The 121,896-nt window shown below is 47.1% G+C and overlaps 1 pseudogene; it reads left to right on the top strand.

Annotated features, from left to right (window-relative positions):
• Nucleotides 1-1,843: 1,843 nt before the first annotated feature.
• Nucleotides 1,844-98,640, top strand: LOC141073100 (uncharacterized; annotated as a pseudogene).
• The last annotated feature ends 23,256 nt before the right edge of the window (nt 98,641-121,896 follow it).

The following is a 121,896-nucleotide window of genomic DNA, read 5'->3' as shown; positions in this document are numbered from 1 at the left end:
TAGGGGGGTGAGGGGGACCATGCATACCAGGAAAGGGGGGTGAGGGGGACCATGCATACCAGGAAAGGGGGGTGAGGGGGACCATGCATACCAGGAAAGGGGGGTGAGGGGGACCATGCATACCAGGACTGGGGGGGTGAGGGGGACCATGCATACCAGGAAAGGGGGGTGAGGGGGACAATGCATATCAGGATAGGGGGGGTGAGGGGACCATGCATACCAGGAAAGGGGGGTGAGGGGGACCATGCATATCAGGATTGGGGGGGTGAGGGGGACCATGCATACCAGGAAAGGGGGGTGAGGGGGACCATGCATACCAGGATTGGGGGGGTGAGGGGGACCATGCATACCAGGAAAGGGGGGTGAGGGGGACAATGCATATCAGGATAGGGGGGGTGAGGGGACCATGCATACCAGGAAAGGGGGGTGAGAGGACCATGCATATCAGGATTGGGGGGGTGAGGGGGACCATGCATACCAGGATAGGGGGGTGAGGGGGACCATGCATAGGATTGGGGGGTGAGGGGGACCATGCATACCAGGGAAGGGGGTGAGGGGGGACCATGCATATCAGGATAGGGGGGTGGGGGGAGAATGCATACCAGGATAGGGGGGTGAGGGGGACCATGCATACCAGGATAGGGGGGTGAGGGGGACCATGCATACCAGGATTGGGGGGTGAGGGGGACCATGCATACCAGGATTGGGGGGTGAGGGGGACCATGCATACCAGGATTGGGGGTGAGGGGAGCGTACCAGGATTGGGGGGTGAGGGGTACCATACATACCAGGATTGGGGGGGGTGAGGGGACCATACATACCAGGATTGGGGGGTGAGGGGACCATACATTCCAGGATAGGGGGATGAGGGGTACCATACATACCAGGATAGGGGGTGAGGGGACCATGCATACCAGGATAGGGGGGGGGGGAGGGGACCATACATACCAGGATAGGGGGTGAGGGGACCATGCATACCAGGATAGGGGGGTGAGGGGGCCATGCATACCAGGATTGGGGGGTGAGGGGGACCATGCATACCAGGATTGGGGGGTGAGGGAACCATGCATACCAGGATAGGCGGGTGGGGGGAGCGTACCAGGATTGGGGGGTGAGGGGACCATGCATACCAGGATAGGGGGTGAGGGGACCATGCATACCAGGATAGGGGGGTGAGGGGGCCATGCATACCAGGATTGGGGGGTGAGGGGGACCATGCATACCAGGATTGGGGGGTGAGGGAACCATGCATACCAGGATTGGGGGGTGGGGGGAGCGTACCAGGATTGAGGGGTGAGGGGACCATACATTCCAGGATTGGGGGGTGAGGGGGACCATGCATACCAGGATTGGGTGGGAGAGGGGAATATGCATACCAGGATTGGGGGGTGGGGGGACCCTAACAGGATAGGGGGTGAGGGGACCATGCATACCTGGATAGGGAGGTGAGGGGACCATACATTCAAGGATAGAGGGGTGAGGGGACCATAGATACCAGGATAGGGGGTGAGGGGACCATCCATACTAGGAAAGGGGGTGAGGGGACCATACATACCAGGATTGGGGGGTGAGGGGACCATGTATTCCAGGATTGGGGGATGAGGGGTACCATACATACCAGGATAGGGGGTGAGGGGACCATGCATACCAGGATAGGGGGTGAGGGGACCATGCATACCAGGATAGGGGGTGAGGGGACCATGCATACCAGGATAGGGGGTGAGGGGACCATGCATACCTGGATAGGGGGTGAGGGGACCATCCATACCAGGAAAGGGGGTGAGGGGACCATACATACCAGGATTGGGGGGGGGGGGGGCATGCATTCCAGGATGGGAGACCATATACCAATACAAATGCTTGCCACCCAGGCGTAGAGCTGGTTCAGTAGCTAGTAAAGTATAATGTGCCATGAAAAAACAGTCTGCGAATCACTGGGAATTGCAGAAGCTGCAGAGTTATTAACAAATAAAGTGACACTAGTCAGACTTTAAAAATTTTGCCCTGTCGCTGGGGTGTGGGGGGGGGGAGTAGGTTAACCCCTTATCGGCCCCCTTCTCCACCCTATTTTTCTTCCTGTGGCTTCTTGCCCCTCTTCCTTGGCTGTGTCTTCTGGGTGTGGTGATTTTCTTGCCCCCTTTTGTAGATGTTACTCTACGGAGACCCGGATGCGATGGAGGATGGGCTTTTGCTGAATGGTCTGCTGGACGTTAACTTCCCACGAGTCTTTGCAGACAGTGATCAGGAGGTGGAGGGAAGGGGCCCTCTGGATGTCGAGGTGAGGAGGGTCCTGTCTCTGTGCATTGTCCTTTCTTACCCTGCTCCGTGCTATATGTCGGCGTGCCTGTGCCGGGGAAGGCATGTGTGCGTCAGGTGTGCCGTCAAAGGTATCTGAGCGGACAGCGACCAGGAAGTGGGGGGATGGGGCCCTCTGGATGCCGAGTTGAGGGGGGTCCTGTTACTGTGCATTGTCCTTTCTAATCCTTCTTTGCGCTATATGTTGGGGTGCCGAGGAGGCGTCTCTACGCTGCATGTGGCAGAGTAAGAAGCCATTGTGTGCGTGTTAGGCCATGTGCACACGATGCATTTTTCCTGCAGATCCGCAGCGGATTCTACCGCGCAGAATCGCTGCGGATCCGTAGTGTGATTTACAGTACAATGTAAATGTATGAAAAAAAAAAACGCTGTGCAGACGCTGCGGTTTTTTCCGCGCGGTTTTCCTGCTGTACAAAATCCGCAGCATGTTACTTCTTTTGTGCGGTTTTCCACCTCCCCTGTCTCCAAAACCGCAAGAAAACCGCGCAAAAAATGGAAGAAATCCGCATGAAAAATGCAAGTCATTTGACCTGCGGATTTCTTCAATTCTGCGTGGAAAAATCTGCAGGACCAAAAACACTGTGTGCACTTAGCCTGAGGGAGGCCCTCTACAGTGTGTGACGGAGTAGGAAGCTGTCTGAACTGTGCATGCCAGAATGGAGCAGGGCGGCGCTGTGCGTGTCAGAGTGGAGAGGCTATGGAGATTTTCACTAAGTACCTGCGGTCATATCCCAGGTGTCGAGTGACACAGAGGTGAGCCCGGGCCGCTGCTTGATTGAGCTCTTCGAACATAGGCTTGCATGAAGGTCCGAGTTCATCCCTGGCCAGTGACTGTGGAATATCAGAAGGGCTGTTAGCAGTTCCATCTCCTGGTGTTTGGGAGCCAAGTCCACCGGGCCGCCCCAACATTGTACAGACCGAATACAACTGCTCCATGCTACCGGAGATCAATCTGGATGCCCTGCAGAACGTGAGGTCGGAAACCTGTGATGGTGACGTGTTCATAGATCTGGGTATGTTCTCATTTAATATACGACACATGGAGTCTTCTGGATCCATCTGTAACTTCCCATCATATGTTGTCCACTTAACCATTTTTCTCTTGCTATCCTGATATTCTTCCCTCAGATATTCTCACCATCTGCTGATATCTGACTTTTCCTCTCCTGATCTCCTTCCCTCAATGTTCTCACCATCTGCTGATATTTGACCTTTTCTCTCCTTATATCTTTCCCTCAGATGTTCTTACCATCTGCTGATATCTGACCTGTCCTCTCCCTGATCTCCTTCCCTCAGATGTTCTCACCATCTGCTGATATCTGACCTATCCTCTCCCTGATCTCCTTCCCTCAGATATTCTCACCATCTGCTGATATCTGACCTGTCCTCTCCCTGATCTCCTTCCCTCAGATGTTCTCACCATCTGCTGATATCTGACCTATCCTCTCCCTGATCTCCTTCCCTCAGATATTCTCACTATCTGCTGATATCTGACCTGTCCTCTCCCTGATCTCCTTCCCTCAGATGTTCTCACCATCTGCTGATATCTGACCTGTCCTCTCCCTGATCTCCTTCCCTTAGATGTTCTCACCATCTGCTGATATCTGACCTGTCCTCTTCTGATTTCCTTCCCTCAGATGTTCTCACCATCTGCTGATATCTGACTTGTCCTCTCCCTGATATCCCTCCCTCAGATGTTCTTACCATCTGCTGATATCTGACCTGTCCTCTCCCTGATCTCCTTCCCTTAGATGTTCTCACCATCTGCTGATATCTGACCTGTCCTTCTGATTTCCTTCCCTCAGATGTTCTTACCATCTGCTGATATCTGACCTGTCCTCTCCCTGATCTCCTTCCCTCAGATGTTCTCACCATCTGCTGATATCTGACCTATCCTCTCCCTGATCTCCTTCCCTCAGATATTCTCACTATCTGCTGATATCTGACCTGTCCTCTCACTGATCTCCTTCCCTTAGATGTTCTCACCATCTGCTGATATCTGACCTGTCCTTCTGATTTCCTTCCCTCAGATGTTTTCACCATCTGCTGATATCTGACCTGTCCTCTCCCTGATCTCCTTCCCTCAGATGTTCTCACCATCTGCTGATATCTGACCTATCCTCTCCCTGATCTCCTTCCCTCAGATATTCTCACTATCTGCTGATATCTGACCTGTCCTCTCACTGATCTCCTTCCCTCAGATGTTCTCACCATCTGCTGATATCTGACCTGTCCTCTCCCTGATCTCCTTCCCTCAGATGTTCTCACCATCTGCTGATATCTGACCTGTCCTCTCCCTGATCTCCTTCCCTCAGATGTTCTCACCATCTGCTGATATCTGACCTATCCTCTCCCTGATCTCCTTCCCTCAGATATTCTCACTATCTGCTGATATCTGACCTGTCCTCTCACTGATCTCCTTCCCTTAGATGTTCTCACCATCTGCTGATATCTGACCTGTCCTTCTGATTTCCTTCCCTCAGATGTTTTCACCATCTGCTGATATCTGACCTGTCCTCTCCCTGATCTCCTTCCCTCAGATGTTCTCACCATCTGCTGATATCTGACCTATCCTCTCCCTGATCTCCTTCCCTCAGATGTGAGCCCGGGCCGCTGCTTGATTGAGCTCTTCGAACATAGGCTGCATGAAGGTCCGAGTTCATCCCTGGCCAGTGACTGTGGAATATCAGAAGGGCTGTTAGCAGTTCCATCTCCTGGTGTTTGGGAGCCAAGTCCACCGGGCCGCCCCAACATTGTACAGACCGAATACAACTGCTCCATGCTACCGGAGATCAATCTGGATGCCCTGCAGAACGTGAGGTCGGAAACCTGTGATGGTGACGTGTTCATAGATCTGGGTATGTTCTCATTTAATATACGACACATGGAGTCTTCTGGATCCATCTGTAACTTCCCATCATATGTTGTCCACTTAACCATTTTTCTCTTGCTATCCTGATATTCTTCCCTCAGATATTCTCACCATCTGCTGATATCTGACTTTTCCTCTCCTGATCTCCTTCCCTCAATGTTCTCACCATCTGCTGATATTTGACCTTTTCTCTCCTTATATCTTTCCCTCAGATGTTCTTACCATCTGCTGATATCTGACCTGTCCTCTCCCTGATCTCCTTCCCTCAGATGTTCTCACCATCTGCTGATATCTGACCTATCCTCTCCCTGATCTCCTTCCCTCAGATATTCTCACCATCTGCTGATATCTGACCTATCCTCTCCCTGATCTCCTTCCCTCAGATATTCTCACTATCTGCTGATATCTGACCTGTCCTCTCACTGATCTCCTTCCCTTAGATGTTCTCACCATCTGCTGATATCTGACCTGTCCTTCTGATTTCCTTCCCTCAGATGTTTTCACCATCTGCTGATATCTGACCTGTCCTCTCCCTGATCTCCTTCCCTCAGATGTTCTCACCATCTGCTGATATCTGACCTATCCTCTCCCTGATCTCCTTCCCTCAGATGTTCTCACCATCTGCTGATATCTGACCTGTCCTCTCACTGATCTCCTTCCCTTAGATGTTCTCACCATCTGCTGATATCTGACCTGTCCTTCTGATTTCCTTCCCTCAGATGTTTTCACCATCTGCTGATATCTGACCTGTCCTCTCCCTGATCTCCTTCCCTCAGATGTTCTCACCATCTGCTGATATCTGACCTGTCCTCTCCCTGATCTCCTTCCCTCAGATGTTCTCACCATCTGCTGATATCTGACCTATCCTCTCCCTGATCTCCTTCCCTCAGATGTTCTCACCATCTGCTGATATCTGACCTGTCCTTCTGATTTCCTTCCCTCAGATGTTTTCACCATCTGCTGATATCTGACCTGTCCTCTCACTGATCTCCTTCCCTCAGATGTTCTCACCATCTGCTGATATCTGACCTGTCCTCTCCCTGATCTCCTTCCCTCAGATGTTCTCACCATCTGCTGATATCTGACCTGTCCTCTCCCTGATCTCCTTCCCTCAGATGTTCTCACCATCTGCTGATATCTGACCTATCCTCTCCCTGATCTCCTTCCCTCAGATGTTCTCACCATCTGCTGATATCTGACCTGTCCTCTCACTGATCTCCTTCCCTTAGATGTTCTCACCATCTGCTGATATCTGACCTGTCCTTCTGATTTCCTTCCCTCAGATGTTTTCACCATCTGCTGATATCTGACCTGTCCTCTCCCTGATCTCCTTCCCTCAGATGTTCTCACCATCTGCTGATATCTGACCTATCCTCTCCCTGATCTCCTTCCCTCAGATATTCTCACTATCTGCTGATATCTGACCTGTCCTCTCCCTGATCTCCTTCCCTTAGATGTTCTCACCATCTGCTGATATCTGACCTGTCCTCTCACTGATCTCCTTCCCTTAGATGTTCTCACCATCTGCTGATATCTGACCTGTCCTTCTGATTTCCTTCCCTCAGATGTTTTCACCATCTGCTGATATCTGACCTGTCCTCTCCCTGATCTCCTTCCCTCAGATGTTCTCACCATCTGCTGATATCTGACCTATCCTCTCCCTGATCTCCTTCCCTCAGATATTCTCAGTATCTGCTGATATCTGACCTGTCCTCTCCCTGATCTCCTTCCCTTAGATGTTCTCACCATCTGCTGATATCTGACCTGTCCTCTCCCTGATCTCCTTCCCTCAGATATTCTCACTATCTGCTGATATCTGACCTGTCCTCTCCCTGATCTCCTTCCCTTAGATGTTCTCACCATCTGCTGATATCTGACCTGTCCTTCTGATTTCCTTCCCTCAGATGTTTCCACCATCTGCTGATATCTGACCTGTCCTTCTGATTTCCTTCCCTCAGATGTTTTCACCATCTGCTGATATCTGACCTTTCCTTCTGATTTCCTTCCCTCAGATGTTTAAGAGAAAACAAGGGCGGGGGCGCAGACATAGGGCTTCACCTGGTATAAATCAGTTAGAATATAAAAGTATTCTGGAGTACTCACCCTTTATGGGTTGTGTTCAGACACAACCACTCTCAGCGTTTGTTGCAGTCATATAGCTGCTGCAGAGCTCGTGCAGGTGGACAGCGTCCACTAGGTATCATAAGTTGAGGATCCAAGAAAAGCACTTCTGAGCATCCGCGCTGCTTTAGTGATAAGAATTCTTCAGAAATCCATATAAATCTTTCAAGTTCTTTATTATATGTACTACAGAAACTACGCGTTTCGAGGTGACAAACCGCACCTCTTCTTCAGGTTACAGTACAGAGTTGTGATCGGTCTATACAAATGACAGCTTTATATGCTGTGTGGGCGTCACCCCCCGTTATGAGAAAAGGGCGTCAACCTGCACATGCTGCACATAAAGATATTTGAAAAAGACAAGCAAAGTGACATATATATAGAAAAACATATATTCCGGATAGTGATAGTATTGTGTATCCTATTCAGACAATAAATACAATAACATAAACTTTTATAATTGAATAAAAAGAAATATATAAAATATATAGAACACAAAAAAAAGGGAACAAGAGAGGATAAGAACCAGTTTCATTGTGGCGAGTTTGAGACAAATGTCTGGCAGTTTCACCACTGAGCTATCATGAGTGATGAGCTACCGGTGGTGAGGAGTAGTGGAGAGTAATTACTCATGTGATATAACTAGTGAGGATAGAGAGTGCAAAAAGTTTACTTTCACCAATAGTAGTGATAAATGGGAGTGTATAAAAAGAGCTATATTTGGAAAAATTATGTATTTTAAACTGATGAATTTTTTTTTTTTTTTTTTCTTTATGTTGCTATTCACATGGCAGATCTATGAAAGAACTAGAAGCATATTGCCACAATTCCCAGTGTGCAAATATGCGAGTGAAAAATGTAAAACCAAAGTGTTTAATTAAAAATGTGTTTTAAAATTATTTAAAAAATTATTTAAAAATAATTTTGTGGGGAAGTTTTTAAATCCCAAAAACCAACTGAATAAAAGGACTGATACAAATTAAAAACAAATGTATTTAAAAAATGAGAATTAGCGGTGAACCCAACTGTAATATAATTATGTCCACCAGAGGGAGTAGTGCTGAGTGAACTGGAATGACCCAATGGATCCCTGAGGTATATCCCGGCCACGAGCGTAGTAGGGGGAAAAAAAAAAAAAACATTAAGAAATGTATCTCACGTAACATATATTATTTTCTCATAAAACTTCTCAATTCACCAGATAGAATGTGAGGATAATTTAATACACTTTAAAAAATTTTTACAAATAAATTAATATATTAAATATACAGAAAAATATGAAAAACATTCCTCAAGGTAAGGCTTATATAAAAATATCGCATATTTCATTTAAACCTTTTGGATTAATAGTATCAAGTCGGTAAATCCAATAAATTTCTTTTCTACTAAGTTGTAGAAATCTATTTGGAGCATTTTCAGGTATATGGTCAATGGGAAAAATGTTAGAGAAGAAAAATCATTTTTATGATGTAGGGCACAATGTCTAGAAAGTCCATGTTTCATATAGCCAATCCTCACATTGTGCCTGTGAGAGTTCATCCTTTTTCGAAAACACTGAGTAGTTCGTCCCACGTATTGTTTTCCACAAATACATTGTATTAAATATATAATAAAACTTGATTCACAAGTGAGATTGGCTTTAATAGTAAAAGTTTCACCCGTTGATGTTGAATTAAAAAAGGTTTTTTTTATGACCAATGCCCCTACAACACAAACATTTCTTTTTCCCACGTTTATAAATTCCTGGTGGTGCTGTAGTTTTCTTTTTAGTTGTCACAGAGATTTTTTGTCCTCTCAATCTACTCGGAGCCACAAGGTTTCTAATATTGGGTGGTCTCCTGAAGGTAACATCTGGGGTTTTCGGTAGAATGGTTTTTAAGATGGGGTCATTTAAAACCATGATTTCCTTCCATCAGATGTTCTCACCATCTGCTGATATCTGACCTGTCCTCTCCCTGATCTCCTTCCCTCAGATGTTCTCACCATCTGCCGATATCTGACCTGTCCTCTCACTGATCTCCTTCCCTCAGATGTTCTCACCATCTGCCGATATCTGACCTGTCCTCTCACTGATCTCCTTCCCTCAGATGTTCTCACCATCTGCTGATATCTGACTTGTCCTCTCACTGATCTCCTTCCCTCAGATATTCTCACCATCTGCCGATATCTGACCTGTCCTCTCACTGATCTCCTTCCCTCAGATGTTCTCACCATCTGCCGATATCTGACCTGTCCTCTCACTGATCTCCTTCCCTCAGATGTTCTCACCATCGGCTGATATCTGACTTGTCCTCTCACTGATCTCCTTCCCTCAGATATTCTCACCATCTGCCGATATCTGACCTGTCCTCTCACTGATCTCCTTCCCTCAGATGTTCTCACCATCTGCCGATATCTGACCTGTCCTCTCACTGATCTCCTTCCCTCAGATGTTCTCACCATCGGCTGATATCTGACTTGTCCTCTCACTGATCTCCTTCCCTCAGATGTTCTCACCATCTGCTGATATCTGACCTGTCCTCTCACTGATCTCCTTCCCTCAGATGTTCTCACCATCTGCCGATATCTGACCTGTCCTCTCACTGATCTCCTTCCCTCAGATGTTCTCACCATCGGCTGATATCTGACTTGTCCTCTCACTGATCTCCTTCCCTCAGATGTTCTCACCATCTGCCGATATCTGACCTGTCCTCTCACTGATCTCCTTCCCTCAGATGTTCTCACCATCGGCTGATATCTGACTTGTCCTCTCACTGATCTCCTTCCCTCAGATATTCTCACCATCTGCCGATATCTGACCTGTCCTCTCACTGATCTCCTTCCCTCAGATGTTCTCACCATCTGCCGATATCTGACCTGTCCTCTCACTGATCTCCTTCCCTCAGATGTTCTCACCATCGGCTGATATCTGACTTGTCCTCTCACTGATCTCCTTCCCTCAGATGTTCTCACCATCTGCTGATATCTGACCTGTCCTCTCACTGATCTCCTTCCCTCAGATGTTCTCACCATCTGCCGATATCTGACCTGTCCTCTCACTGATCTCCTTCCCTCAGATGTTCTCACCATCGGCTGATATCTGACTTGTCCTCTCACTGATCTCCTTCCCTCAGATGTTCTCACCATCTGCTGATATCTGACCTGTCCTCTCACTGATCTTCTTCCCTCAGATGTTCTCACCATCGGCTGATATCTCACTTGTTCTCTCCTGATCTCCTTCCCTCAGATATTCTCACCATCTGCTGATATCTGACCTGTCCTCTCACTGATCTCCTTCCCTCAGATGTTCTCACCATCTGCCGATATCTGACCTGTCCTCTCACTGATCTCCTTCCCTCAGATATTCTCACCATCTGCTGATATCTGACCTGTCCTCTCACTGATTTCCTTCCCTCAGATGTTCTCACCATCTGCCAATATCTGACCTGTCCTCTCCCTGATCTCCTTCCCTTAGATGTTCTTACCATCTGCTGATATCTGACCTGTCCTCTCACTGATCTCCTTCCCTCAGATGTTCTCACCATCTGCTGATATCTGACCTGTCCTCTCACTGATCTCCTTCCCTCAGATGTTCTCACCATCTGCTGATATCTGACCTGTCCTCTCACTGATCTCCTTCCCTCAGATGTTCTCACCATCTGCTGATATCTGACCTGTCCTCTCACTGATCTCCTTCCCTCAGATGTTCTCACCATCTGCTGATATCTGACCTGTCCTTCTGATTTCCTTCCCTCAGATGTTCTCACCATCTTTCGATTTTCTGACCTGTCCTCTCACTGATCTCCTTCCCTCAGATACTCTCACCATCTGCCGATATCTGACCTGTCCTCTCACTGATCTCCTTCCCGCAGATGTTCTCACCATCGGCTGATATCTGACTTGTCCTCTCACTGATCTCCTTCCCTCAGATGTTCTCACCATCTGCTGATATCTGACCTGTCCTCTCACTGATCTCCTTCCCTCAGATGTTCTCACCATCTGCCGATATCTGACCTGTCCTCTCACTGATCTCCTTCCCTCAGATGTTCTCACCATCGGCTGATATCTGACTTGTCCTCTCACTGATCTCCTTCCCTCAGATGTTCTCACCATCTGCTATCTGACCTGTCCTCTCACTGATCTTCTTCCCTCAGATGTTCTCACCATCGGCTGATATCTCACTTGTTCTCTCCTGATCTCCTTCCCTCAGATATTCTCACCATCTGCTGATATCTGACCTGTCCTCTCACTGATCTCCTTCCCTCAGATGTTCTCACCATCTGCCGATATCTGACCTGTCCTCTCACTGATCTCCTTCCCTCAGATGTTCTCACCATCTGCCGATATCTGACCTGTCCTCTCACTGATCTCCTTCCCTCAGATATTCTCACCATCTGCCGATATCTGACCTGTCCTCTCACTGATCTCCTTCCCTCAGATGTTCTCACCATCGGCTGATATCTGACTTGTCCTCTCACTGATCTCCTTCCCTCAGATGTTCTCACCATCTGCTGATATCTGACCTGTCCTCTCACTGATCTCCTTCCCTCAGATGTTCTCACCATCTGCCGATATCTGACCTGTCCTCTCACTGATCTCCTTCCCTCAGATGTTCTCACCATCGGCTGATATCTGACTTGTCCTCTCACTGATCTCCTTCCCTCAGATGTTCTCACCATCTGCTGATATCTGACCTGTCCTCTCACTGATCTCCTTCCCTCAGATGTTCTCACCATCTGCCGATATCTGACCTGTCCTCTCACTGATCTCCTTCCCTAAGATATTCTCACCATCTGCTGATATCTGACCTGTCCTCTCACTGATTTCCTTCCCTCAGATGTTCTCACCATCTGCCGATATCTGATCTCCTTCCCTTAGATGTTCTTACCATCTGCTGATATCTGACCTGTCCTCTCCCTGATCTCCTTCCCTCAGATGTTCTCACCATCTGCCGATATCTGACCTGTCCTCTCCCTGATCTCCTTCCCTTAGATGTTCTTACCATCTGCTGATATCTGACCTGTCCTCTCACTGATCTCCTTCCCTCAGATGTTCTCACCATCTGCTGATATCTGACCTGTCCTCTCACTGATCTCCTTCCCTCAGATGTTCTCACCATCTGCTGATATCTGACCTGTCCTCTCACTGATCTCCTTCCCTCAGATGTTCTCACCATCTGCTGATATCTGACCTGTCCTCTCACTGATCTCCTTCCCTCAGATGTTCTCACCATCTGCTGATATCTGACCTGTCCTTCTGATTTCCTTCCCTCAGATGTCCTCACCATCTGCCGATATCTGACTTGTCCTCTCACTGATCTCCTTCCCTCAGATGTTCTCACCATCTGCCGATATCTGACCTGTCCTCTCACTGATTTCCTTCCCTCAGATGTTCTCACCATCTGCCGATATCTGACCTGTCCTCTCACTGATCTCCTTCCCTCAGATGTTCTCACCATCTGCCGATATCTGACCTGTCCTCTCACTGATTTCCTTCCCTCAGATGTTCTCACCATCTGCCGATATCTGACCTGTCCTCTCACTGATCTCCTTCCCTCAGATTTTCTCACCATCGGCTGATATCTGACCTGTCCTCTCCCTGATCTCCTTCCCTCAGATGTTCTCACCATCGGCTGATATCTGACCTGTCCTTCTGATTTCCTTCCCTCAGATGTTCTCACCATCTGCTGATATCTGACCTGTCCTCTCCCTGATCTCCTTCCCTCAGATGTTCTCACCATCGGCTGATATCTCACTTGTTCTCTCCTGATCTCCCTCCCTCAGATGTTCTTCACATCTCTTCATATCCATCTTTGTAATGTTTTGTTGTACAGTGATCCTGCTGTCTTGTCTTGGTGCAATGTTGTCTGATTTGTTTCCTGCAGATGTGTGTGTGGAGCAGTCGCATCTGGAGCCGATAGACCAGGATAGTCTTTATATGGAGGAGGAAAAGGATGAGGACCAGTGCCAGATGGATCAGGTGAGCTATGGTGGGCAGCTCTCAGGTCGGATATCCGCTGCATGCTCTGTCCTGTAGGTGATACATCCTGCTCTGCTTGACAGGTTCTGCAGCTGACGGAGGAGGAATCTCGGCTCCTGGGGAAGGAAGGAGTCTCGTTACCTCAGCATCTGCCCCTCACCAAGGTAATGATGGCTGTAACATCTGACTGCTCCATGTGTAGTCAGATGATATCAGCTCTGGTGATGTGAGGCAGGAAATGATTGTCATTGGTTGTCTAGGCGGAGGAGTGTGCTCTGAAACGCGTGCGTAGAAAGATCCGGAACAAGCGATCGGCACAGGAGAGCAGGAAGAAGAAGAAGAAATATGTGGACGAGCTGGAGAACAGGTCAGTGTATGGAATATAAGATTATACTACAGTATCCTCTACGCTATAGTGTCACCTGTATATATATATCTGTCCTATAGGGTCACTGCGGGCTCCCTGTGTAGATCTGTTCTATAGGGTCGCCTATATATATATCTGTTCCATAGGGTCACTGCGGGCTCCCTGTGTGTAGATCTGTCCTATAGGGTCACTGTGGGCTCCCTGTGTATAGATCTGTTCTATAGGGTCACTGCGGGCTCCCTGTGTATAGATCTGTTCTATAGGGTCACTGCGGGCTCCCTGTGTATAGATCTGTTCTATAGGGTCACTGCGGGCTCCCTGTGTATAGATCTGTTCTATAGGGTCACTGCGGGCTCCCTGTGTATAGATCTGTTTTATAGGGTCACTGCGGGATCCCTGTGTATAAATCTGTTCTATAGGGTCACTGCACACTTCTTGTGTATAGATTTGTTCTATAGGGTCACTGCGGGCTCCCTGTGTATAGATCTGTTCTATATTGTCACTGCGGGCTCCCTGTGTATAGGTCTATTCTATAGGGTCACTGCGTGCTCCCTGTGTATATATCTGTTCTATAGGGTCACTGCGGGCTCCCTGTGTATAGATCTGTTCTATAGGGTCACTGTGGGCTCCCTGTGTATAAATCTGTTCTATAGGGTCACTGCGGGCTCCCTGTGTATAGATCTGTTCTATAGGGTCACTGCGGGCTCCCTGTGTATAGATCTGTTTTATAGGGTCACTGCGTGCTCCCTGTGTATAAATCTGTTCTATAGGGTCACTGTGGGCTCCCTGTGTATAGATCTGTTCTATAGGGTCACTGCGGGCTCCCTGTGTATAGATCTGTTCTATATTGTCACTGCGGGCTCCCTGTGTATAGGTCTGTTCTATAGGGTCACTGTGGGCTCCCTGTGTATAGATCTGTTCTATAGGGTCACTGCGGGCATCCTGTGTATAGATCTGTTCTATAGGGTCACTGTGGGCTCCCTGTGTATAGATCTGTTCTATAGGGTCACTGCGGGCTCCCTGTGTATAGATCTGTTTTATAGGGTCACTGCGTGCTCCCTGTGTATAAATCTGTTCTATAGGGTCACTGTGGGCTCCCTGTGTATAGATCTGTTCTATAGGGTCACTGCGGGCTCCCTGTGTATAGATCTGTTCTATATTGTCACTGCGGGCTCCCTGTGTATAGATCTGTTCTATAGGGTCACTGTGGGCTCCCTGTGTATAGATCTGTTCTATAGGGTCACTGCGGGCATCCTGTGTATAGATCTGTTCTATAGGGTCACTGCGGGCATCCTGTGTATAGATCTGTTCTATAGGGTCACTGTGGGCTCACTGTGTATAGATCTGTCCTATAGGATCACTGCGGGCTCACTGTGTATAGATCTGTCCTATAGGGTCACTGTGGGCTCACTGTGTATAGATCTGTTCTATAGGGTCACTGCGGGCATACTGTGTATAGATCTGTTCTATAGGGTCACTGTGGGCTCACTGTGTATAGATCTGTCCTATAGGGTCACTGTGGGCTCACTGTGTATAGATCTGTTCTATAGGGTCACTGCGGGCATCCTGTGTATAGATCTGTTCTATAGGGTCACTGTGGGCTCACTGTGTATAGATCTGTCCTATAGGATCACTGCGGGCTCCCTGTGTATAGATCTGTTCTATATTGTCACTGCGGGCTCCCTGTGTATAGGTCTGTTCTATAGGGTCACTGTGGGCTCACTGTGTATAGATCTGTTCTATAGGGTCACTGCGGGCTCCCTGTGTATATATCTGTCCCGGACCTTCCTCCCCGGACGCTGCTCCTGCCGCTGGCGGGACAATGCTGGATGGTGAGTCTGGCTGGGGGCCTACCTTAGCTCCCCAGCCCGGGATCCGCTCCCCCCGCGTGCCGCATGCTCACCTCTAACCGAGCGGCATGCACCAAAAGTGACGTTCACCGCCGGGGCCGAAGGCGCGACGTCACTTCCACAGTGGAACGCACCGCCATCTTGGCGGGAAATTTGAAGTGGAGGAAAAAAAAAAGACAGGTGGCGCCAGGAACTGAGGGGGAGCGATCTCATCCAATTGGATGAGGTAAGGAAACGCTGGATCTCGGTTCCTATTTAAGGACCCTGATGGAAGACTCCATAAGGTAGGAATAACATCTGCATGATGGATACGTCTTCCCTGAAAGCTGCTTCTGCAGAGCCCAGCACAAACCCTGGCCCAGTGAGTACACTTGGAAAAGGGTATACACCTTTTTGGTTTAGGTCCCATCCTTAGGGTCCCCCCTCCTTTTCTTTCTTTCAGGGAGACAAGGATCCTACACCAAAAACGGAAGAAAAACCTACAAGCCGCAAATGCGCCATCTGTAGGAAAAAACTCCCCTCCGATTATAAAAAAAAACCTTGTGCCAGCAAGGCACGGCAAAAATCGTCCGGGAGGAACAACCGTCCCTGATAGAGGAAGTAAGAGGGATGGTGCGACAGGAGATCCAGTCATCCCTGGCTACCTTTTCTCAATCATTCGGGGGGGCCCTCAACCTCAAGAAAGAGGAAATATGCCCCTGAGGACATCTCAGATTCCGAACCCAAGTCATCGATTTCAGCAGATTGGAGGGAAGAGGGTGAATTAACCCCAACCCAAACAGAAGATGATAAGAAATGGTTCTTTTCCTCAGACGATATGGAGGAACTACTCTCAGCGGTCAGGAACACAATGGGAGTAGAAGAAGATAGACCACCACGCTCGGTGCAGGACGATCTATTTGGTGGCCTGAAGTCTAGGAAGAAGATGGTTTTCCCTATCCATGATAATATCCAGAATCTAATCTTGGAAGAATGGGAATTCTCGGAAAAGAAGCTAAGTATCCCAGGCTGAATGAAGGATTGGTTTCTCCTGGATAAAGAAGCCGCAAAACCTTGGATGGAGGTTCCTAAAGTAGATATCCAGGTAGCCATAGTAGCTAAAAAAACTACGCTACCCTTCGAGGACTCCTCGCAGCTCAAGGATCCGCTTGACCGAATGATGGATAGTCTACTGAGGAAGTCCTGGGAAGCCTCAGCAACTTCCTTAAAAATAAATGTCGTGTCGTCCTGCGTAACTAGAACCCTATACCTCTGGCTTCAGCAACTAGAGGACCATATAAAAAGAGGAACTCCGAGGGAAGATCTTCTAACCTCTCTACCGCTTCTACAGAAGGCAGCAGCCTTTTTAGCGGACTCCTCGGCAGAATCGTTCCATATTGTGGCAAGAACATCCGTACTTTCCAACACCACCCGAAGGGCCTTATGGCTGAAAATGTGGAGTGGAGATATCCTATTATCGAGGTCAAAATTATGCTCTATTCCATTTAAGGGCGAATACGTATTTGGTCCAGCACTGGACGAACTATTAGAGAAGGTGACTGACAAGAAGAAAAATCTTCCCGAGCCAACACCGCACAAGAAAAAGCCCTATCACCCACCCAAGGCTCAGACCCCTCAATACAGTGGTAAAGGAAAAACGGCGAGGGAGCTACTCAATAGGCGGAAGAGGCAGGAATATTTTTCACGACTCCCGCTCAGACAGAGATAAGAAATGACCACAGACTACTTCCCGAGTTGGCAGAAAATAACCACGGATCGAAGAATCCTAGACTCGGTCAGATGGGGAGTAAAAATAGAATTCTCCTCCACCCCTCCTCAAAACCTGGAAGTAACACATCTTCCTTCGGCAAGACTTCAAGTTCTGCATTTGGAACGCCAAAAGATGTTATCATCAGCGGTATTCCCACCAGTCCCAGAACCGTAGCAAGGTCAAGGCCACTACTCCCGGCTGTTCTTAGTAAAAAAAGCCAAGTGGGAAATACCGGGTCATCATCAACCTAAAGAAGCTGAACCAACATGTCCGGTACCAACGCTTCAAGATGGAATCGATAAAAACCACCATCCCATAGATCGGAGAAGACTTTACCATGGCCACCATAGATCTCCATGAGGCCTATTACCACGCACCCATCCATCCATCTCATTGGCGATATCTAAGGTTCGCAGTCACTCTAGACGAAGAAGTGCACCACTTCCAGTTCAGAGTCCTGCCCTTCAGCATATCTTCGGCACCCCGAACATTTACAAAAATAATGGCAGAAGTAGTAGCATTCTTCAGAGTAAAGGACATATGTGTCATCCCTTACCTGGATGACCTCATGGTCATGGCTCCCTCCAACACCACACTAAGACAACACCTGCAATCAGTCCTGCAGACCCTGGCATCCCTGGGCTGGATGGTAAATTGGGAAAAATCAGACCTGAATCCCTCAACCAGGAAGGTCTTTCTAGAGATCCTCCTAGATTCCCAGAACCAAATATCTTTTCTTCCGTCCACCAAGCAGGTAGGCGTGAGGTCAAATGTTCGGACTTTAAAAAGTCAGAAAACAGTGACCATAAGGTTTGCCATGTCAACATTAGGGTCAATGACTTCTTGCATCCAAGCGATCCCCTGGGCCCAGGCCCACTTAAGGATACTCCTGAGAGATATCCTATCCCGCTGGGACAAAGACCCGGAGACCCTCAATACGAGAATCTCCCTACCTCAGCACATAAAGCTGTCTGTCAACTGGTGGCTCAACCAGGGAAACCTAGCAAAAGGGACACCCTGGATACAATATCCCATAACGTCAATCACCACAGACGCCAGCAAACGCGGTTGGGGAGCAATATCGCCTCAGGGAGTCTTCCCAAAGACATGGAAAAACAATCTTCCAATTACAGAGAACTGAGAGCGGTAGAAGAAGCCCTAAAAACAGCAGAAACATCAGTCCAGGGAAGCCATGTCTGGATTTACTCCGACAATATGACCACCGTGGCCCATCTACGTCATCAGGGCAGCACAAAATACGGAAGCCTGCAAAACATGTCAGCATGAATATTCGGCTGGGCAGAACGCCATCTCCAGTCCCTATCAGCTCTCCACCTGAAAGGATCCGACAACATCGAGGCAGACTTCCTAAGCAGGACAGACATAGATCCAGGAGGATGGAACCTCAATATGAGAGTATTCCATGCCATAACCAAAAAATGGGGTCGCCCAGAGGTAGACCTATTTGCGAACCGGGAGAACGCCAAAACAAAGCAGTACTTCTCCATAGGTCCAAACGAGAAACATTCAAGGGTGGATGCCTTCGCTCACCCGTGGAACTCCCATGGATCCCTTTCACACAGACTTAGCAAAGATCCTAGATTTCCTACAAGACGGCTTGTCTAAGGGTCTAAAACCAAGTACCTTGGACCCTCCAAGTATCAGCCCTGAGTTCTTACTTCGACCGAAACCTAGCAGAGCATCGATGGATCAAAAGATTTAGGTCAGCAGCTTCCAGAATCCGTCCAAATAGATCCAGCACGGTCCCTGCTTGGGACTTGAATATAGTACTAAAGGGTCTAACGAGCCCTCCATTTGAACCTATTGACCAGACCCAGATAGATAAACTATCCTGGAAAACAGCACTACTCGTTGCCCTTACAGCGGCAAGAAGGGTGTGCGAAATTCAGGCTCTGTCCATCAGAGAGCCTTATCTAAGAATTCTGGACGATAGACTAATTTTCCGGCTAGACCTCCTTTGTGCCAAAAGTGTCTTCGGATTTCCACAGGTCCCCTGCCCTCATTCTGTGATAACCCGAAGGATGAGAGGGAAGTGGGATTCCATTCTCTGGACGTCCGGCGAGCAGTCTTGGTCTATTTGGAAGAGACAAAACTCTGGAGGAAAGATCGGAATCTTTTTGTTCAGTATGGCGGACCGAACAAAGGGAAAAAAGCGTCCAAAAGCTCCCTAGCTAACTGGATCAAGAAAGCAATCATGGCCGCTTATAAAAATCAGGATCTACTTCCTCCGGTATCCCTGAAAGCCCACTCCACTAGAGCTGTCTCCGTCTCCTGGGCAGAAAAGGCTAATTCATCCATCAAGCAGATCTGCAAGGCCGCGACCTGGTCTTCAGTCCATACCTTCACTAGGCATTATAGATTAGATCTTATGTCAGTATGAGATCTAGCCTTTGGCAGGAAAGTCCTGCAAGCCGTGGTCCCTCCCTAAACCATTATTCTTTGGTATACCTCCTGTATGCTGTCGTGTAGGGGATTAGAGAAAATAGAACTACACTTACTGGTAATTGGGTTTCTAAGACCCTCCACGACAGCACGGGTAATTTGCCCCCTAACAAATTTTGTTCATGTGACTTATATGAATAAACAATATTTGAAGCTTTTACTCTATGTGGTCCTTGGAAAACACTGGGGATTAGAGAAAGGAGAGGGCTATTTAACCTCTTGTTTCCTGTACCTAATTAGGATGGGGAGGCAACCTCCTATGTGCTGTTGTGGAGGGTCTTAGAAACCCAACTACCGGTAAGTGTAGTTCTATTTTCATATAGGGTCACTGCGGGGACTCCCTGTGTATAGATCTGTTCTATAGGGTCACTGCGGGCTCCCTTGTATATATCTTTCCTATAGGGTCACTGCGGGGACTCCCTGTGTATAGATCTGTTCTATACGGTCACTGTTGGCTCCCTTGTATATATCTTTCCTATAGTGTCACTGTGGGGACTCCCTGTGTATAGATCTGTTCTATAGGGTCACTGCGGGCTCCCTGTGTATATATCTGTTCTATAGGGTCACTGCGGCTCGTTGTGTAAATATCTGTTCTATAGGGACACTGCGGGTTCCCTATGTATAGATCTGGTCTATAGGGTCACTGCGGCGTCCCTTGTACAGTGCCTACAAGTAGTATTCAACCCCCTGCAGATTTAGCAGGTTTGATAAGATGCAAATAAGTTAGAGCCTTCAAACTTCACACAAGAGCAGGATTTATTAACAGATGCATAAATCTTACAAACCAAAAAGTTATGTTACTCAGTTAAATTTTAATACATTTTAAACATACAAGTGTGGGTCAATTATTATTATTCAACCCCTAGGTTTAATATTTTGTGGAATAACCCTTGTTTGCAATTACAGCTAATAATCGTCTTTTATAAGACCTGATCAGGCCGGCACAGGTCTCTGGAGTTATCTTGGCCCACTCCTCCATGCAGATCTTCTCCAAGTTATCTAGGTTCTTTGGGTGTCTCATGTGGACTTTAATCTTGAGCTCCTTTCACAAGTTTTCAATTGGGTTAAGGTCAGGAGACTGACTAGGCCACTCCAACACCTTGATTTTTTGCCTCTTGAAGCAGGCCTTGGTTTTCTTGGCTGTGTGCTTTGGGTCATTGTCTTGTTGGAAGATGAAATGACGACCCATCTTAAGATCCTTGATGGAGGAGCGGAGGTTCTTGGCCAAAATCTCCAGGTAGGCCGTGCTATCCATCTTCCCATGGATGCGGACCAGATGGCCAGGCCCCTTGGCTGAGAAACAGCACCACAGCATGATGCTGCCACCACCACTGTAGGGATGGTATTCTTGGGGTCGTATGCAGTGCCATCCAGTCTCCAAACGTCACGTGTGTGGTTGGCACCAAAGATCTCGATCTTGGTCTCATCAGACCAGAGAACCTTGAACCAGTCTGTCTCAGAGTCCTCCAAGTGATCATGAGCAAACTGTAGATGAGCCTTGACATGACGCTTTGAAAGTAAAGGTACCTTACAGGCTCGTCTGGAACGGAGACCATTGCGGTGGAGTACGTTACTTATGGTATTGACTGAAACCAATGTCCCCACTGCCATGAGATCTTCCCGGAACTCCTTCCTTGTTGTCCTTGGGTTAGCCTTGACTCTTCGGACAAGCCTGGCCTCGGCACAGGAGGAAACTTTCAAAGGCTGTCCAGGCCGTGGAAGGCTAACAGTAGTTCCATAAGCCTTCCACTTCCGGATGATGCTCCCAACAGTGGAGACAGATAGGCCCAACTCCTTGGAAAGGGTTTTGTACCCCTTGCCAGCCTTGTGACCCTCCACGATCTTGTCTCTGATGGCCTTGGAATGCTCCTTTGTCTTTCCCATGTTGACCATGTATGAGTGCTGTTCACAAGTTTGGGGAGGGTCTTAAATAGTCAGAAAAGGCTGGAAAAAGAGATAATTAATCCAAACATGTGAAGCTCATTGTTCTTTGTGCCTGAAATACTTCTTAATACTTTAGGGGAACCAAACAGAATTCTGGTGGTTTGAGGGGTTGAATAATAAATGACCCTCTGAATAAACTTTTCACAATTTAAAAAAAAATTAAACAAAGAAATAACATTCTTTTTTGCTGCAGTGCATTTCACACTTCCAGGCTGATCTACAGTCCAAATGTCACAATGCCAAGTTAATTCCGAATGTGTAAACCTGCTAAATCTGCAGGGGGTTGAATACTACTTGTAGGCACTGTATATATCTTTCCTATAGGGTCACAGCGGTGACTCCCTGTGTATAGATTTGTTCTTTAAGGTCACTGCACTTTCCCTGTGTGGATATCTGTTCTGTGGGGTCACTACGCGCTCCCTGTGTATATATCTGTTCTATAGGTTCACTGCGCGCTCCCTGTGTGTATATCTTTCCTCTAGGGTCACTGCAGACTCCCTTGTATATAGATCTGTCCTATACGATCACTGTGGGCTCCCTGTGTATATATCTCTCCTTTAGGGTCACTGCGGGCTCCCTGTGTATATATCTGTCCTATAGGGTCGCTGCGGGCTCCCTGTGTATATATCTATCCTATAGGGTCACTGCGGGCTCCCTGTGTATATATCTGTCCTATAGGGTCACTGCGCGCTCCCTGTGTATATATCTCTCCTTTAGGGTCACTGCGCGCTCGCTGTGTATATATCTGTCCTATAGGGTCGCTGCGGGCTCCCTGTGTATATATCTCTCCTTTAGGGTCGCTGCGGGCTCGCTGTGTATATATCTGTCCTATAGGGTCGCTGCGGGCTCCCTGTGTATATATCTGTCCTATAGGGTCACTGCGCACTCCCTGTGTATATATCTCTCCTTTAGGGTCACTGCGCGCTCGCTGTGTATATATCTGTCCTATAGGGTCACTGCGCGCTCCCTGTGTATATATCTCTCCTTTAGGGTCACTGCGCGCTCGCTGTGTATATATCTGTCCTATAGGGTCGCTGCGGGCTCCCTGTGTATATATCTGTCCTATAGGATCACTGCGCGCTCGCTGTGTATATATCTGTCCTATAGGGTCGCTGCGGGCTCCCTGTGTATCCGGGCTGTGGAGTCGGTAAGCCAAACCTACGACTCCGACTCCTCAATTTCCCTCACACCGACTCCACAACTCCCACATATATTGCTTATTGTGATGAACAGCCCGCTCGCTGTTCCCCACTACGTGAAGAACGGGGGTCCCGCTGCCACCAAAACGCGACGGACAGCAGACCCTGTGTCACCACTATGTCACAATCGCACCACTGACACGGGTTATCAGCGGACGGAGGGACGCGACACATTGCCGGCACACAGCTATCACAGGCACAGTGAGGGCTTATCTTAGTTATCCCACCACTGACACCATGTGACAAAAATATCCAGCAAGCTAATCTCGCTCTAACAATTTGCCGCAGGGGGGTATTTTGGGTGCCCCACCACTGCTATCAATCTTCTACGAACTGCGGGGATTTATGTATATCCCACTTTCTCAGTTCCACTTTGGAACTCGCAGCTCTCCGGCGCCCCCCTTACCCTCAGGTCAGTCAGGGAACTGCACCTAGGATAATTAGTCGCCGGACGGGCTGTTTGTTGTGCACGGGCCGCTAGACTACCGCAGTAAGGGAATTATCAATGCTGTGGCCGCAGCCCCTCATTCAGCAATATAAGACCCTTCTGGACTGCCAGCTAGCCACACAGTCGTGCACGACGCGCTGCCACCAGCCACGCTTCACTTAATTACAGAGTTAATTAAGAGGGTCCGTGACAAACCCCAAATTAGTAGCGATTATCTAAAAGAGGCACTTAGTTCATTTCTTAGAGCACAGAGACAGACAAAATATTAAATCATTTATTTCCCAAATGGGCAGTGGTTATAGATAAAAAGTTGCTATACAATTGAGACATTACGTATGTACAGTTTCAAATATGAAACAAAAGAATGGATGAAAGTAGAAATACACTCACAGTTGTTCATGACTCTTTAGGCAAAACCATGTGGCTGAGTGGGGGAGGGGCGGCAACCAGACATCCCAAGACATTGGGGGTAGGTCTGTTCAGCATCAAAGCTCTGCTCCATCTAAACTGGGATATCATAGGGAATAGCTATTGCTAGGGCCTGTGTGACATCACGGAATGGGCGGTCTAGGAGAGTCCCACCTCTCCCTCTTCAGGCTATGATCTGGCTACAAACTTTAGAATAACTATATCTAAACGATAAAAACCCGTACCGACCCACATGGGGCATCATTGTTTGTGATTCACCGAATAGAATCCGAAAACACCACACATGCTACACTTAGGACCCTCAGTTTGGGAGTACTCCATATCTCAGGTTCTGAGGATCCGAGAACTTTGCAAGAGGTACTGTAGGGAAGCCGGGATCGAGCAGATCGCAGAAATATAATTGTTTTGTCCGTGCTGTGTATGGTTTATTCGGTACAGTCTCTTTAATATCACCCATAGCTGCAATCAAACCTCGTGGTTTTCAGACAAAGATCATCTGCTGCACTTCGCTGTGCAGGGAGGGGGGATGGGATGCATTCCACACTTTGGCTTCCATAGGAAGTAGCTGGATTCAGGTTTCACAGCTTACAGTGTGTGTGTGTAAAGAGGAGGGGGGGGTTTGCAGGTGGTGCTGGAAAGCTGGTAGCCTACATCGTCATAGAATGGATGATTTCTAGAAACATCTTTTACAGACAAAACCTCATACTTCACAGACATTGTATATCACACTTATATTTAAGTGAAAAATTTATTGCAGTACAATGTGAACCTCAGACATTTAATCATTTTTATGATCTAATAATCAAGATATTTAGAACATAATATATATTTATTGGAATACAACTTTAGAACACAAACTGTAATAAACTGTAAATATGTAATACGCTATGTAATATCGATTACATACATACAGTACAGACCAAAAGTTTGGACACACCTTCGCATTCTAAGAGTTTTCTTTATTTTCATGACTATGAAAATTGTAGATTCACTCTGAAGGCATCAAAACTATGACTTAACACATGTGGAATTATATAATTAACAAAAAAGTGTGAAACAACTGAAAATCTGTCTTATGTTCTAGGTTCTTTAAAGTAGCCACCTTTTGCTTTGATTACTGCTTTGCACACTCTTGGCATTCTCTTGATGAGCTTCAAGAGGTAGTCACCGGAAATGGTCTTCCAACAGTCTTGAAGGAGTTCCCAGAGATGCTTAGCACTTGTTGGCCCTTTTGCCTTCACTCTGCGGTCCAGCTCAGCCCAAACCATCTCGATTGGGTTCAGGTCTGGTGACTGTGGAGGCCAGGTCATCTGGCGTAGCACCCCATCACTCTCCTTCTTGGTCAAATAGCCCTTACACAGCCTGGAGGTGTGTTTGAGGTCATTGTCCTGTTGAAAAATATATGATGGTCCAACTAAACGCAAACCGGATGGAATAGCATACCGCTGCAAGATGCTGTGGTAGCCATGCTGGTTCAGTATGCCTTCAATTTTGAATAAATCCGCAACAGTGTCACCAGTAAAGCACCCCCACACCATCACACCACCTCCTCCATGCTTCACGGTGGGAACCAGGCATGTAGAGTCCATCCGTTCACCTTTTCTGCGTCGCACAAAGACACGGTGGTTGGAACCAAAGATCTCAAATTTGGACTCATCAGACCAAAGCACAGATTTCCACTGGTCTATTGTCCATTCCTTGCGTTCTTTAGCCCAAACAAGTCTCTTCTGCTTGTTGCCTGTCCTTAGCAGTGGTTTCCTAGCAGCTATTTTACCATGAAGGCCTGCTGCACAAAGTCTCCTCTAAACAGTTGTTGTAGAGATGTGTCTGCTGCTAGAACTCTGTGTGGCGTTGACCTGGTCTCTAATCTGAGCTGCTGTTAACCTGCGATTTCTGAGGCTGGTGACCCGGATGAACTTATCCTCCGCAGCAGAGGTGACTCTTGGTCTTCCTTTCCTGGGGCGGTCCTCATGTGAGCCAGTTTCTTTGTAGCGCTTGATGGTTTTTGCCACTGCACTTGGGGACACTTTCAAAGTTTTCCCAATTTTGCGGACTGACTGACCTTCAATTCTTAAAGTAATGATGGCCACTCGTTTTTCTTTACTTAGCTGCTTTTTTCTTGCCATAATACAAATTCTAACAGTCTATTCAGTAGGACTATCAGCTGTGTATCCACCAGACTTCTGCACAACACAACTGATGGTCCCAACCTCATTTATAAGGCAAGAAATCCCACTTATTAAACCTGACAGGGCACACAAGCTCAGCAACAGAATGCCAAGAGAGTGCAAAGCAGTAATCCAAGCAAAAGGTGGCTACTTTGAAGAACCTAGAATATAAGACATATTTTCAGTTGTTTCACACTTTCTTGTTAATTACATAATTCCACATGTGGTAATTCATAGTTTTGATGCCTTCAGAGTAAATCTACAATTTTCTTAGTCAGGAAAATAAAGAAACTCTTTGAATGAGAAGGTGTGTCCAAACTTTTTGTCTGTACTGTATGTGTAATATATAGTGTGATGAAGGAGCAGCCGCCATCTTGGATATGGGGCCCAGTGCTCGCCTCATGTCTGAGCTTGGCATCCATTTTGGTCTGAGTTCACAAGAATTACAGGCAGCTAACTGCTCCTACCCCCCCCAGGGCCTGTGTGCATAGTGAATAAAGCAGGATTTAGTGTTCCAATGCTGAATAGCAAGGCCTTTTAGTGTGATAATGAGAGAAGGCCCAAGACAGAACTTCAAAGCTTAGGTAAGGAGCCACGCCAGCATGGGGCAGGAAGATGCCTGAGGGCTGCAATTAGAAGGTACCTGCCAGCTAGACACAGAAATACACATCCATTGTCTCTCCCAGCCTCTTCGGCTCCATCCTAGGATCATGGATTATGAGCACATCTTTCGAGTTATGGACTCATGAAAAATATCCGAGTGACCCTGAGGAAATCGCGCATCTGGTAGTGTGACTCCTGAGTCGCTGAGGGCTCTGGGACCTGAGATACATAGATTGGCCCTCCACAGTGACGCAATGGGACCATGTTTGCTCTCCACACGACAGGCAAAACAAACCGCATTCACTGGTACCTCTCGTGTCCTGATCCGATCATGCTGTTGAAAGTTACCCCCTTTCTTAGATATTGGGAATAAGTTCTGCAGAGAGCTAAAGGGTGGAGATTATTAGCCCACCCTCTGACACAGGGGGAGGAACCCAGCGTGTTTAAGTACTAGTAGCACATGGCAGAGACACACACAGAAGAACCAGATGATGATGATCTAAGAAGGAACTGGGGACAGATCTGCCAAGGGGAGCAGCGGCCCACGCTTTTGGGGTCTGTCCGGCAACTAAGATTCTTGTACCTGTGGACTGCAGAGCTCCCGGCACCCACATGCAACCTAAAATCTGGTAAATTGACCTCCAGCTTAATATCTCTAAGTCTTGTACCCTTATTGTTATGTATTTACTCTGACTGCAAATCCACTGTATCCAAATTCCATTGTATAGCTTACTGTATATTTCTGTAATTATCCTTAAGGCAATTAAACCATAAAATTAATCTTGGGCTGATGCTTTTACTCTGATTACGAATCTTAGAATACCCAGCGGGTAACAGGAGATCCTCCCCGGCGGCCATTTGCTCTAGGTGCAGTTCCCTTACTGGCCTGAGAGACAAAGGGGGCGCTGGAGAGCTGTGCCTGTGTAGTTACATCACATTGGTGACGTGGGAGGAACGGCTCCTGTGTCCTCCACAATAAATATATATATATATATATATATATTTATTATTATACTAGCTGAAGAGTCCGACGTTGCCCGGGCATAGTAACCAACTGTGGTTAGTTATAACAAATTATAATGATTATATTGCACATAAAAACATTTCACATCATATATTCAACACTACAGGTTTGCAACACAAATTAACTAAACGATTACCCAAGTATCCTCTCCTGTGTGATACTTTCTGCTGAGCCGTGTATCTAATCCTATCCTGTGTGATACTGTCTGCTGAGCCGTGTATCTAATCCTATCCTGTGATACATAGAATCGTAGAGTTGGAAGGGACCTCCTGGGCCATCTGGTCCAACCCCGTGCTCAAAGCAGGATTCGCTAAATCATCCCAGTCAGATGTCTGTCCAGCCTCTGTTTGAAGACTTCCATAGAAGGAGAACTCACCACTTCTCGTGGCAGCCTGTTCCACTCATTGATCACTCTAACTGTCAAAAAGTTTTTTCTAATATCTAATGTGTCTCCTCCCATTCAGTTTCATCCCATTGCTTCTAGTCTTTCCTTGTGCAAATGAGAATAAAGTTGATCCTTCTACAATGTGACAGCCCTTTAGATATTTGTAGACAGCTATTAAGTCTCCTCTCAGTCTTCTCTTTTGCAAACTAAACATTCCCAAATCCTGCAACCTTTCCTCATAAGACAGGGTTTGCAGACCGGTCACCATTCTGGTCGCTCTTTTCTGAACTTGCTCCAGTTTGCTGATGTCTTTTTTAAAATGTGGTGCCCAAAACTGGACACAATATTCCAGATGAGGTCTGACCAAAGAGGAGTAGAGGGAAATAATGACTTCACGTGATCTAGACTGTATGCTTCTGTTAATACATCCTAGAATTGCATTCGCCTTTTTTGCTGCTGCATCACACTGTTGACTCATTCAGTCTGTGATCTATTAGTATACCCAAGTCTTTTTCACATGTGCTGTTGCTTAGCCCTATTCCTCCCATTCTGTATATGCTTTTTTCATTTTTATTGCCCAGATGTAGTACTTTGCATTTTTCCCTGTTAAAAACCATTCTGTTAGTTGCTGCCCACTGCACCAGTTTATTTATATCTTTTTGAATCCTCTCTCTCTCTTCTCTAGTATTAGCTATCCCTCCTAGCTTTGTGTCATCAGCAAATTTAATCAGTTTACCCTCAATTCCTTCATCTGAATCGTTGATAAAGATGTTGAACAATACAGGGCCCAGGACAAAGCCCTGTGGTACCCCACTTTCGACATTCTTCCAACTGGATGTGCAGCCATTTACGACCACTCTTTGGGTCCGATCACTAAGCCAGTTATGAATCCACCTAACAGTTGCCTTGTCCATTCCATACTTAATCATTTTTTCAATAAGGATTGTATGAGAGACTTTGTCAAATGCTTTGCTGAAGTCAAGATATACTATATCTACAGCATTTCCCTGATCCACCCAATCAGTGATTCCGTCATAGAAGGAAATTAAGTAAGTCTGACATGACTTATTAGTTACAAACCCATGGTGACTCTGTTTAATCACTTCATTGTTATCCAGGTACTGACATACATGTTGTTTAATAATTTGTTCAAAGATCTTTCCTGGTATAGAAGTCAGACCCAGCGGCCTATAGTTGCCTGGGTCCACCTTCTTCCCCTTTTTGAAGATAGGAACAACATTTGCTCTTCTCCAGTCTTCTGGGACTTCTCCTGTTCTCCAAGAATTTTCAGAGATTATGGAGAGGGGTTCAAAAATTTCTTCTGCTATCTCCTTCAGTACTCTGGGGTGTAATTCGTCTGGACCTGGAGACTTGAATTCATTTAGGTTAGCTAAGTGTTTCCTCACTATCTTTCTGTTTATAGATATCCTGGATTCTTCTATTCCCTTAATAGGACAGTGAAGAACAGTTGATGTTACATTTCCTTTCTGAGAGAAAACAGATACAAAATAGGAATTTAAAAGTTCGGCCTTCTCAACATCCTGTCTTACCATTTCATCATTTTCATCCTGTAAAAATCCTATAGCATCTTTGACTTTTCTTTTACTTTTGACATATCCCCAAAATCCTTTATTATTGCTTTTGACATCTCTTGCAAGCCTCAATTCATTGTCAGCTTTAGGTAATCTGATTTGTGCCCTGCAGGTTCTGCAGACAGCATTATATTCTTCTTTAGATATGCCTCCCTCTTTCCATTTTATAAACATTTTTTTTTTCCTCTTTAGCATGTGCTTAAGTTCTGTGTTCATCCATCCTGGCTTCCTTAAATGCTTCCTATTCTTCCCTCTTTTTGGAATTGTTAACAATTGTGCTTTGAGAATTTCATTTTTCAAGATTTCCCATCCTTCCTGGACATTTTTGTCTTTAAGGATATCCAGCCATTGGATCCCTCCAATTCTCTTTCTGAGTCCCTTAAAATTTGCCTTTCTGAAATCTAACCTTGACGTCTGAGTCTTCACAGGTCTTCCTCCTCTAGTTATCCAAAATTCTAAAATAGCATGGTCGCTACCTCCTAGGGTCCCAGCCACTTTTACCTCCTCAACCATTTCCTCCCTGTTTATAAGGATTAGATCCAAGGTAACAGTTCCCCTTCCCCAACTTTCTGCTGAGCTGTGTATCTAATCCTATTCTGTGTGATACTGACTGCTGAGCTGTGTATCTAATCCTATCCTGTGTGTTACTGACTGTTCAGCCGTGTATCTAATCCTGTCCTGTGTGATACTGACTGCTGAGCCGTGTATCTTAGCCTCTCCTGTGTGATACTGTCTGCTGAGCTGTGTATCTAATCCTATCCTGTGTGATACTGTCTGCTGAGCTGTGTATCTAATCCTATCCTGTGTGATACTGTCTGCTGAGCTGTGTATCTAATCCTATCCTGTGTGATACTGACTGCTCAGCCTTGTATCTAATCCTGTCCTGTGTGATACTGACTGCTGAGCTGTGTATCTAATCCTATCCTGTGTGTTACTGACTGCTCAGCCGTGTATCTAATCCTGTCCTGTGTGTTACTGACTGCTCAGCCGTGTATCTAATCCTATTCTGTGTGATACTGACTGCTGAGCTGTGTATCTAATCCTATCCTGTGTGATACTGTCTGCTGAGCTGGGTATCTAATCCTATCCTGTGTGATACTGACTGCTGAGCCGTGTATCTAATCCTATCCTGTGTGATACTGACTGCTGAGCTGTGTATCTAATCCTATCCTGTGTGATACTGTCTGCTGAGCTGGGTATCTAATCCTATCCTGTGTGATACTGTCTGCTGAGCTGTGTATCTAATCCTATCCTGTGTGATACTGTCTGCTGAGCTGTGTATCTAATCCTATCCTGTGTGATACTGACTGCTCAGCCTTGTATCTAATCCTGTCCTGTGTGATACTGACTGCTGAGCTGTGTATCTAATCCTATCCTGTGTGTTACTGACTGCTCAGCCGTGTATCTAATCCTGTCCTGTGTGTTACTGACTGCTCAGCCGTGTATCTAATCCTATTCTGTGTGATACTGACTGCTGAGCTGTGTATCTAATCCTATCCTGTGTGATACTGTCTGCTGAGCTGGGTATCTAATCCTATCCTGTGTGATACTGACTGCTGAGCCGTGTATCTAATCCTATCCTGTGTGATACTGACTGCTGAGCTGTGTATCTAATCCTATCCTGTGTGATACTGTCTGCTGAGCTGGGTATCTAATCCTATCCTGTGTGATACTGTCTGCTGAGCTGTGTATCTAATCCTATCCTGTGTGATACTGTCTGCTGAGCTGTGTATCTAATCCTATCCTGTGTGATACTGACTGCTCAGCCGTGTATCTAATCCTGTCCTGTGTGATACTGACTGCTGAGCTGTGTATCTAATCCTATCCTGTGTTACTGACTGCTCAGCCGTGTATCTAATCCTGTCCTGTGTGATACTGACTGCTGAGCTGTGTATCTAATCCTATCCTGTGTTACTGACTGCTCAGCCGTGTATCTAATCCTATCCTGTGTGATACTGTCTGCTGAGCTGTGTATCTAATCCTATCCTGTGTGATACTGTCTGCTGAGCTGTGTATCTAATCCTATCCTGTGATACTTTCTGCTGAGCTGTGTATCCAATCCTATCCTGTGTGATACTGACTGCTGAGCTGTGTATCTAATCCTATCCTGTGTGATACTGTCTTCTGAGCTGTGTATCTAATCCTATCCTGTGTGATACTGACTGCTGAGCTGTGTATCTAATCCTATCCTGTGTGATACTGACTGCTGTGCCGTGTATCTAATCCTATCCTGCGCGATACTGACTGCTGAGCCGTGTATCTAATCCTGTCCTGTGATACTGACTGCTGAGCCGTGTATCTAATAATATCCTGTGTGATACTGCCTGCTGAGCCGTGTATCTAATCCTGTCCTGTGATACTGACTGCTGAGCTGTGTATCTAATCCTATGTGATACTGCCTGCTGAGCTGTGTATCTAATCCTCTCCTGTGTGATACTGTCTGCTGAGCTGTGTATCTAACCCTATCCTGTGTGATACTGTCTGCTGAGCTGTGTATCTAATCCTATCCTGTGTGATGCCCGACGAGAAATGGAGACGGCCGATGTTGCGCGATCAGCGACAGACAGCCGGGGAGCCGGTCGGAGGTAAGTATCACACAAAGCGATATTGCTATGTGTAAAAGGCCTTTAGTCTGTGTGCTACCCGGCTTTCATTCTTTTTGGTACAGATACGATATGGATAGACAGATATGGATAAATGGATAGATAGAGCAGATTTCTAATCTGCTTTTGCTATTGAAATCATTATCTATGAGCTCAAAAACCTTTCAGGTGATGCAGTTTTTTAAAAAGCTGATCGGCTTTTGCAGCTGAAAAACGTATCCTCAAAAAACGCAGGAAAAATGCTGCGTGTGAATGTAGCCTTAGATCAGGAATAGAACAGCCATTTATAGGACATTTCATAACTTTCCCAAATTCCTATGAAAAAATATTCAGCACATCCTGCATTGAACTACTGTACCCAATTTATTATATATTTTAGGAGTCGGAGTCGGTCCATTTTATACCGACTCCACCAAAATGAGCTCCGAATCCACAGCCCTACTGTGTATAAATCTGTTCTATAGGGTCACTGCGGGCTCCCTGTGTATATATCTGTTCTATGGGATCAATGCGGGCTCCCTGTGTATAGATCTGTCCTCTAGGATCACTGCGGGCTCCCTGTGTATAGATCTGTCCTATAGGGTCACTGCGGGCTCCCTGTGTATATATCTGTCCTCTAGGATCACTGCGGGCTTCCTGTGTATAGATCTGTTCTATAGGGTCACTGCGGGCTCCCTGTGTATATTTCTGTTCTATAGGGTCACTGCGGGCTTCCTGTGTATATATCTTTCCTATAGGATCACTGTGGGCTCCATGTGTATATATCTGTTCTATAGGGTCACTGCGGGCTCCCTGTGTATAGATCTGTCTATAGGGTCACTGCGGGCTCCCTGTGTATATATCTGTTCTGTAGGGTCACTGCGGGCTTCCTGTGTATATATCTGTCCCATAGGATCACTGCAGGCTCCCTGTGTATAGATCTGTCTATAGGGTCATTGTGGGCTCCCTGTGTATATATCTGTTCTATAGGATCACTGCGGGCTCCCTGTGTATAGATCTGTTCTATAGGGTCACTGTGGGCTCCCTGTGTATATATATGTTCTATAGGGTCACTGTGGGCTCCCTGTGTATAGATCTGTTCTATAGGGTCACTGCGGGCTCCCTGTGTATAGATCTATCCTATAGGATCACTGCGGGCTCCCTGTGTATAGATCTGTACTGTAGGGTCACTGCGGGCTCCCTGTGTATAGATCTGTCTATAGGGTCACTGCGGGCTCCCTGTGTATACATCTGTTCTATAGGGTCACTGCGGGCTTCCTGTGTATATATCTGTCCTATAGGGTCACTACGGGCTCCCTGTGTATAGATCTGTCTTTTGGGGTCACTGCACGCTCACTGTGTATAGATCTGTCCTATAGGGTCACTGCGGGCTCCATGTGTATATATCTGTCCTATAGGATCACTGCAGGCTCCCTGTGTATATATCTATTCCATAGGGTCACTGCGGGGACTCCCTGTGTATATATCTGTTCTATAGGGTCACTGCGGGCTCCCTGTGTATAGATCTGTCCTATAGGGTCACTGCGGGCTCCCTGTGTATAGATCTGTCCTATAGGATCACTGCGGGCTCCCTGTGTATAGATCTGTCCTATAGGGTCACTGCGGGCTTCCTGTGTATAGATCTGTTCTATAGGGTCACTGTGGGCTCACTGTGTATATATCTGTCTATAGGGTCACTGCGGGCTCCCTGTGTATAGATCTGTTCTATAGGGTCACTGCGGGCTCCCTGTGTATATATCTGTTCTATAGGATCACTGCGGGCTCCCTGTGTATAGATCTGTTCTATAGGGTCACTGTGCGCTCGCTGTGGGGCTCCCTGTGTATAGATCTGTTCTATAGGGTCACTGCGCGCTCGCTGTGTATATATCTGTCCTATAGGATCACTGCGGGCTCCCTGTGTATAGATCTGTTCTATAGGGTCACTGTGGGCTCCCTGTGTATCTATCTGTCTATAGGGTCACTGCGGGCTCCCTGTGTATAGATCTGTTCTATAGGGTCACTGCGGGCTCCCTGTGTATAGATCTGTCCTATAGGATCACTGCGGGCTCCCTGTGTATATATCTGTACTGTAGGGTCACTGCGGGCTCCCTGTGTATAGATCTGTCTATAGGGTCACTGCGGGCTCCCTGTGTATACATCTGTTCTATAGGGTCACTGCGGGCTTCCTGTGTATATATCTGTCCTATAGGGTCACTGCGGGCTCCCTGTGTATAGATCTGTCCTTTGGGGTCACTGCACGCTCGCTGTGTATAGATCTGTCCTATAGGGTCACTGCGGGCTCCCTGTGTATAGATCTGTCCTATAGGATCACTGCGGGCACCCTGTGTATAGATCTGTTCTATAGGGTCACTGCGGGCTCCCTGTGTATATATCTGTACTGTAGGGTCACTGCGGGCTCCCTGTGTATAGATCTGTTCTATAGGGTCACTGCGGGCTCCCTGTGTATAGATCTGTCTATAGGGTCACTGCGGGCTCCCTGTGTATAGATCTGTTCTATAGGGTCACTGCGGGCTTCCTGTGTATATATCTGTCCTATAGGGTCACTGCGGGCTCCCTGTGTATAGATCTGTCCTTTGGGGTCACTGCGGGCTCCCTGTGTATATATCTGTCCTCTAGGATCACTGTGTGCTCCCTGTGTATAGATCTGTTCCATAGGGTCACCGTGGGATCCCTTTGTATATATCTGTCTATAGGGTCACTGCGGGCTCCCTGTGTATAGATCTGTTCTATAGGGTCACTACGCGCTCACTGTGTATATATCTGTCCTATAGGATCACTGCGGGCTCCCTGTGTATAGATCTGTTCTATAGGATCACTGTGGGCTCGCTGTGTATATATCTGTCCTATAGGATCACTGCGGGCTCCCTGTGTATAGATCTGTTCTATAGGGTCACTGTGGGCTCCCTGTGTATATATCTGTATATAGGGTCACTGCGGGCTCCCTGTGTATAGATCTGTTCTATAGGGTCACTGCGGGCTCCTTGTGTATAGATCTGTTCTATAGGGTCACTGCGGGCTCCCTGTGTATAGATCTGTTCTATAGGGTCACTGCGGGCTCCCTGTGTATAGATCTGTTCTATAGGGTCACTGTGGGCTCCATGTGTATATATGTGTTCTATAGGGTCACTGCGGGCTTCCTGTGTATAGATCTTTCCTATAGGGTCACTGTGGGCTCCCTGTGTATATATCTGTTCTATAGGGTCACTGTGGGCTCCCTGTGTATATATCTGTTCTATAGGGTCACTGCGGGCTCCCTGTGTATATATCTGTTCTATAGGGTCACTGCGGGCTTCCTGTGTATATATCTTTCCTATAGGGTCACCGTGGGCTCCCTGTGTATATATCTGTTCTATAGGGTCACTGCGGGCTCCCTGTGTATATATCTGTTCTATAGGGTCACTGCGGGCTCCCTGTGTATATATCTGTTCTATAGGGTCACTGCGGGCTCCCTGTGTATATATCTGTCCTCTAGGATCACTGCGGGCTCCCTGTGTATAGATCTGTTCTATAGGGTCACTGCGGGCTCCCTGTGTATATTTCTGTTCTATAGGGTCACTGCGGGCTCCCTGTGTATAGATCTGTCTATAGGGTCACTGCGGGCTCCCTGTGTATAGATCTGTCCTATAGGATCACTGCGGTCTCCCTGTGCATATATCTGTACTGTAGGGTCACTGCGGGCTCCCTGTGTATAGATCTGTCTATAGGGTCACTGCGGGCTCCCTGTGTATACATCTGTACTGTAGGGTCACTGCGGGCTCCCTGTGTATAGATCTGTCTATAGGGTCACTGCGGGCTCCCTGTGTATACATCTGTTCTATAGGGTCACTGCGGGCTTCCTGTGTATATATCTGTCCTATAGGGTCACTGCGGGCTCCCTGTGTATAGATCTGTTCTATAGGGTCGCTACGCGCTCGCTGTGTATATATCTGTCCTATAGGATCACTGCGGGCTCCCTGTGTATAGATCTGTTCTATAGGGTCACTGTGGGCTCCCTGTGTATATATATGTCTATAGGGTCACTGCGGGCTCCCTGTGTATATATGTCTATAGGGTCACTGTGGGCTCCCTGTGTATAGATCTGTTATATAGGGTCACTGCGGGCTCCCTGTGTATAGATCTGTTATATAGGGTCACTGCGGGCTCCCTGTGTATAGATCTGTCCTATAGGGTCACTGCGGGCTTCCTGTGTATATATCTGTTCTATAGGATCACTGCGGGCTCGCTGTGTATATATCTGTCCTATAGGATCACTGCGGGCTCCCTGTGTATAGATCTGTTCTATAGTGTCACTGTGGGCTCCCTGTGTATATATATGTCTATAGGGTCACTGCGGGCTCCCTGTGTATATATGTCTATAGGGTCACTGCGGGCTCCCTGTGTATAGATCTGTTCTATAGGGTCACTGTGGGCTCCCTGTGTATAGATCTGTCCTATAGGATCACTGCGGGCTCCCTGTGTATAGATCTGTTCTATAGTGTCACTGTGGGCTCCCTGTGTATATATATGTCTATAGGGTCACTGCGGGCTCCCTGTGTGTATATATGTCTATAGGGTCACTGCGGGCTTCCTGTGTATAGATCTGTTCTTTAGGGTCACTGCGCGCTCGCTGTGTATATATCTGTCCTATAGGATCACTGCGGGCTCCCTGTGTATAGATCTGTTCTGTAGGGTCACTGTGGGCTCCCTGTGTATATATCTGTCTATAGGGTCACTGCGGGCTCCCTGTGTATAGATCTGTTCTATAGGGTCACTGCGGGCTCCCTGTGTATAGATCTGTCCTATAGGATCACTGCGGGCTCCCTGTGTATATATCAGTTCTATAGGGTCACTGCAGGCTCCCTGTGTATAGATCTGTTCTATAGGGTCACTGTGGGCTCCCTGTGTATATATCTGTCTATAGGGTCACTGCGGGCTCCCTGTGTATAGATCTGTTCTATAGGGTCATTGCGGGCTCCCTGTATATAGATCTGTTCTATAGGATCACTGCGGGCTCCCTGTGTATAGATCTGTTCTATAGGGTCACTGCGGGCTCCCTGTGTATAGATCTGTCCTATAGGATCACTGCGGGCTCCCTGTGTATAGATCTGTTCTATAGGGTCACTGCGGGCTCCCTGTGTATACATCTGTACTGTAGGGTCACTGCGGGCTCCCTGTGTATAGATCAGTTCTAGAGGGTCACTGTGGGCTCCCTGTGTATATATCTGTCCTATAGGGTCACTGCGGGCTTCCTGTGTATATATCTGTCCTATAGGATCACTGCGGGCTCCCTGTGTATAGATCAGTTCTAGAGGGTCACTGCGGGCTCCCTGTGTATATAATTGTCCTATAGTATTACTGCGGGCTCCCTGTGTATAGATTTGTCCTATAGGGTCACTGTGCCCTCCCTGTGTATATATCTGTTCTATAGGGTCACTGCATGCTCTCTGTGTATAGATCTGTCATATAGGGTCACTGCGGGCTCCCTTGTGTACATCTGTTCTAGAGGGTCACTGTGCTCTCCTTGTGTGTATATCTGTCCTATAGGGTCACCGCGGGGACTCCCTGTGTATAGATCTGTCCTATAGGGTCACTGCGGTCTCCCTGGGTGTGTTTACGATGGTTACTTATAGAGTACTGGAAGGGATATGTGTCACTAGCCGTAATGGCATAAGTGATGTAAAACCCAGAGGTTTTTCTCCAGTATATTAAGTGTTGTGAAGGTTAAGCTAGAATTGCATAATGTGCTGGCTTTTATGTGGACATCCATGGAGTGGGTGGGAGGATGTCCACCTTATTTCCACCCCAGGGTGCTGACAAGACCTGTGTGATGTCACAGTCATGTGATCAATCACATGAGGGAGGAGTCACATGGTCTGGGGCTTAAGTAGCTGGCCTCTAAAGGCAGCAGGTGTCAGTGACTGGAGGGAAGCACACAAGGAAAGTGTTTGTGCCCCTATTGTTGGTTAAAGGACCTGAACCGTGGATATTGCTAACCGTGAGCGGGCAGATCACCGCAAGGAGAAGGATTGTGTTTTGTTTTGCCGGAGGGCCAGGGAGGAGATATTAGAAGACTCCTTTTAACTAGAGAGTAGTGATGGTCGAGTAGCATTGTTGCTTGGGTGACCTCTGAGTATTTTGGCATGCTCGGAGATTTAGTTTTCCTCGCCTCAGCTGCATGATTTGTGGCTGCTGGACAGACTGGATACATGTGGGAATTCCCTAACAAACAGGCATTCCTCACATGTATTCTGGCTGTCTAGCAGCCGCAAATCGTGCAGCTGAGATGATGAAAACAATCTCCGAGCATGCCAAAATACTCGGAGACCACCCGAGCAACAAGTATACTCACTCATCACTTACTAGAAAGGCGTTTTGAATCTAGAATTTGGGAACGAGACATCCAATGGGTTTAAATAAAAGAAATGAAATCATGAATTATTATTAAAGTTATTCTTATATTTGTATATTTTTTGTATATGTTTGTATTCTTTTTATCTTCTATTTTGTTAAGATGGAATGGCACAGTCTTATAAATCATTACAGAAATGAAAGTTCAGGACCTTGTGATAGTGGATCATATGATCCAGTTTAATTACGGTACCTCAATGGTCCAAACATTTTATAAGACCTGTGCGTAGTAATCAGTATTCAGCTGTGACAAAGATCCATTCAGGGTCAAAACGTGTTGCTGGTTGTTGAGTGCCTGTGAGCACATCCACCTTCTCATGAGGAGATTGCCTGTACAACATGTTTTAATATGTGAAAAATAAAAGGATACGTTTTAGGAGCTGGAACGCCTTTCTTTTCCTTGTTGTGTTACGTCAAATCTGGACGAGGTTCCGTGCTCTAGTGGCGGTTGGTGAGCTTGCTAGGGCTTATTGCCCATTTTTTCTCTTCTCTTGTATCCTTGTTTATTTTTCCAGCTTGGTTTATGCTGCCTTTAATAGACCAATCACATTCTTAGAGACAGTGTTCCGTTTCTACCTGTGTCTAGCCGATTGAGCCGCTCTACCACAGGCTGTGTTAGGAGTGCAGGCAGCGTTCTCAGCGAACATGTGTGATGGCCATAAGTCAGCGTACGTCAGGCAAGATGGAGGACCTACTTAAACATCTGCTACACGTGCAGCAGCAGCAATTACAGCAACAGATGGCGCAACAAGAGACCAGTAAGTTGCTTAGACAGCAGGTGCAGCAGAATGACTTGCTTACAGAGGCTGTTCGTGGAAGGCTGGCAGCCCCTCCCCCAAGTCCAGGTGACGACACATACGTCGGGAAGGTTGTAAATTTGACATGCAAAAAAAGACCCCTTGGGTGATGATGGGGAGGCATTTTTGACGGTGTTTGAGCTGGTAGCAGAGCATGAGAAGTTACTGCCAGAGCAGTGGGTGGAGGTGCTGGCCCCTGACGGGTGAGCCCCAGAAGGCCTATTATGATTTGGCTTTACTGGAAGCGCAGGAATATTCCCAATTAAAAACTGGAAGTTTGGCACATGCAGGAGTGACTATGTCAGTCAGAGCACAAAGGGTTCACCACCGGGTGTATTATGGGTGTATTATGGGGACAAACCACCTTGTTCCCAAATGTTTGACTTATTGCATCTTGTGCAAAAATGGCTGCAGCCGGAATCCTCCACTCCAGCCCAGATGGTCGAGCAGGTGGTCATGGAAAGATTAGTGCACTCCCTTCCTAGGCCAGTGTAGACCTGGGTTGCCCGGGCAGATCCCTGAAATACAGACAAACTGGTGGGCCTTGTGAAATGGTACCAGGTGGTCGAGAGGTCTCTAAGAAAGCCAGGGGATGGTGTATCCCCATACTGGGGTACCCAGTGGGAACCTGAGCCCCAAAAGATGGGTAGTAGAACCACCACTAGGGGGAGACCTAGATTCCAAGAGGTCGCTGAAGGGTTGTCAAAGAACTCAGGTAAAGACTTGCTTTGCTGCAGATGTCGCGGTTTGATTCATTTAGCCGATCGTTGTCCCTTGTCCTCCAAACAGATGAGCTTTAGCCTAGGGAGGCGCTGCTACTACTGTGCCTAACCCGCCTGCAGTGTGGACTATCAGCCCGGTGAGGGGCCGCAGGCATGTCAGGTGTCAATAAATGGGGTGCTGGTGTCAGGACTCAGACTTAGGGAGCTTGGGGACCTGGATAAGAGCCACACTCCTCCACCAGTTTATCCCAGCGAAACACGTGGGCATCCGCTATTTCCACGGGGATGCCAAACACTCCCGTTGCCAGAGTGTCAATCAAAAGGAGCCAGGGTACAGTCCCATGAGGTCGGGATAGTCAAAGGTTTGCTATACCCCATGATAATCGGGCGGGACTTCAGCCTTTCTGGAACTTGTAGGGAAAGGCGGACATACCAAAGGGTGCAGACAGGAGCCAGCTCAACCCTGATGAAATCCCATCACAGTCGGAAATGGGTGAGTTCCCCTTGTGTGTCCTGGCTGGTGATGAGGACGAGATAGTGACAAGTGAAACTGAAATTCCTGAAGTCTGGGTTTCTGGTGGGAATTTTGGGATTGCCCAAATTCAGGATTTAAAAAATGTACTTGAAAATGTGACTGCAAAATGGGGTTGCCCAAGAGTTGGGGACCTACACCAGGTTCCTGTACTTTGCAGTCAATAAGGAGTTGCTATATCGGGTCACTAAACAGAGAGGGGAAGTATTAGAGCAGCTGTTAGTCCCGGGGCCCTATAGACGTAGGGTACTAGATCTGACCCGTGCTCATGTCTTGTGGGGGAGTGGTCACCTACGTGTAGAATTGTTGATTTCTGCCGGTCCTGCCCTACCTGTCAGCTTACTGACCCCTTATCCCACTTCCGCAGTCCCCTAGTTCCATTACCCGTAATCAAAGTCCCATTTGACCGGATTGCCATAGACCTGGTCAAGCCCTTAGGCAAGTCCGCCAGGGGTCATCAATACATCCTGGTGGTAATGTACTAAGCTACGCGATACCCAGAGGTGGTACCACTGAGAAACTCCTCCGCCCTGAGTATAGCACGGGAGCTAGTTCATATTTTCTCCTGGACGGGCCTGCCGAAGGAGATCCTGACAGACCAAGGGACACCATTCATGTTCAAGGTAAGAAGAGAGAGTTGTGAAAGGCCCTTCAGATTACCAAACTCAGGATGTCGCTGTACCATCCGCAGACATACCGTCTGGTGGAGAGGTTCAATAAGATCTTGAAATCCATGTTGAAGAAGGTTGGCCGAGATTGGGATTGCCTCCTGCCATACCTACTGTTCTCCATAAGAGAAGTCCCACAGGCCTCGACGAGGGTTCTTGCCATTCGAGATCCTATACGGACAGCACTCTCGGGGTCTTATGGACATTGCAAAGGAGACCAGGGAAGCGGATGTAACACCCCAGCAAAGAGTTATTGAACATGTGGCCCAGATGCAGGACAGGATTGCGAGTGTGATGCCGATTGTGAAGGAGAATCTCCAAGCACGAGGGCCAGGTAAGGGTCGACAAATGGTTGACCAGACTGAGACAGTTTAGCCCTGGAGACCGGGTGTTGGTGTTGATCCCCACTGTTGAAAGTAAGTTCCTAGCCAAGTGACAAGGGCCATACGAGGTGGTTCAGTGACATCAACTACAAGGTCCACCAAGCAGCGAGAAGAAAACCATACCAGGTGTACCACATTAACCTGCAAACACTGTGGCCAGACAGGGATCCGGTAGACACAACATGCCTAGGGGCCCATCCTGAAGTCAAGGTCCAGGATGGCAAAGTGGCAGAGACACTGTCGCTGGCCCAGAAACAACAGGGCCGTGAGCTGCTTCAGCAGAATTGAGACCTGTTTTCGGAGATACCAAGATGTACGCAGGTTGTGGAGCACAAAATCCTGACTGAACCGCATGTGATAGTGAACCAAAGGCCATATCGGATTACTGAATCTCGCTGCGGGGTGATCTCCAAGGAAGTGAAGAGAATGCTAAGGCTGGGCTTCATCGAGGAATCAAAAAGTGGCTGGTCCAGCCCTATTGTCCTTCTGTTGTGCCAAAGCCGGATGGAGAGTGGCATTTCTGTAACAATTACAGGAAGCTCAGTGAGATGTCCACGCATATCCGATGCCCTGGATCGATGAGCTTATATCTGGCTGACCCTCGCCTCTCCATATCGCCACCTTGGACCTAACGAAAGGCTACTGGCAAATTCTCCTAAAACCAAGTGCCAAAGAGAAGACGGCCTTCTCTATACCTGATGGGTGCTTCGATCTACAAGGAGCCCCAGCTACCTTCCAGAGGGCTATAGACCGGATCCTAGTCCCTCACAAGAAGTGCGCTGCTGCATACTTGGACAGCGATCTTCAACCTGGATTGGGGAAGTCACCTGCAGAAGGTTCACGCGGTACTGGATGCACTGAGAAAGTCAGAGTTTACCATAAATCCAATGAAGTGCGCTTTTCAGAAAGATGAGGCAAAGAACTTGGGCTCTGTCATTGGAAGGGGTGAGACAAAGCCACAAAAATACAAGTTGGATGCAATCCAAATGTGGCCTCAGCCGGTCTCCAAAAAGCAGGTTAAGGCGTGTCTGGGGATTGTGGGATATTATTCGTGATGTATATAGTAATATGGCCGCCCTTCTTCTCAGCTTGATATAGTAATTTATATACTAATATGGCCTCCCTTTTCCTCAGATTGATATAGTATTATGGCTGCTGTTCTCCTCAGTGTGATACAGTAATATACAGGTGCATCTCACAAAATTAGAAGGTCATCAAAAAACTGTAATTAGACCAACCGGTAATTGTGTTTCCAGGAATCCATCCTGACAGCACCTTGGAGGACATCCTTCTCATCCGTAGTGGGACAGGAAACCACGAGAGTTTAAAGGGATCCTCCCCTTCCCCATCCATTAGTGATTTCACAAAGTAACACCTCTGGATGGATGCAAAAAGATTTTTATTTAAACCAACATTCTTCATACACATGTTACATCACAGTCGTATGGAAAGTATTATCGGGAGGGATCTAACAGTGCTGTCAGGATGGATTCCTGGAAACACAATTACCGGTAGGTCTAATTACAGTTTTCCAGGTCACCACCTGACAGCACCTTGGAGTAGTACCCAAAGTATATTGGTCCTAAGGCGGGACTGCTACATGGAGCCCTTTCCTCCCAAATGCTAGCTGTGTGGATGCTACGTTTAGCTTATAGTGTTTGGAAAAAGTACTCAGACTAGTCCAAGATGCTGCTCTGCAGATCTGCTCTGCCGAGGCACCCCCCCTTTCTGCCCATGATGCGGCCATGGCTCTAGTTGAGTGGGCTCTCAGGTTCCCCGGGGGACTTTTACCCTGTGTTTTATAGGCTATGGTGATAGCGGATCTAATCCACCTTGCTATGGTCAATTTTGATGCCTTTTTTCCCCTATTAGGGCCTCTAAACTGGACAAAAAGGTTACTGTCCTGTCTCCAGGGTCTGGTTGCATCCAGGTACCTGAGCACCGTTTTTCTTACGTCCAAGCTATGGAAGGTCTTTTCCCTATTATTTTTGGGAGACTGGTAAAAGGAAGGGAGTACTACTTCCTGATTCATGTTGGAGGTTGAGATGACTTTGGGTATATAAGGCCGGGTCGAGTCTTAACACCAACCGGTCACTAAAGACCTGTAGGTAGGGATCCTGGGTTGATAGGGCCTGCAATTCTCCTAACCTCTTGGCTGAGGTGATCGCCACTAAGAAGGCTTTTTTAAGAGAGAGATTCTGAATACTTATCTCTGCCTCTATCTGATATGGATGTTTGCAGAAAGTATTGAGGACTAGGTTAAGGTCCCAAGGAGGTATACTGCTCCTAACTAGGGGTTTAAGCCTCTGGACAGCTCTTGAGAACCGGGCTACCCATGGGTGAGACGAAAGGGTTGTGTCATAGAATACGCTCAAGGCTGATATCTGTACTCTCAGGGTACTGGGTCTAAGACCCTTTCTGAACCCTTCCTGCAAGAAATCAAGAATTTTTGGAATGTTAGGCTGGTCAGTTCCGACTGTCGACTTGGTCCGATAGCCCTCTTGCTCTTAGGACCTGCCGCTCAGGATCCAGGCTGACAACTGGAAAGCTTCCGATTTCTGATGAAGAACCGGACCCTGATGGAGGAGGTCTTTCCTTCTTGGTAGGAGAATTGGTTCCTCGCTTGCTAGTTTCCTGAGTAGGGGAAACCAGCTTCTTCTTGGCCAATAGGGAAATATCAATATAACATTGGCTCGAGGTTTTTTTTATTGCGAAGAGGCTCGAGGTGGGGACTGGCGTAATTGCTCCTATGACTAGCAGATCTTGGATGTCCAACCACATCGGGGAAGCTGCACTGAGGCGTGGACTGGTCACAAAAAATCTGTTCGGGGGTAGGGAGTTGAATTCTATTTTGTACCCCTTTGATACCACCTGTAATACCCAAGGGCTGGAGGTGACTTTTTGCCACTCCCCCGAGAATTTGAGCAGTCGCCCCCCTACCCTGGTGGTGTCATTTCTTCCTGGAACTGGACCCTGTGCCGGAAAAGATATTATCTCTATTCCGATATCTGCCTTCGCCTCCTTTGGGGTAGCTCCATCTACCTGTTTTACCCTTCCCCCTGTAGTCCGTTCTCTGATTGTAACGGGGCCTACGAAAGGGTTGGTACTTTTTACGTTTCACCTCGGGGAACCCCTTTTTTTCATCCGACGTTTTCTCTAAGATGTCGTCGAGTACGGGCCCGAAGACCCTTCCCCCCAAGAAAGGAATCGAGCATAATTTATTTTTTGACTGCATATCGCCTGTCCAACTCTTCAGCCAGATAGCCCTTCTAGCTGTGTTGGACAGGGACTGGCTTCTGGCCGAGAACCTAACGGATTCTACTGAGGCGTCGGCCAAGAATCCAGTAGCCAGTTTGAGTAAGGGGAGCGATTTTAGGATAGAACCCCGAGGGAAACAATCTGATAGATGCTCCTCTAGGTCATCAATCCACAGATGCATGGAGCGTGCTACCGATGTTGCGGCTATGTTCGTTTTTATGACCGCTGCCGAGCTCTCCCAGGCTCTTTTTAGGAGCCCGTCTGCCTTCCGATCTAGGGGTTCCTTCAAGCTTGAGGAATCCTCAAACGGGATTGCCGTTTTCCTTGACACTTTAGCTACAGGAATGTCAATTTTTGGGATTTCTTCCCAGACCTTAACTTCTTCCGGGTCGAACGGCAGACGTGACCTAAAGTCCCTGGGGATGGTTAATCTTTTTTCTGCCTCCTCCCACTCCTCCAGTATCATTGCCCGTATATGGGTGTTCACTGGGAAGACCATTGAGGTCTGGGAGCGTAATCCCCCAAACATTTCGTCCTGTATCGAGAGGGCCGGAGGGGGTTCCTCAATTTGCATAGTCTGCCGCACAGCTCCCAACAGCTCGTCTGTATCCCCAGACGAGAACAGGTATTTTCTCCCCCTTTCTGGGTGTTCTCTAATCTCCTCTTCCTCTGCGTCAGAGTCGGACAGCATGCCTTCCGACGATGTATCAGACTCTCTCTGCCTTTTCCTGGCTGGCTGGGGGTTTGCCTGCGGGGTTTGGGAAGCGGCTAGGCCGGATACCGAGGCCTGCACTTCTTCCCTAATTATGGCTCTCATATTAGTCATGAAGGTAGCCTGCTCCTCCCCCATTATACGCCTTGCACATGCGTCACAGAGGGTCTTCTGCCATGTGTCCTTTAGCTTTTTAGAGCACACCGGACACTTCTTATCCTTCCGTTTAGGCTCCTTTCTCTCATAAGTAGAGGCTCCCCCCTAGAATATATAAAATACGGGTTCTGTGGGGTCTATCGTTACGGGGCCCAGCAGTGACCTCTTCAGAGGCTACTCACGTGACCCTGGCACTCTGCTCCTGTCTCCGACTTTGCCTGGTCTTCCATGCTGGTGATGGAAACTGCTGCTGACTGTTGAGGAGACACAGATAAGTAAGCGGTGACGTGTGCCTCCTGCCACCTGCTTCCTGGAGCAGAGCTGCGTACCGCCTCGACTGCTGCTGCTGCCGCTCCACTCTCCGGACGCCTGCCCGTTCCCTGCTGGGCTGATGCCTCCACGGTGCAGTCGGTACCGGGCGGTCACTGCCTGAGGTGTCCTGGCAGCGGCGCGGCCGTATGTCATCTGTCCGGCCGATAGTGACGCGCTCGTGCCGGCGCACCGGAAGTGACGCGCCCGTGGCCCGGAAATGACGCGCCCCCGGTCACTGGCGCGTTCTGGCTTGCGCGTTCTCCTCCCGACCGACCAGACACGTGCCTGCTAGCGCGTTCTCCTGCCCCGCGGACACCCCGGCTCCACCGGCGGTAATTTGAAGATGGACCGCTTGCGGGCTCTGGCACCCCAGCGGCGGTCTGTGGTGGTGGCGTCCAGGGTCGAGAGCCCCCATCAGGGGGAAGCGACCCTGCAACCGGGAGCAGCGCTACACCGGAACGCTGAGGGACCCTATGTCGGGTGTCAGCCGCAGAACTCTTCAGGTAGGAAGGGTGAGGCTGAGCCCCCCCGATCCTCTATCTGCATGGAACGGCCGGATCTTCTCTCGTCGTTCCCATCCGCAGTGGGACAGGAAAAACACTAATGGATGGGGAAGGGGAGGATCCCTTTAAACTCGTGGTTTCCTGTCCCACTACGGATGAGAAGGACGTCCTCCAAGGTGCTGTCAGGTGGTGACCTGGAAAGTTAATTTATTTCAGTTCTTCCATACAAAAAGTGAATCATTCTATAGAGTCACTACACACAGTAATCTATTTCACGGGTTTATTTCTGGTAATGTTGATGATTATGGTTTACAACCAATGCAAACCCAAAAGTCATTATGTCAGTAAATTAGAATACTTTATAACACCAGCTTGAAAAATGATTGTAAAATCTGAAATGTCCTCCTGAAATGTATGATCAGTAAATGCACTCAATACTTGGTCGGGTTCCTTTTGCATCAATTATTGCATCAATGCGGTGTGGCATGGAGGCGATCAGCCTGTGGAACTGCTGAGGGGTTATGGAAGCCCAGGTTGCCTTGATAGCAGCCTTCAGCTCGTCTGCATTGTTGGGGCTTGTCACGATCCCGCCGCTGACACCAGTGTGTCACGGACGGAGGGACGCGACATATTGCCAACACATGGCTATCACAGGCACAGGGGGGATTATCTTAGTTATCCCACAGCTTGTACCATGTGATAAAAAGCAGCAAGCTGGTCTTGCCCTAACAATTTATCGCAGGGGGGTTATTTTGGGTATCCCACCACTGCCAACAATACTTCACAAAACTTTTCAGTTCCACTTTGGAACTTGCAGCTCTCTGGCGCCCCCCTTACCCTCAGGTCAGTCAGGGAACTACACCTGGGATAATTGGTCGCCAGCCGGCTGCCTCAATGAGGTCTGGCCACCCGGAATGCTGCAGTGATGGAATTATAAATGCTTTGGCCGCAGCCACACAATTAGCTTATAAAATCCCTTCCGTTACTCCCAGCAGTGCCCAGGGCCCAGATGACACTTTGCCGCCACCAGCTCCAGATTTCTCTGATTAGTTTATAAACTTAATAGAGGGGTTCGAAGCCAACCCAATTCAGTAGCGTAATTATCTTAAAGGCACATAAGTTTGTTTTTAGAGCATGGAGACAGAGCTAATAAGTTTTATAGTTTATTCCCAAGGACGGGCAGTGATTACAGAGATAAAAGGAATTTACAAAGTTGAGACATTAGATATGTACAATGCAAATATAAAATAACCGGGATTAAAATAGAGATTAACAATTACATTTGCTTAGATGGACTTAGGCTAACCATGTGGGGAGGCGGGGCCAGATGTCTCCCTGCATCTGAGATCCTAGCAGCACGAAATCTCCAGCAAGAATGACCTCCCAACTGAGTGAGTGTACCCTATAGTCCTGGGTCCTGACATCAAAAAAGTGGCGGTCGGGTGATGGTCCTCCCCCTGCTCTTGGAGTTACAATCTCATTACTAAACTTATTATAACTATATCTCGCAGAGGGTACCTCGTATAAACACACACATGGTATCATTTTCTTTTGCCTGTCGAAGGGCATAATTCAAAACCAAACATGCAGTCATTATGTCACACCGTTTAGGAGAAATCATAGAATCGTAGAGTTGGAAGGGACCTCCTGGGCCATCTGGTCCAACCCCCTGCTCAAAGCAGGATTCGCTAAATGATCCCAGTCAGATGTCTGTCCAGCCTCTGTTTGAAGACTTCCATTGAAGGAGAACTCACCACTTCTTGTGGCAGCCTGTTCCATCCATTGATCACTCTAACTGTCAAAAAGTTTTTTCTAATATCTAATCTTTGTCTCCTCCCATTCAGTTTCATCCCATTGCTTCTAGGCTTTCCTTGTGCAAATGAGAATAAAGATGATCCTTCTACAATGTACAGCCCTTCTACAGCCCTTTAGATATTTGTAGACAGCTATTAAGTCTCCTCTCAGTCTTCTCTTTTGCAAACTAAACATTCCCAAATCCTGCAACCTTTCCTCATAAGACAGGGTTTGCAGACCGGTCACCATTCTGGTCGCTCTTTTCTGAACTTGCTCCAGTTTGTTGATGTCTTTTTTATAATGTGGTGCCCAAAACTGGACACAATATTCCAGATGAGGTCTGACCAAAGAGGAGTAGAGGGCAATAATGACTTCACGTGATCTAGACTGTATGCTTCTGTTAAAACATCCTAGAATTGCATTTGCCTTTTTTGCTGCTGCATCACACTGTTGACTCATATTCAGTCTGTGATCTATTAGTATACCCAAGTCTTTTTCACATGTGCTGTTGCTTAGCCCTATTTCTCCCATTCTGTATATGCTTTTTTCATTTTTATTGCCCAGATGTAGTACTTTGCATTTTTCCCTGTTAAAAACCATTCTGTTAGTTGCTGCCCACTTCTCCAGTTTATTTATATCTTTTTGAATCCTCTCTCTCTCTTCTCTAGTATTAGCTATCCCTCCTAGCTTTGTGGCATCAGCAAATTTAATCAGTTTACCCTCAATTCCTTCATCTAAATCGTTGATAAAGATGTTGAACAATACAGGGCCCAGGACAGAGCCCTGTGGTACCCCACTTGAGACATTCTTCCAACTGGATGTGCAGCCATTTCCGACCACTCTTTGGGTCCGATCACTAAGCCAGTTATGAATCCACCTAACAGTTGCCTTGTCCATTCCATACTTAGTCATTTTTTCAATAAGGATTGTATGAGATACTTTGTCAGATGCTTTGCTGAAGTCAAGATATACTATATCTACAGCATTTCCTTGATCCACCCAATCAGTGATACCGTCATAGAAGGAAATTAAGTTAGTCTGACATGACTTATTAGTTACAAACCCATGCTGACTCTGTTTAATCACTTCATTCTTATCCAGGTACTGACATACATGTTGTTTAATAATTTGTTCAAAGATCTTTCCTGGTATAGAAGTCAGACTCACCGGCCTATAGTTGCCTGGGTCCACCTTCTTCCCCATTTCTCGGATTCCGTCGGGGCTAGACCTGAGCAAGAACCACCGTAGTGAAGCTGGATTGGAGCACGTCGCAGAAATGTCCGTTTCATTTTTTTGTCGCGAACGCGGTCCGAGCTATGGCTTCGCTAATATCTCCCATACTTGAATTTGCCACATGGTAGAGAACAAAGGACATTCTTATTTACTTAGCTAATTAACATTCCTTAGCTGGGGAGAAGGAACAGGAAATAGCTGGTGTAGTATTACCAGCTGTCGGCACAGAGCTGTAATGTGTGTGTGAGCTGTGGGTGAGGAAGGGGGGTCGCAGCTATGTGACAGGCAGAATCTCATCTGTAGTTTAGAGAATGGAAGATTCTGGAATGTCCCAGAGAAGTCATGTCTTACATATTATTACAGGGCTGGTGTCTCTCATCTTCCTCTTGACAATACTCCATAGATTCTCTATGGGGTTAAGGTCAGGAGAGTTTGCTGCCAATCAAGCCCAGTGATACTGTTGTTTGTACACCAGGTATTGGTACTTTTGGCAGTGTGGCCAGGGGCCAAGTCCTGCTGCAGAATGACATTTCCATCTCCATAAAGCTTATCGGCAGAGGGAAGCATGAAGAGCTCTAAAATGTCCTGGTAGACCGCTGCGTTAACTTTGGTCTTGATAAAACAGTGGACCTACATCAGCAGATGACATGGCTCCCCAAACCATCACTGATTGTGGAAACTTCACACTAGACCTCCAGCAGCTTGGATTGTGGCCTTTCCACTCTTCCTCCAGACATTGCACCTGTATATACAGTTTTGCTCTAAAGTTTACGTATCCCGGCAGAATTTTTGCTTTCTTGGCATTTTTTCAGAGAATATGAATAATAACACCAAAACTTTTCTCCACTCATGGTTAGTGGTCAGGTTAAGCCATTTCTTGTCAAACTACTGTGTTTTCTCTTTTTAAATCATAGTGACAACCCAAAACATCCAAATGACCCTGATTAAAAGTTTCCATACCCTGGTGATTTTGGCCTGATAACATGCAAAGACGTTGACATAAATAGATTTGAATGGCTACTAAAGGTAACATCCTCACCTGTGACCTGTGACAAATGCCAGGAAAATTGTTCAGGATACAAAGAAAAACCCAAAAATAACATCAGCTGAAATACTGGACTCTCTGAAAACTAGTGGTGTGGCTCTTTCAAGATAGATAATAAGGAGGCATTGAAGAAAAATGGGCTGCATGGTTGAGTTGCCAGAAGAAAGCCAAATGACCCTGACCAAAAGTTCACATACCCCATTTCTTAATACCGCGTATTGTCCCCTCTAACATTAATGACAGCTTGAAGTCTTTTGTGGTAGTTGTGGATGAGGTTCTTTATTTTCTCAGATGGTAATGCAGCTCCCCAAGGGGAACGAGATGTTATAGGTGCCTGGGCCAGCCAATAAAAAAGAAATTAGGAATGTCACTGGTGGCGTTGAGGCGTGCTAGCCCTGTGTCCCTCACACTGAGCCCTTACAGCCTCTTAGTGTGTGTGCGCAGTATCAAGGATGAATGCTGACAAGAGTATTAGCGTAATCAAAAGGGAGTCTACTGTATTCACGCCACAATACATAGTCCATAGCGATTGGATCACAGTCCTTCATACAAGCTGAAAATCTTATGTAGCAAGAGAGATGGTGACCGTGATGTTTTTGAAGGAATCTTCCCTGTTAATGGCTGGAATAAAGTAATCGTCTGACTGCCAGTTATATCCCGGGTTACTATAGTCAGTCACATCCCTTCAGTTATATCACTACCGAGGATGGCGGCACAGTGTGATCACTGTGGAGATAGCGCTCACTGCTTACGATGAAGTCCTGATACGGCTCCCTGTCACAGGGCGTACAGTAGAAGATGCAGCAGAACATGAGGCCCTCACGCTGGTGGAACCATTAGGCGTGGAGTGTAGGAGAAGAGCCTTGTACATCTCTATCTCTTCTGTCTCTATGAAGATAGATATTTAAGATGCCCTCCTGGTGGAGGCTGTGGCAGTGTCCTGGCCGGTTGAAGATTAATGGAAGCGGGACCTAAGCTGAAGGCAGAGCAGCCTCGGAAGTCGACCTCTCCTTACATCGCTCCTCACAAGAAGGACAGAAACACTACCCTGACTCTTCCCTCAGCAGCTTCTAGAGGCTTCTGCAGGAAACCAGCTGAGAGGGTCATGTGACAAACTCTTGCACCTTTACAGTTTGGACAGTAGATGGCAGTATGTTATGATTGAGTCACCGGAGGAGGAGGAAACAAAAATACAAGCTAAGTCCAGAAAACCTGAGAAGTTGGTAACTAGCGGATTGCAGACCCCTGATCCTATTCACCACAACTAGCAGTAGCCCTGGGGGGTTCCTACGGTGGTCCTAGACCCCTCGTCACAGCCGGAGAGCTAAATAAGCCTAAAGGAAGAAAGGGGAAATCTAAACTGCCCCAGAGTAGACCCCAAAGCAATAGACAGCCCCAACATGTATTGTGGGTGAAAAACAGATGAAAACACAAACGCAGACAGAAAGACAGACTGAGCAAGCGATGGGGCCCAACTAGATAGGAAAGGACAGAAAAGATGCTGGCTGCAATCCGCAAAAACCCTACCAAAAATGTCCCAACCGTCTGATAAGAAAAACTCTATATCAGCACTCAGGTATATTCTGAAAACAGAGCAAAGAGATAAACTGATCAGAGACAAAAATGGAATTCAGCCAGTCCCAGCAAGGGCTGGTTGAAAACAAACACTAAGTAAACCAGACAAAATCTCACGGAACAATAGCAGGGCAAAAACTTAGCTTTTAGCAGACAGGAACGAAACTAGATGCCAGAGCTCAGAGCAGACTGGATCACCAGCAACAAGAGCAGGGCGTTGGCTGCCTTATATCCACTCAGAGACTCCGAATGTCCAATCACACTCCACCTGTTCAGATGACAGGTTCTTCCCATCCACATCCATTTCACTACCTCCCTTCACCAGCAGAGGGAGCTCATCAGACATCACAAGTGCAGGGGAAAATGAACTCACAACAGTACCTCCCCCTTGAGGAGGGGTCACCGAACCCTCATCCATGCCACCAGGGCGATCAGGATGGGCTCGATGAAAAGCACGAACCAATCTTTCGGCATGAATTTCGGATGCAGGGACCCAAGAATTATCCTCCTGGCCATAACCCTTCCACTTCACCAAATACTGGAGTCTTCGTCTAGCCAGACGAGAATCCAGTATCTTCTCAACCTCATATTCCACATTACCTTCAACCAATACAGGGTCAGGAGGTGCCACCACAGGAACTAATGGCTCAACAAACCTCTTCAACAGAGACTTATGAAACACGTTATGGATCTTGAATGTAACAGGAAGAGCCAATTGAAAAGAGACCGGATTAAGAATCTCCAAAATCTTGTAAGGTCCAATAAATCTAGGTTTAAACTTTGAAGAAGCCACCTTCATAGCGATATTCTTTGATGACAACCAAACCATATCACCCACCTTAAACCAGGGACCAATGGTCCTATGCCGGTTGGAAAACCGCTGGGCCTTTTCCTGGGAGAGAGACAACTTATCCACCACTTGGTCCCAGATCTGGTGCATTCTCTCCACCACAGTGTCAACACCTGGGCAGGCAGAAGACTCCACCTGCCCTGAAGAAAATCGAGGATGAAACCCAAAGTTACAAAAAAAAGGCAACATCAAAGTGGCAGAACTAGCTCTATTATTCAAAGCAAATTCGGCCAAGGGCAAAAATTAAACCCAATCATCCTGATCAGCGGAAATAAAACATCTCAAATAAGACTCCAACGTCTGGTTTGTTCTCTCCGTCTGCCCATTGGTCTGAGGATGAAACGCAGAGGAGAAGGACAACTGAATACCCAGCTTGGAACAGAAAGTCCTCCAAAGTCTAGAAACAAACTGAACTCTTCGGTCAGACACAATGTTCTCAGGAATCCCATGCAAGCGAACCACCTGTTGCAAAAACAAGGGCACCAACTCTGAGGAAGATGGCAACTTAGGGAGTGGTACAAGATGGACCATCTTAGAGAATCTATCACAAATCACCCAAATAACAGTCATTCTCTGAGAGACAGGCATATCAGAGATAAAATCCATTGAAATATGGGTCCATGGCCTCCTGGGCACTGGCAAAGGCATCAACAACCCACTAGAGCGAGAACAAGATTTAGACCGGGAGCAAGTCCCACAGTACTGCACAAAATTCCTGACATCACGAGACAAGGCGGGCCACCAAAAAGACCGACTCACCAAATCTCTAGTACCAAAAATACCTGGATGACCAGCCAATGCGGAGCAATGAACTTCAGACATTACTCTCTTCCTCCACTGGTCAGGAACATACAGTTTTTCAATGGGACAACGCTCAGGTTTGTCCCCCTGAAACTCTTCCAGAGCACGTCTCAAATCAGGCAAGATGGCAGAAAGAACTACCCCCTCACCTAAGATGGTAGCAGGCTTGGTCACAATAGGAGAATCAGCAAAGAAACTCCTAGAGAGGGCATCTGCCTTGACATTCTTAGTGCCCGGAAGAAAAGAGACCACAAAATCAAAACGTGTGAAAAACAAGGCCCACCTAGCCTGTCTAGGATTCAAGCGTTTGGCCGACTCAAGGTAAATCAAATTCTTGTGGTCAGTAAGGACCACGACTTGATGTCTAGCTCCCTCCAACCAATGTCTCCACTCCTCAAATGCCCATTTCATGGCCAACAGTTCCCGATTCCCCACATCATAGTTACGTTCGGATGAGGAGAACTTTCGGGAAAAGAAAGCACAGGGATTCATTTTAGATGTTACAGGATCTTTCTGGGACAAAACAGCTCCCGCACCAATCTCAGAAGCGTCCACCTCTACCTGAAACGGAAGTGAGACATCAGGTTGCCGCAAAACCGGAGCAGAAGTTAACCTCCGCTTCAGCTCCTGAAAGGAAGAAACAACCTCCGGAGACCAATTCAGCACATCAGCACCCTTCTTAGTCAAATCAGTCAATGGTTTGGCAATACCAGAAAAATTAGCTATAAATTTACGATAAAAATTAGCAAAACCCAAAAACTTCTGGAGGGCCTTCAAAGAAGTGGGCTGAACCCAATCATAAATGGCCTGTACCTTGGCCGGGTCCATTTCAATAGTTGAAGGAGACAAAATAAATCCCAAAAATGAAATCCTCTGTACACCAAAAAGGCATTTCGATCCCTTAACATACAGGGAATTCTCCCTCAAAATCCGGAACACAGTCCGAACATGTTCCACATGAGAGTCCCAATTCTTGGAGAAGATCAAAATATCATCCAGATAGATGATCAAAAACTTATCCACAAAGTCCCGGAAAATGTCATTCATGAAACACTGGAAGACAGAAGGGGCATTAGTGAGCCCAAAATGCATCACCAGGTACTCAAAATGTCCCTCCGGAGTATTAAATGCCGTCTTCCATTCATCCCCATGCTTAATGCGAATAAGATTATACGCCCCCTTGAGGTCAAGCTTGGTAAACCAGCAAGCACCTCTAACTCTAGAGAATAGATCAGAAATCAGGGGTGGGGGCGTGGCCTGGGCACCTAACAGGGAAGAAGCACTTCACTTGGGCTCCTGCTTTTAGAACACGAAACTTCCTCTTTAAACTTTACAATTTGCTGCAAAACATCCTGACTTGGTTCCCCTGCTACCCTGGAAGATACCTGTAGGATTCAGCACCCCTAGGTGGCCGGCGAGGGGCAAGCCAGGTTCCCTGGCTATCACCCCGGGTTCTGGACACAGACCTGGGCTGGGAGCATAACTCCAGGAGGGCTTCAAGCAGAACACTGAGATCGGAACTATACCCGTGGGACAGCTCCTAGCACGCACAGAGAAACAGTGGAGGTAAGGCCTTATTATAGCACCTCCACATAGTCAGGGTGCAGCCCTGGGTCTTACCTTCAGTGCTGTCCCAGTTCAGACACTGGAGAGATAGTGTCCCTGAGGAGAAGGAGGCATCTCCAAGTGACAAAGTGGTTGTGCTCCAGAGGTGCAACGGCGGCGATTGCGCCCCCCTCGGGACCCCGGGGCTCCATGTGGGCGACGCCATTTTGCAAGCTCTGATAGCTGAAGAAGAAGGGAGCGGGAAACTGGGCTGCAGTTGCCTTAAAAAAATTAAAAAAAAGCAGGAAAAGCTCTCTTTTTGCCTTATACTCTACTGCCATCTAGTGGTCATCGAAATAATAGCCTGTTGTAAAGAAATTACTACGAGAAAGAGCCATGAAGGAGATATACACCCCTGTATAATGTCGGCGTAGAGGGGAGACTTGCCTTTCCGTCAAAAGATGGAGGACATAAGTGGACAGCTATAATTTTAACGGTTTTACATCAATAAATAATATTGAAAGGAGATATAATACATTGCACAGACTAGGGGATGACCTGGCGGGGCTGAGGAGGAGACGAGGTTCAAGCTGGTCATACAGATTAAGAAGGGGGCAGCCGTTTATGACCCCTTTGGACAAGTTTCTTACTAAGAGAGACTGTGTTGCGAGTGACCCCATGCCACCAAAGTCACAACGACAATCAATCCATAAAGGCACTCAAGCGAAAAATAAAACTATGTGGTCGGGCCCAGTGGGTATGGACCTGGACTCTACGCCCTCACTGTCTGCTCTGGTGTCACAGCAGGAGGACGGGGGGGTCGCGTGACTCCCCATCAGAGACTGAGTCGGGAGAGATGGAACACCATTTTGACCACAGAGGATTGAAGAAGTATCTGGATCTCCTCCCTACCAAAGAGGACTTCAAATCCCTGATCTCAGAAGTAAAAGAAACCTGTAAGTCAGAGATTAACTCAATCCGCCAAGATGTTGGGCTACTAGCAGACAGAGTGGACTCAATGGAAAGGGATTACGATGCTACTAGACAGTACATCATCAAACTACAAAAGAACGTGACTTCTTATGCTCAGGCTCTGAGTGAAACTAACAAACATCTGGAAGACCTGGACAACAGAGGACGCCGTAATAATATCCGAGTGAGAGGCGTCCCTGAGGCCACGGGTAATGAGGATGTCCATGCCATACTTGAAACCATATTCAACACTGTACTGGAGTGCCCCACAACTCAAAGGATAAAATTGGACAGAGCACATAGAGCATTACGCCCCAGGGGGCCGCAAAATCAGTCTCGTGACATTATTTGCTGTGTCCATGACTTCCAATTAAAAGAGTCTATTATGGCTAAAGCCCGTGCTTCGGAGAGAATTGAATATCAAGGGACTCGGATCCAATTATTTCTTGATTTATCTTGGATCACCCTACAGAAAAGGAGACATCTGCAGCCACGACTTGCATCCTTAAAAGATAAGGGCATCCGATATCGCTGGGGGTTCCCGTTTGCCCTCATAGCCTCAAAAGATGGTCGTACGGTAGTGCTTCGATCTATTCGGGACCTCCCAGCCTTCTGCACTGACCTGGGGGTTCCTCCGCCCTCCCTGGTGGACTGGGAATTGGAGATGCCGTCCAGTCCACTCCGTCCGGTTTGGCAACAGGTGGACTCTAGGGGGGGGATCTCCCTCATCACGACCTAAGGCACGACCGGCTCTGACCTGAGATAACAATTTTTCATATTTTTTCTTCCTTCTGGGAACTGGAGCCCTGTGTTTGAATCTCTGGTTTCAAGCTGGAGTCCCCCCTTGGGGGGCAGTTGGTGGGGGATCTTGTGCCCTCCCCAGTTTATTATAGGGACTTTGGTTGGTTCTTTCTTTCATAAGTAGCTGTTCACTTTTTTCTTTTTCTTTTATGATAATATATCTGGTTAAGACTCCTCACACTATTTGCATTGGCTTGCTACTAGGGCGGTGAGAATTGAACACTCCCCTCTCTTAAATGTTTAGAATCTAGCTTTTGACACTGACTGTGATAGCAGTGTGTCCATAGCTACAGACCCCCTTTTAAGGGTTAGAGTTACCCTGGTTCCTCCTACGGAAGAGTTGGTAAAGGAGGTCAGGGTTTAGATATTGGTAAAGTTTTACGTTATGCCAATCTTTTTTTCTCTGACCCTGGCCGGAGAGGACGGTAGCGGAGAAGGCTTTCACTCCTCTCTGGTAATATTTGTGACATGTAAATGTTGTGATCTATGTGTTGTGTGTATTGTAAATGTCTTCTCCCATTCCTTATGTGTCTACCCTGATTGTGGTGAGGGAATCTTCTGTACCTCTTTGAGAGCCATCCATCGTGGGCCATCAGGCAATTTTGAGATGGGCAATACCCGGTTGGTCTCTGTATGTAATGCTAATTTTGCTTTTTGCTACTACAACCTAAAATATGGTTAAAATTTTAACACTAAATGTTAAGGGTTTAAACTCAAACATTAAGAGACGAATGGCGCTTGGTGAGATGCGGACCCAGCGAGCTGATGTGGTTTTCTTACAGGAAACACACCTGAATCTCAATGGGAACTGCAATTTCGCTAAACACCTTTACCCCACAATTTTCTTAGCCTCCCAGGAAAGGAAAAAAGCCGGTGTGGCGATTTTGATATCACGGACCTGTCCCATCCAAGTTACTACCTCCCTGGCAGATCCACAGGGTAGGTACCTTATCCTACAAGGGTCATATAAGGAAGTTCCAATTATTCTGTGTAACATCTATGCCCCTAATACCTCCCAGGTCCTCTTTTTGAACCGGGTACTCCTCAAATTAACACGCCTCCCCTCCTCAGCGTGGATTGTGGGTGGAGATTTTAACACTATTTTCTCTGACTCATTGGACAGGTTGACCATTAACAATCAATTGTCGAGCCCGTCTCAACGTAAATTGACAGCTGCCTTTCGAAGACTGATCCGCAGGTTTGCCTTATTTGATCTATGGCGAGTTAAACATCCCTCAGAAAAAACCTTTACCTTCTACTCCCCCCCTCATGGCACACACACCAGGATCGATTTTTTCTTTGGCAACATTCAGACCCTTAGATTGACGAGCAATGTGGATATTGGTGCAATAACGTGGTCAGACCACGCGCCAATGACTCTCACCCTAGACCAGACAATCCCACGTACAAGAGTCTGCCACTGGAGGCTCAATGAGTCCCTCCTCAAGAGGGCTCCCTACAGAGACAAACTGGAAGCCGGATTGATGGAATACTTCGAGAACAATGAGGGGTCAGTGCCTAATTTTTCTACTGTCTGGGAAGCCCATAAGGCCGTCTTTAGAGGGCAATGCATAGCATTAAGCTCTCGTATAAAAAAAGATAGATTATATCAGAGAGATCAGCTCCTCAAAAGTCTCAGAGACTTAGAGAATAGGATGACCCTTAACCCAACAATACGTACCCTTAGAGGTATAGTAAAGACTCGTGCCCAACTGAGGGACTTAGCGGTCATTACAACAGAAAAATTACTACTTTATAGCAAGCATAAATATTATAACAAAGGAAATAAACCTCACTCCCTTTTAGCCCGCCAACTTAGAGAGGATAGGGAGAACTCATCCGTTTATGCCCTTGAGAGATTCGGGAGGGAATATTTTCTATGATCCCACTAAAGTCGCAAACATCTTTCAGGATTATTTGTCAAGATTGTATTCTTTGCCTAGCACTCTTCCTACAGACCCAGGAAAACGGAGGGACCTAATCCACTCCTTTCTTGAGCAGTGTAAGCTGCCTACTCTTACTAAGAACACTGTAAATACACTGAATAAAGAAATCACGGGTGAAGAGGTAGGAGAGGTGCTTAAATGACTTCCTAATGGAAAATCACCGGGTCCAGACGGCCTGACATACTTCTACTACAAGGCGTTTGCGGTTCGACTCACCCCCTATTTAGTTAAATTATTTAATAGCTTCCTCATGGGCTCCCCTATACCCGCAAGTATGCTACATTCTTACATTACGCTTATACCCAAACCGGGGAAGGATGCTATGGAATGTACCAATTATAGGCCCATAGCACTCCTTAATGCTGATATGAAAATCTTTACTAAACTACTGGCTCTACGTCTTTCAGCGCTACTCCCTCACCTAATACACAAAGACCAGGTGGGTTTTGTCCCATGTAGACAGGGAGGAGACAATACCAGGAAGATCATTGACTTAGTAGAGGTTGTTAATAAGACAGAGAGTGAAGCACTCCTTCTTAGTTTGGATGCGGAGAAGGCATTTGACCGACTGGGGTGGCCATTCATGTTCGAAACGTTACATCATTTTGGAATTTCGGGTGCATTTATTACTGCCCTGAAAAGTCTATATTCATGCCCCTCAGCTTCGGTCAGGCTTCCTTATGCCACATCTCAACCCTTTCAAATACACAACGGCACCCGTCAGGGATGCCCTTTGTCCCCCCTTCTTTTTGTCTTGTGTATTGAACCATTGGCTGCTGCTATTCGCAATGACCCTAATATACGTGGAGTAATGGTACGAGATAAGGAGTTTAAGCTATCACTATATGCGGATGATGTCCTATTGATTTTGTCCCAACCACATATCACCCTCCCGAATTTGCATTCCTTATTGCTACAATTTGGAAGGCTGTCGGGGTATAAGGTCAACCAGAACAAAACGGAAGCTCTGCCTCTTAATATTCCACAGATGCGGGTTTCCTCATTACAGGAAAACTACAACTATAAATGGAAAAATATATCCTTGACATACCTGGGGATACAATTAACATCTAAGTATAAGCTATTATACCAGCAGAACTATCCTAGTTTATTTACTGAGATAAAAAAAAGCTCCTGCTCAATTGGAACAGGCTCCCGTTGTCTCTGTTTGGCAGAATCTCTGCAGTCAAAATGTCTGTTCTGCCAAAGCTACTTTACCTATTTGAGACCCATCCGGTGTGTGTGCCATACAAAGAGCTGCGCAGCATTCAGTCTAGTATACTTCAATTTGTTTGGGCCCACAAGAGACATAGAATCAAGAAAACCACTTTATTTGACAGTAAACTGAGAGGAGGCTTGGGGGTCCCAGATATTACTAGGTACTACTGGGCAGTACACTTACGTCACATCCCTGCATGGTCTAATCGCTGTGCCTTCTCTAGATGGATGGAAATAGAGAAGTTATGGCTTGCCCCAATACACCCCAACTCCTACCTCTGGGGCACCTCATCTAACAAGCTTGATCCACATACCCTGGGCCCTACAGCCTTCACTAAGAGGATATGGGACTGTTGTGTCAAAAAGTTTCCACTTAAATCCGAACGTTCTCCCTTGACTTCTTTTCTTTTTAATCCCAGAATGCCAGACGGTATGCAGGGTATAGCGACTAAAACATGGTTTGACAGGAAACTCTTTTGCTTTGCTGACATAGTAGACGCAAGTTCCAGAGTCCTTCTCCCCTACGCCAACATATCTGCTAAATTCAATCTCCCTGGCAATTTCCAGTATCGGTATTTTCAAGTAAGACACCTGATGCATTCCCTTTTTGCCTCCTTAGAAGTCTCTATCCCTACACTATTTGAAAGATTATGCAGAGCTGGGGTTTCTACTAAAGGCCTCATCTCAGATATATATCGTATTTTAGTTGCCCCATGCCCAGAAGACAAGCCAAATCACACCTATATGAGGAAATGGGAAGATTTCCTTGGTGAGACCATTCCCTTGTGTACGTGGAAACGGATCTGGGATACTGCCTCAAAGACATCTTCGTGCTATGTTTATAAGGAAAATCAGTATAAATTAATTATGTATTGGTATCACACCCCATCACTACTACATAAACTAAACCCAACTATACCTGACAATTGTTGGAGGTGTGGAGCTACAGGAGGAGACATACCGCACATATTCTGGGTATGCCCCAATATCCAGGGTTTCTGGAGGCTGGTGCAATCTCTTATTTATAAAGTAACTAACCTTCGGGTTCCCCTGGATCCTAAATTCTACATATTAAATATACCACTTGTTCAGCTGGGGAAGAGAGTGAAGCGGTTACTGTTGCATATGACCACAGCCGCCAGGTGTCTAATTGCCTGTAACTGGAGGTTAGCCCACCCACCCTCACTTGCCGATCTCCATTCTCGGATCCAAGATGTGAGAAGGATGGAGTATCTATCTGCCTTGTCAAATGACACGGTAGATCTTTTTGAAAGTGTTTGGTCACTCTGGGACACTTATTGGGCCAATAAAGAATAACAGTGAAGTTTGGCCTTGATGGAAGCCTGAAATATTCACCTTCCCCGCTCCTTCCCCCCCCTCCTTATATTTCCCTGTCTAGTATTGTATTGTTCGTCTTGTCATATTCCCAGTTTTCATTGTATTAGTGGATATTAAGATATGTATACTGATTTCCGGTCTACAGTTATTGCTAACAAGCTTGTGAGACATATCTATACATTCATGTACTTTTTCTGTATCTTTTTGAAAATGTTAATAAAATACACAGTTAAAAAAAAAAAAAAAAAAAAAAAAGAAATCAGGGGTAACGGATACTGATATTTAACAGTAATCTTGTTGAGGGAACGATAGTCAATACAAGGCCTTAATAAACCATCTTTTTTGGCCACGAAAAAAAACCCAGCACCTAAGGGTGAAGAGGATGGTCTAATATGACCCTTCTCCAATGACTCCTTAATATAGGATCGCATAGCCTTGTGCTCTGGTACAGATAAATTGAAAACATGACCCTTGGGAAATTTACATCCTGGGCTCAGCTCAATTGCATAGTCATAACTCCTATGAGGAGGCAAAGACGCAGACTCATTCTCACTAAATACATCATAAAAATCAGCCAAATAGTCAGGAACATCATGCGACTGGGGAGAGGTGGAGAAAACAGGAGCGTCACTAAGGGCACACTGACAACCCCAACTTACCACAGACACAGATTTCCAATCCAAAACTGGATTATGGTCTGGGGCGACCCGCATTACCACCTGGGTCCAAAACTGAGGTTTATTCGCCAAAGGAGTAGCATCAATACCCCTCAAAGGGATAGGCGTCCGCAGAGGTGTCATAGGAAACTCACAACGTTTAGCAAAATCCAAGTCCATCAGGTTCAGAGCCACTCCCGAATCCACAAAAGCCTTAGCGGAAAATGTGGACAGGGAGCAGATCAGAGTAACTGCCAGAAGAAACTTAGGTTGAACACCACCAACAGCAAATGTGTGTGCAAAACGTTTCTCTCGTTTAGGGCAGACAGAAATAATATGAGAGGCATCTCCACAGAAAAAACACAGCTTATTACGCCTTCTGAACTCCTGACGCTGCGCCCGAGACAAAACTCCATCACATTGCATAGGTTCAGACATTTGTTCAACAGATGGCAACACCTCTCGTGTAGTTTTGCGTTCATGTAAATACCGATCAACCCGTATGGCTAATGACATAGAATCGTCAAGACCAGAGGGAACAGGAAATCCCACCATAGTATCTTTTACGGTTTCTGACAAACCCTTCCGAAAGAGAGCCGCCAAGGCACCATCATTCCAGGTAGTAAGGACCGCCCACTTTCGGAATTTTTGACAGTACAACTCTGCAGAATCCTGACCCTGGCTCAATGCCAACAGGGCCTTTTCAGCTTGATCAATAGCATTAGGTTCATCATACAACATCCCCAAGGCTCGAAAAAATGCGTCCACATTAGCCAGAATAGGATCATCAGGTGTCAAAGAAAACGCCCAATCCTGGGGATCGCCGCGCAGCAAAGAGATGACAATTTGAGCTCCCCGATGAACTAGGCTTCAAGGCAAGAAATAATTTACAATTATTCTTAAAATTCAAAAATTTAGACCGATCCCCAAAAAACACATCAGGAGTAGGGATCTTTGGTTCAGCAGCATGTGAATGAGCAAGATAGGTGGAAATTCCCCGCACTTCAGAAGCGAGCTGCTCCACACGATCAGACAATTGCTTAATCTCCATTAAGGAAAAATTCCCCCTACGGCCTCAGAGAAATAGAGGAAAAAATATACACAAAAAAAAATTGACACTTTTTTTTTTCCTTTTTTTTTTTTTTTAACAATCTTTTCCTGCTATTGAGTACCCTAGAATCTGCGGTATGGCTGGTGATTCTGTTATGATTGAGTCACCGGAGGAGGAGGAAACAAAAATACAAGCTAAGTCCAGAAAACCTGAGAAGTTGGTAACTAGCGGATTGCAGACCCCTGATCCTATTCACCACAACTGGCAGTAGCCGTGGGGGGTTCCTACGGTGGTCCTAGACCCCTCGTCACAGCCGGAGAGCTAAATAAGCCTAAAGAAAGAAAGGGGAAATCTAAACTGCCCCAGAGCAGACCCCAAAGCAATAGACGGCCCCCAACATGTATTGTCGGTGAAAAACAGATGAAAACACAAACGCAGACAGAAAGACAGACTGAGCAAACGATGGGGCCCAACTAACTAGATAGGAAAGGACAGAAAAGATGCTGGCTGCAATCCGCAAAAACCCTACCAAAAATGTCCCCACCGTCTGATAAGAAAAAAGGCCCTGAAGTCGCTAGACTTCAAAACTCTATATCAGCACTCAGGTATATTCTGAAAACAGAGCAAAGAGATAAACTGATCAGAGACAAAAATGGAATCCAGCCAGTCCCAGCAAGGGCTGGCTGAAAGCAAACACTAAGGAAACCAGACAAAATCTCACGGAATAATAGCAGGGCAAAAACTTAGCTTTTAGCAGACAGGAACGAAACTGGATGCCAGAGCTCAGAGCAGAATGGATCACCAGCAACAAGAGCAGGGCGTCGGCTGCCTTATATCCACTCAGAGACTCCGGATGTCCAATCACACTCCACCTGTTCAGATGACAGGTTCTTCCCATCCACATCCATTTCACTACCTCCCTTCACCAGCAGAGGGAGCTCATCAGACATCACAAGTGAAGGGGAAAATGAACTCACAACAGCAGTATAGGACAATTGAATATTGAGTAAACCACATAACAGGACACAGGTTTTTGGTAACCACCCAACAACTATTTTGCAGCAGAGAGGAGGTGGTACTGGGACACTACATACTCCCCCTCTTAAGATAAGTCGTCCTCGGCGACTCTTGGATGGTGGTACCTAGACAAAATAGCAAAGGTAACACTTTGTTCAGCATCAACTTAGAAACACAATTAAGGTAGAGTCCTTTAAGGCAATCGTAAATTGTCCATTAATGTCTCTTTGGAGCACATAACATACTTTAAATAAAATGTAAAAGTAAATACGTTTTCTTTTTAAGACCAGGCACATTCGCACAACTAAACACACCAACATTATCCTACATAGACAGCCATGAAGCAAAGATGGAAATAGAACTCCCAACGATTGCTTTAGCACGGGCGAGACCGACCATTAACAATTCAATTTATTGTAAATTCAAATAAAAACAAGAAAAGATATAAGAGCAGAGGTACAGAGAACCAGGGGGGAGTCCCGAACATATAGACGTGACGAGTCCTGGTAAAAGCCTCCCATGCAAAGTGATATTACTATCTACATATACAGAGAAATCCAAGAGGAAGGTACAGCGATTAGTGATGGCTAGTTATCATATTATATATTTCTACATCCACATTTGAATTCTAGATACTAGATGAGTCCAATATGCATGCCATAGTAATAATCATAGTAAAAATTAGACGTCCCATATTCCTAGTAACTAGCGTGGCATGTGCGTCGGGGCGCAGGCAATTTCAGAAAAAGCAAGCTGGTCAAATGTAAATGTATTTCATAAGCTGATGAACACAGACAGGTATTTATATATGTAGATTGGTAATACAATAAATTGTTTTGATAAGTAGAGGCCGAAAAATGTCTTCTGGTTGTGATACAGGTCATTGTGTCTTTCTGCAGGTTTATGAAAATAAATGTTTAAACTGTATTTGGTGATAACATCGTGGATGTGTGGTTTGTTTGGCTATTTTCTTGCTGAAGGGGGCAAGTTTACCTTTCAAATGGTGTATCATGTGTGTGTGTGTGTGTGTGTGTGTGGGGTGAAGTAATCAGCGAAAAAACAGTGCATGTTTACAAATGTGTTGGTAGTGTGCTTTGGGGTACTGTGGTGCCACCTGCAGGTCATTTTTTCTTACTGCGTGTTTATGAAAATGAATGTTTAAACATTAAATCATTTGTGTGTGTGGGTGCAGTATGAATGGGGATACAAAGGAATCACCGAAAAACAGTGTTTAGAAATAATAGAATAGATGACACAAATCACATTGCACTAAGGCCTGTAGTAGTGCAGCATAGTTGTAGATATAAACACTGTGTCAAACGTATAGGGTAATGCATCACATGCCCACTGTCTAGTAACAGAACTGAGAGGACAAGAGGCGCGTTTTGCTCGGAAATGCTTCGTCCAGGAGTGGCTGGGGACTGGCCAGTTACATATATGTCCGTGCGCCGTCATGTGGCCGGAGTAGCGCCAACTTCTGATCACCACTCCCTGGATGCGGCGCAGCATGTGGCGTGATATGTAACTGCTTTATTGGTACAACAACATATACTATGTGTAATTGTATATGTTTTGTCATTTTTTTTAGTTGGTAAATTCCTTAGCGATGACTATAGTTTTACTTGCAACACATTTTCCACACCTTGTGTAGCCCCACGCTGGACCTTTAGAGTAAAAAAAAAATTGTGGATTCTCACCTTTTGTGATAGCTGTAGACCAATTAGAATCATAGAATCGTAGAGTTGGAAGGGACCTCCTGAGCCATCTGGTCCAACCCCCTGCTCAAAGCAGGATTCGCTAAATCATCCCAGACAGATGTCTGTCCAGCCTCTGTTTGAAGACTTCTATTGAAGTAGAACTCACCACCTCTCGAGGCAGCCTGTTCCACTCATTGATCACCCTGTCAAAACGTTTTTTCTAATATCTAATCTGTCTCCTCCCGTTCAATTTCATCCCATTGCTTCTAGTCTTTCCTTGTGCAAATGAGAATAAAGATGATCTTTCTACAATGTGACAGCTGTTATGAGCTCATTTTCTGCTCCACCAGTTGAGAGTTCTCCTTCCGTTCTCTCTCTGGTGGTGACAGGAGGTAGTGAGGTTGGTTTAAGTGGTAGTGACCTGCCACCTGATGAGAAGGATAATGATTGGATCTCTAGAGTATCAGACTGGATATAAGACAGCCGACGCCCTATCCTGGAGCTGGTGATTCAGTCTGCTTCTCAGGTCCTGGACTTCAGCTCTCTTCCAGTCTTCTTAAGTTAAGTTTGTTTTTTGCTAATGTTCACACTTGCGCTTGTTGGTCAGTTCAGTTTCTTGTGTGGTCAGCTTGCCCCTGCTGGGGCCATGCTGAACTTCCACTCCTATTTATCTGTATTTGCCAATTTGCCTTTTTGTCCCTTATTAGATTGGCCTCTTTTTGCTCTGTCTCAGAATATTTCAGAGTGCTGATATAGTGGGAGAAGTCTAGTGACTTCAGGGTTAATTTTGTTATCAGAAGTGTTGGACATTATTTTTGTAGGGTTTTTGGCAGATTGCAGACAGTGTCTTTCCTTTCCTGTCCTTTATAGTTAGTTTGGGCCCCATTGTTTGCTCAACCTATTTTCCTGCCTGTGTTTGTGTTTTCATTTGCTTCACCGTCAATACATGTGTGCGGGCTGTCTTTTCCTTTGGGGTCTGCTCTGGGACAGTTAGTTTTCCCTTTTCTTGCTTTAGGTTTATGTAGTCCTCCGGCAGTGACGAGGTGTCTAGGAACAACGTAGGAACGCTCCACTGCTACTGTTAGTTGTGTGGTTAAGACCAGGGATCTGCAATCTGCATAGTTACCAACCTCTCTGGTTTTCTGGGACTTAGCTTTTTGTTGTTCCTCCTCGGTGACTCATTCATAACAGACAGCCCTTGAGATATTTGTAGACAGCTATTAAGTTTCCTCTCAGTCTTCTCTTCTGCAAGCTAAACATTCCCAAATCCTGTAACCGTACCTCATAGGACATGGTTTGCAGACCGGTCACCATTCTGGTCGCTCTTTTCTTAACTTGCTCCAGTTTGTTGATGTCTTTTTTAAAATGTGGCGCCCAAAACTGGGCACAGTATTCCAGATGAGGTCTGACCAAAGAGGAGTAGAGGGCAATAATGACTTCACGTGATCTAGACTGTATGCTTCTGTTAATACATCCTAGAATTGCATTTGCCTTTTTTGCTGCTGCATCACACTGTTGACTCATGTTCAGTCTGTGATCTATTAGTATACCCAAGTCTTTTTCACATGTGCTGTTGCTTAGCCCTATTCCTCCCATTCTGTATATGCTTTTTTCATTTTTATTGCCCAGATCTAGTACTTTGCATTTTTCCCTGTTTAACAACCATTTTGTTAGTTGCTGCCCACTGCTCCAGTTTATTTATATCTTTTTGAATCCACTCTCTCCTCTAGTATTAACTATTCCTCCTTTGTTGTGTTCTAAGAGTTTCTGATTTTCTAAGTGTAATTGTTGGTGTTGGTCCTACAATTTAGCTGGTTTTATCAAGCAGTAAAATAGGCCAATTCTTCATGATTATTCCCCTTATTTCATCACTCCTCGAATTAAAATCCAGAATACAACTTACCTTGTTCTTATGGTCCATATTTTTTGTTTTTTTTCTGTAACAACTTAGAGCGTTCGCTCTGCTGTGCTCTTGAGTAGGCATGACATATGGTCTTTTTCCCATATTCCCGGTCTCTAAAGCGTGTACACAAATCATGTGCTTGTTTTCGAAAGAAACATTACTAGAACAAATCCTCCTGGCACGTAAAAATTGCCCTACCGGGATATTAATCAGATGTCTGAGGTGCTGTGAAGTCGCATGTAGTAGTGTGTTAGCTGATGTACTTTTGCGATGCAGATCTGTTTGTATAAACCCTAGATATCCAAGAATTATATCCTTTGTTACATTGGTATGTTAATTTGACGTTGCAGTTATTATTCAATTAGTTTTAGAAGCATTCAAGCCCTTTCTGAGTGCCTTGCCATATCATGAGGATGTCAATATATCTCCACCAAGCGACTACCCAATTACTCAACTTGGTGGGTGCCGTTTGAAAGATTTCCCATTCCCACAGCCCCAGGGACAAATTAGGATATGAGGACGCACAAGACGCTATATTACTATATACAGCTCTGGCAAAAATTAAGAGACCGCTGCACAGTTTTATAAAAATCCGCTTCTCTTCATGTCTGACAGCCATTCCATTCCAGTGTTAGTTGAATTCCAACCAGAGGACACCTCATTCTACTTAATGTGCTTCTGATTAGGTGATCACCTGAACCAAATCTTATTTAATGAAGGAAAGTATAAAAAACCATGCTGTGGTGTTCACAATCCTCCTGCAATAGGACAAGCTGGATGGCAAAACAAGTGCTAGTAATTTCTCAAAAGTAATAGGAATGAAAAAATAACTTTTAACCATGCCAAAGGAGTTAAAAAGAATAGTCTTGAGTGAGGAAAAGAAGGGCTCAATTCTGGCTTTACTAGCAGAGTTATACAGTGAGCGTCATGTTGCATCCATCCTTAAAATTTCTAAGACAGCAGTCCATTACAACAAGGTCAAGCAGCAGACATTGGGGACAACAAAGCTACAGACTGGCAGAGGGCGGAAACGACTCTCCACTGACCGGGATGACCGTCATCTTATTCGAATGTTACTCACCAACCGCAGGATGACATCAAGTGACCTACAAAAGGAATGGCAAATGGCAGCTGGGGTGAAGTGCATGGCAAGAATAGCTCATAACAGGCTCCTAGAGGCAGGGCTCAAGTCATGTAAAGCTAGAAAAAAAAGCCTTTCATCAATGAGAATCAAAGGAGAGCCAGGCTGAAGTTTGCCAAAGACCATAAGGATTGGACCATAGAGGACTGGAGTAAGGTAATCTTCTCTGATGAGTCTAATTTTCAGCTTTGCCCAACACCTTGTAGTTTAATGGTTAGACGAAGACCTGGAGAGGCGTACAAGCCGCAGTGTCTTACACTCACTGTGCAATTTGGTGGAGGATCGATGATGATCTGTCGATGCTTCAGCAAGGCTGGAATCGGGCAGGTTAATCTTTGTGAAGGAAGTATGAATTAAGCTGCATACAAGGTTATCCTGGAAAAACAGCTGATTCCTTCTGCTCAGGCAATGTTCCCCAACTCTGAAGACTGATTTTTCCAATAGGACAATGTGCCATGCCACACAGCTAGGTCAATCAATGGGTGGATGAAGAACCACCACATCAAATTCCTGTCATGGCCAGCCCAATCTCCAGACCTGAACCCCATTGAAAACCTCTGGAATGTAATCAAGAGGAAGATGGAGAGTCACAAGACATCAAACAAAGAAGAACTGCTTGCATATGTGTACCAGGAGTGGCATAAGGTCACCCAAGAGCAGTGTAAGGGTATGTGCCCAAGTAGCGTTTTAAAACGCACACTGAAAACCGGACTCCTTCCCAGAAATCGCGCGTTTTTTTCCGCGCGATTTTACCGCGATTATGTTCGCGATTTTCGCGTGCGATATTCAAGCACTTTCCAAGCGATTTGAAGCATCGCTTGGAAAGTGATTGACAGGTTGGTCACACTCGTCACACATAGTGTTTGACGAGTGTGACCAGCTTTTTACTATTGAGGCTGCCTAGGCGGCATCAATAGTGAAAGATAGAATGTTAAAAATGATAAAAAAAATAAAAAATCGGGGTATATTTACCTTCCGACGTCCCGCGCAGCCTTCCCGGGCTTCAGCGTTCCCAGCGATGCCTTGCGAGACCTGTGATGACGTTGGTCTCGCATTACTATAGCGAGCTCGCGAGACCACGTCATCACAGGGCCTTGCCGCAAGGCATCGCTGGGAACGCTGAGGCCCGGGAATGCAGCGCGGGACGTCGGAAGGTAAATATACCCCGATTTTTTATTCTTTTTTTTACAGGGGTATGGTACCCAGGGCGTGGAGGACAGTCTCCTCTCCTCCACACCGTGGGTACCAACCGCACATGTGACGCTTCACTTCCCGCATGGTGGGCATAGCCACATGCGGGAAGTAAGCGATTCTCATGCATTCCTATGGGTGCGGAATCGCGGCAATTCTTTGTGATTCCGCAAAAAGAATAAGCATGCTGCGTTTTTTTCCGCGATGCGCTTCCGCTGCAGAAAAAAACGCAGCATTAGCACAGCATGTGCGGAATGCCATAGGAATGCATGGGGGGCGTTCTGGACGAGTTTTTTTTAAACGTTTTCGCACCGAAAATCACGGCAAAAACGCTTAAAAATCGCATCGTGGGCACACAGCCTTAAAAACTGGTGGAAAGCAGCCAAGACACATGAAAACTGGAATTAACAATCAGGCTGAGTTCACACGTGGCGTTTTTTTCGCGTTTCTGCGGCGGTTTTAACCGCGCGATTTTGCCGCGAAAACGCAAAAAATAAGCATCCCATGCATTCCTATGGGATTCCGCAATGCTGTGCTAATGCTGTGGTTTTTACAGCGGCGGAATCGCTTCGCGGTAAAAACCGCAGCATGCTCATTAATTTGCGGAATCGCGGCGATCCCGCACCCATAGGAATGCATTGTTCCGCTTACTTCCCGCATGTGGCTGTGCACACCATGCGGAAAGTAAGCAGAACAATTGCGGATGGTACCCACGGTCCGGAGGAGAGGAGACTGTCCTCCGGGCTTTGGGTACCATATCCCTGTAAAAAATAGAATTTAAAAATAAAAAATATTGTTATTCTCACCCTCCGACGTCCCGCGCAGCCTTCCCGCCTCTCTCCACGCTCTCGTTCCCAGTAGTCCTTTGCGAAAATGCTCGCGATGACGTCCGTTCTCGCGGGATCGCGAAGTCTCGCGGTCATTCGCGCGACGTCATCGCGAATTACCGCGAGACGTCGCGATCCCGCGAGAACTGACGTCATCGCGGGCATTTTCGCAAAGGATTACTGGGAACGGATGCGCGGGACATCGGAGGGTAAGAATAACACTATTTTTTATTTTTTTTTTACATTCTATCTTTTACTACTGATGCTGCATAGGCGGCCTCAGTAGTAAAAAGTTGGTCACACTCGTCAAACACTGTTTGACGAGTGTGACCAACCTGTCAATCAGTTCTCCAAGCGATGCTCCAGATCGCTTGGAAAACGCTAGCATTTTGCAAGCTAAATACGCTTGCAAAATGCTAGTTTCTCCGCGGGAAAATCGCGGGAATTTAAAATGCGATTTTCCCGCGGACTGGAATTCCGGAACTCTCGCGGTAATTTCCGCGAGAGTTCCGTACGTGTGCACTTAGCCTCATGGTTATTCCACAAAATATTGATTTCTGAACTCTTCCTGAGGTAAAACATTAGTATTGTTGTTTCTAAATGATTATGAACTTGTTTTCTTAGCATTATTTGAGGTCTGCAAGTACTGCATTTTTTTGTTATTTTGACCATTTCTCATTTTCCGAAAATAAATACAAAATTTAGTGCTTGGAAATTCGAAGACATGTTGTCAGTAGTTTATAGAATAAAAGATCAATTTACATTTTTCTCAAAAATATAAAGAGAGAAATCAGACAAACTGAACATTTGGAAGTGGTCTCCATTTTTGCCTGAGCTGTATATAGTAATATAGCCTCCCTTCTCCTCAGTGTGATATAGTAATATATATAGTAATATGGCTGCTCTTCTCCTCAGTGTGATATAGTAATATATATCGTAATATGGCCGCCCTTCTCCTCAGTGTGATATAGTAATATATATAGCAATATGGCCGCCCTTCTCCTCAGTGTGATATAGTAATATATATCGTAATATGGCCGCTCTTCTCCTCAGTGTGATATAGTAATATATATAGCAATATGGCCGCCCTTCTCCTCAGTGTGATATAGTAATATATATAGCAATATGGCCGCCCTTCTCCTCAGTGTGATATAGTAATATATATAATAATATGGCCGCCCTTCTCCTCAGTGTGATATAGTAATATATATAGCAATATGGCCGCTCTTCTCCTCAGTGTGATATAGTAATATATATAATAATATGGCCGCCCTTCTCCTCAGTGTGATATACTAATATATATAGTAATATGGCCACCCTTCTCAGTGTGACATAGTAATATATATAATAATATAGCCTCCCTTCTCCTCAGTGTGATATAGTAATATATATAGTAATATGGCCGCCCTTCTCCTCAGTGTGATATAGTAATATATATAGTAATATGGCCGCCCTTCTCCTCAGTGTGATATAGTAATATATATAGTAATATGGCCGCCCTTCTCCTCAGTGTGATATAGTAATATATATAGCAATATGGCCGCCCTTCTCCTCAGTGTGATATAGTAATATATATAATAATATGGCCGCCCTTCTCCTCAGTGTGATATAGTAATATATATAGCAATATGGCCGCTCTTCTCCTCAGTGTGATATAGTAATATATATAGTAATATGGCCGCCCTTCTCCTCAGTGTGATATAGTAATATATATAGCAATATGGCCGCCCTTCTCCTCAGTGTGATATAGTAATATATATAGTAATATGGCCGCCCTTCTCCTCAGTGTGATATAGTAATATATATAGTAATATGGCCGCCCTTCTCCTCAGTGTGATATAGTAATATATATAGTAATATGGCCGCCCTTCTCCTCAGTGTGATATAGTAATATATATAATAATATGGCCACCCTTCTCCTCAGTGTGATATAGTAATATACACTCACTGGCCACTTTATTAGGTACACCTGTCCAACTGTGTGTTAAGACTTAATTTCTAATCAGCCAATCACATGGCGGCAACTCAGTGCATTTAGGCATGTAGACATGGTCAAGACAATCTCCTGCAGTTCAAACCGAGCATCAGTATGGGGAAGAAAGGTGATTTGAGTGCCTTTGAACGTGGCATGATTGTTGGTGCCAGAAGGGCTGGTCTGAGAATTTCAGAAACTGCTGATCTACTGGGATTTTCACGCACAACCATCTCTAGGGTTTACAGAGAATGGTCCGAAAAAGAAAAAAAATCCAGTGAGCGGCAGTTCTGTGGCCGGAAATGCCATGTTGATGCCAGAGGTCAGAGGAGAATGGGCAGACTGGTTCGAGCTGATAGAAAGGCAACAGTGACTCAAATTGCCACCCGTTACAACCAAGGTAGGCAGAAGAGCATCTCTGAACGCACAGTGCGTCGAACTTTGAGGCAGATGGGCTACAGCAGCAGAAGACCACACTGGGTACCACTCCTCTCAGCTAAGAACAGGAAACTGAGGCTACAATTTGCACAAGCTCATCGAAATTGGACAGTAGAAGATTGGAAAAACGTTGCCTGGTCTGATGAGTCTCGATTTCTGCTGCGACATTCGGATGGTAGGGTCAGAATTTGGCGTAAACAACATGAAAGCATGGATCCATCCTGCCTTGTATCAACGGTTCAGGCTGGTGGTGGTGGTGTCATGGTGTGGGGAATTTTTTCTGGGCACTCTTTGGGCCCCTTGGTACCAATTGAGCATCGTTGCAACGCCACAGCCTACCTGAGTATTGTTGCTGACCATGTCCATCCCTTTATGACCACAATGTACCCAACATCTGATGGCTACTTTCAGCAGGATAATGCGCCATGTCATAAAGCTCGAATCATCTCAGATTGGTTTTTTGAACATGACAATGAGTTTACTGTACTCAAATGGCCTCCTCAGTCACCAGATCTCAATCCAATAGAGCATCTTTGGGATGTGGTGGAACGGGAGATTCGCATCAGGGATGTGCAGCCGACAAATCTGCGCCAACTGTGTGATGCCATCATGTCAATATGGTCCAAAATCTCTGAGGAAGGCTTCCAGCACCTTGTTGAATCTCTGCCACGAAGAATTGAGGCAGTTCTGAAGGCAAAAGGGGGTCCAACCCCTTACTAGCATGGTGTACCTAATAAAGTGGCCAGTGAGTGTATATAGCAATATGGCCGCCCTTCTCCTCAGTGTGATATAGTAATATATATAGCAATATGGCCGCCCTTCTCCTCAGTGTGATATAGTAATATATATAATAATATGGCCGCCCTTCTCCTCAGTGTGATATACTAATATATATAGTAATATGGCCACCCTTCTCAGTGTGACATAGTAATATATATAATAATATAGCCTCCCTTCTCCTCAGTGTGATATAGTAATATATATAGTAATATGACCGCTCTTCTCCTCAGTGTGATATAGTAATATATATAGTAATATGGCCGCCCTTCTCAGTGTGACATAGTAATATATATAGTAATATAGCCTCCCTTCTCCTCAGTGTGATATAGTAATATATATATAGTAATATGGCCACCCTTCTCCTCAGTGTGATATAGTAATATGTATAGTAATATGGCCACCCTTCTCAGTGTGATATAGTAATATATATATATAGTAATATGACCGCTCTTCTCCTCAGTGTGATATAGTAATATATATAGTAATATGGCCGCCCTTCTCAGTGTGACATAGTAATATATATAGTAATATAGCCTCCCTTCTCCTCAGTGTGATATAGTAATATATATATATAGTAATATGGCCACCCTTCTCAGTGTGATATAGTAATATATATATAGTAATATGACCGCTCTTCTCCTCAGTGTGATATAGTAATATATATAGTAATATGGCCGCCCTTCTCAGTGTGACATAGTAATATATATAGTAATATGGCCGCCCTTCTCCTCAGTGTGATATAGTAATATATATATATATATATATACTGTATAGTAATATGGCCGCCCTTCTCGTGTGATATAGTAATATATATAGTAATATGGCCGCCCTTCTCAGTGTGACATAGTAATATATATAGTAATATAGCCTCCCTTCTCCTCAGTGTGATATAGTAATATATACACTCACTGGCCACTTTATTAGGTACACCATGCTAGTAAGGGGTTGGACCCCCTTTTGCCTTCAGAACTGCCTCAATTCTTCGTGGCAGAGATTCAACAAGGTGCTGGAAGCATTCCTCAGAGATTTTGGACCATATTGACATGATGGCATCACACAGTTGGCGCAGATTTGTCGGCTGCACATCCCTGATGCGAATCTCCCGTTCCACCACATCCCAAAGATGCTCTATTGGATTGAGATCTGGTGACTGAGGAGGCCATTTGAGTACAGTGAACTCATTGTCATGTTCAAGAAACCAATCTGAGATGATTCGAGCTTTATGACATGGCGCATTATCCTGCTGAAAGTAGCCATCAGATGTTGGGTACATTGTGGTCATAAAGGGATGGACATGGTCAGCAACAATACTCAGGTAGGCTGTGGCGTTGCAACGATGCTCAATTGGTACCAAGGGGCCCAAAGAGTGCCAAGAAAAAATTCCCCACACCATGACACCACCACCACCAGCCTGAACCGTTGATACAAGGCAGGATGGATCCATGCTTTCATGTTGTTTATGCCAAATTCTGACCCTACCATCCGAATGTCGCAGCAGAAATCGAGACTCATCAGACCAGGCAACGTTTTTCCAATCTTCTACTGTCCAATTTCGATGAGCTTGTGCAAATTGTAGCCTCAGTTTCCTGTTCTTAGCTGAGAGGAGTGGTACCCAGTGTGGTCTTCTGCTGCTGTAGCCCATCTGCCTCAAAGTTCGACGCACTGTGCGTTCAGAGATGCTCTTCTGCCTACCTTGGTTGTAACGGGTGGCAATTTGAGTCACTGTTGCCTTTCTATCAGCTCGAACCAGTATGCCCATTCTCCTCTGACCTCTGGCATCAACAAGGCATTTCCGGCCACAGAACTGCCGCCCACTGGATTTTTTTTCTTTTTCGGACCATTCTCTGTAAACCCTAGAGATGGTTGTGCGTGAAAATCCCAGTAGATCAGCAGTTTCTGAAATACTCAGACCAGCCCTTCTGGCACCAACAATCATGCCACGTTCAAAGGCACTCAAATCACCTTTCTTCCCCATACTGATGCTCGGTTTGAACTGCAGGAGATTGTCTTGACCATGTCTACATGCCTAAATGCACTGAGTTGCCGCCATGTGATTGGCTGATTAGAAATTAAGTCTTAACACACAGTTGGACAGGTGTACCTAATAAAGTGGCCAGTGAGTGTATAGTAATATGGCCACCCTTCTCCTCAGTGTGATATAGTAATATATATAGTAATATGGCCGCCCTTCTCAGTGTGATATAGTAATATATATATAGTAATATGGCCGCTCTCCTAAGTGTGATATAGTAATATATATAGTAATATGGCCGCCCTTCTCAGTGTGATATAATAATATATATATAGTAATATGGCCGCCCTTCTCCTCAGTGTGATATAGTAATATATATAGTAATATAGCCTCCCTTCTCAGTGTGATATAGTAATATATATTGTAATATGGCCGCTCTTCTCCTCAGTGTGATATAGTAATATATATAGTAATATGGCCGCTCTTCTCCTCAGTGTGATATAGTAATATATATAGTAATATGGCTGCCCTTCTCAGTGTGGGAAGCAGGGTAACCCGATCGCAGGGGAGCACAAAGGAAAGGGAGAAGCTTGAAAGGTTTTCTTAAGTTCTACTACGCGTTTGAACGGATAACCTCCGTCTTAATCAGTTGGCATATCTCCTCAGTGTGATATAGTAATATATATAGTAATATGGCCGCCCTTCTCAGTGTGAGATAGTAATATATATAGTTATATGGCCGCCCTTCTCAGTGTGATATAGTAGTATATATAGTAATATGGCCACCCTTATCCTCACTGTGATACAGTAATATATAGTAATATGGCCGCCCTTCTCAGTGTGATATATTAATATATATAGTAATATGGCCACCCTTCTCCTCAGTGTGATATAATAATATATATAGTAATATGGGCGCCCTTCTCAGTGTGATATAGTAATATATAGTAATATGGCCGCCCTTCTCAGTGTGATATAGTAATATATATAGTTATATGGCCGCCCTTCTCAGTGTGATATAGTAGTATATATAGTAATATGGCCACCCTTCTCCTCACTGTTATACAGTAATATATAGTAACATGGCCGCCCTTCTCAATGTGATATATTAATATATATAGTAATATGGCCACCCTTCTCAGTGTGATATAGTAGTATATATAGTAATATGGCCACCCTTCTCCTCACTGTTATACAGTAATATATAGTAACATGGCCGCCCTTCTCAATGTGATATATTAATATATATAGTAACATGGCCGCCCTTCTCAGTGTGATATAGTAATATATATAGTAATATGGCAGCCCTTCTCCTCAGTGTGATATAATAATATATATAGTAATATGGCCGCCCTTCTCCTCAGTGTGATATAGTAATATACAGTGGGGAAAAAAAGTATTTAGTCAGTCAGCAATAGTGCAAGTTCCACCACTTAAAAAGATGAGAGGCGTCTGTAATTTACATCATAGGTAGACCTCAACTATGGGAGACAAACTGAGAAAAAAAAATCCAGAAAATCACATTGTCTGTTTTTTTTTCATTTTATTTGCATATTATGGTGGAAAATAAGTATTTGGTCAGAAGCAAAATTTCATCTCAATACTTTGTGATATATCCTTTGTTGGCAATGACAGAGGTCAAACGTTTTCTGTAAGTCTTCACAAGGTTGCCACACACTGTTGTTGGTATGTTGGCCCATTCCTCCATGCAGATCTCCTCTAGAGCAGTGATGTTTTTGGCTTTTCGCTTGGCAACACGGACTTTCAACTCCCTCCAAAAGTTTTCTATAGGGTTGAGATCTGGAGACTGGCTAGGCCACTCCAGGACCTTGAAATGCTTCTTACGAAGCCACTCCTTCGCTGCCCTGGCGGTGTGCTTTGGATCATTGTCATGTTGAAAGACCCAGCCACGTTTCATCTTCAATGCCCTTGCTGATGGAAGGAGGTTTGCACTCAAAATCTCACGATACATGGCCCCATTCATTCTTTCATGTACCCGGATCAGTCGTCCTGGCCCCTTTGCAGAGAAACAGCCCCAAAGCATGATGTTTCCACCACCATGCTTTACAGTAGGTATGGTGTTTGATGGATGCAACTCAGTATTCTTTTTCCTCCAAACACGACAAGTTGTGTTTCTACCAAACAGTTCCAGTTTGGTTTCATCAGACCATAGGACATTCTCCCAAAACTCCTCTGGATCATCCAAATGCTCTCTAGCAAACTTCAGACGGGCCCGGACATGTACAGGCTTAAGCAGTGGGACACGTCTGGCACTGCAGGATCTGAGTCCATGGTGGCGTAGTGTGTTACTTATGGTAGGCCTTGTTACATTGGTCCCAGCTCTCTGCAGTTCATTCACTAGGTCCCCCCGTGTGGTTCTGGGATTTTTGCTCACCGTTCTTGTGATCATTCTGACCCCACGGGGTGGGATTTTGCATGGAGCACCAGATCGAGGGAGATTATCAGTGGTCTTGTATGTCTTCCATTTTCTAATTATTGCTCCCACAGTTGATTTCTTCACTCCAAGCTGGTTGGCTACTGCAGATTCAGTCTTCCCAGCCTGGTGCAGGGCTACAATTTTGTTTCTGGTGTCCTTTGACAGCTCTTTGGTCTTCACCATAGTGGAGTTTGGAGTCAGACTGTTTGAGGGTTTGCACAGGTGTCTTTTTATACTGATAACAAGTTTAAACAGGTGCCATTACTACAGGTAATGAGTGGAGGAAAGAGGAGACTCTTAAAGAAGTTACAGGTCTGTGAGAGCCAGAAATCTTGATTGCTTGTTTTTGACCAAATACTTATTTTCCACCATAATATGCAAATAAAATGAAAAAAAAACAGACAATGTGATTTTCTGGATTTTTTTTTCTCAGTTTGTCTCCCATAGTTGAGGTCTACCTATGATGTAAATTACAGACGCCTCTCATCTTTTTAAGTGGTGGAACTTGCACTATTGCTGACTGACTAAATACTTTTTTTCCCCACTGTATATAGTAATATGGCCGCCCTTCTCCATGTGATATAGTAATATATATAGTAATATGGCTGCCCTTCTCCTCAGTGTGGGAAGCAGGGTAGCCCGATCGCAGGGGAGCGCAAAGGAAAGGGAGAAGCTTGAAAGGTTTTCTTCTTTATTACGTTCTACTACGCGTTTCAACGGATAACCTCCGTCTTCATCAGGTGGCATATCTCCTCAGTGTGATATAGTAATATATATAGTAATATGGCCGCCCTTCTCAGTGTGATATAGTAATATATATAGTAATATGGCTGCCCTTCTCACTGTGATATAGTAATATATATAGTAATATGGCCGCCCTTCTCAGTGTGATATAGTAATATGTATAGTAATATGGCCGCCCTTCTCAGTGTGATATAGTAATATATATATAGTAATATGGCCGCCCTTCTCAGCAGAGATATAGTAATATATATAGTAATATGGCCGCCCTTCTCCTCAGTGTGATATAGTAATATATATAGTAATATGTACACCCTTCTCCTCAGTGTGATATAGTAATATATATAGTAATATGGCCGCCCTTCTCAGTGTGATATAGTAATATATATATGATAATATGGCTGCCCTTCTCCTCAGTGTGGGAAGCAGGGTAACCCGATCGCAGGGGAGCGCAAAGGAAAGGGAGAAGCTTGAAAGGTTTTCTTCTTTATTACGTTCTACTACGCGTTTCATCAGGTGGCATATCTCCTCAGTGTGATATAATAATATATATAGTAATATGGCCGCCCTTCTCCTCAGTGTGATATAGTAATATATATAGTAATATGGCTGCCCTTCTGTGATGAACAGCCCACCGCTGTTCACCAATACGTGACGAACGGGGGGTCCCGCTGCCACCAATACGCGACGGACAGCGGACCCTGTGTCACCACTATGTCACAATCCCACCACTGACACAGGTGTATCAGCGGACGGAGGGACGCGACACACTGCCGGCACACGGCTATCACAGGCACAGTGGGGGCTTATCTTAGTTATCCCACCACTGACACCATGTGACAAAAATATCCAGCAAGCTAATCTCGCTCTAACAATTTACCGCAGGGGGTATTTTGGGTGCCCCACCACTGCTATCAATCTTCTACGAACTGCAGGGATTTATGTATATCCCACTTTCTCAGTTCCACTTTGGAACTCGCAGCTCTCCGGCGCCCCCCTTACCCTCAGGTCAGTCAGGGAACTGCACCTAGGATAATTAGTCGTCGGACGGGCTGCTTGTTGGGAACCGGCGGTTAGGCTACTGCAGTAAGGGAATTATCAATGCTGTGGCCGCAGCCCCTCATTCAGCAATATAAGACCCTTCTGGACTGCCAACTAGCCGCAACAACCGTACACAACGCGCTGCCACCAGTCACGGTTTACTTAATTCACAGAGTTAATTAAGAGGGTCCGTGGCGAACCCCTTGAATTAGAAGCGATTATCTAAAAGAGGCGTTTAGTTTGTTTCTTAGATCATGGAGACAGACTAAATATAAATCATTTATTCCCCGAAAAAGTAGGGCAGTGGTTATACAGATAAAAGTTATTATAAAATTGAGACATAAAATATGTACAATGCAAATATAAAGCAAAAATGGATGAAAACAGAAGTACGCTCACGGTTGTTCATGACTCTTTAGGCAAAACCATGTGGCTGAGTGGGGGATGGGCGGTTAACCAAACGTCGCCGCTCATCTGCACGTCTTTTTGGCACCAGGATTTGAGCTGCTCTGCACTGGTTTTGCCAAGGAAATGCCTTATAGACTCTGCTGTGTGACATCACGGAAGGGGCAGTCTGGAGAGGGTCTGCCCCCTACTGTTGGATTTAGAAATCTTACTAAAACTTATAATAATCATAACTCTATGGAGGAAGGTAGTATGAACTCACCGGTGGTATCATGTTTCCCAGCGTAATGAGCCCATCATGAAAACATCAAGAATGCACTAGATATGACAGTCCATTTGGGAGCAAACCATATATCAGGTTCTGGTGATCCGAGAACTCCGCAAAAGTCACGGTAGCGAAGCTGGGACCGCTCAGATCACAAAAATATAATTGTTCTGTCTCTGCTTTGTATGGTTTTTGCAATGCGGTCTCTTAAAGTTTTACTCTTTCACATGTCGTAAACAAAGGATTTCCTGTAGCTGTGCAGGGGGGGGGAGAGGAATTCTACACTGTGGCTTCAGGTTTCAAGTTTCACAGTTCTCTGCACATAAAGACACTGGTGTGTGTGAAGAGAAGGGAAGGGGGGTTTGCAGGTGGTGCTTCACAGCTGACAGCCTACATTGTCATAGAATGGAGGATTCTAGAAACATCTTTTACAGACAAAAACTCATACTTCCTAGACATTGTATATCACACCTCCCCCCTTAAGAGGGCGCTACGGAGGAATTACCTGTCGGTAATCGGCCATGCGCACCTCAGCGGGTTCGCCCCAGCGGGACAACCCATCGGCATTGCCGTTTTCACTGCCCTTCCTGTGTTTTACAGTAACGTCGTACTGTTGAAGGGCAAGGCTCCAGCGGAGCAACCTTCCATTGGTTCCGGACACTGTGTGCAACCAGCTCAGAGGGTTGTGGTTGGTTACCACCATGAAGGTGCGTCCGTACAGGTAGGGCTGCAAACGTTGCAGTGCCCACACCATGGCCAGACACTCCTTCTCAATGGTGGAGTATGCCACTTCCCTCAGCAAAAGTTTCCGGCTCAGGTACAACACGGGATGCTCCTGGTTCCCCGAGTCGACCTGGCTGAGCACAGCACCGAGGCCAAACTCGCTGGCGTCGGTCTGTACCAGAAACGGGCGACTGCTGTCGACTGCTCTCAACACTGGAGAGCTGCACAGGACTGCTTTCAAAGCTTGGAAAGCCGCCTCACAGTCATCTGTCCAGTTGACTGTTTGGGGTAGCCTCTGCTTGGTGAGGTCAGTCAAGGGTTTTGCAAGGGCGCTATAGTCCTGTACGAACCGCCTATAGTACCCTGCAGTGCCCAAGAAGGACTTCACCTGTTTCTTGGTCCTGGGGGTGTGCCAGGACACGATTGCATCCACTTTTCCTGGCTCCGGACTCATGAAACCCCAGCCTACCCGGTGCCCCAGGTAGTGGACCTCGCGCATGCCCATCTGGCACTTTCCCGGCTTGATAGTCAGGCCTGCCTGGTGAAGACGCTTGAGCACCTACTGGAGGTGCTGAAGGTGTTCCTCCCAGGTGGAACTGAAGATGGCAATATCGTCTAAGTACGCCACCGCGTACTCCTCCAGTCCCCGAAGCAGATGGTTGACCATCTGCTGGATAGTGGCAGGGGCATTTTTCATGCCGAAGGGCATGACTGTGGACTCTTACAGTCCAAAGGGGGTGATAAAGGCGGATTTCTCCTGCGCATCAGGGGAATCTGCCAGTATCCCCAACTCAAATCCATGATGGATATGTACCTTGCTTTTGCCAGCCGATCCTCGATGTGCGGCATCGGGTGGGCATCAGAGTTTGTGATGGCGTTGAGCCCCCTGTTGTCCACGCAGAACCGGGTGGTTCGATCCTTTTTAGGCACAAGGACTACAGGAGAAGCCCACGCGCTTTTTGACCGTCGAATCACCCCCAGCCTTAACATCTCACCGATCTCTTGGCGCATGACCTGTTGCACCGCCTCAGAGATCCGATAAGGTGTTCGCCGTAATGGGGCATGATTCCCGGTGTCCACCTCATGAACCGCTAACTCCATCCTCCCAGGTCGGTTGGTGAACACGGCCCGGAAGGGTTCGAGGGTTTCCACCAACTGCGACCGCTGGGGTACGGTTAGCAAACCACTTATCTCCATGTCCTCAAGGGACCCATTGGCCTTGGTTTGGGCCAGCATGTCCAGGAGGGGATCTTCCTCCCCATCCTCGGGCAGGTTGCAGACCGGTAGGACGCAAGCTTCACGTTCGTGGTGCGCCTTCAGCATATTGACGTGAAAGGCCTTGCGCCTACCACGAGCATGGTCAAGTGTGACCATGTAGGTGACCGGGTTGAGCTGTTGGTGGACGACGTATGGGCCTTCCCAGGCTGCCTGAAGCTTATCCGTTGGTACGGGGACCAGCACCCACACCTTTTGACCCACCTGGTAAGTCCGCTCCCGGGCGTTCTGGTCGTAACAGTGCTTCTGGTCAGCCTGAGCCTGCGTCATGTTGTCATGCACCAACTGCGTCAAGGTCTTCATCTTGTCACGGAAACGCATGACATAATCCACGATGGACACTTCTGTGGGGTTTGGCTCATCTTCCCAGGATTCTCTTATCAACCCAAGGGGTCCCCGGACTCACCTGCCATACAGGAGCTTGAAGGAGGAGAACCCGGTCGAGGCCTGCGGAACTTCTCTGTAAGCGAACAGCAGGTGTGGGAGGTACCGCTCCCAGTCGCTCCCTTGGGTCTCAACCAGCATGCTGAGCATCTGTTTGAGGGTACCATTGAAGCGTTCACACAAACCATTAGTCTGTGGGTGATACGCACTCGATACCAGGTGCTTCACCTGCATTTTCTCACAGAGAGCCTCCATTAGGCGAGACATGAATTGGGTCCCTTGATCGGTAAGCATCTCCCTGGGAAATCCTACCCTTGAAAAGATGGTCACCAGTGCATCAGCCACCTTATCTGCCCTGGTTGAAGACAGAGCTACTGCCTCTGGGTACCGGGTAGCGTAGTCTACCACGGTGAGAATGTATCGCTTTCCAGAGCTGCTGGGGACGGCCAGCGGGCCTACAGTGTCCACCGCGATCCTCTGGAAAGGCTCCTCTATCACCGGCAAAGGAATAAGGGGAGCCTTAAGAGCAGGCCCCGCCTTACCCACTTTTTGACAGGTGTTACAGGAGCGGCAGTATTGTGTCACATCTGTCCCCATCTTGGGCCAATAGAAGTGTTGAGACAGTCGTGCCTTTGTTTTGCTGATCCCCAAGTGTCCAGCGAGTGGAATCTCATGGGCAATCCGCAACAACTCAGTTCTGAACGGTAGGGGAATGACTAGCTGTCTTTCCCTCAACCACTCCTTTTGAGAATCTCCGGGTACTGTCTCCCGGTACAACCTTCCTCGTTCCCAGAACACCCTCTCCATATCAGACTCGGAGGTGGGTGTCTTGGCGAGACCTCTCAATTTCTCCAGACTCGCATCCGAGTGCAGAGCAGCCTGGAACTCCTTGCTGGAGGCTGCCAGAAGTGACGTCAGGGTCCCTTCCTTACTGGGACCCTCTGGAACCGGCTCTGGGTTCACCTCTGGTTCAGTCTCTCCTGTAGCAGCAGAGGGTCCAGAAGACAGTGCGTTACTTGCGATCTGGGCACTCTGACTGCATGTGACAGTTGCTATGTATGCTGCCTCCCTGGGCATTTCTGCAGACCCACCAGCCGGTGCTGCCCTGGGCTTTACCTCCCCATCCACCCCCAACACTTCAGGAGCAGTGCTACTTATGGGCCAGTTACCTTCCTCGGTGGCACTGGTCAGCTGCATGGCATTACCTTCCTCATGGTCCCCGTGCACCCCCACATTTCCTTGAGCACCGTTGCTTGCTCCTGCCAGGGGTTCCTCAGCCGTCTCACTCCGCAGAGTGATGGGGCTGAGCACTTCGGTACCTGTGGACACATCTACCGTTTCAAAGAAATGGTTAACAGGTTCAGTCGGCACAGATACATCATCATTATCACCATTCCTAGGACAAAAATGGTTATCAGATTTTTTTGGTACTTTTACATCACCATCAGCATCATACCTGGGGAAAGAATGGTTGTTAATTGCATCATTACTCATCAAGGCATTAGCAGGTAACACATTCAGTTTCCCATCATCATCAACATCAGGGTAGCGTTACCCTTATTATCAGATTGGGGAAGGGTGTCAGGGACATAGTATGCAACCATCCGCCCCAAGTCAGTCCCCAATAAAACATCAGTGGGCAAGTTTTCAGACACTCCCACCTCCCTCAACCCGCTCCCAGCACCCCAGTCAAGAAAAACCCGGGCCACTGGCAAGGGACAACGGGTGCCTCCAATCCCGGTGACAGTCAGGGTTTTCACCCCAACAAACTCTTCAGGGGCCGCCAGTCCAGGACGGATGAGGGTTCGTTCAGCCCCGGTGTCCTTGAGGCATGTAGCAAGACGGGCCCCCACCTGAACAGGTTGAACGTTGTCGTCAGCCATCCCAACCACACCTCCCACCAAAAGAACAGAGGCATTGGGCACGGAGGTCTGGGCTGGGGGGTTCTTCGACTTTTCCGGACAGGTGTAAAAGAAGTGACCAGGCCGCTTGCAGCGGTGACACAGGCGACTGTCAGTAGCCGGCCTGCTGTTGGCGACAGGGACAGGGCCTCCGGAGAGACGGCTGGCTGGGGCACTGGGGGTGGTTGCAGGCTTACCCCCTCTCCAGCTGGTGGTGACTGGCCTCCGCGTCTCTGGCTTCCGGTTAGCCTCGTAGTTTTCGGCGATCTGCGCCGCTTTGTCCGCATTCGTTGGTTCGCGGTCCAGGATGAACTGTCGGACCTCAGCTGGGCAGAGATGCAGGAACTCGTCTTTGATCATCAGGTCCCATAGCTGCTCAAAGGTTTCAACGGACAGTCCTTGGATCCACTGGTCAAAGTGGGTCCTGAGTCCTTGCACCACATCACTATAGCTATCGTGTGGGCCACGTTGGAGGTGCCGGAACTTCTTTCGGTATACCTCAGGTATCAGCCGGTATTTGGCAATCAGGGCCTGCTTTATGGCCTCATAGTCATCATCATGCGCTTGCGGAAGAGAAGCAAACGCCTCCAGAGCTTTGCCTTTTAGCCCTGGGGTCAAGTACCTGGCCCATCGGACCTTAGGCAGCTGGTACTGTCTGCAGGCTTTCTCAAAGGCTCGCAGAAAGGTGTCCAAGTCCCCGTCCTTTTCCATCACGGGAAAATGCTCTGGCCGGGGTTTAGGAGTCTGGACGCTGCTGGGCTCACTGCTTCGGCCTGTGGGGGCATGCCCCCCTTGTCGGAGCATCTCCAGCTCATGGGCTCTCGGAGCTTCTGCTTGGCGCTCACGTTCGGCTCTCTCAGCCTCTGCTTGGCGCTCAGCTCTCTCCGCCTCCCGCTTGGCTCGCTGATCCGCTCTCTCTCGAGCTTGCTGGATCAGCTGCAGACGTCTGTCACGGTCTTCGGCAGGGAGTGCGTCCAAGGCCGCTCTGGTTGAATGTGGGGCCAGCGCTCATGAGTGGAGCGTCTGCTGCAGCCCCATTGTCACTTGGGCTAACTTCTGCGCCCGCTGGATTCTGGTCGTTGTCCAGCTGCACCAGAGCCGAGATCAGTTGGGCTCTGTTTTTTTTCGTGGCGTCAAGGCCTTGGAACGTGCATAACCCAGTAAGAACTTCCTTTGTCTGCTGTTTGTACCAAGGTTCTCCTTTTGCCGCCATGGTTGCCAAATAAAAGACAGAGAAGAAAAACGGAGAGAAAGGGAGGGGATACTTGTACGTACACACAAATGTCTCAGGACTAGTAACCACTGAGTCTGTTCTCCAAAACCTATGATGCAGGATTCTCGCAGGAACCATGCAGGTTTTTAGTGAAAGGAATGATTGCTCAAACCAAATCACTAATGGTCTAGGATTATCCCACCGCTGCCACCAATATGTGATGAACAGCCCGCTCGCTGTTCCCCACTATGTGATGAACGGGGGTCCCGCTGCCACCAAAACGCGATGGACAGCGGACCCTGTGTCACCACTATCACAATCCCACCACTGACACGGGTGTATCAGCGGATGGAGGGACGCGACACACTGCCGGCACACGGCTATCACAGGCGCAGTGGGGGCTTATCTTAGTTATCCCACCACGGACATCATGTGACAAAAATATCCAGCAAGCTAATCTCGCTCTAACAATTTGCCGCAGGGGGGTATTTTGGGTGCCCCACTGTTATGAGCTCATATCATCCCATGTTATTGTGGGATTTCCGGTTCCCTCTGGTCTGGATGGATCTATGGCATTAGCCATTCAAGTTGATCGGCGTTTACGTGAGCGTAAAAATACACGGGAGGCGCTGCCACCTTTTGAACAAATGTCTGAACCTATGCAATGTGATGGGGTTTTGTCTAGGGCACAACGTCGGGAGTTTAGAAGACGTAATAAGCTGTGTTTTCTGTGGAGACGCCTCTCATACTATTTCTGTCTGCCCTAAACGAGGGAAACGTTTTGCACACAAATTTGCTGTGGGCAGTATACAACCTAAGTTCCTTTTGGCAATTACTCTGATCTGCTCCTTGTCCACATTTTCCACTACGGCTTTTGTGGATTCAGGAGCCGCTCTGAATTTGATGGATTTGGACTTTGCTAAACATTGTGGTTTGTCCATGACGCCTCTGCAGACGCCTATTCCTTTGAGGGGTATTGATGCCACTCCTTTGGCGGAGAATAAACCTCAGTTTTCGACCCAGGTGATAATGCGAGTTGCCCCAGACCACCAGGAAAATTGCAAATTTTTGGTGCTGCATAATTTGCATGATACTATTGTTCTGGGTTTCCCCTGGTTGCAAACTCATAACCCAGTTTTGGATTGGAAATCTGTGTCTGTGGTGAGTTGGGGTTGTCAGTGTGTTCTTAGGGACGCTCCTGTTTTCTCCACCTCTCCTCAGTCTCATGATATTCCTGATTATCTGGCTGAACTCTCTGATGTATTTAGTGAGAGTAAGTCTGCGTCTTTGCCCCCTCATAGGAGTTATGACTGTGCGATTGAGTTGATGCCTGGGTGTAAATTTCCCAAGGGTCGGCTTTTCAACTTATCTGTACCCGAACATGATGCTATGTGATTCTATATTAAGGAGTCGTTGGAGAAGGGTCATATTAGACCATCCTCGTCACCTTTGGGTGCTGGGGGTTTTTTTGTGGCCAAGAAAGATGGTACATTAAGACCGTGTATTGATTATCGTTCCCTTAACAAGATGACGGTTAAATATCAGTACCTGTTACCTCTGATGTCTGATTTATTCTCCAGAGTTAAGAGTGCCTGCTAGTTTACTAAGCTTGACCTCAGGGGGGCTTATAATCGTATTCGCATCAAGCATGGGGATGAATGGAAGATGGCGTTTAATACTCCGGAGGGACATTTTGAGTACCTGGTGATGCCTTTTGGGCTCTCCAATGCCCCTTCTGTCTTCCAGTCCTTTATGAATGATATTTTCCGAGACTTTGTGGATAAGTTTTTGATCATATATTTGGATGATATTTTGATCTTTTCTAGTGATTGGGATTCCCATGTGGAACATGTCCGGACTGTGTTTCGGATTTTGAGGGAGAATTCCCTGTTTGTTAAGGGATCGAAATGTCTCTTTGGCGTACAGAGGATTTCATTTTTGGGATTTATCTTATCTCCATTGACTATTGAAATGGACCCGGCCAAGGTACAGGCCATTTATGATTGGGTTCAGCCTACTTCTTTGAAGGCTCTTCAGAAGTTTTTGGGTTTTGTTAATTTCTATCGTAAATTTATAGGTAATTTTTCTAGTATTGTCAAACCACTGACTGATCTGACCAAGAAGGGAGCTGATGTGCTGAAATAGTCTCCTGAGGCTGTCTCAGCATTTCAGGAGCTTAAGCAGAGGTTTACTTCAGCTCCAGTTTTACGGCAACCTGATGTCTCACTTCCATTTCAAGTGGAGGTAGATGCTTCAGAGATTGGTGCAGGAGCTGTTTTGTCCCAAAAAGACCCTGTGACTTCTACGATGAATCCCTGTGTCTTCTTTTCTCGAAAGTTCTCCCCATCTGAATGCAACTATGACGTGGGGTATCGGGAATTGTTGGCCATGAAATGGGCATTTGAGGAGTGGAGACATTGGTTGGAGGGAGCTAGACATCAATTTGTGGTCCTCACCGATCACAAGAATCTGACTTATCTGGAGTCGGCCAAACGCTTGAATCCTAGACAGGCTAGATGGGCCTTGTTTTTCATGCGTTTTAACTTTGTGGTCTCTTTTCTTCTGGGCACTAAGAATGTTAAGGCAGATGCCCTTTCTAGGAGTTTCTTTGCTGATTCTCTTAATGTGACTGAGCCTACTACTATCCTAGGTGAGGGGGTAGTTCTTTCTGCCATTTCGCCCGATTTGAGACGCGCCCTGGAGGAGTTTCAGGAGGATAAACCTGAGCGTTGCCCTATGGGAAGATTGTATGTTCCTGACCAGTGGAGAAGGAGAGTGATGTCTGAAGTCCATTGCTTCGCATTGGCTGGTCATCCAGGTATTTTTGGTACCAGAGATTTGGTGAGTCGGTCGTTTTGGTGGCCTGCCTTATCTCGTGATGTCAGGAATTTTGTACAGTCCTGTGGGACTTGTTCTCGGTCTAAACCCTGTTCTCGTTCTAGTGGGTTGCTGATGCCCCTGCCGGTGCCCAAGAGGACATGGACCCATATCTCAATGGATTTTATTTCTGATCTTCCTGTCTCTCAGAGAGTGACTGTTACCTGGGTAATTTGTAACAGATTTTCGAAGATGGTTCATCTTGTACCACTCCCAAAATTGCCATCTTCCGCTGAGTTGGTACCCTTGTTTTTACAACAGGTGGTTCAGTTACACGGGATTCCTGAGAACATTGTGTCTGATAGAGGGGTCCAGTTTGTTTCCAGATTTTGGAAAGCCTTTTGTTCCAATCCGGGAATTCAGTTATCCTTCTCCTCTGCGTTTCATCCCCAGACCAATGGGCAGACTGAGAGAACAAACCAGACCCTGGAGTCTTATTTAAGATGTTTTATATCTGCTGATCAAGATGATTGGGTCTCATTTTTGCCCTTGGCCAAATTTGCGCTGAACAATAGAGCTAGTTCTGCCACCTTGATGTCACCCTTTTTCTGTAATTTTGGGTTTCATCCTCGATTCTCTTCAGGGCAAGTGGAATCTTCATCCTGCCCAGGTGTGGACACTGTGGTTGCTAGAATGCAGCAGATATGGGACCAAGTGTGTTAGGATTGAGTCACCGGAGGAGGAAAAAACAAAAGTACAAGCTAAGTCCACAAAACCTGAGAAGTTGGCAACTAGCGGATGGCAGACCCCTGATGCTATTCACACAACTAGCAGTAGCCGTGGGGGGTTCCTACGGTGGTCCTAGACCCCTCGATCACAGCCGGAGAACTAAATAAGTCTAAAGAAAGAAAGGGGAAATCTAACTGCCCCAGAGCAGACCCCAAAGCAATAGAAAGCCCCCAACATGTATTGTCGGTGAAAAACAGATGAAAATACAAACGCAGACAGAAAGACAGATTGAGCAAACGATGGGGCCCAACTAACTAGATAGGAAAGGACAGAAAAGATGCTAGCTGCCATCCGCAAAAAAACCCTACCCAAAAAATGTTCCTACCTTCTGATAAGAAAAGGGCCCTGAAGTCACTAGACTTCAAACTCTATATCAGCACTCAGGTATATTCTGAAAACAGAGCAAAGAGATAAACTGATCAGAGACAAAAACGGAATTCAGCCGGTCCCAGCAAGGGCCGGCTGAAAGCAAACTCTAAGTAAAGCAGACTAAATCTCATGGAGCAATAGCAGGGTAAAAACTTAGCTTTTAGCAGACAGAAACAATCTGGATGCAGGACTCAGAGCTGAAAGGATCCACAGCAATGAGAGTGGGCGTCGGCTGCCTTATATCCACTCAGAGGCCCCGGATGTCCAATCACACTCCATCTGTCCAGATGACAAGTTCTTCCCATCCACATTGACTTCACTACCTCCCTTCACCAGCAGAGGGAGCTCATCGGACATCGCAAGTGAAGGGGAAAATGAACTCACAACACAAGTGGTGGATAAATTGTCACTCTCTCAGGAAAAGGCCCAGCGTTTTTCCAACCGGTATAGGACCATTGGTCCCAGTTTAAAGTGGGTGATATGGTTTGGTTGTCATCTAAGAATATTCCTATGAAGGTTGCATCTCCAAAATTTGAGCCAAGATTTAGTGGACCTTATAGGATTTTGGAGATTCTTAATCCTGTTTCTTTTCGACTGGCTCTTCCAGTTACGTTCAGAATCCATAACGTATTTCACAAATCACTGTTGATGAGGTTTGTTGAGCCAGTAGTTCCTGTGGCGGCACCTCCTGACCCTGTGTAGGTTAAAGGCAATATGGAATATGAGGTAGAGAAAATATTGGATTCTCGCTTGGTTAGACGGAGACTCCAGTATTTGATCAAATGGAAGGGTTATGGCCAGGAGGATAATTCTTGGGTCTCTGCCTCTGATATTCATGCCAATAAATTGGTTCGTGCTTTTCACCGGGCCCATCCTGATCGGCCTGGTGGCTTGGATGAGGGTTCGGTGACCCCTCCTCAAGGGGGGGTAATGTTATGAGCTCATTTTCTGCTCCACCAGTTGGGAGTTCCCCTTCCGTTCTCCCTCTGTTAGTGACAGGAGGTGGAGAGGTTGGCTTAAGTGGTAGTGATCTGCCACCTGGTGAGGAAGCTAACGATTGGATCTCTGGAGGATCTGAGTGGATATAAGACAGCCGACGCCCTATCCTATTGCTGGTGATTAGTCTGCATCTCAGGTCTAGGACTCAGCTCTGTTTCAGTCTTCTCAAGATAAGTTTGTTTTTTGCTAATGTTCTCACTTGCTCTTGTTGGTCATTTCAGTTTTTGTGTGGTCAGCCAGTCCGGCTGGACTGGTCTGGATTTCCACACTTATTTGCCAAATTGTCTTTTTTGGTCCCTTATTAGATTGGCCTCTTTTTGCTCTGTCTCAGAATATTTCAGAGTGCTGATATAGTGGGAGAAGTCTAGTGACTTCAGGGTTAATTTTGTTATCAGAAGTGTTGGACATTATTTTTGTAGGGTTTTTGGCAGATTGCAGACAGAATCTTTCCTTTCCTATCCTTTCTAGTTAGTTTGGGCCCCATCGTTTGCTCAGCCTATTTTCCTGCCTGTGTTTGTGCTTTCACCTTGCTTCACCGTCAATACATGTGGGGGCTGTTTTTCCTTTGGGGTCTGCTCTGGGGCAGTTAGCTTTTCTCTGTTCCAGCTTTAGGCTTATGTAGTTCTCCGGTTGTGAAGAGGCGTCTAGGAACAACATAGGAACGCTCCACGACTGCTTCTAGTTGTGCTGTTAAGATTAGGGATCTGCAATCTGCATAGCTACCAACTTCTCTGGTTTTCTGAGACTTAGCTTGTTGTCTTGTTTTTCCTCCTCGGTTACTCAATCATAACACCCCACCACTGCTATCAATCTTCTACGAACTGCGGGGATTTATGTATATCCCACTTTCTCAGTTCCACTTTGGAACTCGCAGCTCTCCGGCGCCCCCCTTACCCTCAGGTCAGTCAGGGAACTGCACCTAGGATAATTAGTCGCTGGATGGGCTGCTTGTTGTGCACGGGCCGCTAGACTACCGCAGTAAGGGAATTATCAATGCTGTGGCTGCAGCCCCTCATTCAGCAATATAAAACCCTTCTGTACTTCCAGCTAGTGTCGCCAGCTGCGCACACCACAATGCGCTGCCACCAGTCACGGTTTACTTAATTCACAGAGTTAATTAAGAGGGTCCGTGGCAAACCCCTTGAATTAGTAGCGATTATCTAAAAGAGGCGCTTAGTTCGTTTCTTAGAGCATAGAGACAGACTAAATATTAAATCATTTATTCCCCGAAATAGTAGGGCAGTGATTACAGATAAAAGTTGCTATAAAATTGAGACATAAAATATGTACAGTAGACAAGTATAAAATAAAGGGATTAAAAGACAGAAAGTAACACTCACATGTACCTAGTCGGTATCAGGCAGAACATGCGGCTGGGGGGAGGGCGGCAACCAGACATCCCAAGACATTGGGGGTTGGTCTGTTCAGCATCAAAGCTTTGCTCCAACTAACTGGGATATCATAGGGAATGCTGTTATGAATGGGTCACCGAGGAGAAAAAAAAAAGCAACACACGCTAAGTCTCAGAAAAACAGAGAGGTTGGCAACTATGCAGATTGCAGACCCCTGATCTTAACAGCAGCCGTCGTGGACCGTTCCTACGATGAATCTAGACGCCTCGTGTGACGAACGGCCCGCTCGCTGTTCCCCACTGCGTGACGAACGGGGGTCCCGCTGCCACCAAAACGCGACGGACAGCGGACCATGTGTCACCACTATGTCACAATCCCACCACTGACACGGGTGTATCAGCGGACAGAGGGACTTGGACACACTGCCGCCACACGGCTATCACAGGCACAGTGGGGGCTTATCTTAGTTATCCCACCACTGACACCATGTGACAAGAATCCAGCAAGCTAATCTCACTCTAACAATTTGCCACAGGGGGGGTATTTTGGGTTCCCCGCCACTGCTATCAATCTTCTATGAACTGGGGGGATTTATGTATATCCCACTTTCTCAGTTCCACTTTGGAACTCGTAGCTCTCCGGCGCCCCCCTTACCCTCAGGTCAGTCAGGGAACTACACCTAGGATAATTAGTCGCCGGACGGGCTGCTTGTTGTGGACCAGCGGTTAGGCTACTGCAGTGAGTGAGTTATCAATGCTGTGGCCGCAGCCCCTCATTCAGCAAAATAAGACCCTTCTGGACTGACCACTAGCCTCAACCGTCGTACACAACGCACTGCCACCAGTCACGGTTTACTTAATTCAAAGAGTTAATTAAGAGGGTCCGTGGCAATCCCCTTGAATTAGTAGCGATTATCTAAAAGAGGTGCTTAGTTCGTTTCTTAGAGCATAGAGACAGACTAAATATTAAATCATTTATTCCCCGAAAAAGTAGTGGTTATACAGATAAAAGGTGCTATAAAATTGAGACATAAAATATGTACAGTAGACAAGTATAAAACAAAATATGTATGAAAACAGAAATTACACTCACGGTTGCATATTGTTCTTCAGGCAGACCATGCGGCTTGGGGGAGGGGCCAGACGTCCCAAGACATTGGAGTAGGTCTGTTCAGCATCAAAACTCTGCTCCAACTAACTGGGATATCATAGGGAGTACCTATTGTCTAGGGTTTTGTGACCTCACGAAATGGGCGGTCTGGGGAAGTCCCACCTCCCTTACTCTCTAGGTAGAAATCTTACGAAAACTTAAAATAATCATAGCGAGGGAAGCCCGCACAAACACTTATATGGCATCATTGGTTGTAATTTGTTGAGTACAATAATTCAAGCCCAAATATGCAGTAGTTCTGATTCACTGTTTAGAAGGAACCCATATCTCAGGTTCTGAGAATCCGAGAACTACGCAAGAGGCACCGTAGCGAAGCCGTGTCCGCGCAGATCACAGAAATATGATTGTTCTGTCTCTGCTATGTATGGTTTTTGCAATGCGGTCACTTAAAGTTCTACTCATATTGGTCCCAGCACATTTCCAGAGAACAAAAGAACATCTGTTATTCTTAGCAGTCCAGCGAGGTGGGGGGGAGATGCTTCGATAGGATGTGCCGGGTTCAGGTTTCACAGCTGGCAGGGTTGATAACACTTGGGGGAAGGGACTGCTACAGCTTACAGTGTCATAGGTAGTGTGAAGTGGGAGATTTCTAGAAACATCATAGAATGAAGGACTCTGGAAAGTTCCAGCAAGATCAAAGGTTACTTAACATACATATCTTGCACTACATTACATATAGTAATATATATAGTAATATAGCCTCCCTTCTCCTCAGTGTGATATAGTAAATATATATAGTAATATGGCCACCCTTCTCCTAAGTGTGATATAGTAATATATATATAGTAATATGGCCGCCCTTCTCAGTGTGATATAGTAATATGGCTTCCTTTCTCCTCAGTGTGATCTATTAATATGGTCTCCTTCTCAATGACGGCCATAAGCTCCATCCATGGAGGCTGTAAGCTTCCTACACAACTTCCTCAGAAACTGCCCCTTCACCGGAAAGTTCCATGTAAGAAGGGCCACAGGTTCTCACAATTGTTTAGTTCCAGTGAGGCAGAGGCCAGGTCATTATTGATCCATGTTTATGGCCTTTCCTGGCCCTGAGCAGTGGAGACCTCGATTATGTGATGGAGCCTCGTCCAGTAGAGCAGTCCTGGTGTTCTGTAGTAACGCAGACTGTTTCCTGCTCCACTGCTGGGAGAAAGTGTCTTCTAATCACTGGCAGGAGGTTTAGGAGGTGATTGTGGTCCATCTCCAACCCGAAAAGTTCCAATGAGATCCTCTGTAATAATCCCACCCATAACAGTGTCCTCCTCCACCTCGCTGGGGTCTGAGGGGAAGTGGAGGGCTGTGCCCGGTACTGATCTGGCACCAACCCCTCCATCTGCTCCATCCAGAGTCGCTCATCTCATCAGTCCATGAAACCTGGGAACAATCTGTATCGGATATTTCTTGGCCCAGTCCAGTCGTTTCCACTTCTGTCTTGCTCAGTGGTGGTCGGGCTCAGTCTCCTCACCTTGGCCGTGTCTCTGTGGTACTGATGCAATGATCCGCATCCTGTGTAGACTGCAACGTCTGAGTCGGGAAATCATTTATAGCCATTTTACTTGAGAACGAGCTGCTAATAATTTTGTACATCCTGATAAAGGTATGTATGTATAATGTGTGTCTGTATCTGTGTCCTCTCCTCCATAGGGTCACTGCGAGCACCGCTCACAATCAGGAATTACAGAAGAAGGTTCAGCATCTGCAGAGACAAAACTAGTGAGTGCCACAATGTGTCCGCTATGTGCTCCATGTAATGGGAACATGACATCCGATCCCTGGGCAGCAGGGATCAGACTGTGGCTGTACGATCTCCACCAGGTACAGTATATTTAACTCTAAAAAACTGCGGCATTTCAGAGAAAAACATAGTTTAAAAGTCGCCATGGACTGAGCTTCACGGGGATCGAGCCTAACCGGGGACCAAGCCTCACCGGAGACGAGTTATACGGCCAAGGTCTGATACCTGCTGCCTGTGACTTGGCAGGAAGTATCAGCTGTAAGGTTCCCTTTAAGTAATGATGTCATCTAACAGTGTCAGGCGCCACCCTCTTGTATTTTTCTTGGAGGTGATTTTCCTGTGAGCGGTGACTTTAAACTTGTGTATTTATGGTTTCTTTATGTAGTTAGATGGCCTCTCCCACTAGTTTAAACACTGCCCTTATGTCACCTGATTAGTAATTACCATCAGCCATACAGTAACAGCGGCTTCTGCTCCTCTGTAGCTCTCTCCAACAGCAGCAGCTGAGAAACTTGCAGGCTCTGCTCAGCCAGTCTGGAGCCAAGACCATGTCCTCCAGCACCTGTGTAATGGTGAGTGTGCACGGCCAGTTCAGAGTGCATCTGCGAGTGTGCGCGGCCGGTTCCGGGTCCATCTGCGAGTGTGCGCTGCCGGTTCCGGGTCCATCTGCGAGTGTGCGTGGCCGGTTCCGAGTCCATCTGCGAGTGTGTGCTGTTGGTTCCGGGTGCTTCTGCGAGTGTGCGGCCGGTTCCGGGTGCCTCTGCAAGTGGTGCAGCTGGATCCGGATCCATGTGCGAGTGTGCGGCCGGTTCTGGGTGCCTCTGCGAGTGGCGTGGCCGGTTCCAGGTCCATCTGCGAGTGCGCAGCCGGTTCCGAGTGCATCTGCGAGTGTGCACAGCCGGTTCCGAGTCCATCTGCGAGTGTGCGCGGCCGGTTCCGAGTGCATCTGCGAGTGTGCGGCCGGTTCCGGGTGCCTGTGCAAGTGGTGCAGCTGGATCCGGGTCCATCTGCGAGTGTGCGCAGCCGGTTCCGAGTGCATGTGCGAGTGTGCGGCCGGTTCTGGGTGCCTCTGGGAGTGGCGTGGCCGGTTCCAGGTCCATCTGCGAGTGCGCAGCCGGTTCCGAGTGCATCTGGGAGTGTGCACGGCCAGTTCCGGGTGTCTCTGCGAGTGTGCGCGGCCGGTTCCGGGTGCCTCTGCGAGTGTGTGCGGCTGGTTCCGGGTGCCTCTGCGCGTGTGCGGCCGGTTCCGGGTGCCTCTGTGAGTGTGCGCGGCCGGTTCTGAGTCCATCTGCGAGTGTGCGCAGCCGGTTCCGAGTCCATCTGCGAGTGCGTGGCCGGTTCCGAGTGCATCTGCGAGTGTGCGGCTGGTTCCGGGTGCCTCTGCGAGTGGCGCAGCCAGTTACGGGTCCATCTGCGAGTGTGCGCAGCCGTTTCCAAGTGCATCTGCGAGTGTGCGGCCGGTTCCGGGTGCCTCTGTGAGTGGCGTGGCCGGTTCCGGGTCCATCTGTGAGTGTGCGCAGCTGGTTCCGGGTGAATCTGCTAGTGTGCACGGCTGGTTCCGGGTGCCTCTGCGAGTGTGCGCAGCCAGTCCTGTGATGCATATTGGTGAATCTAACATTCTGCCAGGCACTGGCCCTCATCCTGGCTATCTCCTTTTCCCCTCCAGGACCTGGTGCTCTCTTTCTGCCTCATTCTCTTCCCCAGTCTCTATCCATTTGGGCTGAATATCAGCCAATGTGACCTGTGTGGAGGTGAGTCCTGAACCTTGTGCCATCAGCGTTTTGTGGGTGTTCAGGGTGTGAAGATGTCAGCTCTGACAGTTGTAGACTTGTCGTGTATTATAGAAGGCAGAACTCGTAATGTATGTACCCCCCCATTCCCTAGTTACAGTATATGTGCCCCCCATCTTATATGTAATATGGGAAGCACCTCTCTTTTCCTTCTCTCACGCTCAGTGCTGTGTTTGAAGGCAATTATAGGTGATGACTGATAACTAGGCTGTTCCTAGTGAAGGTCAGAACTTGGAGTAGGGAACTGGGGGTACGGTTGTATAAGGTGGGGGGGTTGCGGTACATGCTGTATAATCGCATGACATTGTGCCATTCTTCTTTCAGTTGCTCATTCTCGTCAGCTGAGTGGAGTCCCAGACGCTCCCTTGGTGGACGTTGTCCCCACAGACACGGAAGTACGTGTGGAAGAAGTGGTTTTAGAAAGGTCTCCAGTGGGACCCTCTCACGAGCCCCCTCAGCTGGACCTGTCCCACCAGGAACTACATCTAGAGCAGTCCCTTCAGGGTGCACAGAACGACACCCCTGAAATGCAGGACGATGGAACTGTTGAATCTAAACCTTTCAACAGTAATTCCTCCTCAGACCTTTGATACAAAGAAGCTGCCTGCGGCCAAGGGGCAGCTGGACCCTGTACCCAACCACTTCTCTGACCCACCGGAAGCATTGCCTGTCATTCAGGACAACGGGGTGTGGCTGGAGAAGGGACGCAGCGTCATTATTAGTCCACTCCACTCTGACGAGATGTAAAGAGACTGCCAGGGTCCAGGCCTCATCCCTTACTGTAGTGATTTCTCTCTCCTGCTGAGCCCAGAGGTGCGGGACCCCCTCATCGTGTATGGGCGGAAGCACTGTCTGGAAATTGTCAGAGGGACGCGTTATGATTTATGTTGCACTGAGATTTGTATATATATATATATATATATATATATATATATTCTGTCATGTAATAAAGCGGAGCTATGTCATTAGAAATGCCCCAAATGTCTCATTCTATAGAAAACCCATCTCTTCAGGTTCATTCATCACCGGTTAGGTTATATAGGAGCAAACAGAAGAGACTGGGGGAAATGACAGCTGTGATTCCTGGTTGTCTATGGAGGGATTTGCCTTTTTTTTCACTGAACCTTATTTTCACAGCTGGATCAGTACAAAATAAACCATCAAGGACCTGGTTAGAAGGTGAGTGGCTCCACACATCCTGTGTGAGCTTGTAGAGCATGTACCAACGGCTGCAGCCACATGGAAGTCTGACATTATCCTGCCCTACACGTCGTTACAGCAGCTGCGTATATGGTATAGTAAAAGTAGTCATGATGAAAGGTGGAGTGCTGCGTACAGCAGGAAGCACACGAGAACCGGAGCCCCAGCCTTGTACCGCAGAAAACGTAGAAGATCCTCAGCCTGATCCTCGTACTGCAGATAGCGTAGAAGATCCACAGCATGATCCTCGTACTGCAGAAAGCATAGAAGATCCACAGCATGATCCTCGTACTGCAGAATGCGTAGAAGATCCTCAGCCTGATCCTCGTACTGCAGATAGCGTAGGAGATCCACAGCTTGATCCTTGTACTGCAGAAAGCGTAGAAGATCCACAGCATGATCCTCGTACTGCAGAAAGCATAGAAGATTCACAGCTTGATCCTTGTACCGCAGAAAACATAGAAAATCCTCAGTCTGATCCTCGTACTGCAGAAAGCGTAGGAGATCCACAGCTTGATCCTTGTACTGCAAAAAGCGTAAAAGATCCACAGCATGATCCTCCTACTGCAGAAAGCGTAGGGGACCCACATCTCTATCTTCATACCGCAGAAAGCGTACGAGATCCACAGCCTGATCTTCATACCGCAGAAAGCGTAGGAGATCCTCTGCCTGATCCTCGTATGGCAGGAAGTGTAGGAGATTCACAGCCTGATTTTCATACGGCAGAAAGCGTAGGAGATCCACAGCCTGATCTTCATACTGCAGAAAGCATAGGAGATTGAAAGATTGATCCTCGTACCGCAGAAAGCTTAGGAGATCCACAGCCCGATCCTCGTACTGCAGAAAGCTTTGGAGATCCACAGTCTGATCCTGGAACGGCAGAAAGAGTAGGAGATCCACAGCCTGATCCTTGTACCGCAGAAAGCATAGGTGATCCTCCGCCTGATCCTCATATCCCAGAAAGCGTAGAAGATCCACAGCCTGATTCTCGTATGGCAGAAAGTGTAGACGATCAACAGCATGAACCTCGTACTGAAGAAAGCGTAGGAGATCCACAGCCCTATCCTCGTACCGCTGAAAGCATAGGAGATCCACAGCCCGATCCTCATACCGCAGAAAGCACAAGAGATCCTCTGCCTGATCTTCGTACAGCAGAAAGTGTAGGAGATCCACAGCCTGATCTTCGTACGGCAGAAAAGCGTAGGAGATCTGGGTCGCCCACACCCAGGGCTGTCGGATACTCGGTACCGGGCCAATAGATCACAAGGGAATATCACAGCAGCAGGGACCCGATCCATGGCCCTGGGTGCCCAAGTAATAAAGGGATATGGTGATGATGCAGTGGTTTAAAGGAATAGTTCGTGACGCCACCTGTGGTGTTCGGCAATAGAGATGTTAAGCCGACACTGCGGACAGATCCTCTGGGACTGGTGGTGCGGTGCAGCAAAGATGGTGAAGCTCCCCACAGGCGGAGCTGTAGTCCCAGGGCAGTGTAGATGTGGAGTGATGGCGGGGGAGACTGGGCTGATGCCACGATGTAGCGGTGCCGGGTGTGTTGGCGCCGGAATGAACGGAGGACACCAGAGCATGTAGTTCCAAAGCTTTACTCACAGTCTGTAGTTCGTACAGGTGCCTGCCTCCGTGCCGTGTCCTCCGGGTCAGGGCCCCAGCCAACCTCCAGGCAAGATGAAAGGCTCCCTTCCAACACTACGCCAACATGTGCCTGCTCTGAACATCTCCCCTCTGGCGCCTAAATATGAAGAACTCCCGGTACTGAGTTACACTGGGGTTCCTCCTTACAGATGTTCCTAAGGAATCTACTTGTACGGCAGACAGCTGTAGCCTGCTTCGGGGACCTCCTCTCAGTCCCGGCTCACTCCAGTTTGCTGTTGTGCCCTCAAGTCTTGGGTGGGAATATAGCATTTACAGCTTCCTATTCCTCCGGTGTCTGTTGCAGGATCATTAGTATCCGAACAACCTCGGGGACCGGACCCCGGCCTTGCGCCCAGGACTTGGAAGGGGTTCTCTTCTAACCCGGTTTCCACAGTCCTCCTTATTCTCCTTACGTTCCGTTCTGTTCTTTCCTCTCCTATGGAAGGTCAGGTCGTCTGTCAATGTCTCTCCTTCAATCTCTCCGGTGCCAGCAGGCCCAGGTCACTGAGACCTGCTGCAGCACTTCCTTCATCCATCCATCTCTTTCACTGACTACTGACTGACTCCCACTGACTGACTGTAATCCTAACCCTTCCCGCTCTTTATGTGCATACTAACTCCACCCGCCTCCCAGCACGTTCGGTGTTCCAAGCAGGGAACCACGAAAGGTGCTCTGCTACACTCCGAGCAGGGAGCCGCAATGTGGCTTTGCTGAACTACTGTATTGTGTGGGATGCAGGTGTTGGAGCGTGGTTAGGAGCTTCCACCTTACCTGGATGGTGGGGCACCACACCTCAGATGAGGTGCAGTACCTCTGTGGTGACTGAAGCCTTAGGGGTGCCACATACCCCCCCGTTAAACACAGCACGTCCGCGGGCTGCAAGGAAAACAAAGTTGGCAAAACAGGGACATACAAAAATTTTACAATGCTAATAAACAATTCCTATCTAAACTTCTTACTATAAGAGGCACTGTCTCTTGAACGTTACAAACAATCTTAGCTGTCTATTTATATCTTAAAATTATACTACCTAATCTTAAGTTAACATCCTAGCCGAGTTAAAGTTCTATCATCATTAATACTATTCTCATTTCTTCTCTTCCTTTCCTTTTCTCAATGAGTGACAACCGTTAATACCTAGTTCGTCACCTGCATATCTTTATTCACATTCCACTTCTTTATTCAAAAGTGCACATTTTTATTCAGACATCATAAAACATTCACTGTGTTTTCTTCCTAATAAATCTATCACTAATACTTTCACTATACCTTATTATTTTCTATCATATTCAAAAATACTAAGCATTATTAGTAAGTGCAAAGAGCAGACACGGGTCCAAACATTGCATCTGGAAATGTCCTTATCAATGAGGTAGTCTTCATTCCAACGAAAGGTTTCTATGTAAAACCAAGAGAGAGCACCTAAAGAGGTGCAAATTATTTACAACAGAGTTCCGGATCACTCAACGTTCATGATCTCTGCAGTTCAATAGGAAAGCTGCCAAAGGAACTGGGCAACTCAACAGGTAACTGTTATGATGAGTCACCGTAGGAGGCAAAAACAGAAATACTAGCTAAGTCCAGAAACCCAGAGAAGTTGGCAGCTATCGGATTGCAGACCCCTGAATCTAACAACAACTAGCAGTAGCTGTGGGGGGTTCCTACGGTGCCCTAGACCCCTCGATCACAGCCAGAGAACTACATAGCCTAAAGACAGAAAAGGAAAATCTAAACTGCCCCAGAGCAGACCCAAAAGCAATAGGCAGCCCCCAACATATAATGACGGTGAAGCGAGATGGAAAGACACACAGACAGAAAGATAGGCTGAGCAAATGATGGGGCCCAAGCTAACTAAATAGGATAGAATAGAAAAGCTGCTGTCTGCAATCCGCCAAAACCCTCTCAAAAACAAGAGCCAACAGACTGATAGGGAAAAAAGCCCTGAAGACGCTAGGCTTCAAAAAGACTATATCAGTACACTGGTATTATCTGAAGACAGAGCAAAAAGGAATTCAGCTCACCCAGCAAGGAGAGGCAGAAATCCAGACCAACAAGGCAAAACAAAACAAAAACACAAATGCAATAAGCAGAGCAGAAAACTTAGCTTTTGAGGAGCAGGAATCAGACTGGTCTCCAAGAATCCCTCAGAGGAATCACCCGCAAGGCAGAAGGGCGTCGGCTGCCTTATATCCAGTCAGCGATCCCAGTCACCCAGTCATCATCATTCTGCTCAGGTGCTTTGTAATCAGCCTCACTACCTTCCTTCACCAGAAGAGGGAGTTCATCAGAACTCAATGGTGAAGGGGAAAACGAACTCACAACAGGTAACCTTCTTAATCAAAAATAGAAAATAGACAAACTGGAACACAACTGGTTACTACCCTCCTGGGTAACAAGAGTTTTTAAACTGAAGAAGCATCTTGATTAGTTGTTGCCTCCTCCTGGGGTACTGGAAGCTGGTTGTTGGGGACTGCTTGGGCTGCTTCCAGGGGAGATGCTTTGGGTGTCTTCATCCTCTCCTTCAGGGATTTCTGGCTGCTGGCGAGCTGCCAATCGCATGTACTACGCTTCCCACAGGGTGAGATAGGGACTAGTCGGGGTAATGGACAAAGCAACTGAGACGTCCACTGCCGGCGGGGGTGGCAGGTCAGCCACTACAGGATTTTCCTCCCGGGACGGGTCTTCTTCCGTGTCCATTGGGACCTCAGCCGGTGGCACTGGGGTTTGCGGCTCCCGGCAGGGTACGATGGGACCATTCCTATTAGCTGGCACCGTGCCCTGGAGCGGTTCTCCGTCCGGTACGGGTACATGATAATGAACAGCAGCGGTCGCAACTCCCGGAGTTGCCTGCAGGGCGGGTCGCGTTCTGACCCGGGCGAGTGGAAGGTTCGTTTCCACCAAGGCCGTTGATGGGGACCTGCGCGACCGCACCAGGTCCAGGTGGGGACGCGGCCCTTGCCCTCCATTCAGTTCCGGGACCCCCATGTACCTTCTTCCGGCAGGCCTCATCCAGTGGCAGGACCGGCTTGGAGGCGGCGGCAGGCGCCGAAGAGAGTGTCGCAGCAGCGGTATTTTCCGCGGGCGTGGCCTGGAGGAGGGTGGATTCCCCCCGTCAACTTTTCTGGCCTCTGCGCTCCTTCCATCATGGCGCTCTGGTGTCCTTCCTGCTTCTTCTTGGCTCCCTTTCCCGCCACTGGCTCTCGCCCCTCCTTCCGAGGGCGGCATTTTCTTCCCACGCCTCCATACCCAGCCAGTATCCGAACCCCTCGGGGGGTGGGCCATGTTTTAGTTGCATAGAAGTTCAGGCAGGGGAGGCCCAAGACAGTTTGCGGTCTTTTCTTAGGACCTCCCATGTTATCACGCCCCTCTTCACCACACCGGCAGCCATTTTTAGTATTCATCTCACAGTCTATTAGATGGGGTCTTCTGCACATTCTCAAAAGCATTAAGTCCAACAAATCCTAGGCACACAGAACCCGATTGCATCGGGTCTCGTCATCCTGTTCGTGACGCCAAGTTTTGGGTCTCCCACACCCAGGGCTGTGGGATACTCGGTACCGGGCCAATAGATCACAAGGGAATGTCACAGCAGCAGGGACCCGGTTCGTGGCCCTGGGCGCCCAAGTAATAAAGGGATATGGTGATGATGCAGTGGTTTCCAGAGGATCGCGGTGGACATTGTAGGCCCGCTGGCCGTCCCCAGCAGCTCTGGAAAGCAATATATTCTCACCGTGGTAGACTACGCTACCCGGTACCCAGAGGCAGTAGCTCTGTCTTCAACCAGGGCAGATAAGGTGGCTGACGCACTGGTGACCATCTTTTCAAGGGTAGGATTTCCCAGGGAGATGCTTACCGATCAAGGGACCCAATTCATGTCTCGCCTAATGGAGGCTCTCTGTGAGAAAATGCAGGTGAAGCACCTGGTATCGAGTGCGTATCACCCACAGACTAATGGTTTGTGTGAACGCTTTGTCGTAGCTGCTTTTGTTCTGACCAAGTGTCAGCTGTCCATATCACCAGTGAGTCCGAATTGTGAGGTTTCTCGCCCTTCTGTTCACAAGCGCTTGGAGACAAAGAGACTTCAACACACAAGCCGTGGTTAAATCACTTTATCTGACGTAATGAAATATAAGACATGTTTTTATACCATTTACAGCAATATGTGACTCAATATGTGGAGCTCATTTGGCCCCCACCATCACCTCAGGGTCGCACCTTGTTTACAATATACCCAGAACACGTTGTTGAGAACAAATATGATAACAAGTATAGTTTCCTTGAAGACAGAGACTACTAGCCTACATAAGAATAATTCTAGCAGTAATAAGGCAAAAGGCAATTGAAGTCTTAAAGGCATTTAAAGGGATATAAAAGCAAACCATTAACTCTTCTATATCAATTTCCCCCTTTTGTAAATGGTATAACCTTTGCCACAGGGTCAGCTGATGTCCACAAAAGAGCTACTGTCTCATGGGTCTAGTACCCATCAGGGGGCTTCCTACCTGCTTTGCCCATCCACCCTCCGTGTGGACATTCACCTTCCCCATCTGCAATGGCTACCTGGGGTCTATGGTACACTACAGAAGGTTCAGCCTTAGATTTTTTTTTTTTTATGCATACATTATTCAGTAGCTTAAGTAATACATATATTAGCGCTTTTACGGCTACATAAAGCAATAAGCAGAACAACAAAATTTGCATACAAGTCTATATAATGCCAAAAAAAAAATCCATCCTGCAAGGCCATTAAACTAATTTGCTGGATTTAGAAAAGAGAATGTGTTACCCCACCAGGAGTCTCTGCGCTGTGTTGCTTTAACCATTGGTCTCTGAGTTCACCTATTTTGTCTATACCGGCCCTGATCTGGAGATTGCCAGCAGGGTCAATATAGTTACAACAGGTGGGACCAATTATCTGACACATTCCTCCTCCTTTTGCTGTCAGGTAATCTAGTACTATAGTATGCTGGTTAGTAACTACGATTAATTGTCTCTGTATTGTATTAGTTTCATTAAGAACTTCAAGAATCTGGAAAATCTGATCGTCCAGGTAGTCGGTAGCTTCCACTAATTTTTACCACATTTGTGTTATGAAGGGGTATATTAGCATACTGCTGAATATTTTATTTGTTATCCCCATCTCTACTAGATGCGGCCTACCATTTGGCCGGGGCTTATTGTCTGCAGCCCTTCTATACAAAGTATGAATTGGAGCTGCTGCTGTGTCTATTTTACTTAGAGGAACTATGAAAGTGGCTGGTGTTAGTTTGGCAAGAGTGCAGACCCCTCTTATGTCCGGGCTCACCCACCTGTAGGCACGATGTCCGCAAACCAAGAATACTCCATCAGGGAGAACACAAACGTGACCAGGGGTCTGTATACATTGGTATAAACTCACAAGTCCTGACATAGGCTTATGGGCACACCAAGTATTATTCATTGGTTTTCCACTTACACCAGATGTACATTTACCCCTTTCTTTCCTTATTATTTTACCCGTAGATGATTTACAGCCTTCAATACCATCCTGGCACACCGTCTCATTAACCTGTGTTTGATCGCGAGTGTATATGCGGAAGCAATTATTGTCCTCACCACAGGTGTCTGCTCCAGTGTGTTGAAGACTGAACCACCGTCCATCATTGGGAATAGGGTCTGAGTGAGGGATTTCAGTCCTCCTCCTGGCGACCATATTTCCGACATCTGAGTCATATTCCCGCCACCACATTTGTACCTTAGGCCGCGTTATATTAAACTGAAACCAGGGATTAGCGGCCCATCCGATTATAGCCAATGAGGCAGATATATCACGGGGCACATCTTTTCCCCAAAACCTAGATTGAGTCCAAGTCTCATTGTGTATGCAGTGTGGGGTTAATACCTCCCATGGCTCCGGAGGTAAGGCTAAATACGGCATAGTCCTCGCAGATACTTGTCTGTGTGTACAGATCCAACAGTCCTTCAGTTTCTGTCCTTCCATGTCCTTTATAAAAAGAGCAAGATGCCGAATCAGTCTTTTGTCCCAGTCAGCATTTAAGAGTTTATCCTGTGTCTCTGTAGAGTGCAGTAACCCTGTCACTGCCAGCAAGGTGATGAGGAGTACAGTCATTCTACTGGTGAAAGGACCTTCTTGCAGTGACTGGCGTGGATCCAGGTGAGTTTTCTCTCAAGTTTTAATGAGGTGGATGTGGTCAGCTGGACTTGGAAGGGGCCGTCAAATCGTGGGTCCCGGATCCTTCTCACGTGTCTGCGTATAACCACCCAATCACCTGGATTCAGCTGATGCACATCTGCACTGGCGTTAGGATCTGGAATGGATGAGAACACATGTTTATGCACCACATTGTCTTTCCTGCAAGGCCTGGACGTAGGCTGTCATAGCACCGTGTTGCATTTGTAGCACCTGTGAGAAGTACAGACCAGTCTTTGGTGCAGTACCAAACAGGACGACTTCAAAGGGAGACAAGCCTGTCTTTCTATTTGGAGTGTGTCTGGAAAGAGTGCAAGAGGCAAGCACTCTACCCAGCTCTTTCCTGTGTCTGCCATGGCCTATTGAATTTTCAGTTAAGTGTCCCATTTAATCTTTCCACTTTCCCACTACTTTGTATGAAGTATGGTGTATGAAATGCTTGCTGTACACCCAGGGCCTGCATGACTTCCCTCATTATTTCTCCCGTGAAGTGTGTACCCCTATCTGTTTCTGTGGTTTCTGGGACACCATACCTGCAGATCAGTTCTTTCATCAGTTTGTCTGCAGTCGTTTTAGCATTTGCACATTTTACCGGATAGGCTTCCGGCCAACCAGAGAAGAGATCTACACATATTAGGACATTTGCATACACTCCTACCTTGGTAGCTGTATGTCGTCAATCTGCAGTCTCTGAAACGGGTAGAGAGGCCTAGATGTCGCTTTCTTAGGGACTTTTACTGTTTTACCTGGGTTGTGCACAGATGAGGCATGATTGTGCAAGTTTCGCGGCTGCGTAACTGAAACCAGGAGCAATCCAGAAGGCATCTACCATGGCACACGTGACTTTTTGAGGTGTGAGTGGGGCCATGTGCTGCTTGCCCCATGATTGGGAACATGGACTTTGGTGGGCACAATTTATCCTTATTCTCCCATACTCCATTTGAGTTCAGCTCAGCTCCCATTCACCCCCGGTGTACCTTCTCTGTTTGGGCAGCCTTTTGCTGGAGAGATTTCAGGACACCTAGACCCAATGTGGCTGGAATACGCTGACTCCCCGCCACCGTCCACTGCTCTCTCTAGGCCGCATTGTGCTACTTTAGCAGCCTCGTCCGCCCTTCTGTTGCCCTCTACCTCCACGGAGTCACCTTTGTGTGTGCTTTTACCTTGACAATGCCAACCTGGACTGGTAACATCAATGCCTCCATCAATTGTTTCACCAGCTCTGCATTTTTAATGGGTTTCGAATCTGTGCAAATATTAGCGACTTTACCTGCAGCGGCTCTACACGCCTCAGTGAGTGCCTTCAACTCTGCCTCCTGCGCCGACATTTGAGGAGAGAGTGGTTCCGCTCGGATTACCTCATGTGAGGATACTACTGCATATCCAGTGTAGAATCATCCATCCTGGTGGTATCTGGGGCCATCTACAAAAAAGAAACTCAAAATCTGCATTAGGAACAGTTTTCCTGAACGTGTGCAAAACCCACTGTCTCCTGACTCATCAGTTCCATGCAGTCATGTTCATGCGTCATGTCAAAGTATTCTTCCTCACTTGCTAATACGGTCACCAATTCCCCCTTTTCTGAATCCACAGGCAGGAGGGTGGCTGGATTCAGAACGTTACACCTTTTGAGGGTGACATACTCAGGAATTAGTAGAGCACACTCAAGTCGGAGCTGTCTGGCCATAGACAGATGTTTTGGTTGAACTTGTAGGAGTATGGCATGGATGTCATGTGGGGAATAGATTGTCAAAAGAAACATCAGTGTGATCTCACATGCCTTTCCTAGTAGGAGTGCGGCTGCTCCTACCGCACAGACACAATCAATTTTGTGTGAGGTCCCGGGTCTGATGACAAGCAGTCATAAAGTGGTTGGAATATTTGTGAAGCGGACCTTATCCAAGGCCTACTGTAGGTCACTAAACCTAGGACGGTGCATAGATGCTGATGTGACCTGGGTAGAGGGAGATCTTGAATTGCCTGTTTCCTGTCAGGTGTCTGGTACCTTCGGCAATATAATGTCCCAACAAATGTCACCTTTTGTTTGTAATACTGTAATTTGTTACGTGAGACCTTGCAACCCTTAGGGTCATCCACGTACTGTAATAGTCCAATCAGCGGATGAGGTAATTGCCACTACTCAAGGATCCCTGCCATCGCTGCTGAATAGATGGCAGGGGATTTCTTTCCCCCTTTGTGGGAGGACTGTCCAACAATATTGTCCACCTTTATGTGTAAAGGAAAAGGATACTGACAGTCTGGGTGCAGGGGTACAGAGAAAAATACACCTGCTAAATCAATGACTGTGAAACATTTTGACATTACTGGGATCTGTGACAGTATTGTGTGTGTGTGTGTTAGGGACGATTGAGGTCACACTCACTGTATCATCATTAATAGCCCTTAAGTCATGAACCTTTCTGTAAGTGTCAGCAAACCCTTGAGTCCTTTTTTTTTTTTTTTTTTCCTAATTTAATCATGACAGGGGGAATGGGCAGCCGACCCACATCATTTTTCCCCCTTGCCAAACAGTGTCTGGCACCTGTCCCATTTCTTCATCCTCAGGCATTTTGGTGTCAGGTGTTAGTTTCACCGCCTTTGTCATATACACCATTGCCGCAATCTTACACAAATGTTTATCTGAGAGGGGACTTGTGACTGTAATACCCTCAGGAGAGTACTGTATGATGGCCGGGATCGCACTCAGCACATCTGCTCCCAGTAAATTCATAGGGGTATTGTCACTAACAATAAGTTTTGTAAGTACCACAATTCCAGCACCTCACTGTTTCTATGTCCTTAGGTCCCTTATTACGTCTCCACTTTTTTCCTTGTGCTCCAGCATACATGGCAGGTTGTCTTATTGTCCTTGTTTGCTCAATTTCTTTAGCTACCTTAAGGAGGGCTTTCGGATCTACATGTCTCCATTCAGGTCTGGCTGTCTGTACTGCGTCTCGTAAGTCTTTGTTCATACAGTCAATGAATGCATTCACCAGTATTCTAACATCAAGTGGGTTTAGGCAAATGTACCCCATTGTCTGCCCATTTCAGCTGTAACCGTCCAAAGTACATCTCTACACTCTCTCCTCTTTGCTGTGTCACATTAGTCAGGAGTACAGACTGCTCTGATTGTTCCACTGTAGCCCATTGTCCTAGCGACTCACAGTACGTCTCCCCAGACAGTGCAGATTTATCATCCATGCCCCAAGCCTGATCCTTTGTCACATCTGTGTGTGTCCTAATTATATGTCCTAGTGCGTCACCTGCCTTTAAACTCACCAACCTCTCTAGGTCTGCCCAGGTACACTTATATGTCTGCTGTACTTCCTTTATGAGTCTGTAAAACGGGAATGGTTGGTCCTCAGGGTCAGGCAACTGCTTCAACAAAGCTAGCTGGTCAGAGGGGCTCCAGGGATAATACACCTGCATCTTTCTTATTCTAGTCATCCTTCTAGGTCCTGATGGGGTTGGTCGTCTGATGTCTACTGTCAGCTTACTCCTCAAAGGTCAACGTCCCATTACCCACTATCCACACTATTATGTCAGCTTCTTATAATCTTGTCTGGACAGGATCTAGTGCAACTCGCTTAGGTCAGTAGCACAGGTCACACAAGTAGCTATTCAGTCTGGGTTTGTCTGAGTCTGATCACAGTGTTTACAAGTCCATCTGTTTTGTCTGAGTCTCTGGTTACTCTTTGTCAATCAAAACATTCATAATACACCTTCCATACTGCTGCACATTCATTCTCAAGCATCAATTATTCACTTGCTATTTTATTCCCTTGTCTGTGCCTTTTTGTACATCCAAACATTCACACTCTGGTATTTTTGTCTTTTTAAATATTGGTCCAACCTGCTTTACTGCTTCCTTTCTTCTCTGTCTTTTACAATTTGCATAGCTGTCTTGGACCCCATTGGGGGCACCGACTGTACACAGAAAAAGTTGCCCATAGCTTCAACCTTTTTCTACCGACAGCTCACCTTTATTCTGAAATGCCCCTCTAGTGTGCCTAACCATATCTACGGGCGGCCACACGTAGCAAGTCAGAGCGAGCCTGCCAAGGTGTAGCGGGAAGGCTCCTTGCCTCTCACCCGGTAGACCTACAGGATGTAGCGGGAAGGCTCTCTGCCTCTCACCCGCTAGATCAGCTGGCTAGAATATAGGATCAGGCCTGCATCCTTCCAGCCGAGCTCCATGGATTGTTGTGGGAAGGCTATTTCAACCTTAGACAGCTCACCTTTATTCTGAAATGCCCTCCCAGTGTGCCTGGACCTCTGTCTTACAGGCCACACTTAGCAAGTCAGAGTGAGCCTGCCAAGGTATATCCAGAGGGCTCCTTGCCCTCGCCTCTCACCCACAACAATAAAACCTGCTGACTAAAGTAAGAAGATCCAGGTGTGATAGGAATCTAACCCACTTTATCAGCCATACAGTCGGCTACCTCCTCTGTTGATACACAATTTGCTATACAAATCAATTACACAACTAGAAGCAGGTTCAACCACATTAATGACCAAACAATCACTTACAATTACCAAACAATCACTTACAATTCCCTTCTAAATTAGGCACCATATTTTACTTTTAACTTCCAACTTCAATTAAGTACTGTTGCTTTAAAATGCACAAATCTTTCAGCGCGTACCTTACGGATAGAATTACAGAGAATTTTGAGCACAGCTCACACTCAGCAGAGATAAGAGCGAAGGGAGATGAAAAACTGCGCAGCGGCATCATTCCCCCCTCCCATCAGAATGCAGCGTTCTTCACAGAATTCCGTAGTTCTTTAGAGTTATCAAAATCAATTTCTACAAACAAACTCAAAATCACGGGATTTCACTGTAAGAGCAGATAACTGTATAATGAGATTAACCATGCCTTGCCCTTTTTCTGGCCAAATGCATTCAGGAAACTTTACAATGTAATGCCACATACACTCACTGGCCACTTTATTAGGTACACCATGCTAGTAAGGGGTTGGAGCCCCTTTTGCCTTCAGAACTGCCTCAATTCTTCGTGGCAGAGATTCAACAAGGTGCTGGAAGCATTCCTCAGAGATTTTGGACCATATTGACATGATGGCATCACACAGTTGGCGCAGATTTGTCGGCTGCACATCCCTGATGCGAATCTCCCGTTCCACCACATCCCAAAGATGCTCTATTGGATTGAGATCTGGTGACTGAGGAGGCCATTTGAGTACAGTAAACTCATTGTCATGTTCAAGAAACCAATCTGAGATGATTCGAGCTTTATGACATGGCGCATTATCCTGCTGAAAGTAGCCATCAGATGTTGGGTACATTGTGGTCATAAAGGGATGGACATGGTCAGCAACAATACTCAGGTAGGCTGTGGCGTTGCAACGATGCTCAATTGGTACCAAGGGGCCCAAAGAGAGCCCAGAAAAAATTCCCCACACCATGACACCACCACCACCAGCCTGAACCGTTGATACAAGGCAGGATGGATCCATGCTTTCATGTTGTTTACGCCAAATTCTGACCCTACCATCCGAATGTCGCAGCAGAAATCGAGACTCATCAGACCAGGCAACGTTTTTCCAATCTTCTACTGTCCAATTTCGATGAGCTTGTGCAAATTGTAGCCTCAGTTTCCTGTTCTTAGCTGAGAGGAGTGGTACCCAGTGTGGTCTTCTGCTGCTGTAGCCCATCTGCCTCAAAGTTCGACGCACTGTGCGTTCAGAGATGCTCTTCTGCCTACCTTGGTTGTAACGGGTGGCAATTTGAGTCACTGTTGCCTTTCTATCAGCTCGAACCAGTCTGCCCATTCTCCTCTGACCTCTGGCATCAACATGGCATTTCCGGCCACAGAACTGCCGCTCACTGGATTTTTTTTCTTTTTCGGACCATTCTCTGTAAACCCTAGAGATGGTTGTGCGTGAAAATCCCAGTAGATCAGCAGTTTCTGAAATTCTCAGACCAGCCCTTCTGGCACCAACAATCATGCCACGTTCAAAGGCACTCAAATCACCTTTCTTCCCCATACTGATGCTCGGTTTGAACTGCAGGAGATTGTCTTGACCATGTCTACATGCCTAAATGCACTGAGTTGCCGCCATGTGATTGGCTGATTAGAAATTAAGTCTTAACACACAGTTGGACAGGTGTACCTAATAAAGTGGCCAGTGAGTGTATAACACGAGCTATATCATTACTCAATTCATTCAGTCTCAGATGTAGATTTGAAATATCTATAACGCATCTGTCCGGGATTCCACCACAACTAGAAAGGTAACAAATCTCTTGACACAAAAATGATGTGTGATGATTCATTCATACGTGCTCATTCAGGGATTTATTTATATCCCTTATACTCAATTACTCATCTCTCATCTCATTCAGAGGTTCTCATAGACATACACACAAGGATTCACACAGCCTGACTATCTTGCACTTTGGATTTGATTGACACCTTAACCTACAGCAGTGTCCACTGACACTCTGAGAACACCAAAGCCAACTTTTTAACAACAAGAATCAATGAAAACCAAACCAACGTCAGAAGGTCCAAAACAACCAAAAACCCCAGCCCTATACAAAATACAGTCTCATATGATTTACTGCCAATCCCAAACAACAACTGCACAGAGTCTATCCCAGACTTTGTGCTACACAGTACACCAGTACACAACCAGTTAGTATATTAGTATATTGCCAGAACAGTTTAACAGATAATACAGATGACAATTATTATCTTATTACTCTATTATTCAACTCTCATACAGACATACTCACCCGTCACTGGTGATGTGGGTTCTTTTGAACCGTGTTTGTACAGTCTTACCCAGAGATATGTGGACATCCTTAGAGAGGTTGCAGATGCAGAATCAATGTAAGAATAAATGTTCTCACCTGCTGCAGCCTGGATTCTGCATTTTCAACCTCCCAGGAAGCCCCCACATACGGATTACAAATAGACTGGTTTCCACGGTCCCTGTTCGGGCGCCAAAACTGTCGTAGCTGCTTTTGTTCTGACCAAGCGTCAGCTGTCCATATCACCAGTGAGTCCGAATTGTGAGGTTTCTCGCCCTTCTGTTCACAAGCGCTTGGAGACAAAGAGACTTCAACACACAAGCCGTGGTCAAATCACTTTATCTGATGTAATGAAATATAAGACATGTTTTTATACCATTTACAGCAATATGTGACTCAATATGTGGAGCTCATTTGGCCCCCACCATCATCTCAGGGTCGTACCTCGTTTACAATATAGCCAGAACATGTTGTTGAGAACAAATATGATAACAAGTATAGTTTCCTTGAAGACAGAGACTACTAGTCTACATAAGAATAATTCTAGCAGTAATAAGGCAAAAGGCAATTGAAGTCTTAAAGGCATTTAAAGGGATATAAAAGCAAACCATTAACTCTTCTATATCAGCTTCAATGGTACCCTCAAACAGATGATCCGCATGCTGGTTGAGACTCAAGGGAGCGACTGGGAGCGGTACCTCCAACACCTGCTGTTCGCTTACAGATAAGTTCCGCAGGCCTCGACCTGGTTTTCCCCCTTCGAGCTCCTGTATGGCAGGCGAGTCAGGGGACCCCTTGGGTTGATAAGAGAATCCTGGGAAAATGAGCCAAACCCCACAGAAGTGTCCATCGTAGATTATGTCATGTGCTTCCGTGACAAGGCTCAGGCTGACCAGAAGCACTGGTACAACCAGAACGCAAGGGAGTGGACCTACCAGGTGGGTCAAAAGGTGTGGGTGCTGGTCCCCGTACCAACGGATAAGCTTCAGACAGCCTGGGAAGGCCCATACGTCGTCCACCAACAGCTCAACCCGGTCACCTACGTGGTCACGCTTGACCATGCTCGGGGTAGGCGCAAGGTCTTTCACGTCAATATGCTGAAGGCGCACCACGAACGTGAAGCTTGCATCCTACCGGTCTGCAACCTGCCCGAGGATGGGGAGGAAGATCCCCTCCTGGACATGCTGGCCCAAGCCAAGGCCAATGGGTCCATTGAGGACATGGAGATAAGTGGTTTGCTAACCGTATCCCAGCGGTCACAGTTGGTGGAAACCCTGGAACCCTGCCGGGCCGTGTTCACCAACCGACCTGGGAGGACGGAGTTAGCGGTTCATGAGATGGACATCGGGAATCATACCCCACTTCGGCGAACACCTTATCGGATCTCTGAGTCGGTGCAACAAGTCATGCGCCAAGAGATCGATGAGATGTTAAGGCTAGGGGTGATTCGACGGTCAAAAAGCGCGTGGGCTTCACCTGTAGTCCTCGTGCCTAAAAAGGATCGAACCACCCGGTTCTGCGTGGACTACAGGGGGCTCAACGCCATCACAACCTCTGATGCCCACCCGATGCCGCGCATTGAGGATCTGCTTGAGCGGCTGGCAAAAGCCAGGTACATATCCATCATGGATTTGAGTTGGGGATACTGGCAGATTCCCCTGAGCCCTGAGGCGCAGGAGAAATCCGCCTTTATCACCCCCTTTGGACTGTACGAGTCCACAGTCATGCCCTTCGGCATGAAGAATGCCCCTGCCACTTTCCAGCGGATGGTCAACCACCTGCTTCAGGGACTGGAGGAGTACGCGGTGGCGTACTTAGACGATATCGCCATCTTCAGTTCACCTGGGAGGAACACCTTCAGCATCTCCAGGAGGGGCTCAAGCGTCTTCACCAGGCAGGCCTGACTATCAAGCCGGGAAAGTGCCAGATGGGCATGAGCGAGGTCCACTACCTGGGGCACCGGGTAGGCGGGGGTTTGATGAGTCCGGAGCCAGGAAAAGTTGACGCCATCGTGTCCTGGCCCACCCCCAGGAATTAGAAACAGGAGCTGTCCTTCGAGGACGGACCCGCTGATGTGTGCACAGATGCAGGCCGACACGCCCGGCCTCCTTAGCACCCTCTAAAGGGGGGAGGTGTGATATACAATGTCTGTGAAGTATGAGGTTTGGTCTGTAAAAGATGTTTCTAGATTCTCCTGCCTTCCCTCCTCTCCACACTAATTAGCTAGGACACTTCCTGTTGCAACCATTTGGCTCCTCTCCACAGCTGAAAGAAAAAAAAAAGGAGAGGGAAAAGCTCTTTGTCTGAAAACCACAGGTTTGATTGCAGCTATGGGTGATATTAAAGAGACTGCATATTAAAAACCGTGTATGGCACGGACAGAACGGTTATATTTCTGCGATCCGCTCGATCCCGGCTTCCACACAGTGCCTTTGGCGTGGTCCTTGGATGTTCAGAACTTGAGATATGGGTTCCTTCTAAACTGTGGGTCAGAACTACTGCATATTTGATCTTGAATTATTGTACTCCACAAACCCCAAACAATGATGCCATATATATGTCTGTGCGGGCTTCCCCCACTGAGTTATGATTATTATAAGTTTTAGTAAGATTCCTACTTGGAAAGAGGGAGGTGGGACTTACCCAGAATGCCTCTTTCCGTGATGTCACATAGCAGAGTCTATAAGGCATTCCCTTGGCAAAACCAGCTCAGAACAGCTAAAATCCTGGTTCCAGAGAGATACGTGCGGATGTCTTGGGACGTTTGGTTGTCCCATTCCCCACTCAGCCACATGGTTTTGCCTAAAGAGTCATGAACAAACCGTGAGTGTATTTCTACTTTCATCCATTCTTTTGTTTATATTTGTACTGTACATATGTAATGTCTCAATTTTATAGCAACTTTTATCTGTAATCCACTGCCCTACTATTTCGGGGAATAAATGATTTAATATTTAGTCTGTCTCTATGCTCTAAGAAACGAACTAAGCGCCTCTTTTAGATAATCGCTACTAATTTGGGGTTTGCCATGGACCCTCTTAATTATCTCTGTGAATTAAGTAAACCATGACTGGTGGCAGCATTATGTACGGCTGTTGAGGCTACCTGGCAGTCCAGAAGGGTCTTATATTGCTGAATAAGGGGCTGCGGCCACAGCATTGATAATTCCCTTGCTGCAGTAGCCTAACCACCGGTCCACAACAAGCAGCCCGTCCGGTGACCAATTATCCTAGGTGCAGTTCCCTGACTGACCTGAGGGTAAGGGGGGCACCGGAGAGCTGTGAGTTCCAAAGTGGAACTGAGAAAGAGGGATATACATAAATCCCCGCAGTTTGTAGAAGACTGATAGCAGTGGTGGGGCACCCAAAATACCCCCCTGCGGCAAATTGTTAGAGCGAGATTAGCTTGCTGGATATTTTTGTCACATGGTGTCAGTGGTGGGATAACTAAGATAAGCCCCCACTGTGCCTGTGATAGCCGTGTGTCGCGTCCCTCCGTCCGCTGATACACTCGTGTCAGTGGTGGGATTGTGACATAGTGGTGACACAGGGTCCGCTGTCCATCGTCTTTGGTGGCAGCGGTACCCCCGTTCGTCACGTATTGGGGAACAGCGAGCGGGCTGTTCCTCACAGCCTCTATATACAGGTACAGAGCCCCCATAGCTGTGCTGTAACTGCCCCTACATACAGTTAGAGCCCTCATACCTATGCTGTAACTGCCCCTATATACATTTACAGAGCCCCAATACCTGTGCTGTAATTGCTCGTACATACAGGTACAGAGCCCCCATACCTGTGCTGTAACTGCCCCTACATACAGGAACAGAGCCCCCATACCTGTGCTGTAACTGTCCCTACATACAGGTGCAGAGCCCCCATACCTGTGCTGTAACTTCCCCTACATACAGGTACAGAGCCCCCATACCTGTGCTGTAACTGCCCCTACATACAGGAACAGAGCCCCCATACCTGTGCTGTAACTTCCCCTACATACAGGTACAGAGCCCCCATACCTGTGCTGTAACTGCCCCTACATACAGGAACAGAGCCCTCATACCTGTGCTGTAACTGCCCATACATACAGGTGCAGAGCCCCAATACCTGTGCTGTAACTGCCCATACATACAGGTGCACAGCCCCCATACCTGTGCTGTAACTGCCCCTACATACAGGTGCAGAGCCCCAATACCTGTGCTGTAACTGCCCCTACATACAGGAACAGAGCCCTCATACCTGTGCTGTAACTGCCCCTACATACAGGAACAGAGCCCTCATACCTGTGCTGTAACTGCCCATACATACAGGTGCACAGCCCCCATACCTGTGCTGTAACTGCCCGTACATGCAGGTGCACAGCCCCCATACCTGTGCTGTAATTGCCCCTATATACAGGTACAGAGCCCCCATACCTGTGCTGTAACTGCCCCTACTTACAGGTACAGAGCCCCCATATCTGTGCTGTAACTGCCCGTACATAAAGGTGCACAGCCCCCATACCTGTACTGTAACTGACCCTACATACAGGTACAGAGCCCCCATGCCTGTGCTGTAACTGCCTGTACATACAGGTACAGAGCCCCCATACCTGTACAGTAACTGCCCCTACATACAAGTACAGAGCCCCCATACCTGTACTGTAACTGCCCCTACTAACAGGTACAGAGCCCCCATACCTGTGCTGTAACTGCCCCTACATACAGGTGCACAACCCCCATACCTGAGCTGTAACTACCCATACATACAGGTACAGAGCCCCCATACCTGTCCTGTAACTGCCCCTACATACAGGTAAGTGCCCCCGTACCTGTGCTGTATTTGCCCCTATATACAGGTACAGAGCCCCCATACCTGTACAGTAACTGCCCCTACATGCAGGTACAGAGCCCCCATATCTGTGCTGTAAATGCCCCTACATACAGGTACAGAGCCCCAATACCTGTGCTGTAACTGCCCCTACATACAGGTACAGAGCCCCCATACCTGTGCTGTAAATGCCCCTACATACAGGTACAGAGCTCTTATACCTGTGCTGTAACTGCCTGTACATACAGGTACAGAGCCCCAATACCTGTGCTGTAACTGCCCCTACATACAGGTACAGAGCCCCCATACCTGTGCTGTAACTGCCCGTACATACAGGTAGAGAGCCCCAATACCTGTGCTGTAAATGCCCGTACATACAGGTACAGAGCCCCCATACCTGTGCTGTAACTGCCCCTACATACAGGTGCACAGCCCCCATACCAGTGCTGTAACTGCCCCTACATACAGTTAGAGCCCTCATACCTATGCTGTAACTGCCCCTATATACATTTACAGAGCCCCAATACCTGTGCTGTAATTGCTCGTACATACAGGTACAGAGCCCCCATACCTGTGCTGTAACTGCCCCTACATATAGGTGCAGAGCCCCAATACCTGTGCTGTAACTGCCCCTACATACAGGAACAGAGCCCCCATACCTGTGCTGTAACTGCCCCTACATACAGGAACAGAGCCCCCATACCTGTGCTGTAACTGTCCCTACATACAGGTGCAGAGCCCCAATACCTGTGCTGTAACTTCCCCTACATACAGGAACAGAGCCCCCATACCTGTGCTGTAACTTCCCCTACATACAGGAACAGAGCCCCCATACCTGTGCTGTAACTGCCCCTACATACAGGAACAGAGCCCTCATACCTGTGCTGTAACTGCCCCTACATACAGGTGCAGAGCCCCAATACCTGTGCTGTAACTTCCCCTACATACAGGAACAGAGCCCCCATACCTGTGCTGTAACTGCCCATACATACAGGTGCACAGCCCCCATACCTGTGCTGTAACTGCCCGTACATGCAGGTGCACAGCCCCCATACCTGTGCTGTAATTGCCCCTATATACAGGTACAGAGCCCCCATACCTGTGCTGTAACTGCCCCTACTTACAGGTACAGAGCCCCCATATCTGTGCTGTAACTGCCCGTACATAAAGGTGCACAGCCCCCATACCTGTACTGTAACTGACCCTACATACAGGTACAGAGCCCCCATGCCTGTGCTGTAACTGCCTGTACATACAGGTACAGAGCCCCCATACCTGTACAGTAACTGCCCCTACATACAAGTACAGAGCCCCCATACCTGTACTGTAACTGCCCCTACTAACAGGTACAGAGCCCCCATACCTGTGCTGTAACTGCCCCTACATACAGGTGCACAACCCCCATACCTGAGCTGTAACTACCCATACATACAGGTACAGAGCCCCCATACCTGTCCTGTAACTGCCCCTACATACAGGTAAGTGCCCCCATACCTGTGCTGTAATTGCCCCTATATACAGGTACAGAGCCCCCATACCTGTGCTGTAACTGCCCCTAATTACAGGTACAGAGCCCTCATACCTGTGCTGTAACTGCCCGTACATACAGGTACAGAGCCCCCATACCTGTGCTGTAACTGCCCGTATATAAAGGTACAGAGCCCCCATACCTGTGCTGTAAATGCCTGTACATACAGGTACAGAGCCCCAATTCCGGTGGAACGTCACGTGCGAATTTTAAAGTGCTCCCCAGAGCTCTGCCATGTACTCCTGTGTCCACGGGAAAAGTAACCTCCTGGCTGGGGCAGTGGGACAGACTCAAAATCGGGACTGTCCTGGATTCGGGACGGTTGGGAGGTATGAATGCTCCCCACCATACACCGTGTACATGCATGGCTCCGCACACTTCATACACACGGTTCAGCTTTGTATGCCTCGTACACACACGGCTCTGCTCCGTACACCTTGCGCACACACATGGCTTCACTCCGTAAACCTCGTACACATGCGGCTCTGCTCTGTACACCTTGTACATATATGGCTCCACTGCGTAAACCTTGTACACATGTGGCTTTGCTCCATACACCTCGTACATACGCGGTTCCACTCCGTACACACGCAACTCCGCTCCATACACACGCAGCTCCACTCCGTACACACACGGCTCTGCTCCGTACAGCCCGTACACACACCTCTGCTCAGCTCCGTAAATACACGGCTCAGCTCTGTACACTTTGTACACACAGGGCTCCGCTCTGTACACCTCGTACATACGCTGCTTCGCTCCATACACCTCATACATACGCGGCTCCGCTCTGTACACCTCGTTCACACGCGGCTCCTCTCTCCGTACACATGCGCCTTTGCTCCGTACACCTCATACACATGCGGCTCCACTTCGTACACCCCGTACACACACGACTCCGCTCCATACACACGCAGTTCCACTCCGTACACCCCGTACACACGTGGCTCCACTCCGTACACCCCGTACACACACAGCTCTGCTCAGCGCCGTAAACACACGGCTCAGCTCTGTACACTTTGCACACACAGGGCTCCATTCCGTACACCTCGTACACACGCGGCTCCGCTCTGTACACCTCATGCACTCACGGCTCCGCTCTGTACACCTCATACACCCCGGGCTCCGCTCCACAAACCTCATACACTCACGGCTCTGCTCCGCACACCTCGTACACTCACGGCTCTGCTCTGTACACACGCGGCTCCTCTCGGTACATCTTGTACACACGCGGCTCCGCTCCGTACACCCCGTACACACGCAGCTCCGGTCTGTACACATCGTACACACACAGCTCTGCTCCATACACCTCGTACACACACACCTCTGCTCCATACACCTTGTACACACACGGCTCCGCTTCATACACCCCGTACACACGCGACTCCGCTCCATAAACACGCAGCTCCACTCCGTACACCCCGTACACATGTAGCTCCGCTCCGCACACCTCGTACACACGCGACTCCGCTCAATAAACACGCAGCTCCACTCCGTACTCCCCGTACACATGTAGCTCCGCTCCGTACACCTCGTACACACAGCTCTGCCCCGTACACCTTGTACATACACAGCTCAGCTACATCCACACTGTAAACACCTCCTGCAGACACACAGAGGCTCCTAATCATGTGACCCCTGAATCCTCCCCTCCTGTGATCTCATCACAAGTCCTGTGCCGCACACAAGAGAACATAGGGTAACAACCTCACTGCAGGGCAGGCTGTATGGGGCTGCAGAGGGCGAGATGGGTGTGACGGGGTATACGACAGAGCAAGAAGGGACAACAGGCCGAGGGACGATCCAATGAGATTTATTAAGGCAGGGAGCATGCAACATCAAATATCCATAAAGTGCTTGGAGTCCATGAGAAGTCCACAATAAGTCCACACAATGGAAACAAATCCGGGCGCCTCACGATAGTCCTTGTGCCAGATACGATAACAATAATCCTTGCAATAGTCCACAGGATTCCACACCATCCCACGGACGTCACGCGCTGGCCTCAACTCAGTTCATGACTCCTTCCACGTCCGCACTCAAAATCACAAAACATCTTA

This window comes from Dendrobates tinctorius, unplaced genomic scaffold (genome assembly GCF_039654945.1).
Source record: "Dendrobates tinctorius isolate UK_male_01 unplaced genomic scaffold, ASM3965494v1 ptg000296l, whole genome shotgun sequence".
NCBI classification, from domain to species: Eukaryota; Metazoa; Chordata; class Amphibia; order Anura; family Dendrobatidae; genus Dendrobates; species Dendrobates tinctorius.
This window is presented reverse-complemented; position numbering and strand designations above follow the sequence as displayed.